Source organism: Furipterus horrens, unplaced genomic scaffold (genome assembly GCF_987537825.1).
Source record: "Furipterus horrens unplaced genomic scaffold, mFurHor1.1.pri manual_scaffold_6, whole genome shotgun sequence".
NCBI lineage: Eukaryota > Metazoa > Chordata > Mammalia > Chiroptera > Furipteridae > Furipterus > Furipterus horrens.
In genome coordinates this window covers 156,036,847-156,158,742 of record NW_028327176.1, presented here as the reverse complement: position 1 = coordinate 156,158,742, position 121,896 = coordinate 156,036,847, and the positions used below count along the sequence as shown (strand labels likewise).

At 37.7% G+C, this 121,896-nt stretch overlaps 2 protein-coding genes across 4 annotated transcripts in view; one reads left to right on the top strand and one right to left on the bottom strand.

Moving 5' to 3' along the window:
* Window positions 1-3,087: 3,087 nt before the first annotated feature.
* On the top strand, window positions 3,088-107,745 carry ROS1 (ROS proto-oncogene 1, receptor tyrosine kinase). Its single transcript, XM_090279782.1, has 44 exons — window positions 3,088-3,347; window positions 10,023-10,067; window positions 13,221-13,280; window positions 15,331-15,357; window positions 20,222-20,282; window positions 23,409-23,557; window positions 24,218-24,356; window positions 27,043-27,244; window positions 27,884-27,960; window positions 29,431-29,553; window positions 29,713-29,897; window positions 30,634-30,731; window positions 33,812-34,308; window positions 35,685-35,897; window positions 36,644-36,754; window positions 38,043-38,221; window positions 40,096-40,287; window positions 44,053-44,153; window positions 45,692-45,909; window positions 46,806-46,966; window positions 47,339-47,483; window positions 49,692-49,954; window positions 51,872-51,935; window positions 52,250-52,452; window positions 54,074-54,279; window positions 55,378-55,664; window positions 59,330-59,506; window positions 60,865-61,067; window positions 63,055-63,199; window positions 63,989-64,221; window positions 64,314-64,490; window positions 69,904-70,072; window positions 70,736-70,853; window positions 74,002-74,192; window positions 75,887-75,970; window positions 79,110-79,245; window positions 80,458-80,620; window positions 82,338-82,402; window positions 83,328-83,457; window positions 89,020-89,117; window positions 89,332-89,535; window positions 90,766-90,900; window positions 98,480-98,643; window positions 106,583-107,745. The coding sequence occupies exons 1-44, from the start codon at window positions 3,225-3,227 to the stop codon at window positions 106,891-106,893; spliced, it is 7,032 nt and encodes a 2,343-aa protein (XP_090135908.1). The 5' UTR covers window positions 3,088-3,224; the 3' UTR covers window positions 106,894-107,745.
* A 10,419-nt stretch (window positions 107,746-118,164) lies between these two features.
* Window positions 118,165-121,896, bottom strand: part of VGLL2 (vestigial like family member 2) — an 8,009-nt gene continuing 4,277 nt past the window's right edge. The window contains exons 3-5 of one of the 3 annotated variants that reach the window (XM_090280621.1): window positions 120,559-121,107; window positions 119,364-119,426; window positions 118,165-119,282 (exon numbers count right to left, since the gene is read on the bottom strand). In XM_090280621.1, coding sequence (XP_090136747.1) covers window positions 119,383-119,426; window positions 120,559-121,107 — 593 coding nt within the window. In that variant the 3' untranslated portion in view covers window positions 118,165-119,282; window positions 119,364-119,382. Of the gene's footprint in view, window positions 119,427-120,558; window positions 121,108-121,896 lie in introns of all 3 variants that reach the window. The other 2 variants (XM_090280620.1, XM_090280622.1) reach the window with 2 other exon arrangements.

Genomic DNA, 121,896 nt, shown 5'->3' with positions numbered 1-121,896 from the left:
ATAATCCATTTGTGTTTTTGCAAGTGGCAGAATTTCTTTTTTATGGATGAATAATATTCCAGCGTGTGTGTGTATGTGTGTGTGTGTGTGTGTGTATGACATTTTCCTTATTCATTCATCTGTACATAGACACTTAGGTTGCTTCCATGTCTTGGCTATTATAAACAGTGCTGCAATGAATGTGGATATCTTTTCAAATGAGTGTTTTCAAGGGTTTTTTTTTTGGGGGGGGTGGCGGTAAATACCCAGAAGTGGAATTGCTGTGTCATATGATAGTTCTACTTTTAATTTTTTTGAGGAACTGTCATTTTGTTTTCCATAGTGGCTGTACCAATTTACATTCCTACTAACAGGCATAAGAGTTTCCTTTTCTCCGCATCATTGCTAGTCCTTGTTGTTTCTTGTCATTTTAGTAATAGTCATTATACTAGGTGTGATGTGATATCTCATTGTGGCTTTGATTTGCATTTCCCTGACTATTAGTGATGTTGAGCATATTTTTATGTACCTGGTGGCTATTTTGTATATCTTCTGTAGAAAAATATCTATTCAGTTCCTCTGCTTATATTTTAATCAGATATTTTTACTATTGAGTGTCATGAGTTATTTATACATTGTGAATATTAACTCCATATTAGATGTTATTTGCAAATATTTTCTGCAATTCCATAGGCTTTCTTTTCATTTTGTTGATAATTTCTTCTGCTCTACAGAAGCTTTTTAGTTTGATGTAGTCCCACTTATTTATTTTTTTGCATTTTTTGCCTTTAATTTATGCCTCAAATCCTCTTTTATATTTGATTCAAATTTTACTTCTAGTTTTATTACTTTTTGTTTTTTTGCTGCATTTTTACCTTTGCAGTCAATCCCTCTTTCAATTATCTACTTTTCTAAACTTAATTTTGTAAAACGTCATGTGAGTTTACCACTGGGAGGCAAGGCAGCAACACAACTACATGCTTCGCTATCTGTGTAAGAGCTAAACAACACGTGCAGAGAGCGACCATTATTGAAAGATATGAAAGAAGTGACATGATTGGTTTCTGATCTTGATGCATGTTTGTTATTTATATCTGATTTGTGGGATGCAGAGATAGCAGAGAAGTTTGTACTTAATGCAATTACATTCTATCACAGTAACTAACGTTTGAACTGTGTTGTGCAGTGACGGGTATTATTTAACTAAACTGTGGTAACTGAAATGTCTGCATTTCAGAAACAAGCAGAGATGACTGTCTGCCACGGCACACTGTATATTCCAAAGGAGGTGCAACAGTCTCTCCCATCTTACTTGTTCTTCTAGAACTTGCCATTCCCACATCAAGAAGTGTGGTCTAATTCCCCTTTCCTTGAATTTGGGCAGTTTTGCGCTTCTGGTAACCAAAAAAATGCAGCAAAAAAAGTATAATTTATAAAACTGAATCATAAAAGACAATACAGCTTAACACTGGGACACTTGCCACCAAAGCTCCAAGCCACCATGGAAGCAGTCCGATTGCCTGGAGAACAGCATGCTTTGGAGAAGTCCAAAAAAGCCCACGTGGAGAAATTCCCAGAGAAGATACATGAATTCATTGATACAGTGTTATATTATTGAGCTTTTAGGTTGTTTCCAATCTTTTGCTGACATAAGTAATTCTGCAACTAGTATCTTTGAATAGACTCTACTGCTCATGAGTGCAAATCCAGAAACCAGAATAAGCACAAAACCTTGAATTTGGAAAGAACCTGTATCTCACATTCCACCAATAAACTTAAATTAAATGAAATTTTAAAAAATGTACTTAGGTTTTTAAGAAAGTACTTAGTGGTTCATTTTCTTAGTGAAGTAGAAGTTACATATAATGTTTGTGCTAGCAAGGGAAAAGGCGCTGGTAATAGAGTGAAGAAGATAAATTGTTGGGATGAGAAAATCCCCTAGGCAAGGTAAATTATTCTCTGACTTAAAAGTGTATTTTGTAGAAAGAGGGCCATATTGTATGTTCTTTATATATTCTATATATGGTTGTGCTTTCTTTAATCTACATTTTTTAACATGTAACATGCAGAAAATGAACAAAGAACAAGTGAACAGTAGAAAATGTCTTTCAAGAAAACAAGTTTTAGGGGTCAGTTCTGGAGTCAGTACCATTCATTTTTATGTTGTACATCAGTTTCGTCAACATTTCCTGAAAGATGTTCAGCTCAAAACAAAACCTTATGCAGGTATTGCTTATAATGAGAACCGCGTGCCATTAAGAAAATGTTAAGTATATTATTATAATTTATTTAAGAGGGCAAGGAAGATTACTTGATAATTTAGCTTGTCATGGGAAAGAACACCAACACAAAATTATCTGGCCTTAAAGAGTTAACCCTCAGCAATCTGAGAAGCAGTAGCCTAGAATGACTCATTTCTGTACTTTGTAGATTTCAAATTCTTTGTTTAAACTTCACCTTAACTTTATCTTGATGCTAAGCTAATTGAAATTTGTACAATATTTCCTTTTCAAGACAGCTACACTTGTACATATCTTAGTTCTCTGTGGTGGCTCCTTTCCGCTCTCTGCCTTACTAGACCTGATAAGGCAGTTTGGTTAATATGTAGTGAAGTTCTAAAAGCACTCTAATAAATTTCCTTGTCTTTACTTCACCCTCAGAGTATTTGTCTATTAATTTCATCTTTGCCTTTTAATTTTAAAATATGCTCTTGGTTTTAAAGGGCTCTGTTTTTCCGCTCTGCTGCATTGTTTGGTTTAGGCACTTCTACCTTTTTTATATGTAATTCTTTATTATAATAGTGCCCTTATTGCTAAAGTATAGATGGTGTAAACCCAATTTCCTGCACAGCTGAACCAACCTCAAGAAAGTGTAGGGTAGATTACCCACCAAAACGTCTGGGTTTCAGACAGTATATGTGTCACATGCTTGCTGAAATGCAATTTGCATTTTCCATTTTGTTTACTTTCCATGTGAAGCACTCTTCTAAGATCTAACCTTTAGTCAGCGGGTAATTTTCTTTATGGGAGTAAAACAAAGCTAAGTTATGAAATTGGAGCTATGTGCATGTTACGAGCTATCCAGGATTCAAAGGTCTAAACTAAAGGGGTCTAAATATATTATTTAAAAAGAAAAAAGAAATCCACCAGCCACTCTTTCAACTGAAGTGATGAAACTCAAAGAATTCATATAGTGAAATGGAGAAAATTAGGATGGTCATCTAAAAATTCGCCGTTGTTGAAGTGATGAAGAACAGTTGTTGGCTGATCCTGAAACTTGTCAATTTTGTGACTCTTGGCTGCATATGGATTTCTGTGGTTCAGTGTACAGTTTTAAACAGCTGCCTAAAGTCTTGTGTAACTAACCTGGTAAGTTTTACCTGTCTAAAATTTATCTTTGCAGGAACTGAAACCTACATAATTCAGCTTGTTATAAAGGATTGAATTATTTTCACTTTATAAGAAGTTTTCTCACGAGAAAGATAGTTTTCAAAGTAAGTTAGGACCATTTACAAGTACAGAAGGTAAGGCAGGGCTGTTGTATTTCTTTTATCTGTTCGTAGATTTTGGAGGGCTGGGACTTGGATAAAGGAGACTTGGAATCAATTTTGTATGCTTTAAGAATAATAATTTTAAAATTCATTTATTACAAAATCACTTATATTTGTCTTAAAGCATGGAACAGGTCTGCACACAGGGCAAAGCCTTCTAGTTGTAAACATCGGTACTATTATATTGTGGATGGGTGCTTGTACGGGGAAGTGAATGATCAAGGAAGCAGATGCAATGCCATATAGAACAATATTTTATTTAAAAAGCAAGAATTGTTTGTATATCCTTTTATTGCTATCTGTGCATTTGTAATTTTTTTCAATAATGAAGTGGTTTTGTTTTTAAATTTAAACCTATTTTTCTTCTCATTTCTGGGTGTCATCCCTCTTGTATGTATTATTTCATATCGTTTTACTTATTGTGGTCTAGTTGTACTTAAAACAGCCACTGAATCAATTTTAAAATCCACATACATTCCAGCCAGGGAAAGATATACTTATCTAAAGACAAAGGAAATAGCATGATAGCTTACATGTGACACTACTTAGAGTCATATTTTAAAAAATAATGAAAATACCAAATAAAATACAGTACTCATTATTACCCTAGAGTATTGGAGATAGAAGTCAAGGGTAGACTACAAAATAAATTTGTGTTACTCTCCTTTTGGTTCAATTGAAATTACAATGGATATTATTATGGAGAATAGCACTTTTTAAAAAACATTTGTTATTTTATATAAATATTTGCTGATGAGTTCCTTGCCATTAATGTATAATTATATGCTTTAGGTTTTTGCAGTTGTAATTTAAACTTAAAAATGAAAAAATAGGATGATTAAATGTTTTATGTATTGAAAAATTTGAAAATTTTCTCTGCACATAACAAGAATACATATTTATTATAAAATATTTATAAGATAAATAATAGAGGAGAATAAAGGAAAAACACTTATAATTCTACCACTATTAACCTCTGATGGTATTTTCTTTCAGTTTTTTTCCTCAGACATGTATATAGTTTTACACACAGTTGTGCATCCAGTTTTTTCACTTAACATTATGAGTTTTCTCCTATCCCCTGATGTTTTTATGGAAACAGGATCTTTAATATATTTAGAATATTCCATCATATGAATATATCACCATAATTTGTTAATGTTGCTACTATCAAAATTGATGCTGGTTGTTTCCATTATTGTAGTTTCTATTCTATTTATTTGATTTTATTTCTAGTGAAGTTTAGTTTTATCTTATCTTTTTGTGTGGGCCCTTTGGTTTCAGGATTTGGTAGTAGGAGTACATAGTTTGTTCCTTTGCTGAGTTGCCTTCCGTTCACCACCTACAGAGAAAGGCGCCACTGATGTGGTGGCAACTGCAAGACACATGGTCTACCAATCTGACTAGTGACTGTAATAAAGGTTCTCTATTTGGCCTCCCACACAGGGGCTAGAGGGACAGAAGCTAAGTGAATGAGCAATTAACATGGCCCTGGATTAGGGGAAAGGATATACAAAGTGCTCAAGTTTATTACACTGTTTGAATTTTTTTTTTTTCCTGTGTCATCCTTTTTATACTGGACATTTGCTGTGAAGGTAATCTTTGATTTCACTGAGACGTTTTTGATACTGAGGCATCTTTGCTTTTTAAAGAAAAACAAGGGAGTATTATACAAAGGAATGTTAGAATTGCTGTCTCAAAATGCACAAATCATATTTCTATGCTTGAGCATGGGTATTTTGCATTAACTGACTTAATATTTTTGAATTATATATGCCATATGCTGCAAAGAACAAAACATAATATTCTTCAGAACACCAGCATTGTGAACTCCATTATGAAAAAGAAACAAGAGAGATTTAAAATAAAATAATTCATGGAAATATTTTTGCCATACCCCCCTCCTTTTTTTGTATATCCACATGGCCTAGCATGTGAGTGGCTTTGTTTAATCACAATTTTCTCTTCTTTAGCAACAAAACCCTTTTTTTTCAAGTAACAAATCCCAGCAGCTGTGGAACTAGTGTTGAGAAGTGCTCTGTTAGAAGTATCAAGTTAATTCACTAAAATACTATTACAAGCAATAGAGTTCAGAAGGTTGTCCTATTTAAAAATATACAAACATCAATTCTTTTTTTGTACATAATATACAACTTTATAACAAGATAATGGGACAAAACTATATCCAAAACTTCCATAAAATACCCAGAAATTAGCACAGTTTGTATTGATGTAGGAGCAGACAGGCCAGTACAACAGAATACAGTTCAGAAATAAGACTGTACATAAGGGAGTATTGAAAATGACAAAGATGACAATTCACATCCAAGTGCAGCTATCAATTTAGAATAAAGAATAAACCCCTACTTTGGTAGGTCAATGAACAGATAAATGGTTGCACATCCAGACAACAGAATATTATTCAGAGCTAAAAAGAAATAAACTATTAAGCCATGAAAAGGCATGGAGGAATTTAAATGCACTTGTTCTCAATAAATGAAAGAAGCCAATCTGAAAAGACTATATACTATAAGACTTCAACTCTGTGATGTTCTAGAAAAGGCAAAAGTATGGAGACAGTGAAAAGATCAGTGATGGACAGCAACAGCGTATAGGGGGAGAGAGGGAGAACATGAAGAAGCAGAGCCAGAGAATTGTTAGAGCCATGAAAATACTCTGTATGATAGTGTAATGATACATATATGCCATTATACGTTTGTCCAGACCCATAGAATGTACAACACCAAGAGTGAACCCTAACATAAACTGTGGACTTGGGATGCTTATGATTTATCAATGTGGGTTCATCCTTAGTAAAAAATGTACTATTCTGATGAGTGATGTTGATAATGGGGGAGACTGTGCATGTGCGAGGCAGGGCTTGTAAAGGAAATCTCTGTACCTTAATTTTATTGTAAACCTAAAACTGCTGTAAAAAATAGTTTAAAAAACCTCCGACTCCCTACATCACTATCAGATTCAAATAAATTCCAGGAGGTATTTAAAAATGGTATGATTTAATCCAGACAAAAACCAAAAAACAAAATAAGACTTTACCCCACAAAAATATTAAAGTAAATGAGGAGCAAATATTTCTATAATCTTGGAGTGGGAATGCCTTAAGAAACCTGATACAAAAATCCAGAATCCCTACAAAAAATTATCAATAACTATGACTGCTTAAAAATTTAAACTATATGACAGTAAACAGAATACAGTAAAAGCAAAGTCAAAAAAATAGAGAAAAGGATTACACATGATAAACAAAATTTTATCGATTCTTATATATATAAAAGTATTTAAAATAAATTTAAAATGAAGACCTACTTTAAAAATATATATAAATGGCTAAATTTAGGCATGTGATTTTCAACTTCATAGAAACATAGAAATTTACAGTAAAAATGAATTATCAACTTTTCTTCTATCAGTTTAGCAAAATTAAAAACATTTAGGTGACAGTTTGATAAACTGGCAATTTCATGTACTGTTTGTTAGGATGTAAACTGATACATTTCTAGAAAATGTAAGCTAGTAAATATCAAAGTTAAATGGAAAAATATACCTATAACCCTGAACATCAAGAATTTTATCTGAAGATATTATTGCATAACGAATCAAAGACATGTCTGCAAAAAGGCTGTTTATAGCAAGTTTGCACATAATATTAATAATAGATTTCTAAGTGCCTGGCACTGTTCTAAAATAATTAATGCATTATTTAATTGAATCCCCAGAGAAGTTTGTGAATTAAGTATTGTTGTGCTTATGTCTCAGGTGAGAATACTAAATGAGACAGCACAGGTTAACTTTCAAAATATTACATGGGAAGCAGTGGAATTAAAATGAAGATCATTCTGCTTTGTTTCACTTATTAGGACAGGAAGTAAATAAAATTAGTTCTGGCTAAGGTGGGCAGGGCAGAAAATCTTGTGTCAAGAAGTAGGTGTTGGGTTAAGAGGACTTGAGATCCAGGACTGGGATTGTGTGTTTTAAGCAAATTATTGGAGCAGGTGGAACTAGGCACTCCCTGATTCCAAAGTGAGGAATCTGAATTTGGTGCAGATTACAGGAGGCTTCTGTGCTTTGGTTAAGAGCACAGGTTCTGGAGGCAATTCCTCTCATTCTCCTTCAAGTTCTAACTCCTGGGCAATTTACTAAACCTCCCTGTTTCTCAGCTATACAATGGAATTAGTAATAATACCTGCCTAATAGGGCTGTTGAGGTGCTAAATGAAATTTAGTGTAAAACACCTTGAAGAGTACTTGGAACATAGGAGTGGCTCACAAATTGTTAGCTATTATGAGGAGGAGGAGGAGGATGGAGATTGAGTGGAGATTAGGGAAGAGTGTTGATAAAATCTGCTTCTTCAGAATCCCATACACCTGACTCATGACACTGCCTTTGTCCAAGACCACTTGATGGGCATTCCATTCAGCCTGTTATATTTAATCTTGAGAGCTGCCAAGTGAAAGCCTCAGAACTGTTACAATACAACTTTACGGTCATCAAGAAACAGCTCTGCTGTCCTATTGTCTAAAATGGAACACAAAAACTACACAGGGTCCACCTGTTGCTGTTATGAGCCAACAGACTTTTAAAGAAACAGAAAAAAACTTAATTGCAAGTTCACTTACACTCGGTTGTGTACGATTGTGGTTCAATCATATAAAGGAGAATCAAAAGCTTCACACTGAGCAAAATCATGGGAACAAAGTAATATTAAGCACCTGGTTGCACAATTAATCTAAAACATACAGTTCTTAGTATTCATTGTCTAAAAACAAAAACATATTGAGCATCCTTCTTTACAAATATAAGTGGTTAGGGAATGGCAATGAGAAGAATCTTTATTCACACATCAAATGAAAGGGGGAAAAGGCAACATTTGTTCTTTGGTTCCTGCATCTGATTACTTCTCAAGTAAGCCCCGCAAGGCTGGACCCTGGGCAGTGCTAGCCACCCTGAATTCACGGGTTTACTCCTTCAGTATGTATTTACTGAACACCTTTCATCCCTAAAGCACTGCCCAGGGGATGGAGTGAAGAGAAAAATGGATGGTGCTTACATGGAAGGAAGAGAGTGCTCAATAAACGTGGCGATGAGCCTTTTTTCTTCCATCCAAAAAGCATAGAATGTTCAGAAGGACACAGCAGATGCTTAACCCCCTCCCTGAACCCAGGCCCCTTGGATTTTCTATAGCCTCCTAGCACACGTCTTGCTCATAATGCTGAGGCAGTCAAGGACAGATGGTGTGTTCCTTGCTGGATTAATCGCCTCTTTGATTCAGTGGTTCCAATTCAGCAACTTTCAAGGGGAGGTTCAGAGCAATACTAACAGGAAAAATTCACTTTGTTTTCCTCTGCTTATAATTCTAAGTCAGCTGTGAGGCAGGTTGACAATTAGATCATATCTAGGTAATGCTACTTGAGTCGTCGGCAGCCGTCCGTCTCGAGAGACTATGGTGTAGCTTCTTCAGAGTCTATCTGCACCGCCAAGAATGGCTGTGCAGTCCGACTCGGGAGTGACATGGTATCTGTCTCCTCCCGTGTTGAATCGACATCTTGCGATGACGCTGAAGCTACAGAGCCTGGGCAGGGTAATATGGAGGGTCTGCTGTTGCCCATGCAGCAGACCCCCCCTCTCTTCGCAGCTGAAGGGTCCAAGGGAAAGACGGAGTCGATACAGCTTGGGTTCAGGTGCGCCGCAGGAGTTGCCGGTGTTGACTACAACGTCAAACCGCCTTAGGGACTCCGGCTCCGGATTTTCTGTCGGGGTTTACTCCCTTAGCCTTTCCCCTGAAGAGGTATGCCGCAAGGCAGCGGAGGTTTTTTGGAGTCAGAGTTTTCCTTCTCTGATGTACCCTGACTGGCTGATTACCATAGGTACCGTATTGCCATCCATTGTGAACCCTTTTGTTTATGAAGGACTCATTCAAATAAGGAACAGGGAGAGAATGAGCAATTTAAGGAGTTTTTCCCCTTTAGTTCCTAGTTCTTCCATCATTTCCCCCAGCATAAAAAAGAGTTCTTAAAATTTGTGGAAACATGAGAAATAAACAGAATAATCTGATGTTTTACTCTATGTAAAATTCTGAATTTGTATTTTTTCTCTGTCCTTCACAAGGCTACTTTTACAAAAGAAAAATTATGTTTAATCTAGGAGTCTTTTGATGTAATTAATTGACATGTTACAGGCTTATTTAATACTGTGTGAGACTCTCTTCACTGTCCTTTACCACTTCTTATAGCTATACCCTCATCCCAGCTTTATCATTTCTACAGAAGTTTTAGACTTTACATCTTGTAATTTGGACTGGCATTTTTCTCTGATTTCATGACTGACTCAATGACTTGAAGACATTTTTTTCCCTTTACAATTAGAAGCACTGTGGAGGCAGCACTATTCCAGGAAGCTTTTCTTAAAAGGTGTGGTAGTTATTACTGAACACAGTATTGGGAGCTGGTGTTTATTGTCTCCTTCTTCATTGCAGGGCAGGCACCTGGACAGTGGCATGCCATACAATCTGAGTGAACCAGTGAGTAATCACGCCTATTGTTAAGAACTTTATAGTACTTGCATTGATAAGAAAAGGGCAATGGTCAGGTTTTATTACAATAAGAATAATTCCTAAGTAAGATCTCATTTATTGGTCCCTGCTGGAGGAAAGACAAACAAAAATACTTATAAGTCTGAATTACAGAATATTCAAAAATGAAGTCAGAGACAGTGTGTTGAAGTGGAAAGAGCACAGGACTGATCCAAGTCCATGATTTTGATTTTCCATATCTGTGCGGCTTTAGGCAACTTAATTTTTGAGACATAATTTTATTATATGTTATCTGGGAGGATTGGATTAGTCTCCAATGTTTCTTCTAACAATTACATTTATGGTTTTATTACTTTTCCACACCTGTGCCCACTTATTCAACAAGCCACTAAATTGACTCAAAGCATAAGTATGAAGCAAGCACTGTGCTAGGTAATTGAGACTTAAGGATGACTAAAATAAGGTCTCTGTTTTAAAGTACTCAAGCTTGTAAGAAAGAGAGACACATACTTAAACACCATCACCAAACAGCCTCATGAGAGCCAGGTGTGGGTGAGGGAAAAAGAAAATACAGAAGACTAAAAGTACCCCATTTGCCTGCATGACTTTTGAACTAAGACTAGAAAGATAAAGACTTTTCTAGAAGGACTAGAAGGGAAAGGGCACACCAGTCAGAACAAGCCCTAACTTGTTCAGGAAAGTAAGAAAATTTAGACTGCCTGGAAAATGGGGTCTGTCTGTGGAGGACGGGGAGGTGGAAGACAAGGTTGCTAAGTTAGGTGGGGCCAGATCATGGCAAACTCTGTGTACCATGCTGGTAATTTGGTTTCAGTTGCACACAGTTTTAGGTAGTGATCAGGTTTTGGTTTTAAAAGGATCATTTCAAATGTGGGCACAAGAGCGATCCCCTCATGAGGCTGTCAGCAAGTGGTGGTGGGCACCAAAGCAAAGCAGAGGCGGTGAGTGAGCAAGGAACCCAGATAGATTTCAGTTAATCAAGAGGTGCGCCATTAGGACTTGGTCATGGATTGTCCCCAGGGGGTGAGTGGGATGAAAGGAAGAGAAGACACCCTGGTTTCCAGCTCAGGCAACTCAGAAGATTGTAACATATTAATGAGAAATACAAGATAAAAAGGAATTTGATGTTTCACATGCTGAATTTGCAGTGATTGTCGGAACTTAAATGGAGATGTCTAATGAGCAATTGCAAATCTGGGTTTAGAGCTCAGGAAGGAGCCTCAGCTGAAGTTCTGATTTGGGGATATTGACACCTAGAATGGTTGAAGCTCAGTAGTACACACAGACTAGAAGTAAAGGGATGGGGAAAGATGTACAAATGGAAAGAGAAAATAAAGCTGGGGTAGCAATACTTGTATCAGACAAAATAGACTTTAAAACAAAGCTGTAATAAGAGAAAAAGAAGGATGCTACATAATTATAAAGAGATCAATCCAATAAGAGGATATAATCCTTGTAAACATTTCTGTATTCAACAGAAGAACACCTAAATATATAAATAAAATATTGATGGACATAAATGGAGAGATCAATGATAATACAATCATATTAGTAGATTTTAACATGCCATTGATATCAATGGATTGATATTCCAGAGAGAAATTCAACAAGAGAGCAGTGACCTTAAATGACACACTAGATCAAATGGATTTAATTGATATCTTCAGAGCATTTCACCCCAAAGCAGCAGAATATACATTCTTTTCAGGGGCACATGGAACATTTTCTAGGATAGACCACATGGGAGGACACAAAACAAGTCTCAGTAGATTTAAGAAGATTAAAATCATATCAAGCATTTTCTCTGATCATAATGGTATGAAACCAGAGATCACCAGAAGAATACTGAAAACCACATGGGCACCTGGAGGCTAAATAACGTTTAGTAAATAATGAATGGGTTAACAATGAATCAAGGAAGAAATAAAGATGCCTTGAAACAAATGAAAATGAGAACACAACAACCCAAAATCTGTGTGGGACAGAGAACACAGTCCTAAGAGGGAAATTCATAACATTTCAGGCCAACCTCAAGAAACAAGAAAAATAGCAAATAAACAATCTAACCTTACACTTAAATGAACTAGAAAAAGAACACACAAAGCCCAAAGTGAGTAGAAGAAAGGAAATAATAAAGATCAGAGCAGAAATAAATAAAACAGAATCTAAATAAACAACACAAAAGATCAATGAACCAAGAGCTCATTCTTTGGAAAAATAAACAAGATTGCTAAACCTTTAAACAGATACATCAAGAAAAATAAAGGGCCCAAATAAATAAAATCAGAAATGAAAGAGAAGTAAACTGACACTAAAGAAATAAAAAAGATCATAAGAAAGTGTTACCAACAACGACATGTCAACAAATCGGACAATCTGGAAAAAATGGATAAATTCCTAGGAACATACGGTCTCCCAATAACTGAAGTAGTGGATGAGCTCACTTGTGGAGAACTTGAAGAATAAGAAGAGAAAAAGTTGAGGATAGGCTGTAAACTCCATAGGTGCGGGAAGAGAAAAAAAAGACACTAAAGGAGAAGGAGCCAAGAGGAAGGAAAGGGGGATCCGGGCAGTACTGCGCCCGTGGAAGGAATGTCTATGCAATCACCAGCTCAGACAGATCAAGTAAAGAGAAATGGGCCGAATCTGTCCATAGGAGGCCAGGGCAACTTTGGGAGAAGGTTTTTCAGGGCAGCTGTGGGGTGAAAGTTGGCCAGTGGGCAGCTTCCTTCTGCTTGAGACCCAGCTTTGAGTTTTGCTTGTCGTGTGAGGCCACCTCATGGACCCACGATATGATCGATGCCATACTGTCCTAGACTTTACCTGCTCCAGCCGCCCATGGACAGTGTGCTACCTGAATTTGCATGCTTTCTGGGTTCTTGACCTGCCCACCCCAGGCTGAAGCCCACTCAGCACCCTTGTCACCTTTCTGTGAACCGCACCACCCTGCTTTCTGGAGAGAGAGCAGCTCTGTTTATAACCCCAAAGGTCCCGATTCCTTTGAGGCCACAGATTCCTCAGTAGATTTCTATTTCTAAAATACCCTTTGTTACTATGCTGCATTTTCAGGTAACAAAAGAAAGTCCCTCTTGTCAGTTAAAATTGTCTCGTTATCTCTTGCAGTGCATCCAAGGATGTCATTTTTGGAACTCTGTAGATCAGGAAAACTGTGCTTTGAAGTGTGTAAGTATTAGCTGTGATTCTTTTTGGATACTAATGTTCCCCTCAGGGAACAGTAATCTAAGAGGTTTCCCATTTGAATTTCCATAGCCTGAGTAATACACAGTAATGGGGAAAAATTATTAATGTGACTGGAGACCAAGGAAAGTTAACACAAGCTGTGAAACCCTGAGAATGCCCAGTTGCTGCCAGCTAGAGAGGCCTTTCAGTAGGATGCTAGGTATTTGTTAAATGTCCTAGTCCTGCGCTTCACAAATTTTAATATACACTTAACTGGGGATCTTGTTAAAATGCAGATTCTGATTCAGTAGGTCTTGGGTGAGACCGGAGATTCTGCACTGATAACAAGCTCCCAGGTGATGCAGCCCTGGGAGGCTCTAGACCCCTCCTTGGATAGCAGGGCCTTAGACCATGTTCAGAGTTTCTCTGGAGGCAACATGGTAGCAGTCTAATCTAGAGGTCACAAGCACCTAGGTCTATTTCTCTTTATGTAGGAAATATACCCCCCAATACTTTATTTTTCATTTACCTTGGCTTCGTCACTTAGTGTATGACTTAGTTAAGGTACTTCACTCCTTGGTACTTTACCGTTCTCATTACTAAATTAGGATAACGATCGAGTCTCTCTTCTAAGGATGGTACCTGATACACTGTCATTACTCAACTCCATGGATAAAATTTGTGTAATTTAAAAGTGGATTGTATTGCCAGTTGTTCAGGTCAGAGATTTGATGGGTAAGGTCGCTGTAACATTGAGCAATATCATTTTCTATTAATTACTCAAATTTGTAACATTAAGGTTTTAATAAGAACACTGGCCTCTCCTATGGTCCTCATAGCTTTCTTGTACAATAGGTCCTCGCAGATCTCTGTCCCAGGAGTTATTCACGCCCACTCTCAGGTTTGTGACCCTGTGCTTCATAGAATGAAAGTTAGCAAAAGGTGGGGCAGGTGCTAGCCAGACCTCAGAACTATTATACACTCTAAAGACACTGCTATGTCTCCTTGGCAGCACTTTTTACAAATTGCAATTTAAATAATTATTTGTCTAGTTACCTTTCGTCCCAACATGTAAGGTCATCAGCGCAGGTCGCTCTCTGTCCCTTTCACACTGTGTCTCCTGCACTGAGCACAGTGAGGGACTGGTAGCACGTGCTCAGACAACACTGATGAGTGAATGAAGGGGAAGTACCATTTGTTGTCAGAAACAGTCCAGGAAGCAGAGTGGCTGCTAGCATGGCCCGTCTGGGCAGGAACCTGCTGGCCTTTCTTAGCTGGAGCTATTGGCAGTTTTCATTTCAGGCTGTGTCTTCCCTGGGCATCTGCCACCACCCCTTCATTCTCTAACCTGGTTGTAGTGCTGGAGCCCAGCTCCAGGTAAGTTTACTTTGGATTCGGCCTGACTGAAAAATGACAGTGGTGCATTGGAGAAGGAATTCATACCAATTTATTCTTGTGGCAGTGGGCGAGGACAGGAATCAAATCTGCCTTCAGTCTAGCATTGAGGCAATGGGAGAGGACAGAAACGACAGGATCTGCTTTCAGTCTCGTGGCGGTGGGTAAGAAAGGGAGTCACGGGAGCCAAGATCTCCGCACTGCCTGAGCAACAAGGGTCATATATATACGTGGTTAACAAAGGTGGCACGCGGCCAGCCAGAACTGTGTAACACTTACGCACTAAGGAATCCTCTTAGATAAGGGTGTCCTAGGAAAAGGAAAATACATTCATGTGGAAGCAGGAGTCCTGGCTGTGATCATCCTGACATGTCACTGGTCCATCACAGATTATCTCTTATTTGGCTGGGACTTTCCAGCAAATATGCTCACCATTTTTCCAGGGAGGCAAACAATATAATGTTTACAGCTCTTTCTTCAGTGGCCTATCTGAACAGAAGGCCCAGCGCTGGGCTCCCTTGCTTTTGATTGTTTTTTAATTGGTTGTTTGCCAATGTTGGAATAGGAAATTAATTTGGCAGAAATGTATAATTAAGTGTCACTAAATTTATTACAGCTTTAAAAATTTTAAGTAGTTCTTTTCTTTTTTTCTTTGCAGAATGAGACCTATGCCACTGTTGGTGAGGTAAGTTGGCAATCCTTCTAAAAAAGATGTCATCAAACTTGGTGTCTTTATCTCTTGTTAAAAAGCTGGTAAAATAAGAATGGAGAAACCTGAGTCATTCTCAGAGCACAGAGACATTCTTCTTGGGAGTGCTATGAGTCTTGGTGTACAATTGTGTGATTCCATTTTTGACACAAATGTTTTTGCTGTTTTATATACCTATCTGCATATATATAATGTATACATAAATATCCGTCGGCAGCCGTCCGTCTCGAGAGATGATGGTGTAGCTTCTTAAGAGTCTATCTGCACCGCCGAGAATGGCTGTGCAGTCCGACTCGGGAGTGACACGGTATCTGTCTCCTCCCGTGTTGAATCGACATCTTGCGATGACGCTGGAGTGTCCTCTCCAGTGAAGCTGAAGCTACAGAGCCTGGGCAGGGTGATATGGAGGGTCTGCTGTTGCCCATGCAGCAGACCCCCCCTCTCTTCGCAGCTGAAGGGTCCAAGGGAAAGACGGAGTCAATACAGCTTGGCTTCAGGTGCGCCGCAGGAGTTGCCGGTGTTGACTACAACATCAAACCGCCTTAGGGACTCTGGCTCCAGATTTTCTGTCGGGGTTTACTCCCTTAGCCTTTCCCCTGAAGAGGTATGCCTCAAGGCAGCGGAGGTTTTTTGGAGTCAGAGTTTTCCTTCTCTGATACATAAATATATACACACATATACTCATTCATCTAATCTGGTTTGAAAGGTTCTAATTCCTGAAACCTGGATGGGAGAGGATGGCAGCAAGGGAGTCAGCAGCAGATTTAGGGATGTCCTTATCTCTGCTGATTTTATTTTCTTTCCGATAAAGCATATGCTCTATCACTAAATACAATGCATTGAGAAAGAACACTTTAGTTGCAATTTTTTTCCCTTATTCAGCAAACTCCTTTAACAACATTTCGAAACACAGCTTCTTTTTTTCTTGCTATGCTAATGAGTGACTTTGTGCTGACTCTGGCTACCCAGGTCTCCCCTCACTTCCCACCCACTGCCAGGTCCCCTTCCCCAGCCAGCTCCCTCCCCTGCACTTGATTTTCTCTGCTCCTTCAGAAAGACCTGAGGACATTGGCCCTTTCCTACTCAGTCTTCTGGAAATAAACTTAACCTGTCCTTCAGACTTTATTTTAGATTATTGATAATAGGTATTTATAACTACATTGTTTTTCAGTTTAAAATATATGTTGTAGTCTTTTTAAATGTCCTTAAAACCAGAGAACAGAACTAACTTATCTCACACGAGGAAGGAGTACAAATGATCATCCATTAGTAAAATAGAAAAATTCCCCTTTGATAGACAATACAAATAAAAACAAAACATTTAAATGGGAATGTTTTCTCAATAGTCTGTGACTACTCTGTAGCTGAGTGACTGTTCCTTGGGAGTGGATGGTGGTGGGGTTGGCTAAGAGGAGATAAAACAGGGGGAAGAGTTGCCCCATATTTAAATAGACAAAGATTTTTTCTGATTAAGATTTTTAAAAAACAAGACCTACCTGAGAACCTTTTGATATGATAAAAGCAAAGTTAGACAAAAACAAACAAAAAGACACCAAAAAAAAAAAAAAAAAAATCACACTAAAAAAAACCAACAACCCCAAAACAAACAAACAAAAAAACAAAAACAAATAAAACAGTTCAAGGATGGTGTGTTGAAAATAGAGAGAGTTCAAGTCTGAATCGCTGAAGCAGCCCAGAATCAGGTTGCTAATGTGATGGTTCCCGCTTCTGCGTATGCTGCCCAGTTGTCTGTGCTTATGTAATGTAAATCTTTCCTTTCAGTGTTGTAACACATAATTATTCTATTCTTTTCCATTTATACTTTGCTATTTTATACTTCAAAATGGTACACTTTAAATAATGTAGAACTGAAGAGTAACACGTGCTCTATAGCAGTGATTTTCAACCTTTTTAAAAATCTCATGCCGTACATAAAACTAATGACTAAAATTCTGTGGCGCACCCCCCAAAAAAGAAAAAAAAAATTATTGTTACTGATTTGACAAAAAAGGAAAAAAAAGATGTAATTTTGATTCATTCACCCAGATGACTATTGCGTTGGTGTTTTTTGTTTTTTCTTTACAATCTAAGGGAAAAGAGGTCCGTGCCCTCCTGACTAAATAGTCGGGTAGCGCATGTTTTAAAAATTCTTGCGGCACACCAGTTGAACATCTCTGCTTTGTAGTGACAGCGATAGAGAAATATTTTAAATAACCTTTAGGAAATCAAACTCTTCATCCATTCATACTTTAACCTAGGAAGCTTGGAATTTTTGCACATGTTCCTTGGAGGAAATAGTCTTGGAAGTCATAGTTGAGCAAAATATAACTTGGAAAATGCTGTTAGCAGGCGAGATGGCTTATCCTTCATGATTTAAAACACAGATTATACTGCTCCTAAAAAATCTTTTATGGCTTCTCATTGTTGTTTGAGAAAAATCACCAGCTACCAGTGTTTACTAGCTCCCTGCCTCATCTTGCTTCCTCTCCCTTGTTCTCTGTGCCTCTCCACACTAACCTTTCCATTCTTCTTTGAGCATGTGGATTCAGCTTCAAGTCTTTGGTCCTTGCCCAGATCTTTGCATGATCACTTGGTTCATGCCTTGAGGGTCACCTCTGCATGGTTCTTCCTGATCTCTCCAACTAAAGTAAGTTTTCTTCCTGCCTCAACATGCCTCGAGCCTTTGACTTGCTTTATTTTCTTCATAGCAGTTTTATGATCTGAACGGGTTTTATTTATTTTTAAATTTGTTACTCTGTTATTGTCTACTCTCTTCTAAGAGGATGTAAATTCCATGAAGGCAGGGAACTTACCTGTTTTGCTCATTGCCATATCCTTAGAGCCTAAAACAGTGCTTGACCCAGAAGAGGCATCTATATATATATATGAGTGATTTTTTAGGAAATGAAGCCACAATTTATATGAAAAGGATGCATGAGGGGCATCCCAGGAGGATGGTGGATGTATCCTTCTTGTGTGACAGGGTACAAAAAGGCACTGGCGATGTGTCAGTCTGTATGGATACAGAAGTAGACCATGATAAAGGTGGTCTTAGTACTGTGGTAGAAATGAAAGCATGGATGGGAACAGAGACAGCAGGCTGATGGAGCCCCAGGGAAGTATGAACTTGCTTTATGCAGTGGGAATGGCAGTTTAGTAGCCTGGAATATACACAGGCTTTTAGCTCAGATTCTGAACTAAACTTATGCTTAAATTTAATGATCTTTAGATTCTCTCCAGAGAGAGAGAGAGAGAGAGTGAGTGAGAGAGACAGAGAGAGAAAAAGAGAGAGCTGAATGTTGCTAAAAGAATCAATCTTAAAGAAATGTTAATTATGTGCCAGGATTGCGGAATTAGCTAATGCTACTGTGGTCATCACATTGCAGTATAAAAGTTTATCAAATGAACATGGTGTACACCTTAAACTTATACAGTGTTATAAGTCAATTATATGTTACTAAAGCTGGAAAAAATACAAATTTCATAAAAAGTAAACAAAACAAAACATTTACTTGCCTAAAGAAATCAGAATTTTGTTATTTATTTTTTCCATGGGGGGGGGGAATGCAGAAAAATAGGCCCACTATTTCCCCAACAGTCAGTACGAGCTATATTTCCAAATAATCGTTTTCCGTCTCCTTTGTTCTTCCTCTGTTTTCTTTCTTGGAAAAAGACTCTCATGTTACATGATAATTTTGCCTCCACTTAGTATATTTATTCTCTACAGTTAATAAACATGTTGAATGTGTTTTACTGAAAAAGATGTGAAAAACATATTAAATCCTTCAGTTAAATAATACTGGGCCCAAACTGAGGTGTTTAAATTAATCTTTAACTAAGCAAACCTGGGTTTATCAGGCTCCACTTCCTCTGAGGGCACAGATCAAACATTGGACAACTAGTATTTGCAAATCACACAGCCCTCTACCTGAGATATTTAGGGCAAATGTGTTGTGCCATGGTTTCCACTGTTATCATGAGAAACAATAAGCATGTTGTCCTAGGTATTATAAGTTGAACAAGAACTGGAAGATTGATCATGATCGTATTGTAGTTTTACAATGTGTGTCTTTTCTCCATTTTGTTAATAACCACTATTAATGTAGACCTCCATTAAAATGTTCAGTTATTATAAAGACTGTAGTCAGTTTTTTTCATTTTTCAAGGAAGATATATATATGAAAAAATAGGTATAATTTTAAGCTAGGGTTTTCAATTATTAGCTCACCAAAGCTTTGACTGAGATGGCAAACATAATTTGCATTATTGAGCTCAGTGTTTTTTCAAACTGTGGGGTGTAACCCATTAGAGGGTCCTGAAATCAATTTAGTGAATAGAATCCCAATAAGTAAATGAAAAAGAATAAGATAGGATAAGCTAGGATAGTACAGAACAGAACAGAACAAAGATTGCATCTCAGGTATGGAATTTCTGTTCTGAAGTTAAACTGCAGTGATTATTGTACAATTCTGTAAATATACTAGAAACCATTGAACTGTGCACTTCAGGTAAATTTTGTGGTCTATGAAATACATCTTATTAAAACTGTTAAAAAGGGAAAAAAGTAAATACTGTTTTAAGAATGTATTTTGTCATAACATGTATGTGTGTACTAAATTGTTTCATTATATGTATTTTGGAATCTAAGACATGACCCAAAAAATTTTAAAGGTGTTGTTCTAATCCCACTGGCAAGTGGCAACTTTAGTATTACAGTTTCAATAACTGATACACAGGTATACTTACATACCAGGCATTCAGATTTCAAGATTTAGTTGAAGCTTATCAGCCAAAGCAGCACAAAGCCTGTACTGATGGGTGTGCTGCCTGTCTCCCACAGCGAGAATCCTGTGAGGTTGGCTGCAGCAGTTCTGAAGGTGCCTATGAAGAGGAAGTCCTAAGTAAGTAGTCACAGACGGCTATTACTGAGAATAATCCACCCCACTCTAGGAACCTATGTTTCTGTAAGGACAACAAGCCACCTCTTAAAATATCAAGACTTCTACAACTCAGTATGATCTATCTATAATTCAATAATTTCAAATGTGGATGCCATTTTGACAGAGACTCGGTGGGACGCTTCCTTCAGAGTGATATAGGGAAAGCATAGCACATGAGCAGTATTTAGAACTTGATATTTTGCCCTCAGTTCAGGAGATGCAATCACTCCTATCAATGAGAAAAATATGTGAAACAGCCCACTTGAGATCAGGAAATGCCACTGTTTTCATGAACTGAGAGTATAGGAATTTTTAATTTTAATGTTCATTTAATTATTCAGCTAGCAGTTATTCAATAAAGTACCTTCCACAGGTATGGCTTCCTACAAGACTGGGAAATTTGCAGAATGTATAGAAGTGTTAGATTTTAAGTAAGGAAGGAAACTTTGGGTGTATGTGTATAACCAGACCCCTCTGCCTGATTTCAGAGAAGGTTGGGTGTGTCTAAGGTGACTTAGCCTTAGAGTGTTAGTTCTCTAGTGGTTTCTGAAGGACCAATAATTGGTAATTCATAGCCTGGATTTTAGCAGCTGTCTTTTCCAGAATTCCCCAGGGTCTCCTCCTGCTGAGAGACAGTTCCTCTTCCTTAAGCTATTTCAATGGCTTGCTCATTGCTCTCAGTGGCTGATGAAGTTGGAAGGAGGATTTTGCCTTGCTCTCCGGATTTGCTTCTGACCTTTAGTGCGGAAAGATATAGGGAGATCACATTTTTTTCCTTCTATGTATTTGGGAGATAGTTGTCGATAAAATTTATATTCTATGATTTCCAAACTGTGCCCCAAGGTGCCCCAGGACATCACATCTACCTCCCAGGGTGGCATGGGGAATTGTAAACATTGAGGGAAACACAGGGACAGTCAATATCTGTTGCATACTGCTGGAATTACTAGCTGGAGGTGCTTCGTGGTCTAAATAATGAATTGCACTACATTCCTTTCCAGGATATCTTATCTTTGTGATGTTAGGATTTTTTTGGTTATTGCTGTGATAAAAAGCAAGTACCATGAGAAACTCAACATGGAACAGGAAATGAGGAAGTGGTACCCAATCTGATTACAATATTGGAGACATTGTGCAGTGCCCAATAAGCACACAGGTCCCATTACTTTGCAATTATTTTTATTAAAGGATGAAATAAATATATTATTTTGTCTTTAAATTTATGTGTGTTATTTTTTTAAACACCTACTTAGTTGGTAGAGCATGCGTACTTAAGTTGTAATGATAAATGGAATTGTTAGGTAATTCTTTTTGTCCAGAGAGTCCTAGAAAAGTTACTGAGAAACTGAAGATTTCAGAACTGAGAAAGTTTTGGAAACTTTAATTTATATCCTTTTCTTCTATTCTGAAATTATACTACCAACTTAATTATATAATTCAGCTAGAATACAAGTGTAACCAGTGCTTTATTTTAATTTTCTCACTGGCTTCGGATCAGTGTCTGTATCACTGACAAATGAGATGTACCCCATCTAAATAAAGGCATAGGTGCCTACACACCATATCTTTAGTTTGTTATAATGAATCTTTTTGCCCATGCATCTAAGACCTTGTTTGTCTCTCACACATGATCCAGTTGCTTGTGGGTCTGCTATGTTATTCTGTTTGAGATACCCTCCATACACCTTTTCTACATGACAGGAATGATAATAGCTAATAATATATTGAACTACAAGTAGCTTTTATTTATTAGGTATTTATGAGTCAGTTGTTGTTTTAAGTAACTTACAGGTATTAGCTCTTTTTGTCTTCAGAGACATAAATATTATCATCATCTTCATTTTAGGGATGAGAAAAATGAGGCAAAAGTATAAATACTTGCTTGGAGTTGCTTGGGGCTGCATAGCTGGAGAGGGATGTAATTTGAATTATAACCCAGGTATCTCATTCCAGAGCCTTTTCTAATCCACTCTGCTATGTACTGTATTGAAAGTAGCATATAGCTCAGCTTAGCTTCTCTTTCTTGTGTGGTTCGCTCTTGTCTTGATATTTTAGAATAAACTTATTTTACCTTAGTTTTTCCATATGCATCACCATGGAAACCTACTTCACCTTTGTTTTTCCATATGTGCAACCATGACTTTGAAACATGTCTTCTTTTTTTTTGACTATGAAGTATACATTTACTAACATTTGCGAAACTCTGATCCCTTCTGCCCACTTCTAATTATATCTTCTCTGATGCACCATCCTCCCTCTTCTTTACTCTGTTTATAACTCATCATTGGATACATATTAAAGGCAGACATGTCAATGGACTAGAATAGAGTCTGGAAATAAAACCTTACATATATGGTCAAATAATTTTGATAGGGCTGCCAAGACTGTTCAACCAGGAAAAGACAGTCTTTCCAACAAATGGTGCTGGGAAAACTAGATATCCACATGCAAAAGAATGGAGGTGGACCCTTATATAATATCATATTAAAAAAAGTAACTAAAAATGGATCTATGATCTAAATGTGACACCTAAAACTATAAAACTCTTAGAAGAAAACATGGGGCAGAAACTTCACAACAGAGGACTTGGCAATGATTTCCTGGCTACCACACCAAAGGCAGAGGCAACAAAAGAAAAGAAAAACATAAACAAATTGTACTTCATGAAAATTAAAATTTTTTATGCCTAGAAAGACACTATCAGCATAGTAAAAAGAAAAAAAAAAACCAACAGAATTAGAGAAAATATTTGCAAATGATATATCTGACAAATGATTAATATCCTATAGAGAGAGAGAACTAAAACTCGACAAGAACAAAAACCCCAAACCAATTTTAAAATGGGCAGAGAAGATATAAAAATGGCCAATAAGCACAGGAAAAGATGCCCAACATTCCTAATCATTAGGGAAATGCAAATTAAAACAACAGAGAAATACCACTTTGCACCCATCAGGATGGGTACTCTTAAAAAAACAACAAAACCCGGAATAGTAAAAGTGTTTTAGAGGTGTGGGGAAATCGGAATCCTGCCCACTGCTGGTGGGAACATTGGTGCATGGTGCATGAAATCTCGTTTCTCCCCAGAAAATGTAGACCTCCCCACCGCGCCCTTTGCTTCTTCCATTGGAAACCAAAGTGTGACATTACGATGGAAATCTGCCAACATTTCTGGAATAAAATACATTGTCCAGTGGAAATATGCACAACTTCTGGGGAGCTGGACTTACACTGAGGTATGAAAAGCTGCCTATGTGCTTAAAACACAGTCTTTTCTCCCCAGCTTAGTAAGAGTGTCAAGTTACTACATGTAATTGTAGGTATAAAGACATATTGGAGAAGATTCAAGTATAAAATGAGTGGTTTGGTTTAGATGAATTTTAATCCCCGCTACTCTGTAACATGTTAATACTATATCCTTCATTTCTGAGGAAACTATGTTATTGGGCATACATGTTATTCCTTCAGCACAGCAGCATACAGTCATACTCATATTATTGGTCACTATCTGTCCATCCCATTTAAAATGATTCTAACCAGGATAGAGTGCAGGAAGGTCACCAGAACTGCCCCTTTTAGGAAAGCGTCAGCCAGTTCAGAGAAAAGGTATTCCCAAGGCACCAAGTATACTGACATAGAAAAATTAAAGTAAAGCCTTGTGCTTAATGCCAAATAATTGCATCCATAGTCTGCATGTTAAAGAAGGAAAGAGCTTCTGCATGAATGATGCAGACTGACATCTAGACGGCTCAGCTCTAGGCTCCATCTGGTCTGGCGGGTGCCCTGTCACCCTGTATCCAAAAAGCCACCCACCTTCTCCCAGTTATCTGTGCTCTGGAGTCACAGTGGATGGTGGTGATTCTACATGGCTGACAATGGCTCTCTTGTTGATCTAGGCCATGTCCCAGCTATCATATGTGGTACAGCCCCTGCACCCCTTCACTGAATACATCTTTCGAGTGGTTTGGATTCTCACGGCCCAGCTGCAGCTGTACTCTCCCCCGAGTCCCAGTTACAGGACTCATCCCTACGGAGGTATGCGTGCACACGTTGCTCATGAAATGGGAGGCTACTCTAAAGCTTCGGTTTCATCTGTCTTTTTTTAAAACAAGGAAATACATTGATTCCTTCATTAATTAATCTATTTCACAATTGAGTTTCTATGTGCCAAGCAGTGTTCTAGGTGCTCACCAGACCTCATGAACAAAGCAAAACATCTCTGCTCTTGTGGAGCTCACATTTTGGTGGGAGAGAAATTAAGCAGCACGCATAATAAATAAGGACAGTATATTGTAAGTAGGAAGCTGCTATACACTATGGTAAGAGGAATGTTTTGAGCAGGGTCTGTCCTTTAGGACATTGGAAATGGGGAGTTGAGGGGAAGGTGAGTCAGGTTGCTGTATAAATGAGGAGGTCAGTATAAGGCTCAGTAAACAGTTAGGAGCTGTGGGAGATTTTAAAGCAGAAGGGCAATTGCTTCACATACTCCCCGAAAAGATAATTTTAGCAGCTATACATAGAACAGATTGAGGGAATGAAAGAGATTGGAAAGTATAGAGGTAGAGAGACACACTGGGAAGTTATTATAATAAATTTTATAATACACTTACAATACATTTTATCAGAGATGATTAAAAAACATAGTATGTATATTGGTGCATTTTCTGATTTCTTTTTTTGAAGATGTAACTTTCACATCAGGAAAAAGATTCAAGCCTAGAGCCTTTTAGGGAGCTGAATGCCTGGGACAGACACTCAGAGAGAGTTGTCTAGTGCCCTTAGCCTCAGAGTTAGCTGAGGGCACCTGTGAGGATTTACTCCAAGCCAGCTGTTAGATGTCCTTACCCTCAGTTCTGGACACTCAGCTGTGTGAAGAGACCCTCAAATTGAACTAGACCTTGGACCTAAGTAAACATAGCTGGACAGCTGATAAAGTTGATTGGAGCATTTCCCTCTTCCCCCATTAGTGTCCTCTTCTTGTTTGTTAGAGTTTAAGGTATGTGTGGCCACCTGTTGTTGATCATTCCCTCGGGTCTGACACTAGACTAGGATTATGTTTGTAATGTTCCACATTGGCAGGGATATAAGAATCCTTCTTTGTTCAGAGAAATGCCTCGCGTATTTCAACTGAGCTGGATTATTTTCCAGTGCTGGAGAGACACCATGGTCCAGAGCCCATGGCTGGTCAAATCAAAATAACATTTCTGGACCTTTCTCCTGGATGTTCAAGCCCACATAACCTCCACGTGTTCCAGACCCTGTACTGGGTGTCCTTTCCATGGGTAACATCTCATGCTTCAAGTCTCTCACTTTTCTAGCCACATCAAAACTTATAAAGTTATTTATTCTGTGTTCCATTGACTCATGGCCCTAGTCTCTTTTAACAATGGGATATCCATGATTTTAGATGGTATAACTACCTTTTAATTTTGGCTCTTACGTAGATAATTTCTCAACCAAGTAGAATGTTTTTAGGTAAGGAATACCTTGCCCAACCTGACCAGCCATTCAGGGAGGGATTTTGTGGGGGACATTTGGATGATAATCACACCATGTAGGTAGCAACTTGCTTGAAGTAGAGATTATATCTGGGCATTATCTGCAATGAGTTAGGCTTTTTGACAGAATTCAGTGGTACATATTCCCACTGCCTTCTTCCCCAAGGTGACTGAGTACATGGAGCAGTGGAGGGATGCAACGATATTTGTTTGCCAAAGATAGTCTGAGAGCTGGGGAGGAATTGTATCAGAGAAGGACTGAGAGATCAATTAAAGTCCTTTTTAAAAATAATGTGAAGGCTGAGCTATCTAATATCTCCCAACTCTAATTAGTCGGAGGTGATGTAGAGCATTTGCCAAAAGTGTTCAGAAGGAGAGAAATCTGTTAAAGAGCAAAGTGACATCAAAGGATGTCTTTCTTTGGAAGGAGGAAATAAAAGAGTGTAGTTTCAGAGGGTGGGAGGTATGCAAAGCAGGTGGAGACATGGATGGAGGACAGGCTGTTAGATCATTTGTTTTTTGTTCTTTGCCACTTACGTAGCTTGTGAAGTCTGTGAGTGGGTGCCTAATTAATTAATGCATGCTCCTTTAATTCTTTACAAGGGAAGGAGTATAGCTAAAGTACAGTCAACCTAGATTTCGAAGGACCTTGGGAACTGGTGGGAAGAAGGTATAGTCTGGGTTATCAGAGATGATGCCAGCAAAAGTGAAGCAGACTGTTCTGATTCCGGCTTATCTAAATCCCTATCTTCAGCTGGAACTAGTCAGGCCATAGGACTCTAATGAGTGAAAAGTCCCCAGGACTTAATTCTTTCAACTCATGTTAATCATTGACTCCAGTTTTGTTATAATTTTTCTTCTTCCCAGCTTGGTTCCACCCCACATGCAGTTGTTTTAAGTCACTGGAGATTTTGGACAACTTTTTCCTGGAATATTTATCTATTTGTATACTTTCACATTTAATTCTATTTCATAAATTAGAAGTGAGGAAAATAACATTTGAAAGAGTGCCTTAGGAAAGTTAGATAACTGGTAAGATTTAGGGATCAAGAGTTGCAGCTCTTGAAATTTTACCACCTTCTCTCTATCACTTATTTTGACTATTAATAAAAGTATTTCACTTATGTTAATTTTTTTTAAAACTGGACATTGTTTTCTATCTTATTTAAAAACATAAGTCCTGTACAATTTTCTGCTCACTTTGTTACCGTGATCTCTTCTAGTTCCTGAAACTGCTCCTTTCATTAGAAATATTGAGAGCTCAAGTCCGGACACTGTGGAAGTCAGTTGGGCTCCACCCCAATTCCCAGGTGGCCCTATTTTGGGTTATAACTTAAGGCTGATGAGCGAAAATCAAAAATTAGATTCAGGAACACAGAAAAACAGTTTCCAGTTTTACTCTACTCTACCAAATACCACCTACAGGTAAGAATTAAGTGGTGCAAAGAAAACGTAATCAGCATGGCTACGGGCATGATAATTATTTAAGCAATTTGGCTAAAAGAAAGTTAAATGTCCTATTGAATCTGTCTTGTTGGAATGAAGTTATTGTGTTGTTCCTCGCGTTTGCATGCTTACTAGGTCACACCATCTTAAGCAGAAACATTCTCAAGTATTTCTGTTATATTCAGAGGATCTGTATAAATATGGGCTAATAAAAAGCATCATAAATACTATGAACATCATTTCTTCATTAAATTCAGCATAAAGAAGAAAGGAAGTGAAATTCTGTTAATGGTATTTTTTATTAATCATTAGGAGGTGTTATTTTATTATGTTAGCTTTTTGAGCATTTACTAAGACCCTTTAAATTAAGGTAGGCATGGAGTTCATGCAGATAGCAGAGTTCAGATTTTGACCTCTGTGACCTCGAACTGTTCTATGGGAAATGCAAACAAGGATGTGATTGATGGTCATTTTAGTGCTGAGCACTGGCACCAAATAACTAGATGCATGCATTGTCACGTCATCCTTTGAATAGAAACATTATTGCTCCTTCTATTTTTATCTCCTGTTCACACCATGCCCTGTGAAACTCATCTCTCCAAATTGCTTTTGGAACAGGTTTTCTATTGCAGCAGTAAATGAAGTTGGTGAGGGGCCAGCAGCAGAATCTAGCATTACCACTTCATCCCCTGCAGGTATGGCCCAGCGTTGCTCTTCTGTTACTTGGAACTTGAGGGGGTGGCAAGGGTAGGTTCAGGTTCAGAGGTCCTGGGTCATCTGGTGTTTCACCTCTACTGCCCAAATGGCCAGTCTTTTTTGGTACTTAGTAAGCTTTCAGTTTGACAAATAAAGGTAAGCTGTTAGGTGAAAAGATTTCACATTAGGATTTAGAAATTTAAAAATTAAAATGAAAAAGTTTAGAAATTAAAGAATGGCCTTGGTTTCAGGTGCAATCACCAGTGATTGTGACTCACATTTACACACTTAGGGGATACATATAATCTTTCTGCCTTAATCCCCATTTTACATTTTGTATTGCCATTTAATACAGTACATATCAGATATCTTTCCTTTGAGTCTCCTTAAGGTTTTCAAGTCTATCTGGATTTAATAATATCCATTTTACCATTTTGAATATTCAATATACCAATTAGCTTTTTTTATTATTGTATAATTACCCCCCTTTTCTTTGGCCTTTCACATTTTAACAATTGCCTTGAGAAATGGAATACTTATTACTTGATGCCTCAGTGTGCAAAGTAATAAATTAAAATGCTTTCTAAGAAACACTAGAAATATTTTTGGGAAACTACTAAAAGAGTTTTGAATAACACAAAGATTCAGAATTCTAGAAACTTGTTATCTATTTTCCCTAGAAATTCCATTTATTGACTCAATTGTCCCTTACCCTGATCTGCACACACTTGTGCTAGTGTGTATTGAATGTCATCTATCACCAGTCTTTGGTTTTTTTTTTTTTTTTTTGGCTGTCACTAGGTTCTAGGAAAGGAGAGACATTTTTGCTATGCAAAAAACATGTCCAAAGGGCAAGTTAAATATAGAGCAGGCTTAAGGTTGTCGTTACTGTGATTATTGCATAACATTTATTAATTGCCCTAAAAGTGTCCCCAGCACACACTTCATTAGTCTCCAATAGAACAAAACATCAAGCACAGTTCCGTGGTCCTGAAATTTCATTACTTCTCTGCCTCAAAGGGAAAGATATTGAAGACCAAATGAAGACAACCAATGTCTCTGTGTGTGCTCTGTAACAACCACTCTGGCCTGGGCTGGACCACTGCCACTGAACAATCCAGTTCTCATGGCTGAGTGTAATGAGCTGCAGTTCTCTCTGGGCAAGGCTGTTGAGAGTGGTGATACTCCGATGATGTTATTTTGAGGGCATTGAGGGTACATACGCAAACAACCCACTTGATTGACATTATACTTCCTACCCCAATCATAGAATAATGTGATTTACATAGCAGTTGAAATGTCCCAGTGCCTTCAGAGATAATCTGATCAACCTCTTTCAAGTGTCCTCCATCCATGTCTCCATCTACTTTTCATACCTCCCATCCCCTTGCTTTGGAGGATGGTACTGATCTTTTTGTGTCAATGTGTGTATGATTGGGGTTGTCTCTCTGTAAATTGTGTTGTTTTAGTTCAAGAAGAGGAGCAGTGGCTCTTTTTATCCAGAAAATCTTCTCTAAGAAAGAGATCTTTAAAGCATTTAGTTGATGAAGCACAGTGTCTTGAATCAGATGCTACACACCATAATATTACAGGTCAGTGTAATAGAGAGAAACGTTTCCTCAGTTGAAAAGAAAGATCCAGGTTGACTTCTATTTTAATCCCTTTATTAAAAATTAAATGAATTTTCTTTTATGTAAGCTTTTTGTCTATTGTTATATAATAACACACGTGTGTTTACATGGCTCTTCTAGGAATATCAGTTAATATCCACCAGCAAGTTGTTTACTTCTCTGAAGGAACGCTCATATGGGTGAAGGAGGTGTCTAACATGTCTGATGTGTCTGACCTGAGAATTTTCTACAGAGGTTCAGGATTGATTTCTTCCATCTCCATAGACTGGCTTTATCAGAGACTGTATTTCATCATGGATGAACTGGTTAGTCTGACAATTTAAACCAAATAACCAAAAACTGATATTCTCATGTACATTTTGGTATATTTACAAGTAAACATAATTCTTTCATTCAACCAGTACTCATCAATTATTTACTGTTTTAGATACTAGGTTAACAATGAACCATAGATATACTCTAGGCTTTACCTAGTACTAGTCTTGATGTACCATTAACTTATCTTTATTTGTGATTTTTCAGAGCCATGAGTTTACACTAATAATAATTCATCTTCCATAAGATAGTGGTGGTACATGTGTTATTCCTAGTTAAGACTGCCAATCATGGTCCAAATCAGTTGCAGTCATTTTAAATTATATAATAACCAGGGATAACTTCATTAGGTCCCTACACAGTATTGCTGAAATCTTTGAGAAGACACAGTCTTGATGTGTTTCAAATTTCCTTCTTTGAAAGGGACAGGGTTATCACAATCACTATGGCTGGAAGTCCATAAGCTTCGATCAGCCTAAATATTAGAAATAGTTGAGTGACTTCATATGCCAGGAAAATAGGTACTGTACTTCATTGATGCCAGTAGGATATAAACTCATTAGTATCTAGGATATAAAACTGATTTTTAAGGACATTTTTATGTTTTCCAAAAGTGCTCAGTCACTAGCACAATTCTAAGCACAGAAGAGATGCTCAAGAAATACTTGTTGACCAAATTAAATATATACAAACACTAATGCTACTGATGGAATTTTGATTCTCTAGGTGTATGTTTGTGACTTAGAGAAGTGCTCAAACATTGAAGAAATTACTCCTCCCTCAATTATTGCACCTCAAAAAATTGTGGTTGATTCGTATAATGGGTAAGTGAGTTAGCCTTATAAATTTGAATTATCTTCCATTGGCAAGAAACTTCGGGAAACGGGCTTGCTAATGAAATATCATAGTACCAACTGAGCCAATCTATGTATCTGAGCTGAAATTTAAATAAATCCAGGTAAAGTTTTCACTCTAAGAGCTATGAGGGAATTTCTTTCAAATATGACCCACAGCTTCTCTAGTTAAACAGTTTTTCCTGTCTCATTCACAATAAATTATGAATATATGAGACCTGGGTTCTAGTACGTCACTATTTTATGGCACAACTCAAGGTTTTATTGTCTCCCTCAATGCTCCCCAAAAGAAGCCCTTCCTGCTCTGTTTCTTCTTTTCATTGCACCCTTTCTTTTGCTGAGCTGCTGAGCAACAGTTCATTTCTCTGCTCTGGTTCTTAAACCTATGGAGAGGCTGATTTTTCAAGAATGCTGCCAGCATCCACCTTAGGAGACAGGACTCCATGGTTAATAACACACAAAACATTTTCATTACAAATAACTATTTTTCCCTTTGCTAGGAATGAAATGGACACACTTTAGCTCAGTTGTGCTGCTAAATTGCAATAGCACCTCTAGCAAGTAACTTCATGTCTGCGACCTTTATTTTATCCATCCATACAGGGATGAGAATAATAGTTGGCCCAGCTGGGTTATTTTGAGGATGAAATGATGTATTCACTGTGAATGTACTTTGTGATCTCCAAATGCACAAATATTGCGGGATGAAAACATAGGAAGTTTTCTTGTAGTTTATTTTTTAACTATGGCCAAATAATTACAGGTTAGTACCTAATAAGGCCAATATTTGTAAGATTAAATGTTTTTCTTTCTTGTATGAATAAAGTTGTTTTCATTTTGAATAAAAAAATAGCCCATAACACTTTTTATTTTTCACAAATTGACCTTCTTCAATAAAAGACTGCTCACTATTGATTTAAAATCAAGTCTTTCTATTGATATTAATATTAATATTAATTCATAGTTTACTAAATATTTACTTTCATATCTTAGGTTTGAAAGAATTACTGAATTATAGAAAAAAATGATAAAACCCTGTGATGTAGGGCAGACTCTCTGGATCTTATTTTCCTCATTTGTAAAAGTCTAAAAACCCATGAACTGCAACTTTGTTGCTGGCAATTACACAAAACGACTCATTCTTAGGATAATGAACTTCACCCCCTAAATCAATCCCTCAAAATGCATCTCAAGGAGGTCTTTGGTGGCTGTTTTTCCATAAGGATAAAATTGATTTGTCCTTAAGTTTTGAAATGTAACTAGAAATATAGTGATAATTAATAGTTATTGGAAACTTAGTATGTGGTTTTAAGTGCATTACTTCAATATTTTATTTAATTCTTGTTCAATCTTGTGATGTAGGAACTTTTAATGTCCTGATTTTATAGATAGGAAAGCAAAGAACAGGTTGATTTAGCAATTGCCCAAGATCACACAGCTATTTTGGGATGAAAACAGTATGTGACTTCCTGCCTCAGGGCCTGTCTTCTAATCATTTCCCTATACAATGACAGTGTCTGGAAAAATCACAGGTAATTGTTAGCAACACTTTTAGGGAATGTACTTAAGCATTCCAGATGTGTGAAGTAGTTGTTTCTCCTGCTATTAAAAATGGCTTCCTTTATGCTGTTATTTTGCACCATTGAGCTATTCACTCACTGAGTTTGTACTTAACCATAAACCTTTTCCCTTCTCCCCCCAACCCTGCCTCATCCCCCTAACCTCTGTATTCTTCCTCCCACACCCCAGCTTTCCTTGCCTTTCTTTCCTTTTTCTTTCCCCTCCAAAGTGGCAACAAGCATTAGAAACATGCACATCTCCCTGCTTCAGTGTTAGAATTGTAATCTTCACCCCTTCTTTTTCCTTTTTATTTACTCTGAAATCCCTCCAAATTCCCTTAACAATTTGAATTTGGGAAACCAAAGTGGGAAGTTAAGAGTCAAGTTGTTTCTGCCTTCCACAACCCTCATTTAAAAAAAAAAAAAAAGAACAAAAGTTAATATCTCAACATGGAGTTTATATCTCAGGATATTGTCCTAGAACAGGGGTCTTGAGCATATTGATAAAGGTTTGGAATAGTCATTAAGGAGAACAAGAGTAGGACTAAACAGGACAAGGGTAATGATTTGACAATTGTGGCAAGGGGTTCGAATCCTGCCAATCCATTGTTTTGTGATAAGAAAGATTTACTAAACAAAAATATACACTTTTGTTAGCATTTCTCTCCATGATCACAAATCCAAAATTAGCTACACTCACACTAACAGTTTTATGTTTTCATTAACATTCTGACAGATTTGATTATCAATGAAATACTTCAGTGATGTGTCCTTTTTCATTATTAAAAATTCATTAGTGTCACTACCATGATGTGTTTTTTAAAAATTCTTCCATTGGCTCCTTTTTTTTTTTTTTATTACTGGGTGGTCTGCAGCTGTTTTGATCACTTGTGCAATATTTCTTAATAGTTTATAAAATGATAGCCCTATTGCTTCAATTGTAAATATTTTTAAAAGCTTAGTCTACTATAAATACAAAGTAGTTTTGCTAGATATTTATAGTAAAATAACAACTGAGGTTTTAAAACAATGGTTGTAATGTTTTTGCTTTCTTCCATTTTATCATTACAATGTGTGGGAAACTTTCTTGACAGAATTAAACAGGAATTTGTGGTTTTTTGGAAAAAAGTATCTTATAATAAATAACATGTTTAGCTGTGTAACATTTATATAACATGCTTTTCTTTAAGAGTAGGTTCCATTAGAAAATCTTTAAAGACCCTTTTTGTTTTTAACTTCCACGATTCCTTAAAAAGTCTTGTACAATGATGAATATGCATTATAAGCAAGGCTGAAATTTTCCAGTGTTCCAACTTCTAACATAAATGAACAGAGCATATCTTTACTCTTTTACCCCTTGGGAAACCCTGTACTTATCGACTCTGGAGATACTTGATTCTGATTGTACAATAGGATACAGCAAAGGGTCAAGGAGGTTACTCATCTACCTTTTCACTGAGTCACACCAGGCTTCTTTTGATCCCATGTCAGGTATGTCTTTTGTCTTCTGAGAGATGGCATTTACAGAGCAGATCTCCCGGTGACACCTGGCTGGGACTCGAAAGCCATGCGTATTGTGGAGAGTTGTACATTAAAGGACTTTGTAATAAAGCCACAGTCCAAGCGAATCATTTACTTCAATGACACCACCCAAGTCTTCGTGTCAACATTTCTGGATGGCTCTGCATCCCATCTTGTTCTACCTCATGTCCCTTTTGCAGATGTGAAGAGCTTTGCTTGTGAAAACAATGACTTCCTTGTCACAGATGGCAAGGCCGTTTTCCAACAGGACACTTGGTCTTTTAATGAGTTCATCGTGGGATGTGACCTGACACACATAGAAGAGTTTGGGTTTGGTAACTTGGTCATCTTTAGCACGCACACCCAGCCATACCCCCTGCCGGCCCACCCGCAGCAGCTCTCTGTGCTATTTGGCTCCCACCAGGCCCTGGTTCAGTGGAAGCCCCCTGCCCTCGCCATAGGAGCCAGTGAGTGCCTCTCCCCCTCCCCCAGCGTGGTTCTGGCCTCACTGGAAGGAAGGGAAAGCTTGAATTGCTTGACTTTGTGACTCAATTTTGAGAGCTCAAAATTTGTGATTATTTACTCATCAACCAGAAGTGCTACTTAGCACACAAATTTTTTTTTACACATTTATTCTGCATTTATTAGTCTTATATTGGGAGGATTTCTATATTTTCCATTTCTGTCCTGAAAGAATGGTTCAAAGATTTATTGGGTGTCTCCTAGGAGCCAGGCACTGACGTTCTAGTCTGAGTGAATATTAGACAGGGGGATAGAGCGTGTGGGTTGAAATTTTGTATCCACCATGCTCTTGAATGAACTTGAGCAACTCTCTAAAATTCTCTGAACTTGAACCTCTATCTCTGGAGAAGCAGTTTGTGGGGTGGGTTAAGTAAGCGGGCTCTGGAGCCAGCCTGCATGAACTCAAAGGCTGATCTTGCCATTTACCAGCAGAATGACCCTGGGCAAGTTACTTAACTACTGTGTGCATCAGTTTCTACAACTGGAAAATGAGAATATTAATGATGCCATTCTATGGGGTTGTCGTGTGCATTACATTAAGATGCATAAGCAGAACACTTAAAACAGTACCTAGCACAGAGGTCAGCAAACTTTTTCTACAAATGACGGACCAGATAGTAAATATTTTCTGTTTTATGGGTCATGGCGTCCATGGTATAGCTACACAACACTGCCTTTGTAGTATGAAAACAGTCACAGATAATATATAAATGAGTAACTGTGGCTATGTTCCATACAACTTTATTTACAAAGCAGGCAGTTTTGGGCCTGGGACTGTAGTTTGCTAACCACTGATCTCCTAGAATATTTAGCAAACACTGTCTATTTTCTACTTTAAGACAAAATTAATTATGCCTGTTTGCTGTACATTTCAAAGACAGTGGAAAATAAAGAGGCTTTTTTTTTTTTTTTTTTTTTTTTTTAAATTGTTTGGGCTTCTGGGAGGAAGGTGTTGTGCAAGCCCTGGGAATTATAGTAGAGCATTTGTTTATTGGGAGCCTGGTTCCACCTGGTGGTGTTAGAGAGCACTCCTCTGACAATTCTATGCAGCCAAACACACAGCTTGAACAGTGTCCTCTGATTTGCTGGGAATAATGTCTCCATCAATAAGCAAAGTAAGTGGCATGGGTGGAATAGACACTATCCTAGTCATACTGTCAAACCAGTCAAACCAATCCTGATGATTAGGGGTGTAACAGGTATCACTGCCCAATTACCCTTCCATTCAAGGCGAGACTGGAGGCACATTCACTGACAATCCTTTGTTTGCCCTTGCTGCTGTCATCCTGGTCAGTAATTATTGGTTAACTCTTCCGGTTAGGCCCTTCCGCCTGGCAGAACTGGACTTACAAGGTGAAGATATTAACCCAAGACTTCCCTGAAATCACTCATGTTTTCTCTAACATAAGTGGGACCATGCTTAATGTCCCGGAATTGCAGAGTGCTACCAAATACAAGGTTTCTGTGAGAGCAAGTTCTCCCAAGGGGCCAGGCCCTTGGTCGGAGCCTTCAGTGGGTACTACCCTGGTGCCAGGTGAGAAAATATTCTTGATTTAGGGAGTGATTCTGATGGAAAAAAAAAATAGACTTACTTCCTGTGTCCCTTAAAATGAGTCACCTCCAATGTGGTAAAGAAATGAGAATGAGGGTGTGACAGACTCTTGAGTATGTGTTTATCTGACATGAGGAAAACACAGAAAGCACCAAGTGATATCTATGTGTCTAGCTTGCTATTTTAAACTTTCCAAGATATTTTGTGGAAGCAATATAATTTTCTTCTTTTTCATGGCTTTCTTCTTTCTTATGGCTTGTTAAGCAATAGCACTCCGTGAACTCTGAAGGTCATGGGGAGAGAAGTTGAAGGGCTGCAAATTACACTAAATTCCATTCTTGTGGCAGACAGAAAATGGAAAGATAATTGTACCTTTTATCCTGCTGTTCTTATCACAGTTGCTTCTGGGTGCTCTGAATGGGACTGTGGCAACCAATAGCCAAAGCAACAAAAACAAAAAATCTGCCACAACTGTAACATTACTGTAGAGGCAATATTACCACACGTTGCTCTTTGCATTCAATTTCAAATATTTACATAAAAATCAAAAAGTATGTCCACTATTATATATAATTATATTAAGCAGATATATTGTTCATACCTCTCCAGAGTATTTTCAAAATGTTGATATTCACTTACTTTATAAAGGAAATCTAAGGTATAAGATGTGTGACTAAAAAAGTGTGCTTTCTGTGATAGCTCTTTCAATTTCTTTTTTTACTAAATAGCTACAGAACCACCATTTATCATGGCTGTCAAAGAAGATGGGCTTTGGAGTAAATCATTAAATAGCTTTGGCCCAGGAGAATTCTTGTCCTCTGATATAGGAAATGTGTCAGGTAAATACCAAGTCCCTTTACACTTGGAATGACAGGTTTCTACTCATAGGACTTCCTAAATTATTCAGAAAGTCAAAAGAATTGAGTGCTTTGGTATTAGGTCAATAAGGAAAGGGGAAAAAATGGACTGAACTATAATACCAGAGAGACTATTAAGAAAATGTTGGTTCTCTTGCCTTGGCTAGTGTGGCTTTGGTTGGTTGGGGCATTGTTCTATACACTGAAAGGCTACAGGTTTGATTCCTGATCAGGGCACATGCCTGGGTTGTGGGTTCAATCCCTAGTACCAGTGCATGTATGAAAGGCAGCTGTTCGATGTTTTCCTCTCACGTCAGTGTTTCTCTCTGTGTGTGTTTCTCCCTTACTCTCTCTCTAAAAGCAATAAAATATTCTTGGATAAGGATAAAAACATGTTAGGTCTCAAGTAGGAATGCTATTTATTATTTCACAAAGTATGAGGAGGTTACTTAACAGATTTATGCCCATTTCAGGAAGACTTTGATATTCTTCTTGTGTATTTTAACCTATCATTGTTGTATCACAGTAACAAACTCTCTTGTTCCACTAAGACAGCTTTACTTCAGTAATTTTCTGAGTTGGCCATAGACTGGAGCATGGAAAAGCTGCATAAAAATATAAGTAAAGAATAAGAATTTCATAACAAAGAGGACTATTATGTCATGAGTGGAAAATTTTGCCTGGAAGACATTAGAATGAAGAATAGTCTTCATTATAGGATGATATAATAGTGATTTTGCCAGAAGATGGCATCTTCTATAATTATCTAATTATCTGATCTATTTGCTTGGCCATTAAAAGTACAACAGCATTTCTGATCAACAAAGAAAATGGGCTTAAGAGATATTGTGGTACTCATGAAAAGAATGCTTTGGAATTGTCTTGAATCTTGGCTCCTCCTTTTTTCATTCATGAGATCTTGTGTAGAATAGATAATCTCACTGAGTCTCAGGTTTGCCATGTCAAAAATGGAGTAATTCCTATTTCACAGCTTTGTTTTAAGAATTAAGTGAGATATGCAGAAGTGCCTGGGACAATGTTTGGGAAAGAGATGATGCTTAATGAATATCAGTTCCTCTCTTTAGTACCGGGGTAAAGGTTTTGAGATGACATTATTGAAATAATCTTGACTAATGCCTGAAGTTCTAGTGACTATCTAGTTAGCATATGCTTTAAAACTAGACTCAGGTGCATGTGTGATTCTTTGACTTGCTATGTTTATGTCAGCACATGTGAAAAAATAACTGCTACCAATTCACTTTGTTTTGAGACCTGGATTGGTATAACAACAGCCTCTACTACAGTGACATGAAAGGTGATGTTTACATGTGGCTGCTGAATGGGACGAATATCTCAGAGAATTATCACATACTCGACATTGCAGGAGCAGGGGCAATAGCTTATGAGTGGCTTGGTCACTTTCTCTACTGGACTGGAAAGACATATGTGGTAAGTCAAAGCCTGGCGTTCTCTGGAGCAATGCCCACCCACTTCAGTAGCTTGAATGTTATTTTCATGATTTTTTTTCATGCTTGTGTACCATCTATGCTATTATTTAATTAATATTTGTCTTTAAGCCTGCTCAATTTTAAAAATTAGAATGCATTTGTGTGTAAAGGAAATTTTATGTCTTTGGTGTACTATTTTTAATATCTTAAAATAAATATATTAAAATGTTCACTAGTAGGTAAGAGTCTTAGAGGAAGAGGGCACATTCTAAAGGCATGATTAAAAGAAAGTAAGTGAAGGGACTGTATTCAAAGGTGTAGACAGGGCTAAGGAAAATGAGCAAAGGATGGTGAAGCATGTCCTGGGCTAGCAGGTGTGGAAAGGTATGACCACCTCCAGGCATAAAGGGGCAAAGGAAAGAAGGGGAAGAACCTGTGAGAACCATATCTTCGGGAGAGCTGCTTACAGGAAACCCAATCACTGTCAAAATGTATGGGCTGGGGGATGAGTACCTCAACCCCTCTTTCCTTCTGCCCTCTGATCTCCTGCCAGTTCTTCCTTCTGTTGGCTGAATCTCACTGGAAGCCAGAGAACAAGGGAAGCCAGTGGATGCAGTTCATAGACGCAGCCTCGGGGGGGGGTGGGGGGGTGGGGGGGGGTGGGAGGGGCACACAGAGGAGGGTGGAGAGGGTTGAGAGTAGACCTTGAGACAGAATGAAGACATCTTGGGCATGTATGTGTAGTGGTATATTTCAAAAGAAAAGGTGGTTAATAATGAGAACACTAGTCTGACAAATCAGGAAATATAGTACTGAAATTATTTTCTAATCAGAGGGGTGCTATTTTCCATGCTTTTGTTCACTTAATAATCACTTATCTACCAGCAATGTGTTTAGAGCCCTGAGAACAGGCATAGTAGGGAATGTAAAGTAAATAGTAGACATGGACCTGTCTTTGAAAAAAATCAGCTTTATTGAGGTATAATTCACAGACCATAAAATTCACTGTTTTGTTATGTAAAATGGGTGGTGTTTTAGTGTGTTTAGTGTTGTGCAAACATCACCACTTGCCCATACTCTTTTAATGAGATAAAAATACATACATGAAATAATAGAATAAACATACACAGCAATGTATTTAGAGGCAAATCAATATGGTATGGTCTGAATTCATAAGTGCCAATGACATGTAGGCAGAGTTGAGTTGAGTTAATCAGCTCCCTAAAATGGGTTAATTGGAAATAGTTTAGAAGGAGGAAGTGGAAGAATGGGCATAAAAACTGGCTTCAAGTGTTTGCCCAGTCTCTTATAAAACTGTTTAATTCCAGGACGGATTACTTAACTTCTTTGAACCCAGTTTACTCTTGAAAAAGTAGGAAGTAAAAATCCTTTATAGGCTTAATGTGAGGGTTACAAGAGCTTATATTTTAAAGACTGAAAAAAGTATATTGCCTGACATGTAATAGGTACTCGCTAATAATGGCAGTAGTTAATATTAAGAAAAAACATTGACAGAAAGGAGAAAAGAGAGACATCATTATTTATCAGATCTTCTTCAGGAATCCAATATAATACATTCTTACCCAGCAGTGTTTTGAATGTCTGGATATATGATCAGAAAGAGCAAGTGTTTTAATGCAAAATAAATTTACCTCACTTCTTTAGACACATAGAAAGAGATAAGTTCCATGAGGGCAGGTACTGTGACTACTATGTTTACCAAGTTTAGCAAACTGCTCAGCATAGTGCCACTAAATATTTGTGGTTAAGCAAATGAATGGACAAGTTCAGCAATTTAATAATGACTGCGGCAAACTATTCAGAAATTATGATGTCATTTGCAAATCATTACCACCCTGTGATTATGTTTTACAGATACAAAGGCTGTCTGTGTTGACAGGACACACAGACATAGTGACTCACGTGAAGGTGCTGGTGAACGACATGGTGGTGGATTCGGTTGGTGGATATCTCTACTGGACCACATTACACTCAGTTGAAAGCACCAGGCTCAATGGGGAAAGTTCCCTCATCCTGCAGGCACAGCCTTGGTTTTCTGGGAAAAAGGTGACAAATTAAGAATGAGATCTGCTTATTTAATAATTCTGAATAATGCTATTTTGTAGTTATGACAAAACTGCTTCTGCTTATTGTGAGTATTTAAGATAGACTCTGAAAGGAAATACTGCTACAGTAAGATCTTGGTATAAGCAAAATTTCTCTAACTTTTATTTGATTATCATTCATTAAAAAGTTTTAAATATGATATGGAAATTTTTGTAGTTTGCCTTACCTTGAATAGTCCACACTTAAAATAATTTTAATTTCTGATTGTTTTTATAGTCTCAGGAATTCTATTGGACACATTTGAGCTTTTTGGGTAGTGATTAGGTATTTTATTATTTTTGATCATTTTTGGACGTTGACTACTATAAAAACTATCTGACCTTTAGGTAAATTACTTGACTCCTCTGTGTCTGTTTACGTATCTGAATAGTGGGAATACTAACAATTATTCAACTTCTCACACTTGTTGCAAAGATTAAGTAAATGACATAATTCATGGGAAGTAACGGGAATAGTTCCAGGCACATGGTAACTGCTAATAGTTAAGCTCTTATTGTAACTCAGTCTAAATAACAATTTGATATAGGAATGGTTCTAAAACAAATGTTAGTTTTACTTTCTCAGCTTCTAGAATCAGTGCCTATTTTTCTTAATCTTATTTAGTTACTGTCTATATATCCATCTAAATTTCTAAATTTTCTCTGATCATAGTAGTAATATCTATCTACTGTAGGAAATTTAGAAACTACAGAAAATCATAAAGAAGAAATAAATCATTCATACCATTTCTACCTAGGCTATGTCTTAAATGTTTTTCAAAAATTTAACTTTTTTTTGTCTATTGAGGTAAAAAATACATAATACAGATATATTGGGTCATCTATAGACAAATAAAGAAACAAATTGTTGAGTCACTTGATCCTCAATTCCATAGGCTATATGAATAATAATTCATAAGATATTTAAAGGGATCTGATTTGCACACACAGATTGTAACAAAGATATTTAAAAGAAATAGAAATTCACACAGTCAGAAAAAATGAATTTTGGAGCTACTTGGGTCTGAACACAAAGAAAGTCTTTTTTAATATCTCAATAATAGATGTTAGGGGGAAGCACTTTTATTTTTGTAAAAACATAGTAAAGGTAATATTATCTCAAGAGTAACATACTACCCCTGGGGCTTTGTCAGTAATTTTTCCACTACTCTGATCTGGTTGTTTGAGCTATTTTTATTAAGGAAAGCTCTGGGGACTTTTCTGTAAATGAGTAGATCATTAGATTTCTCAGCATGTTTGGCAAAATACACCTTTCTTTAAATTCTTACCCCGAATACTCTCAAAGCCTGAAGAGTACTTTTCCTGCCTGCACAGATCCATGTCTTGGTGCCACAGTTTGAAGTCTTATCTGTCTGCCTCCATAAATGCTGGCGGGTGTTTTGAAGGCAAAACGTTTTGCATGAAGCAAAGTTCTCTCCATTTCACTGTTACCCTTTATATGTTACTCACAGATTTATCATGGAGTCATAAGATACATTGCAATCAACAGTTCTGATAAGATAGTGAGCCAGCTATTTATAGAACAACTTACAATACTTGTATGATGAAAAGGGAGCATAAATGAGATATTTAAAATTGAAAGACACTTTTTGCCACATCTAATGGATCAGGCTCATAGAACATAGTGCATTTTTCCACAGAATTAAACTTCAGGGTTGTAGTTTAGATCAAAGGGATTATTTCCAAGGTATATGCACTATTAGACATAACAATCATATCAAAAACTTATGGAATAACCTCTGACTCTTTAAATATGAACCCAAATGACTGATATAAAGAGATGGGATAATAACTTAACACCTAAATTGTACTTATAGATTGAATAGTCTGTTGTAATCCAGCAAAGGGAGCTGTAGAATCTCCTCTTTTAAGAGGTAAGAAGTGTTGCTACATGCAACAGCATGGATGGACATGGGTATTATGTCAAGTAAAATAAGTCATAGAAAGACAAATACCATATGATTTTATTTATATGTGGAATCTAAAAAATAAAACAAATGATCCAAAAAAGAGAAACAGATTCACAAACACAGAGAACAAATTGATGGTTGCCAGAGGTGTTACGGGTGGGAAGATGGGTGGAAAAACATGAAGGAAAATAAGAGACACAAATGTCCATTTATAAAATAAAGTCACAAGGATGCAATAATGTACACTATAGGGAAAATAATCAATAATATCTTAGTAACTTTATATGGTGATAGATGGTTACTAGACTTACTGTGATCATATCATAAGGTATATAAATGTCAAGTCACCATGTTGCTCACCTGAAACTAATATAATATTGTATGTCAATTATAATTTAATAAAAAAATTAAACACTCTAGTGCATCTCATTATAAACAACCAAACAAGATTAACCTGATTTCACTTTAACTGAAAAAGTAATCAATAAATCTCTTTTACCCTGAAGTATGGACATGATTCAACTTCCAGAAGATTGAGAATTGCTAGAATAGTTTTTTTTGGGGGGTGGTGGGCGTTGGGGCGGAGTAGGTTGAGTTTTTTTTTTGAAAATAGAAAGCTGTGATTTACAAGACCATTGAATGTTCTTGAAGTCATGTGCCTCAACATCATGTCTTTGTAGGAGGCCTTGGGTAATGTTAGCAAGTGCTTTTAGTTCTTGGATACATTATTGTATTCCATTTACATTTTTTAATGGCTCATCACCTTTGTTTACATGCTCCTGTATCTTGCTAAAAATATAGTCGTCAACTTTAATCCTATGTGATACCTTTCAGTCTCTAGGCCTACCTGAGAAGGAATCCACAACGTGGAGCTCAGACTCTTGGCAATCTCAGGCTATTTGAAAAATACCTATAAAGCCAAGAAAGCAAACAATATCTCTTGAATTATAACTCCTATATCACGCAGTCTATTTCATAGGAGAAGCAGTCTTTGCTCACCTAAACAATTGGACATAAAATTAAGACAGGATGATAACAAGAAGTTAAAGCGAGAGTAGGAAGAAGCGGTTTTCAGGTGTCAGCTGGAAATAGGACTTTATATATATCTGACTCTATTCAATTATAACACATAAAAACTGTGTGTATTATGTTTTCAAAATGTGTCAGGATGCTTTTGGTTATAATGAACAGAAGATACAATTCAAACTGGTTTAAATCATTGTTTCTCAAACTTGTTGACACATTGGAATTATCTGGGGAATTAGAGAACATACAGGGGACTGGGTTTCATCCCCAGAGACCATACTTTAAAAGGACATGTTCTGGAAGTTGAGATTTTTAAAGAACTCCACATGTGATTCTAATGTGCTGCAATGTTTGAGAACAACTGATTCAGACAACAATGAATTCATTGGCTTATGTGGCTGAAGAGTCCAAAGTTGTGACATGACACAGAGGCTCAAAGTTCCTGATGAAGTAAGACCTGGAGTGTGGTTGAGAATTTGTATCTGTAACAAGTTTCCAGGTGATGCTGAAGCTGCTGGAGATAAGTATATAGAAATGAGTAGCATTCCTGCCTTTTGAAGATTTTTAGAAAACTGGTGTACTTATATCTAAATTACACAGTAATAGGCATATTCATATAATTTTTATATTCAGTGAAAGGTAAAAAATTAATGAGTTTATTGGTTCAAAGAGGATCTTAAAAAGAAATCTATAGCTAACGTGCGACTTGTTCATAAAGGTATACTTTAAATGGGTATTTGATTTGTTTTCTTACTTTATGTTATATTTAGGTAATTGCTCTAACTTTAGACCTCAGTGATGGGCTCCTATACTGGTTGGTTCAAGACAGTCAATGTATTCACCTATACACAGCTGTTCTTCGGGGCCAGAGGTAAGTAATGTCCCTTGAAGGCCATTGATTGAGAAGGAGAGAATGACTTGCCCCTTAGTTGTAAATAATAATACATGAGAATTCATTCTATCAATAAATATTACTTATTATCCACTCAGTTGCAGGCATTGTGCTTGTGGGGAAAGACAGGTTTGTAAGCAACAAATTACAGGAGAATATAGTGCATACTGTGATGGGGTATCAAGAGAATGCAGTGGAGACACTGTAAGGTGAGTGAAATTCCACAAGGCAAACCAGATGCTGTCTTTACAATTGAGTAGGTGTGAGTAAATAGTATTTCACTAGACCAAGGACTGTGGGACTAGCACTAGTGAACTTGCTTTTTTATAAGGTTCACAACTTCCAGCTATGGTCCTCTGACATAGTTTCCATTTTTTCAAGAATGTAATGTGGAATTCTCTCAACAAAAATTCCATTGCTTTTGATGCCATACTTTATAATTTTCTAAATAGGGAAATGCCAACACTTTAACAAGATTTAGAGAAATGATTTTAAAAAGAGGTCAAACCTCTACTCTAAAAGGTTGAGAAGAAGGTGAAAGGTCCAGTCAAGGAACAAGTATAAAGGACCCACGGACGTGGACAACAGGGTGGGGGTTGAGTGTGCGAGCAAGGAGTGGGAGGGACAGGGGAGATCAACAGGGGAAAAGTTTGGACAACTGTAATAGAATGACAATTAAAAAAAAAAAAGGTTGAGACTCATTAAGAGTTTTTACTGTCGCTGGTTCGATTCCCAGTCAGGGCACATAACTAGGTTGCACGTCAGGTCCCCATTTGAGGGCACGAGTGAGAGGCAACCACACAGTGATGTTTCTCTCTCTCTCTTTCTCCTTGCCTCTCTCTCTACAAATAAATTAATTAATAAACAAAAATAAATAAATAAAATTATAAGAGTTTTTACTGAGTGCTAGGTAACTAGGGTAATTTTAGAAACAATAAAACAAATTTTTAAACTAAAAACATCCTTGTAAAATTTTGTCAGTGGGAAAAAACTCTAAGGGCAATTTAAACAATAGTCTGTTTACTTGGATTCCCTGCTCTGGAAAGACGAATTTTGACTAAGCTATAGAAGTTGATAAGTATCATTGAAGCAAGAGTGTTGTGATCAGTACATAGAGAAGGACCAAACAGGTTAGAATACTGCAAGCAAGTAAATAACCAAGAATAGGAGGGAAACAAGACTCAATGAGAAACCAATCAATGGGTTGCACTTTTGATATAGGGTATGACCAAGAATCACACATATGTATTAAAGCCTGTGTAACATTCTTGCCATTGCAGTATCATATTAATAAGAAAAGCCCTAGAAAACTTGCTTTAGGAATACCTTTAAAAATGTATAAATCAATTTAATATTAAACTAAGAATAATGACAATTATTCAATTATTGTTGCAAGGTGTTTTCTCTTTGTTTTTATACACCCAAACAAACACACAAATGCAAATTTCCTCCAGTACTTGAATGTACCTGCCCTTCCTCCACTCCATATACCCACGCTAATTGCTGCCATGTTTCAGCAGTGTTGGGGATACCACCATCACAGAATTTGCAGCCTGGAGCACTTCCGAAATTTCCCAGAATGCTCTGATGTACTATAGTGGTCGGCTTTTCTGGATCAATGGCTTTAAAATTATAACAGCTCAAGAAATAAGTCAGCGATCTAGTGTCTCTGTTTTGGAGCCAGCCAAGTTTAATCAGTTTACAATTATTCAGACGTCCCTCAAACCTTTGCCAGGTATAATATTTTATTCCTGCTTACACTTGCTTCTCCATACTTTCTGTTAAATAAATGTTTAGGTTGGGTTTTTTTCCTTAAGAATTATCTTTTAAGAGGCAAAAGACTTTAGTAATTTCTGTTGGTTAACTCAAATTTACAGCTTGAAATAGTCATAAAAGATAATTTTCAGGACATGTTTGTTGGGGTCCCCGGACAGGCAGAGATCCCCTGGTGTTGCAGATGAAATGAAGACTTCCCAGGCAGCTTGTGCTAGGGGCAAGAAGGCTGGCAAATGTCTGAGAGACAAACACGTCTCGATTGCCTTCCTCCAAGGTCTTTTACTGAGTGCAGGAAGTTTAAGGGCATAGGGCATGCATGTAAAGCTCATCAATCAATGTTAAACACTGCTGATTACAGAAAACAGATCTTGTTTAGGGATAACAACTAAAGGAATGTTGAGATCTCCCTCAGGTCAGGGTGTGTTGGACACAAAGACTTCAGTTGGCCATAAAATAGGGAGAGTGAGTTCATTTTGAGTTAAAAGTTAAAACCTCTACTGCTGGTATAAAAAAGCAATCAAGCAAGGTAAAAGAACAGGGCAAGCTTCAAAGGACATAAAGCATTTTCTCATGGCCCGATTCCCACTGGGGCTCACTGGCTATAAGCGTCAAGGCATGTATGCGCCCAGGTTTTCTGGTTTTCCGGTCAGGTCTTACAGGCTTCATTTCCTTCGTCTGGCCTGCACGGGGCTCCAAGTCTCAATACTTTCCCAGAGGTACCCTGACACATATTAAAAGATAAGAAAATTTTGTTTTGTTACTGTTAGTAATTGCTATTAATTCTCCATGCTTTTTATTATGATTCATAATTCTAAATTGCCTCTCCCCCCTATTCTTTCTTTCACCTCCATCTAGGGAACTTTTCTTTCACCCCTAAGGTAATCCCAGATTCCATTCAAGAGTCTTCATTCAGGATTGAAGGAAATGCTTCAAGGCTTCAAATCCTGTGGAATGCTGTCCCAGCAGTGGATTGGGGTGTAGTTTTCTACAGTGTGGAATTTAGTTCTCCTCCTAAGGTACAGAGTTGGTTCTAGTAACTTTCATTTCTCAGACGATACCATCTGCGCTCTACCCTGCCTTCACTGATTTGTACTTTCTTCACCTAGCCAAGCCCATCTCTGTGGTTGTTCCATTTGGCATCTGTCATCAAGATTATTCCTGAGATCTTTTGTCTAGAGCCAGTCTCTGACCACTCTGTGGTTAGTGTTAACAACTGGCACATTAGACACTTTATCTGGTCTGTGTGGAACCATGTGGAACTTACTACCATCATAGCATTAAGGTTTGACTTTACATGTGAACCAAAGTGCAAAGACTTTAATTAAGTGGGAATAAAATATTTTATGATTTTCTCCCTAAGAAAATAATGTTTTGTGCTTATATTTTAGTTCCTGGCTAGTGAGCAACAGCTTTTGCCTGTATTTATGGTGGAAGGTCTGGAGCCTTATGCCTTATTTAATCTTTCTGTCACTCCTTATACCTACTGGGGAAAGGGCCCCAAAACATCTGTGTCACTTCGAGCACCTGAAACAGGTACAGGGGTTAAAATCTTTTTTTAAAAAAAAGCAAAATCTCACTTTGCATAATCTAGAATGGATAGTTACTAATTTTTTGGAGTAACTTTCAGTTTTGTAGATGTGTTTAGATTCAATACACTTTCAATGACTTTTTGGAATAACACTGTTAAAATAAATCTGCATAATTTATTCCACAAGTATATTTCAAAGATTCTTTAAAACTGTTTCACTTGATTGTAATGATATACAAGATGCAGAAGCATGTTTCAGGTAAATTTATGAAATATTTTGTAAGGATAATGGGCATTTAAGAGCAAAGACAATTTTGTGGAAGGCCAGTTATTGGGTGATGGTCTCATAGATGGTAACTCAGAATCTTCTGTAGGTGAATAACTAATGTCTAAATTTAATGTTTTTCTTTGGAATATATTTAAGAATGGATACTAGCCATACCTTTACATGTGTCTATCACTTTAAAGTGTGAAAACATATTTATGTGTATCACTCCTTTATTAAATACTTATTACACACATAACGTGTCAGAAACATCATTTATTTTATTATTTCATTTAATCTGCACACAGCTCTGAGGTAGGTAGACAGGTGTCATTATTTTGATTATGAGAAGGAGAAAACAGAAGCTCGGTCATTTCCCAGTGTAAAATAGCTAGTAAGTGACAGGGCTGAGGCTTAATCTGGACTTTTCACTCTAGTTTCATCAAATCTCCAATTAGTCATCTTTGCAAATGTTGGCAACTGATAGTATCATATTGATTGATTTATATAAATTTCCTAGCACAGGACTTGGCAGGCAGTAAGAGCTCAATAAACATGGACATCTATTTACCATTGAGTTTTTTTAACTGTTAATATTCTTTCAGGAATATTTTACCACAAGTCTCATAACAGGGACATCATGGGGCTTGAGCAGGTTCTGGAGCAGTTAGCATTTGGGTCCAAGTATGCTGTCTTTGAGGTTGTCTTGGGATGTCATCCTTGGTTGGATTCTTCCATGGAAATGGATTTGTCCGCATTCATCCAGGGATGTAGAAGGGGCTGGGGTCATCAGCACTCTGCTGGATATTGGAGACAATAACAAAGACTGATAAGATTTGGCCTTTACTATCAGAAAATTTATAATACAGTCAGAAAGTTATTCAAATTGACAAATATTTATTAAGCATTTATAGTGTACCAATCCTTTACTAGATTTGGGGGGGATTTAACACGGAAAGTGAAAAGGCGCTTTCTCTGATAGAGCTCATAAAACAGGAGAGAGAGAAACACATTCTGCTAGTGATAATAGAAATAAGACAGTGATAACTAAGTAGTGATGGCATGGAGTACATAGACAGGACTACAAGCTGCCTCTACATTCTTAAGAGAGGGCAATACACACACACTGGTATGGCCAGGGAAGGCAATTAAGGAGTGGAAACTCTAGCTGGGCCCTGGGGAATGAAGCAAAATGAGTGAGTATCCCATGTGAGTACAATGTAAGAAGGCCTGGAGATTGGATAACAGCGTGAGTGTTGAACATTAAGAAGCGATGTGATTGGAGAAGGGAGCAGGAGGAGACCTTGTGGAAGAGTCTGAACAAAGAAACAGCAAATTTTAGATGGAATGACTTGAAAATCAGGCAGAAAATTTTCTCTTCATTGAGAGAGAAAGAAATTAGTTAAAAGACTGAACAAGAGTTAATTGCTTGATTTGGCCCTAGAATAAATGGCAACCCTCAAATCATAGTCTTGAGAAATGTCCTGCCTCTCAGGAGGGTTCCAGGTGAGAGGGCCTAGGATCCCTGATACTCTGTATTTCATACCTCGAACTAGCTGAAGGCTAGATGGAATTACTACTGCCTTCCTTCCCAGTGACTGCCATTTTCAACTCCAGCTGAACCACTTCTTTGGGATGAGAGTAGATACTGTGTTTTATAAGAAGAATCAGCCACCTTCCATCTATACAGGGCATAGACAGGAAAAATGTGCCTCAGTGGTAGTAAGTGGGGTTTGGATTGGACATAAGGGAGATGTGCTGAAATATGAAGATAGGACCCTGAAGAAATCTATGGAATATTCTCTCCTGAAGATATTTAAGAACAAGATAGACATACTTCAACTGTCTGGAAGAAATATTTATTACTAAGTTGCTCCATACCCTCATTACAAGTGGTAACAGTCAACCTTCTAATCTTTTCTGCCCTTCCTGTACCTTTGCTTTTCAGTTCCATCAGCACCAGAGAATCCTAGAATATTTATTTTATCAAGTAGAAAATATCACAGCAACAATGAAGTTGTGGTGGAATTTAGGTGGAATAAGCCTCAGCATGAAAATGGTGTGTTAACAAGATTTGAAATTTTCTATCAAATATCCAAGCAAAGTGATACAAACAAAACATCTGAAGACTGGATTGCTGTCAATGTCACTCCCTCAGTGATGTCTTTTCAACTTGAGGGCATGAGACCTGGGCATGTTGTTGCCTTCCAGGTATGAGAGTGAAAACAGGGGTATGTAGGTCTTAATGGTGAAAACAGAAGTCTGATTAAATGACTAGGTTAAGAATTCTGCCACCCTGTCAATAATTTGAGGTTTACTGTAATCATGGAGGTCAAGTGGGCAGCAAAGGTACAAAGGAGAGAAGGTAAAGGGCATATTGGCAACTTTTTTGCTTTCAGATTCAGAAAAAAAAACATTATTTTTTGATGCAATAACCATAGGGCATTACTCTAGTAGGTTGTTTTATATTTGTTATCTCACTTGATCCTTATTCTTTTGGGTGGGGAAAGAAAAAACCATATCCCTGGGTGTATCAATGAATTACCAAAGTCGCATGGTTGGAAGTGGTGTCCTACAGTGCAATTTCCAGAGTCCTTTCCTCCATGTCACATCACTTCTGTGGATCATCCGGCTGCCTAGACTCAGAGCTACCAATGGAAATCAAAACTGAGGGTCTGGGTAGCTGACATCTCAGTTATCACCTGGCAGTTGATACAGAGGAAAGTCGGAGAGAATAGGAATCAGGAAAAAAGCTACTGACATACCCTTCTGACATTTTAGATTTCCTATGAAATAACCTTCTACTTATAATAGATGGCTTGATGATTTTCATGTCTTCCTTAAATACCAGGCTGGTGACAATGTTGTATAGATTTAGAAATATTTTGGGGATCATAATGTTTTGGAGATTGTTTTAGAGATTTGGGTTTCCTAAGGATCTTTTTTCCTTTTATAAAATTCTAATTTAATAATTATTTTCATAATATATTAGGTCTACCTATAAAATAAAAAAAATTGAACTTAAAAGTAAAAGATAATGTACATTCCTATTTGCTAAGAATTATGTATGTTCTGTTTAAATAAATATTCTGGTTAAGTATTTCTGTCTATATGTACATATAACTTCAAATATCAGTCACCACAGGCCTGTGCCAAGTGATATGCATGAATATGAATGAGTTTCACTTAAGATGCTTCTGTGCCAAAGTAAAGACTGCTTCATATATATGTGTCCCATAATATATAACTATCATACACAAGTAGTTATATATAGAATATAGTAAAATATATTTAATACTAGGAGTATGATAAAAACAATTCAATGGTTTGTTGATTGAGAGGGCACTGAGGATCTATCTTTTGAGGTCATCTTATGGATGTCAATTTTCTTTATAGACTATTGTATATACATGTGCAAGGTTTGGAAATGGGAAAGATTTATTACACAATGAGAGATATCTATTAAAGATTGTTTTATAATTCTTTGCTGTTAGGATGTGGTGCAGCACAGTGGAAGGGAAATACACTGACCTCAGAATACTTGGTTCTTCTGTTTGTTTCTACACATGTCATTGGGGATGAGTTATTTTCCATAATTATGATTCTTGTCCAGCTCACACTCTTAGTAGTTGTGAGGATCAAAATAGATAATGTATGTAAAAGTAGTTTGAAATGCACAATTCTTTTTTAAATATAAGGTTTAATTATTTATTTTTTATAAATCTTTTAAAAAATACATAAAAATATTTAAGTTTTCTAGTTGTTGAATTCAAGTTAAGTAAAATTTTACCATAACCTGTATAATTTTACTTCTGTTAAATGTTCTATGTAACTTAATTTTGGAACTAGCTGAAGAATTTTTTTTAGAAATCAAATATTTTTGTAATAGAGACTTGTGCCATTTCTTTGTGCTTTTCTAGACAAGAAAACCCATCAACAGAAGTATGGAACAATATTTTTTTTTGAGATTTATTTCTATATGCTTAGATGTAAATAGCTATTTGAAATATTTAATAATGTGTATTAAGGGTGTGAAATGAAACATCCAATAATTTATTAGTCTTAGAACTTAATTATTGTCACTGAGGACACTGCTGAATGCAATTTTTGATATCTTCTTCTTTTTAGATTCGAGTTTTCACATCCAAAGGACCTGGACCATTTTCTGACTTGGTAAAGTCCCAAACATCAGGTATTATCTAAAACCTGTGTAAATAACAATTAGTGTTTAAAGAAAGTTTTTAACCCTTGGTATTCTCAGGATATAAGCACAGTCTCTTCACAGAAGTTAAAGTCAAATAAAGTAATTGGCTTTCTTATCATCATCAAAGATGCTTTAAAAACTTAGGCTTAGAGCACCTATCCTGTCTGGATTGAGCCTGATGTCATATATGAACCCAGAGGAAACCCACGGATTTCAAAACGACCTGATACTGAGCTAGGGGAGAATTGGTAAGCAACAGTTATTTTTCTCACACATATTACCTATTTGATTTTTGTTTTCAGAAATCAACCCATTTCCATACCTCATAACTCTTTCTGGCAACAAAATAGTTTTGTTAGATATGGATCAAAATCAAGTTGTGTGGGTGTTTTCAGCAGAAAGAGACATCAGTGCCATGGGCTACACAGCCGACAATGCCATGGGGTACTACACTCAAGGAGACTCGCTCTTCCTTCTGAACATGCACAACCAGTCCAGCTCTGAGGTATGTCACTGTGTAATGCTCCTGAAAGGAAGGATGTTAACTGTCATGGTTGTTATTAAGAGCATTTTCAGTAGTTATGAAAGGAAGGAAGTAGAGCATTAGTGTATCACACTGCCTCGCAATTAAAATGACTGGCCTGTGGTTGAGCCATTAAGATTAGAATGGTTGTAAAAGACAGATGCTGTACAACTACTTAGTCACGAATGAATTCAGATTAAGTTTTGGGCACATGTCATTAAGGATTAATTTAGCAAACAGTTGTTGGGTTTGAGGCCCTGTGGAAGTTCCTGGACTAGAGGTGAAAAAGAAAAATTACAGTCTTTAAACATACCAGTCTGGTATTGGTCTGACACTAGGAAGACAGTACTGCATAATGATTAAGAGGGTGAGCTTCAAAATCTGACAACAGAGAATTTAATTCTGACTCTACCTCTTACCAGATATGTGACCATCAGCAAGTTATTTAACCACTGTGGTTATGTAGTACCTCATCATAGGGTTCCTCTGAAGATCAAATCAGATAATGTATGTAAGGCACTTAGCACAATGCCTGGTATGCAGAAGGCATCCACTGAATGTTAGCTAGCGGAGCAGGCAGACAGAACATAGTGTAAGTGCTGTGCCGAGGGCAGGATACGGTGGAATTCCAGAGAATGGATGCTCAGTTCAGGCTGGAGTGGTGATGCTGGTGGTAGGATGGAAGGGCGTCTTGGGTACATAGGAGGTGAACCGGTGAAGGTGGGGAAGAGCTGAGGAAGCAGCAAGTGCAGTCAGGAAAACAAGAGAATCGTATAGCATGCTCAAGGAGCTTTAAATAGAGGGAACTTGGAATGGAGATGAAACTGAGGGCACAATGAAAGGCAGGTGGTAAAGCTGGAGAGGCAGGCAGGAGCCTGAATATAATGGGCCTCCTTTACTGTACTAAGGAGTCAAGTGTCAATCCTGAAGCCAAGAGCAAGCCATTAAAGCAATTTGGTGGTTCATTAACACGATCAAGTTGTGCTGTAAAAAGATATCTCTGTTAACAGTGTGATAATGACTCAGAGAAGGTTAAGTCTGAGACAATGATGAGGCTCACAGAAATCCAGATAGGAAAGGCAGGAAATGAGGGGCACTGAGGTGAGAAGGGAGAGAACAAATTGGGGAGATATTTAAAATGGGGCCAATTCACAATGGGTAGTAATGGGAGGAAGAAGTCAAGGATGAACCATAGTTGATGGGCTTGCTTTTCAGGTGAATGTTGAGAATCCATAAAAGCATAAATGCAGGAGAGAAGGAGGTTTGGGGCATAGAGTGATGAATTCTGTTTTTTGAGATGATTCATACATGTTTAGTAGGCAGTTTATTTGAATCAGTAACTCAACAAGGGACATTGCCCGAAGATGTGGATTTGTAGCACTGCTTCATGGATTATAGTTGAAGTCACGGCAGTTGAAACGACCCAGGGGAAATATACGACGTGAGAAGAGGACCGATGTTGCAATGGCACACAATCTGGTTATTGAGGTTTTGGCTTACGAAAGAGCAGTAAATAATATGAGTGGTTACAACACAATCTTCAAATTTGAAATAAAAAAAAGTGACTACTATCTTCATGGCTGTGTTTTCTACCTGATTTAAGATTTTCCGAGATGCAATGGTTTTTGATATCACAATGATTGCAATTGACTGGATTTCAAGGCACCTTTCCTTTGTGCTGAAAGATTCACAAAACAGAATGCAGATATTTGATGTTGATCTTGAACACAAGCTGAAATATCCCAGGAAGCTGAAAATTTGCAACAGAAATTCAACAATAATCTCTTTTTTCGTGTATCCTCTTTTAAGGTATGTGAAGAGATGTATTTAATATACTACCTTTGGTTTAATATTAGAAGTCAGCGATGGGAAAATATGATACTTAGGGTTCTTGACTCACTACATTAACTTTTAATAATTAGTTCTACTTATAAATTATGAGCCCCCACCCACAAATATATAAACTGAATTCATACTGATAATTCAACTAACCTAAAGATAGCTTAATTACCAACAGGAAACCAAAGCATATTTTTATCAGTGAATTTAATAAAATCCTCAGTTGGCAAGGGCAAGAACGAGACTGAGACAATGGCAGCAGATGAGCAGGAGGTAGTTGAACAGCATGTCTTACACAGTAAAATCTATTCTGCACTCACCTATCTTTTAAAAATTTATTTATAATTTACTCTATTCTTTCTTTCTTTAATTTATTTTTTAGAGAGAGGGGAAAGGAGAAAGAGAGGGAGAGAAACATCAATGTGCAGTTGCCTCTCATGCGCCCCCAACTGGGGACCTGACGTGCAACCAAGTCATGTGCCCTGACTGGGAATCGAACCAGCGACACTTGACTTGCAGGCCGATGCTCAATCCACTGAGTCACAGCAGCCAGGCCTTGCACTCATCTATCTTTAATTGCTGTCCTCATCAGATGAATTTTAAGGTCTCTATTCAGCAACTGAGCAATTGTTTCTCAGGCTGGAAAGGTATATTTTGTGCCATAAGCATGTATATAGTCTATCTTAAAACTAGATTGTTAACTAGTATTAAGAAGCAGAAACAAAATTGAGAGGAGGGGAGTAGAGATGGGTGTTGATGAAAAGTTGCAAATATATTTTATATTTACAATCATTAGTGAGCCATTTAATATAGTGCCTAATGTCATTATAGTCCAAGGCTTTAGTTGTACACACATTTATTAAGAAATTATTGGAAAATGCTATATACTAGATTTTGTGTGAACTCTTCCATCTCAGAATAAGGTTATTGGGCATATGGACATGTTCTCTCCAAAGGCTGCATTTGTCCCTCCAATAATTAGAAATGATTGAGCTTCATAAAAAGCTAATACTATTTAAAATGATATGTTTTACTCATTAAGTTGGAGGATACTTTTCCCCCCAATAGTCGCCTGTATTGGACAGAAGTTTCCGATCTGGGCTCTCAGATGTTCTACTACAGTATTATCAACCAGACCTTGCACCGCATTATGCAACCCCCAGCCACAAACCATCCAAATGGAAGGAACCGATGTTCTTGCAATGTGACTGAGTTTGAGTTAAGTGGAGCAATGACTATTGACACCTCTCACCTAAAGAAACCACAGATATACTTTGTCAAAGGACAAGAAATCTGGGCCACGGATCTGGAAGGATGCCAGTGTCGGCGAGTTATCATAATGCCTGCTTCGCTTGGTAAGACACCACGTGTGTGTGTGTAGATCTTTATTAGTAATGACTGCTCCTTGTATCTCATTGTAAAGGGTTTACATCCCACATATACTCATAATAATATACATATGGTATTTACTCTAGACTATGCCAAACTCTCTTGTAGAATTGAAAGTGTTTCCAGGCAAATTGTATATAGGCAGCCACATAATTTTCTGGATCTGTGGGGATGTTTTTGTTGTTATTTTATAATTAACAGTGGAGCTACAATTTGTTGAGCTTAAATTACACATGCTACTAAATGCATTATCTCATTTAATTTTCACAACACCTTGATGATATAGGTACTAGTATTGGTGGTGGCAAGAATGACACCAGGTGTTAGACTGGTGGGATCAGACCAAACCTTGATTCAGCAACCTTGGTACTTGAGTTCTGGCTAAGAAAGAATTCAGAGCCAAGACTCAAACTATGAGAGAAAGTTTATTTAGAAAGTCACAGAAGTAGAAATGAGTGGTAGAAGAAATGGGCTAAGGAAACAAGTTACAGGGGCAAAAGAAGGGGCCCTTGGGGCTTCGGAGAGATTAGGGTAAAGGTAACATATCAGTGCACCTGGAGGGGGTGGAGGGGAAGAAAAGAAGGAGGGGAAAGGCTCCAGCTTGCTCCCTGGAGGGAGAGCTCCCAGGGTCTTCCATCATAAAAGCTTTTGAGGGTGGAGATTTTAGGGCAAGTCCCAGGGGAGGATCTCAATAGAATATTCATCAGCTTTCCAAGTGTGTCACTTCAAGGTCATGGTCTGCACTGATTGGTTGGTGCCAGGGCAGGGGGCCATTTGTTAGTGCAGCTGGTCCTGAGTTCAGCTGTGGCATCACTTGTCTGGTTTGGGGACTTTTCTGGGCCTGGAGCTGAAATGCAACTGAGGCCTAGATGTATCTGATGCAGGTCAGAATCTCATTGTCCTGGGTGTTTGATGTTTAGGGCTATTCTCTGTCTCCCTTGTTTGTTCCCCCTCTAAGGAGGTCTAACACGAATGACTAACAACAATCCAGGAGAGGAAAGGTCAGGGGAGGCGCTGAACTTCACGACCAGCAATATGAAGGGTCAGGGAGAGGAAGTTACCCTGAGGGCAAGCTCCTAGTTTTTTCCAGTTTTGCCAGTTGCTAAGCACCCGGGGCTTTCCACCCTGGTGTCCTTCTGTACCTGGGCCCTTGTCCTTGATCTGCTCATGTCTGTTTAACCACCTACGACACTAGTATCCTCACTTTGCAGATGAGAAAAACTAAGGCTGGGAAAAGTAAACTAACTTGTTCAAAGGGCTATAATTAGTTAGTAAACAAGCTAGGATTTGAAATTGGGCCATACTACAACTCATGTACGCCATTTTACTTCAGTTTTGATGATTCCATTGACTTATATTCAGCATGAGTTGGTAAAAATTTGTCAGGTCTATCTGTTGAAATTCACATGCTTGTGGAGGAAATATGTGAAAGCCTAAAACAATTTGAAAGTCTCCTAATTAGGAGTAATTGCAACAGGAAAAATATGCATTCTAAATTCCTCCATGTGTTTTTAGAGTCTATTTTTCACTGTCCAATATGGTACATGCTAGTCACATGTGGTAGTTTAAGTTTAAATTAATTAAAATAAATAAAATTAAAATTTTAATTGCAGTCACACTAGCCACCTTTTAAATACTCAAAAGGCCCAAATGGCTAATGGCTACTGTATTGGGCAGCATTGACATAAAATCTTCCCATCATCAAAAGTGCTACTGGGCATCGCTGATTTATACAGTGACATTTTGAAATTGCAAATGTGTGTGTATGTCTTTGTGGGTGTCTGAATATGAAAGTTATAACTGCACGAAGATTTTTGTTGACATGTCATACGGAGTGTTTTAGAAACAATTCTTATGTACTTTCAACAGGCTTAAGAAGAGACAATGTTTAGAAAATTACTTGTTTTTGTTGAATCTGTGATCAAGACTCTTTTCTTAACCAGACTTTCGTCAGGCTCCTCTGAGCTCTCTTCTCAACCAGGCCTGGACCTTAGCCTTCCATGTCCATCCTTGCTGAGTCCTGTTTGAGCAAGACTCCTGCTAAGATAGTCTAGAGAGAATCTCTCCTACCTTTGATATCTGATTAAGCTCTTCATACTCCACCTTTGATGTTTTTGGCTTGCCTTTAGCAAGAATCTTAGGCCAGGTTAGCAAGAATCCCTTACCTTTGATGTCTCCTCAATAATTTTTTAACCACTGGCCCTCTCATCGTGCATGCTGGTCATTAATCTTCAGTTGCCTCTGTTGTGTTTAGAGTTGAGCACATCTCTTTTCCATATTATATCTTTCAACAACATTGCAATCATTTTGACTAAAATCTTCCTTAACATTTTAACAAGTGCCAGAATAATTTTTAACATCTGATACTTTAAAGGTATCTAATGGGTATCATCATACAATAGAACTGATGAATCCATAACTTAAATTTATAATCCTAAAATTGGAATGACTGTAAAGATCATTTAACTCACATGATATTGGAAAAAGTCCTTCTATAAAAACAGTCTTGACTGAATATCTGTTTATTAAAAAAATTGCTATGAAAGTCTGTTTAATTTTGTGGACAATTCTGAATATTAGATATTTTTCTTCTTATATTTAGCCAAATTCTTCTCCTTGTTCCTCCCATGTATTAATCTGAGTTCTGACCTCTGAATTTACAAAGAGTAAATCAATCACCTTCTAGATGATAGGTGCTGAGCTATGTAAAGACAGCTGTCGTAGCCCACGCTAAGCATTTCCCTTGGAGGACAAATTCAAGGATCTGTAACTACTCCCCAGATACTGTGGTATCTAGATCTTTCTTTGCCCTAGTCACCCTCCTGTGGTTTCACTTCAGCTACTCAAGGTCCTCTTAAATGTCATCCCCAGAATGACTCAGTGTACTCTCACTGTGTTCTCATCCGTGCAGGAGGCCTCTGACTTCCTAGGTCACGTTTTACTGCAGCTAAAACGGCATTAGGTCTTTGGGCCACCTGCCATTTGAAAACCCATAGTCTTTTTTATGTTAACTGTTATTAAGCCAGATGTCTTCCATCTGTTACTTCTAGAGTTGGTTTTAAACTTGAATTTAGGACATTACCTTTGTTCCTGTTAAATTTCAATCCCTTTCCTGATTCTGTTGTGATATTTTTGAATCCCAAATCAGTGATTTATGCTAGTGACAATAAGAATTATATATTATCTTCAAATTTGATAAATATGTTTACTGTGCATTTGTTCTAAAACATTGATAAAAATACTAACAAAGCATGGAGTCCTCTGCCTATCATCAAATACCTCCTTTCAGATAGGCATTGTCTGACTCAGTCACATAGGTAAGTTTAGATCCTGGCTCTGTCCTTCATTAGCCTTGTGACCTGGACATTATTTAACCAGTCCAAGCCTCACTTTCTACTTTTACAAAATGAGGCTAATAACAATAGTCTTTATTTTATGGCTTGATGCGGAGCTAAGACGAGAACATATCTGTGAAATCCTTAGCCTAGTGACATATATAAGTGTTATTTCTCCATATGAAGAAGATTCAAAATTTAGTAGTTGTGATGTAGAGAAAGGATTTCATATTGCTTAGAGTAGAGAACATAAGATATGTTCTTTATGTTCTTTATTTTATGTTTTTCATACACAGGGGAAACACCTGCTAGCTTAACCGTGGATGGGGAGTTTTTGTATTGGCTCTCCGCAGCCAAGGACAGCACACAGATTTACCAAGTAAAGAAAGGCGGTGGGGCCATCCTCTCTCAGGTGGGGCCCCCGAGGAGTGAGCGCATCTTGGCTTACAGTTCAGTGCTGCAGCCTTTTCCAGGTAATAAAGTCACGTCTTAATCAGCTCGTTCTTCCAGTTCAGGGTCCAAAAAGTCTCAGAATGTCTCCTTCTCCAGGCTGTTTCTCCAACTCCTTTGTTGTGCTACAGTGTTGCTGTAGACTCTCAGGACTGGGTATGCCCTGTGATTGCTGTTGGCCTTGGATCACAGCAGCCTGCCGTGTGTACACAGGGCTCCAGGGGTGGTCGGAAACCTCAACCTGTCGTTCTCTCTGCCTGTTCCTCTTCCTCTTCTCAGTCCCGAAAGTTCCCTTCTTTCTGTCCTTTTTCTCTCTCTGACCATATTTTAGACTCACAATGGTATTACAAAGCACTGCATAAAATTTTAGGTCTTTTTCATTTATAACAGTATTAGGTACACCAACCATTTAACGTGCGTTCATTTGTGCTACCACTTTTTATTAAGTTCTTATCTTTTTAAAAAACGTGTCACTCATAAATTTTTTAGTGTTGTGCCCCTAATTCTATTTCCCCCATAAACCCTGTGGATTTTATTGTGCAATTTTGTATAAGGCAATGACTCTCAGGAATGTATGTGCCACACTACGGGCAGAACTGACTATGTATTTACTACTGGGAGTCATAATAAAAAAAAGTTTGAAATCTAAAAACCAACCAACCAACAATAAAAACAGCATTACATAGACTAATGGGTGAGATTCAAACTTGAAGTGTTTTTTGGATTTTTTTCTCAAGTTCTTTCTGCCATTAAAATGTCTGTTATTCCAAATTAAGTATAATTCCCGACTAGAGAGGAACATAATAGAATAAAACAAACTCAAATAATCTTTGCTTAAATGTTTTCAGTTATAAAGTATGTGAGTTATAAGATATCAAAGATGAAAGATTTTATAAATCAAATGCACATTTTGGGTAAAGAATCATTTTCCACTTTGAGAAATTTAAGAGATAAAGTCCATGTAATATCTGCTTAAGTTTGAAAAGACATGCACACACACTCACATCCCTAAAAAGAAAAGTCCTAAAGCTGACATGAGTATTCATAATTGCTATTCATTTAAATACTTCCCTCAAAATAAAACAAAGGTCAACTTTATATTGCTGTGTACATTATTAAGGGTACTTTAGCTCCATCTGCTGGAAATTTTAAGCTATTACCAGTTACCGTGCTCCCTTTTTCTGAGGCATATATCATCTTCAAGATGTCTGGAATAAAACTTGTCTTCCTGCCCTGAATAACATTTCCAACATGTCAATACATCATGTCTTATAAGTTAAGTAAAAATAAAAGACTATGTTACCCTTGGTGTTAAATAAATCTGTTGTTTCTCTTTTATACATATATGTGTATAATTTAATAGTTTTTTTTCTTATTTTAGATAAAGCATTTCTGTCTCTAGCTTCAGATATCTCAGAACCAACAATAGTTAACACCACTAACACCAGCCTCACAATCAGATTACCGCCTCCCAGGACGAACCTCACGTGGTACGGCATTACCAGCCCTACTCCAACATACCTGGTTTATTACAAAGAAGTTACTGGTGGGAAAAACAACTCTGAACCAGAGTATAGGATGCTGGTAAGATTGGAGCTGATGGTCTAAATCTTCTCATAAGATGCCCTTTTCTGATAGGAAATTCTCAGTATAGTATTTTCTATATCATTTTCTGAAATGTGCTATTATGCAACCCGTTATAGATGATTCATCAAGACATACTGTGCTCTAGTCTTCTTGTCTGGGAGTAAGGTAAGCTGACCAGTTGGTAAATCACCACAGTAACAATTTCCTGAATGTACTGAAAAAACTGGGCTTGTTACCCTTGCTTATCCAATTATCCCCAGAAAGTGATACAGACTCATTTTTATAGCTTATCCAGCACTTTGCAGATTGAGGGGTAAGAAATGAATTAGAAAAAAGGAAAGTTTCCTCTCTCCTCTATAGCATATATCTAATATAAAACTTGTTATACTTTTTGTTATTTCCTGTATGTTGTGAAATGTGCCATTATGCAGGGACTATGTTTTAATTTATTATTGTATTTCTAGCACCTAGCATGGTATTAGGTTGGTCAAAAAGTCCATTTAGTTTCTTCTGTAAAAGACACATTTTAAAATTTTCACCAATAACTTTAATGATTTGGATATTTTGAGTATGTCAGCTCTCGCCCTCATGGTAGAATGTTGATTGTTCTCAATTAATGTCTCGATCACTATCTACTTCAATTGGTCTACCTGACAGTGGGGCATCGCTCAGCGAGAAATCTCTAGCACAAAACTCCGCAAACCACTTCTGGCAGTTTTGATCAGTCACAACAGGTTCTCCATACACTGCACAAATCTTTTCTGCATTTCAGTTGTGTTTTCACCTTTCTTGAAATAACAAAGCATATTATGCTGAAAATGTTGCTATTTTCTTCCATCTTCAATATTAAAATGGCTACACAAAAATTTACCAATTTTGATAAGTTTTTTAAAAATGCACGCTGTTATGACAGCTGTCATAATACAATCTAACAAAATTGTTTCGGATAAAGTTAAAGACAACTAAGCTCTATTAGAACGATCTTATGGAAAAAACCAAATGAACTTTTTGACCAACCCAATCCTTGGTACTGTATAGGCATTCACTAGATATTTCTTGAATGAATAAATGAATTGGCGTAATTCCTTCCACCATGGGCATTTATGTTTTAGTTGTCCTTGTGATTGAATCAGATACATTCAATATTTTGCTTTGTGCTAATCATTTAACCAAGTCCAAAGGTGAAAATGACCATCATCTATTTGAGATGAAGCACTGTATACTTTGCCAGAAAGTACAGCTGATTCCTTTATTTTGTCTATTTTAATCTCTCTTCACACGTTTCTAAAGAGAGTTATTTCAGAGGCAGATTGTATCGTTTGGCTGAGCAAGACTGGGCTTGTGGTATTGGACATTTCTATTAGAGCCCATTTATCTTATTGTCTTCACATCAATTAGCATGCATCAGAGGCAGTGGTTCTCAACCTTGTGCACATTAGAGCTTTTAAAATCTCGGGGTTCAGGTTCCACCTCAGACCAATTCAGTCAGAATCTCTGGGGGTGGAACCCAGCAAGCAGTATTTTCTTAAAATTTCCCAAAAGATTCCAAAGTATAACTAAAGCTGTGAAACATTGGTCAAAGGAAAGTCTTTTTACTTCAAAACTTTATTTCTGAGAATGACTAGCTAATGTAGTTTAATCTTTTATTGTAGTCACACATGTGTCTCATCCTTCCAATGCCACCTTGTCAAATTTCTAGTGCAATATTAATGAAATAGTGTCCTCCTCTGGGAATATAGCATCTTACGTGAAATAAGTGTGTCACAAAAACTGACTGAAGGCCGTCAGCCAGTTAGCATTTATTCTCATAGATATTAAACAATTCAGGCCTGGGTAGGTTAGAACAGTGAACACTGTCATTCATCATCCAAAATTTAAAACATAAACTTTTTTTAGTCCTTAAATCTTCCTCTCTTTGATTAAATAATTTCTCATTTGTACAAAAAATAAGAATCATGTATTGATTTTTAAAAACTTATTATAGGAATTTCAAGAGAGTATAGCCCTTATTGGAGGTTTACAACCATTTTCAACATATATGATACAGATAGCTGTAAAGAATTACTATTCGGATCCTTCAGAACAATTATCTCTGGGAAAAGAGATTTGGGGAACAACTAAAAGTGGAGGTGAGTTATGGGCTTGGTGTGGGTTGCTAGAGTGGAGTTTTGTGATATATGTGATGTATATGTCTACATTTGTTTGTTGTTGTTGTTTTTTACCTGAATATTAAGTAACCTTTATTATGTGAGATTTTTAAAGCTTAATGAAAAATGTATTGGTTAAAAAGTACTTTGATGACTTGATTTTTGCTCTAACACCAGAAGCTGATAAATAATATTCCATCAAAATGACAAGCAACTAGAAGCATAACACCAGAGTCAGTACTGTTTGACAAAGAAACATATTCTTTGGTCTCACCACACAGTGTCACCCTCTTCCCATAAATTCATAGGTCTCTGTGCACATGGTGAGACAGGAAAACCAAGCCTTTTCTTCAGATGAATTTTACTGAATCCACTGAGATTTAAAATAATATAACATCATTGCTTTAAAGTAAATGGATCTAGAATCTAAAAAGGTGTTCTTCAAGGTGGTGATTATTATGAGGTGATGGCATTTCTTTCAGCTGTCTCTGATGACATTCACAAAACTCACCCAAATTTGGCTATTCAGCATCATTGGCCAAATCCTAGAGCCAGAGTCAGAGAACGATTTAGTCATTAGGCAAAAATAAATGAGAGCCTTTCAGCCAGCCTGGTAACTTACCATTATATAACAGGCTGGCTTTCCTACAGAACATCTGTCATTCGTTCTGCTCACATGATGTGACTGTTCCTCAACCAAGACCCCATTGCTTCTTTCCATCGTCCAGTGCTATTGCAACATCCCTTGTCATGTGTTGCTATTTATTTCAGTACCAGAAGCTGTTTGGCATATTAACACCACTGTGCAGTCAGACACCAGCCTTGTTATATCCTGGAGAGAATCTCACCAGCCAAATGGACCTAAGGAGTCAGTCCGCTATCAGCTGGCAATCTCACATCTGGCCCTAATTCCACAGACTCCTCTAAGACAAAGTGAATATCCAAATGGAAGGCTTGCTCTCTGTGTCACTGGGCTGTCTGGTGGAAAACTATATGTGTTAAAGGTACAGTGAGGTTACTGGGTACTTCTATTGCCCTTCTTAAGCACAAGGTTTAGAAAAGCTAAAGCAATTTTTTTTTTTTTAAAAACAAAAAGGTTCTGGCCTGCCATGCTGAGGAAATGTGGTGTGCTGAGAGTCACCCTGTCACTGTTGAAATGTTTGACACACCGGAGAAACCTCATGCCTTGGTTCCAGAGAACACTAGTTTGCAATTAAATTGGAAGGCTCCATCGAATGTTAACCTCACCACATTTTGGTTTGAACTCCAGAAGGTAGATCACAGCATACACTTTTAACGGCAATTTATCTTTTATGCTATGGAATAAGTTAGAAGTCCTTTTGTATATCTCTAGAGCATTCTCTTGTATATATCAACAATATATTTGACCACATTCATTGATTCAGGTTTGCCATATAGAAGTGGTGTGCTATCTGGACTAATTTCTGATAGAAAGAATTCCCAGAGAGATTAAATTACTCTTAAAAGGCTCCATGCAAAAGGGTAAAACTTGTGGTTTATGTATTTCATAATACTATATTCAGACGTTATCAACATGGTTCTCTAGTTTAAAGTCCATAGCAAGTTGGTGTTTTCTATAAAGTGAAAGAAATGTATAAGCAAAAACACCAAAACCTTATTTAGAAAAGTTCTCTCAACTGTTTAAGGACTGTATAGCAACAGGAGAGAAATAAAATGTAAAACCATTTTGATCTTGGCATGTAAATTATGTATTCCTCATCTAAAAATCCTCCTTCTTTAAACAACATAAAAATATTCACTGAATTTTAAAGTATCATTAATCTAATTATTCACTGCTAGAGAAAGTCTGCATTGATTTTTATATTGCCACACTTAGAATATATTATTATATTTTTACCATTGCTACATGCCATTTTCATCATTATGTATGTGTGTGTCCACGTTTATAAAGATTGTCTAGGAATGTCTTGTTCAGTGGTAACTTAAAAACTAATAAGTATAGTCATGGTCTCGTTTTAAAAATGAAGTTGCTCCCAGGATATTTTTAGGTTTTATTATGTAAGATTTTTTATGGTCTTGTACTTTTAGATAAAAACTATGAAAAATGTGAAACAACAGTGAACGCTGAGTTGATAAAACCAAAGGCTATAGTTTAATGGGACTTTTTCCATTGAGCGTGTTTATGGTGAAGTATTGTTTAAAAAAAAAAGGTCATCTTATAAAATGCAGTTAAATTGGAGGATTGCCCTCTTTTTTTTTTTTTTTTTTTGACATTTTGTTACCTTAGTAAAGTTCAGTTTAAAGTTGAGGGGAGGGATGTAAAGTTCATTTCCCAGATCAAAGAAATGAAATGGAGAAGGACCTTAGAGATGATGATCTCGAGCCTCTCATTTTACTGATGGGAAGTCAGAGACCCAGACAGGTGCCGACGTGAGTCAGATGTCACCAGCCAGGCAGAGGACCCCAGGGGCTGACTCATTCCTACAGCACTCCTTGGGTGCTATCCATGGAAGGAATATGAGTCATTAAGTCACCCAACTCTTCAAAGTTTGGAGAGAAGGACAGCAGATAGGGCCTGCCTGTTGCAGTCCTCATGATTTCCATGCAATGCTTTTTGTTTCAAAACTTCCTGTATTCTCACACTTGCTCAACACTGGTTTCAGAAATACCTCTTAGGAAATCATGAAGCTGAAATTGTTTGATACAGTAATTTCTACATGTGTGTCCCTCTATAGATATTAACTGATGAGCATAGTAGAAGGCTATGTTCTGAGATGGTTAATGAGTGATATACAGTCATAAACTTCTATCTCTAGTGAACCTACTTTATCATAATAGGACACCTGAGAATGAATTTATAAATCTATATTAAAACTCTGAGGCAGGCAACAAGGATGAATATGTATTTTTTAAATTCTTGTTTATTCTGTTACAGTTGTCCCAATTTTTCTCCCTTTGCCCTCCTCCGTCCAGCCCACCCCCCACTCCCACAGTCCATCCCCACACCATTGTCTGTGTCCATGGGTCATTTATACATGTTCTTTGACTAATTCTTTGCCCTTCTTTCTACCATCCTCTGCCCGCACCACTTTCCTCTAGAACAGTGGTTCTCAACCTGTGGGTTGCAACCCCTTTGGGGGTCGAACGACCCTTTCACAGGGGTCTCTTAAGACCATTGGAAAACACATATATAATTACGTATTGTTTTTGTGATTAATCACTATGCTTTAATTATGTTCAATTTGTAACAATGAAAATACATCCTGCATATCAGATATTTACATTACGATTCATAACAGTAGCAAAATTACACTTATGAAGGAGCAACAAAAATAATTTTATGGTTGGGGTCACCACAACATGAGGAATTGTATTAAAGGGTCACGGCATTAGGAAGGTTGAGAATCACTGCTCTAGAAGCTCTCAGTCTGTTCCCTGTTTCTGTGTCTTTGGATCTGTTTTGCTCATTAGTTTATTTTGTTCATTAGATTCCTCTTGTAGGTGAGATCATATGGTATTTGTCATCCGCTGACTGGCTTATTTCACTTAGCATAATAGTCTCTAGTTCCATCCATGTTGTTGAAAAGGGTAGGAATTTATTTTCTTCTTTCTTTCTACTGCATAGAATTCCATTGTGTAAATGCACAACAGTTTTTTAATATGTTCATCCACTGATGGCACTTAGGCTGTTTTCAGCACTTGGCTATTATAAACAGTGCTGCTATAAACACAGGGGTGCACAGGTTCTTTTGAATCAGTGTTTATGGATTCTTTGGGTATATTGCAGCAGTGGAATCACTGGGTCAAAAGGCAGTTCCATTTTTCCTTTTTTGAGGAAATTCCATACTGTTTTCACTGTGGCTGCACCAGTCTTCATTCCTACCAACAGTGCATGAGGGTGCCCTTTTCTTCACATCTTCACCTGCGCTTGTTTTGTGTTGATTTATTAATGACAGCCATTCTGACAGGTGTGAGGTGATATCTTACTGTGGTTTTAATTTGCATCTCTCTGATGGCTAGTAATGTTGAGCATCCTTTCATATGCCTATGGGCCCTCTGTATGTCCTTTTTGGAGAAGTGTCTATTCAGGTACTTTGCCCATTTTTTAATTGGATTGTTTGTCTTCTTGCTGTTGAGTTGTATGAGTTCTTTATATAGTTTTGAAAGTAAACCCTTGTCTGATGTGTTATTGGCAAATATGTTCTTCCATACAGTCAATTCCCTTTTCATTTTGATGATGGTTTCTTTAGCCATGCAGGAACTTTTTAACTTGGTGTAGTCTTATGTGTTTATTTTGTCTTTTATTTTCCTTGCCCTAGGAGATATATTGACAAAAATATTGCTACATGGAATATCTGAAATTTTACTGCCTATGTTTTCTGCTAGGACTTTTATGGTATCAAAACTTATTTAAGCCTTTATCTATTTTGAATTTATTCTGGTATATGGTGTAAGTTGGTGGTCTAGTTTCATTTTTTTGCATGTACCAGTCTAGTTTTGCCAACACCATTTATTGAAGAGGCTGTTTTCACTCCATTGTATGCTCATACTCCCTTTGTCAAATATTATTTGACCATGGAGACCTGGGTTTATTTCTGGGCTCTCTTTTCTGTTTCATTGATCTATGTGTTTGTTCTTAGGCCAGTATCAGACTGTTTTTGTTTTGGTGGCCTTGTAGTATAGTTTTATATCAGGTGTTGTGATCCCTCCAACTTTGTTCTTCTTTTTCAAGATTGCTGTGTCTATTTGGGGTCCTTTTTGGTTCCATATAAATTTTTAAAGTATTTGTCCTAGATCTGTGAAATATGCCATTGGTATTTTAATAAGAATTACATTGAATCTATAGATAGCTTAGGGTAGTATGGGCATTCTAATGATATTAATTCTTCCAATCCATGAACAGCTTATATGCTTCCATTTATTTGTATCTTCCTAAATTTATTTCTTCAGTGTTCTACAGCTTTCCAAGTATAAGTCTTTTACCTCCTTGGTTAAATTTATTCCTAGGCACTTTTTAAATTGTTATAGTAAATGGAATTTTTTTCTTAGTTTCTCTTTCTGATAGGCCAATATCTCTGATGGACATAGATGCTAAAACCCTCAACATAATACTAGCAAACTGGATCCAACAATACATTTTAAAGATTGTATACCATGATCAAGTGGGATTTATTTCAAGGATGCAAGAATGGTACAATATTTGAAAATTAAAAAATGTGATACATCACATAAATAAAACAAAAGACAAAAATTACATGGTTATATCAATAGATGGAGAAAAAGCATTTCATAAAGTCCAGCACCCACTTATGGTAAAAACACTCAGCAAAGTGGGAATAGCAGGAGCATACCTCAACATAATAAAGGCCATATATGAAAAACTTACTAATATCATACTCCATAGGCAAAATCCAAAAGCATTTCCCTTAAGATCAGGAACAAAACAGGGATGTCTGTTTTCACCACTCTTACTCAACACAGTACTGGAGGTCCTAGCCACAGTGATTAGACAAGAAGAAGAAATAAAAGGCATTCAAATTGGAAAGGAGGAAGTAAAACTGTCATTATTTGCAGACAACATGATAGTATACACAGAAAACCCTATAAGTTTCCACCAAAAAACTACTTGACCTAATTAATGAATTTGGCTTGTGGGATACAACTTCAGTTATTCAGAAATCAATGGTATTTCGTACACCAACAATGAGTATATATATTTTTAATCAATAATTTTTTTAGAAAGGAAAGAGGAGATAACGACAAATTTTAGTCTCTCTTTTCTGTCAAAAGGTCCTTACATAGAAAATGAGGGAACTCAATCACAGTGTTAAATTTCTACCTAGATCTTCATTTTATAGATTCTGTATCACAACAGTGTATAGAAAAAGAACACATTTAAGATTGGAGAGAGAGAAATAATTTTGGGGGGTCAATTTTTTTCATGGGAGCCCTTTAAAACTGTCTTTTCTTCAGCAATCTAGAGAAATCCTTACCAGAACCAACCATTTTTGAAATTCTAGTCTCTGAGACATCATAGTCTACCATCCTGCCCCTCTCCACCAAATAATTTGAAGATCCCTCTGTGGTAGCCTTCACCTCTGCACTTGTTGGTCTTTGACATGTGGAAGGTTCTGACTGTCTTGTGGTTTACTAGGGTAGCCTGTGGCACTCCTCCAAGTTGGTGGTCTGCCCAGAACATTCATTACTGTGGTAAGGCTGATACTCTACAGTCTTCCAGTAGTACTTCTGGTCAAACATCTACTTGACATTTCAAGCAGCTGTGATAGTTTCTGGACAGTGTGGAATATTGGGTCACCTGCACTATTTACCTAAGATAATTTCTGTAGCAGATCATTAAGGAGGCAGGATCAAAGGGCTACAATTTTTGAGCCAGTCATCTGTCAATCTCTCTCTCTCTCTCTCTCTCTCTCTCTCTCTCTCTCTCTCTCTCTCCTCCTGTGTCTCTCAATAAGTTCATAGGTTCAGAGTACAAGGTATGGATCCAATGCATCTATTTCATTAAGATATATGTCTCAGTGAGATCAATACATGTATAAGTTTATGAAACATTGGCCCTGATATCAGCATTTCTATTTTTTCTCAATCCTTCCATTTCCCCCTTTTTCCTCTCTTGATGTAACAAGGTGGCCTACTTCCTGAAAGGGCTATAGAGAATCATTCCTAATTGAATCTTCTTTTTCTAGTGGAAGTACAATGAGTTTTACCATGTTAAAGCTTCATGCAGACAACGCCCTGCTTATGTCTGTAATATCACAGATCTTCAGTCTTATACTTCTTACAACATCCGAGTAGTGGTGGTGTACAGGACAGGAGAAAATAGCACCTCACTTGCAGAAAGTTTTAAGACAAAAGGTAAGTAATTATAGCACTCAGAAAATGCTGTAAATTTTCTCAATTCTTTTCTCAACACTTATTTTACCAATCCTACAGGTTGACATTTTTCTTAAAAGAATAGAACACTATTTCTAAAACTTGAGTGAAAAAATTGAAAAGAGTTTGGCATCCTTACTGAGATAATACTCACCTGATCTTGCAAGATCCTCAAGAGAGCAGAGTTATTTTGTCTTTCAGTATTCAGATTTCTTGTCTAGCTATGCTCTTTTACAGTAAAACCTAAATGAAAAAAAAGTTACAATATTTACTTACTATCCTACCCACATGCTAAAGATAAAATGTCTAAAAAGTATACTCATATTAAATTAGTGTTCTAAAAAGTATACCATAAATCCAAGTTGATCCTTACAAGAAAAAATGCTTCAAAACTTACAATATTTTCTTTTTATATTACTTATTTCATATCAAGCTAAGATATATTGTTACTCTTATCAAGAATCCATCACTAATAAAAACTTCAAATACTCATTTAAAATTATGCACTCATATGAGAATACTTCTGAACGTTTCTTTAATGTATTTGTCTTTCCTCTTAGTAAGTATAGTCTACAGAAACATGTTATTGTGCAGAATATTTTATACTTCTAACATATCAAATAGTATTTTCTTTTGTTTCCAAAGCTGGAGTTCCAAGTAAACCAGGCATTCCAAAATTATTAGAAGTCAGTAAAAATTCAATACAGTGGGAAAAAGCTGATGATAATGGAAGCCGACTTTTGTACTATATCCTTGAGATAAGGTATGTCTTTTGGCAAAAGTGCTTTGTAAGTTACGAAGAACTAATCAGTTAATTGTAAGGTGTTATTAGATCAAAATTAATAATATTTATCACTGCATATTTTATAAATAAACATGAAGGATCTTTAGTTTAAGGACCTTGAATGTATCATTTTATTCTCTGCTCAGTCCCTAGCAGCCAACCCTGGCACTCCAATTATAAGCAGATCATATCAGTCTTCCCAGAAATCTGTAACTGCTTGTCAAAGTTTCATGAAAATAATTCCGTCATTGGCACATGTAATTTATATTTACTTAATATGTATTGTGTTCTGGAAGTTGAGCTATGTTTAATGTTAGATGATGGTATGCGTGTACATTTCTGATGTTAATTTGTTTTAGCAAGGTGAAGAATGTCTAGTGAGAATTGTTAGTGAGCTAGGTGTTTTTCTGAATGTAAAATCAGGTGTAGGTCACACTGGAGTCTCTATCCACTGTGAAGATTACGGTTTGTAGTGTGTTCCTGAGGACTGAAAATGTGCCTTTGATGAAAACACATCAGCTGACGAACATACGCAATCTCAGGTCCAGCCAGTAAGAGGAGCTCTGTGAATCATAACTGGCTCAGATGAACTGATCTCTTGCCAACACAGGGGGAGAATTCCAAACTCCACAGACACGCCTCTCACGGGACTATGAAGCCATCTTTTAAGAAGCTCCAAGGACAAAAGTCACTTCCATAATTATAGTCCTGGCTACTTGAGCTTTAGATCTATTTTTGCTTCATCTTGCTCTGGCATTCCCTTAACCTTAAAAAAATTTTTCCTGCTCATGCTAGAGGATTACATTAGCCATATTTCTAACTGAAACCTTCTTGAAATTTCTGTTACTCTTTCTCATACAGAGAGAAATACAACCTGATGTGCAGGACTGTCTTGCTGGTCTGTGACTGTAATTATGTTCACCAGCCAGGCCTCACCATGGTCTTGCAGGACCCCTTTAGTGTGTTCCCCTCAATAATACCTTAAATGCAATGCTTCGCAAATACTTTGCATTTCCTTGCCCCAAGTTTCTACTCTGAGGACAGGAACAATAGGATAATAGATGAATCGCCGTACCTCTAGTATCTCAAAGTAACTTCTTCCATCAGGACACTCTAGTACACCCTGTATACTTGCTCACAATACGGTGATAGGGATAGTGCTAAGTGCGTGAATTTGGGAGCTGAAAAGGCTGTATTTCCTAAGGCTGCCATGACACAATAGCACCAACTATATGGCTTAAAACAACAAACATTTATTTTCTTACTGTTCTGTAGACTAGAGGTCTAAAATCAAGGTGTCGGCAGGACCGTGCTCCCTTTGAAGGTTCTAGGGAAGAATTCTTCCTGGCCTCTTCTTAGTTTCTGGTGATTGTGACCAATCCTTGGTATTCCTTGGCTTGTAGATGCATCACTCCAGTCTCTGGCTTTGTCATCACATGGTGTTCTCCAGGTGTGCGTCTGTGCCTAAATCTCTGTCTTTTTAAGAGGGCATCAGTCATTATGTTTGAACCTATTTTAATCCAATATGATCCTTCAACTTGATTATATCTGAAAAGACCCTCTATCACGGTCCCAGGGTTTGAATTGGCATGAATTTGGGGGGTCACTATTTAACCTATTTGTCTATTTAACCTAGTACACAGACCATGTTTAACTCCTTGCTTTGTTCCACTTTAAACTTAAATTTTCTCATCCATGAATTGAGATAATAATATCTGCCCCTATAGACTGTTGTGAAGACAGTGAAATGGAATGGCATATGGAAAACACCAGTATGGTGTGTTGTAAATAGAAGGTGCGCAACAATGTCAGAATTCATCTTTCTCTTTCTCAATGGCCAATAGCTGTGGAGAGCCATTTTATAAATTTTTAAGTGTCTCTTTCTTTTGGATCAGAGTTGTTTGGGTTAACCAATGAAATTGTCAATGCCCAGCATGAGACTTTACAAAATGTACAAAAACATTGTGTCATAAAGTTTTATTCAGGACTTTATTCAGGATGGTCCCTAGGACATTCAGCTGCTTGCGACGAAGTCTGTGGCTCTGATCCTCCAGATGTTCTTGCCCATCCCCAGTCCCTCACAGGTTCAGCCTTTGCTATCACTGTTGCTCTTTCAGGTTGGCTGCTCAGTTACTACGAGCAGAACCAGCTTCTATTACACATTCCCATGCTCACTGTGGGTTGGTACCATGTTCTAAAACTGCTGTGGTCTGAAAAGTTTCCAACTTCTCATTGTCAGAGAAAACATAACTGGAAGGCCTTCAGCTGGTGATTTTACTAAAAGCCATTCCAGTTACATCTTTTAAGTCTAGCTCTTGTGATCTTTCCATGTTTCATGTGAAGAATAATGTGGGTTGACTTTCAGGTAAGTGTAGCCAATACAAACGGCAGCAACAAAACTAGGGATCTCAGACATAACTTTGGTAGCTGAGCTGTTACACATTTCTTCTCAATTTTATGTTTCGTATTTTATTTTATCTGGATACAGTATTTGAAAACTACAGATATAGAGACTAAAAATTAAGAAAAATAAAAAACCCCCAATTAGCTGTGGCCAGTGTGGCTCAGTTGGTTGGAGTGTTGTCCCGTAAACTGAAAGATCATGGATTCCATTCCCATCAGAGCACGAGCTGTGTTGTGGGTTCAGTACCAGCTGGGGCAATGTGTGAGGGGTGTCCAATCAATGTTTCTCACATCCGTGTTTCTCTCCCTCTCTCTTGCCCTCCCTTCTCCTCGCTCTAAAAGTCAATAAGTATGTCCTCAGGTGAGGATAAAAAAATTTCCCATTAAAAATGATGGAATAATTGTCTTATGTGTTTGGAATTCTGAAGAAAGTCTACATATTCTGAGAGTAGGAAAAGGTGCTTCAGCTTTTTCTTGGCCATAGATTATTCATTATTTTCCTGATGGGCTGAACTGGTTGGCTCCATTCATTGCTGGGATGACTTTATAAGACTATGCTGTGTTCTGTGGTCAAACTATGTGAGAGGAATGAGATTAAAGATAAAGTGTGCAATAGGACATGCTCTGGGGTTCTGTCATTAAAATGATATATGAGCATCTAGAAATAACACATATGTTGTCTCATATATTTTCTATAGTTGTGGTTTTGCTCTTTATTTTTCAGAAAGAGTACTTCAAATGATTCCCTAAACCAGAATTTAATGTGGAAGATGGCATTTAATGGATCCTGCAGTAGCATTTGTACATGGAAATCCAAAAACCTGAAAGGAACATTTCAGTTCAGAGTAGTAGCTGCAAATAATCTGGGATTTGGTGAATATAGTGGAATCAGTGAGAATATTTTATTAGCTGGAGGTATATTACCATGTCTGTCTACATACTAACTTATTACACAAAGTTTCAGAGATAAAGATAGTGCATTCTTAACATTAGCAATAAATTGGGTGACTTTATGATTTATCATCCAAAGTACTAAACTGTTCATTTCATATGATGTGCTCTTCTTAAAACATCAAGATCACTGTCATTTTTCTCCTCAGTAATGATCAGCTACTCCTTAATGCCCACTCATCAAGTCCATGCTCCTATCTAGACTTCCAAGGCTGTGCAGAGTCTTATCATCCTGTTCTTGGCACTCTCATCTTCTATACAGCTGGCCTAAAACTGTACCTTGTCTCTTTCCCAATAGTTACATCTTCCACTATATATCCTATTTCAGTTTATGATATGTCATCTTTCTAATCACATTGACTGGAAATCTCAGTACCATGTTTCATTTTCTCCTCTACTCAAGTCACTGAGTTCTGTTGATTTACCATCTTGATTTCTATCTGATGATATCCCATCTTCCTATTTCCACTTTGGCTTTCCAAATTTAAGCTATTGTTTTTTGCCTGTGCTTTTGGCTTAATCACATGCTGACAGTTAACTTAGCCAAAGCACAGCTGGATCACTTAACCCCTCTCTGAAGTGCCCAAAATGGCTCTCCATTCACTGCTTTCAGGGCCATCTACAAACTTGCATGTGGCATGTAAGGCCTTCTATGATTTGTCCTGCGTTTATGGTTTATCTTTCCCAGTATTTATCCCTATTTGCTAGCCCATATCAGTCTGGTAAAAACTTTTAAGGCACTAGATCTTCAGCCTTTGTTCACATCAGCCTGGAATGCAGGTCCCCACAACATACTATTCATCCCATTACCTGGCATTTCCTTTCCCTCACTCTATGTCCATTGAAATTTTTCTCATCCTTCAAGGCCTAATTTAAATGAACCTATCATGATGCTTAACTGGTAATCCTTAGGCAAATAAATAATTGCATCTTTCAAACACACAGCCCAATATTCTATATAAAACTTTCATTATACTCTTTTTAAAAAAATTATAGTTAGTTATCTGGATTAGAGTTTAGCTAACTTTTTCAGAAAAGAATCAAATAGTATGTATTTTAGGCTTTGCAGGCTGCATCTGATTTCTGTAGCATATTTTTCTTCTTTCCTTTTCTCTTTGTTAATAATACTTTAAAAATCATTTTTAGCTCATGGACAATACAGAATCAGGCTGTGGCCAGATTTAGCCCACAAGCTATGGTTTGCCAAGCTCATGTTTATCTCCTCTACTCAAATGTAACTACTTAAGAGAAGACACCATGTTTTCATGTTTATATTCTTCAGCTTAATATCTATGGGGTAAAATGTTTATGAAGATGTTATAGAGAAATAATAATCTTGACTATATATTTGAAGACTGATATTTCTTTGTCCCAAATTCATTAAAAAGATCATACATGTTTTCTTGGTCACTTTAAAGTAGAAACCTGGGTGGGTACATCCCTATGATATATTGGTAAACTGGCTCTCTGGAAAAAAAATGTATAAAACATTGACTTTTATTTTCAATGATGTAAATACTCTCAACATAGATATGACTTCAAACCCCATGGTTTAATTGGCTCCTAAAATATCATAGGAGCTAGTTCTGATATATCAGACAGATCACCTGGACTATCTATTCTGTGAAGTAATTTCCTTTTCTCATGTATCTCATTAGATGGTTTTTGGATACCAGAAACAAGCTTTATACTTACTATTATAATTGGAGTATTTCTGGTTGTTATAATACCATTGACCTTGGGTAAGTAAAAATTTTTTTCATAGGTAATAAATTACTTGATTACATGAATTGATTTATCTCTTAGTTTATTTAATCTTCCAAATTAAATAAATTTATAAAATTTATATTGTTATCTTTGGCTATGCTTTCAAAACCATTATCTTTTGTGAATTGTTTTCTGGATATAGGAATAACTATGATACGTATAATATATCTATATTTATACTTCATGGGATACTTTAGATAAAATTACTTGCAAGAACACTACTTTCTTTAAAATAGTCTTTGTTTCTGATTGACTATATAACAAGTGTTTTGTGGCTTATAGTTTGAAATAAATTAAAAAACTACTTTGAGTATATACATTTTTTAAAAGGTAGGGTTAATGCAAGACCAGTGGAAATCCTTGGTCAGGATAGTTTGGGTCTCCAGGCAGACAGCCCAGTTTGGAATGAGCAGGACCTCTTTTGCAAAAGATCGATTTCTGGGTTGTAGGACCCACTCTTACTTTCAGATGTCTGACTTGCTTATTTCAAATCCTTGCTCATTTATAAATGATCAGGAAAACAGAAGAATTAGGTTAAGTGGATAGAAAACTGGCTATTTCCCACTATTTATTTTATACTGATGTGCTAGTCCTAAAAGTTTGTTTTTCTATAAAGACTTAGTTTAATAATGAGAAAACACAGTGATAACCCCAAAAGGTTTGATCATATATTGAGCCTATAAAGTTATTATAGTGATCATATATTCTGGTTCATTCCTATTGTTGCAAGATTAATGTTAGTAGCACTTTCTTTTAGTCCCTAAGATGTCTTGGTTAGCCTATCATTATTAATATTATGTGTCCCTGACATGCTGAAACATTACAAGAAAAGCATGATATTTACCAGAAAAGAACACTCAAGTACATATTCAGAAAATTGTAGCTTAAGGAAAAGTTAGAACAGAACTTTAAGGAAAAGTAACAGACATAGTTGAAATCTCTCAGGATAAAGAAAGCCAATATTTCACTAAGTGTTTTAAATCTTTATTTTCCACCAAACCGATTGGAATCATAACCTATTGGGGAGCACATTAAAACTTGAATTGAGATTTCTTTTCATAGATCCTACCCAGATAATATATGGAACTCTTTCAGCTAACTTGGAGAGCTAAAAATTTCAGCTGACCCTGCCAGGATATTAACCTGTGGTTCCAGGGAGTCTAAGTATTGCACAGCTGATGTTTGTGTCACTAAGCCAGCCCCTCCAGAGTTACGCATATGACTGCAGTATATTTGGCAGTTGGCATATAGGCTTGACTGCTTGTCTGCTTTCCTACTGAGAAAGAGTAGTCCATGAAGATTCTTCCATCTGACCTTTGCTTGCTGACTTGTACATCACCATTGTTTAAACTCATAACTCTAGTGGATGAACATGAGATAATTTCAGACAACCTATTATGCTTTCAAGACATCCCTTGGATATCTGACTTTCTCAGGACTTAAAGGTCTTTATTCTATTTGGAACTCACTGATTTTTCAGTATTAATAAACTAAACTGGCTCTTTAGGAGCAGTGCATGTGGTTTTACTAGTAGGGGTGTGTAAGTGCATGGGAAAAGAATGAGTTGTTAAAATAATGAAAAGTAGCAATTGTTTTAAAATTTGTATTGTGCTGAGGGGTCTCATCAGCCATACTTATTGAAACAAGGGTTTAAAGATAAGCACTGACAGCCTTTGCTGTGGGGAGCAGTCATATCTTGTGTGCAACATTAGCTATATACTGGGACCAGAGAGAAAGATAAAGCAGTAAAATACCAGCCTCGGGAGCTTGCCTGTTAATGAGGGAGGTAAGACCTACCTATGTAAAAAGATAAATAGTGATATATGTGTTAAACAACAATAAAAGGCAATGAATGGTACATGAAATACACAAGACAGTGACATAGAAGTGTTGAGAGCCACATTTAGTCTTATAAGTTCAGAGATGAGAGTCAGAAGAGGTTACAGAAGTCTCAGAAGATGTCACTGAAGATGGGGACATTAACCTATGCCTTTAAAAACAAAGAGGGGTAATGAGAGCATTTGGGGTTTGAAAAATTGCATTAGCTAAAGTACTTAGGATCTATCCCTGTGTGGTGCTTCAGGTGGAATTTCACTTGAATAAAACTAACCTGTTCAATACAGAAGCTACTGTGGAATAAAGTTCAAGTTTTCGTGATCATCTGACAAAGTACCCTCGCTGTTTTCAGTGTCTGAGCTAATATTCTAAGATAGATGGATGCTCTTATTGATGTAATTGTATTTTAATCTTTAAAATATTTATTTTTTATGATTATAAAAATAATATTTGGTCATTGTATGAAGAAGGCAATACAGATCACCCATGATTTCACAACTAGGGATGACCACTGCTAACATTTGGTGTGTATTTGAGTATGTATGTATGCAACAACAATGGATGTATACTCTTGTACTCTGCATTTAAATAAAGCATGCCATTATAGCCATTAATTATATTGAAAACACTCCTCAGGTCTACTGAGAAGTATAACCTGGACATATCTGGACTCATAAATGAATCTGTTTCACTAATAATTATTATGCAAGCGTGTTTTCATTTTACTTTAATGTATGGATGATTTTGAAAAATAAATTCTGATATTAAGATACTTCAAGTTGTTTATAATGACAATAAGAATATATTAAATCTATGATATAAGATGAAAAGTGAGATAGTGTAAGCTATGTGTTTTTCTATAACTTTGTACCTAGATTTAATTAGTTAGAAAAATTTTTTTAATCCTCAGTCAAAGACATGCTTATTGATTTTAGAGAAAGGGGAAAGAAGGGAGAGAAATAGCAATGTGAGAGAGAAACATCAATCAGTTGCCTCCCATATGCTCCCTGACCAGGGACTTAACCCACAACCTACACATGTGCCCTGACCAGGAATCAAACCTGAGACCTTTAGGTTTATGGGGTGACACTCCACCCAACTGAGCCACACTGGTCAGAGCTAGTTAGATTTTTTAATTATGGGCATATTTTTCAATCAAATTCAGTTCTTTTACCAGTGGTGGTGTTCTTACAGATGAATGCTTAAAATGTATTATTAATGTCCTAAAGGAAAAAAGAAGTAAGATTTATTTTGTAAATTATATGTTTTTCTTTATAGTATGGCATAGAAGATTAAAGAATCAAAAAACTCCCAAGGAAGGCCTGACTGTTCTCATAAATGAAGACAAAGAGCTGGCTGAGCTGCGAGGTCTGGCAGCTGCAGTAGGACTGGCTAATGGCTGTTGTGCGATACGGTGTGTAACGGGGGCCATCACATGGGGCATCGAGATGGAGAGCGGAGGATTACCTTGGTTATGCCACTCTTCTGGCTTAATCATTAACAATGCATCCTTCTTCCCTTGCATGTGACCTGGGATGGATGGCAAATGACATGGTTATGCTATTCTAAAGAAAATAAGAAAAACAAAAACAAAAACAGTTATCTTCCAGTGTTTTATCACATTGTTCAAAAATAAATGAAATAAAACAAATGCTACGTTGAAGAGAGTAGATGGTAACATGGTTGGTTCAGCTGGAAGCATGTGGAAGAGAGGAATTTCGAGGGTCACATATGTGTGTGGTATTAATTCAATCTAATTCAGTTTTCAGAAGTTGTGTGGTGGTTGGCTTCAAAAGCTCTTTAAAACAGATGAATTTTGAAGTGCTGTTGTCATCATAATTAAAGAAAATATTTAAATGTCTTTTTATACAAGACACTGTATTATATTGTCTATACATAAGAGGATTATATAGTCATATGCCTTGAAATTTGTAACTCAAGACATGAAAGTGAAGTATTTGGAGTAGACACAGAATTGATCAAATTAGTTACTCAGAGGTGACTTTTCCTTGAGAAAAATACTCAGCACATGCAGCATTCAAGATTCTCCTTTAAAAACTCAAAGCATTTTTAATGCATATGCATTTTTTCTCCCTCGTAATATTCTACGTGAAAAACTCAGCTTTCTAAAAGTTAGCCTGATGGAAATGAAGTTGATTTTTGTGGTCATAGTAAATTTTGTTTTATATAAGAGACCAGGTGTGTGAAATAGTTAATGTAAATGTTTTTAGTTCATAAATCCAGATGTGTTTATTACTAATTGACAATAGCTTTTTACACAAACTGGTAACCTGAAGAAATAAATAATTGATCACTGTAACAAAGCAAGCGACAGCAAACAAAAGCAAAAAGCTTTGAGACAATGCTCACATGGGCATGTTTTTATTAAAATGAAGGTGCCTAAGAGCAAAGTGACATGGCCTGTCTGGGTTTTAGAATAAGGAGGGAATATTCTGGGTGGTGGAATAGGGAAGGAGCAGAAACACAAAATTCCATGTCACTATATCACTTTGAATGCACTTCAGTGTTGTAAAGCCACGAGATTTCTTTCTCATACTCTTTCGAACACTAACACCAACTTTCAAACTATGTATTCTGGGAGATCAAAAATATTATTATCTTCTAGTACTCTTCCGACCCAAGAGGAGATTGGATGTCTTCCTGCCTTCCCTCGGGAAAAACTAACTCTGCGTCTCTTGCTGGGAAGTGGGGCCTTTGGAGAAGTGTATGAAGGGGCAGCAGTAGACGTCTTAGGAGTTGGAAGTGGAGAAACCAAAGTAGCAGTGAAGGTAATGTGGGTCTTTTCAATCCTTGACATGTTGCGTCTGCACATTTACATGGATTTACACGGATAAATGCCACTATAATAAAAGATGAGTAATCGTAATCGAAAAGAGTACTGGTAGAAGGTAGGAGCCTATTCATGGGTACAGAAATCGCATTTTTCTTCCCCGTCCTACATGAGCTCTGAAATTAATAGTAACCTCTATGGTTACTGATTAGCTAAGACCCAGCAGTTTTTCCCTTCAGATACGCTATAAAGAAGTGGAGTTGTTAAGCACATTCTCAAGGTCCTAGGTCGCAGGGCAGATTGTACATATTTCAGACTTGTGGCCATCTCGTGTCAGTTGCAACTACGCCACAGTCAGTTGGTAAACCAATGAGGGGGGTTATGTTCCATTTAAATTTTATTTGTAAAAACAAGTTTGAATATCATATAATTTTATGTGTAATAAAATAACACTTTTTTTTTTTTACTTTTTCAACCATTTAAAAATGTAGCTTCAATTATACTTCAATAAAGCTAGAAAAAAATAAAAATGTCACAACCATTTTCAGATTGCCAGCTGCACAAAAATAGGTGATGGGGTAGAATTGGCCCACAGGCTGTGCTTTGCTGTCCTGTGCTACACCATTATTTATCTTGTATATTTAATGTTTTTTAAGGAAGCACTGGATATGTTCTTGAATTTTTGTAAAACTTTCTTTTGATCAAGAGATGATGAATCTTCTATGTAGTTGAGAAATGCCCTGACCACTGCTTATTAGGAATTTATTGCTTTGAGGGTAGGCTATACAACCAAAAAAGTTGGTTGGCAAGATTCTCTCAATTTGCTTAAATAAGTATTTATTTTTCTCAATAACAGGATGACTGCTGCCTTTAGTGCAGTGCCAGTTCATCTGAAATTCTCTTGACTTTGTACATGTGTGTTGCCTTATGGTACCAAGATGGTTGTCGGAAAATCAGGAATGGAATCATCATTTAGGCCAGAACATTCATTGGCCAAAACTGAAACCATTTGCAAGGGAGGCTGAAGAATTGCAGAATGTGATTTTCATGATTATCTCAGATCAATTGCCTGGGACTGGGCACCTTACCTCTGAGAAACAAATTATGATATTGTTAGCAAAAGGTGGGGAAACAGATATTGAGTTGAAAATTTTGAAAATTAAGAAATTACCTTAGCCCTGGCTAATGAGGCTCAGTTGGTTGGAGCACCATCCTGTTAAACCAAAAGGTCAGGGGTTCGATTCCCGGTCAGGGCACATGCCTGGGTTATGGCTTCAGTCTCTCGTCAGGACACATACAGAAGGTAAATGATCAATGTTTCTTTTCCACATATACATTTCTCTCCCTCTCTCTCTCCCTCACTTCCCCTTTTTCTAAAAATCAATAAGCATGTCTTTGGGCGAGGATAAAAAAAGAAAAACAAAAAGAAATTAGCTTAGATGCCAAATTTGGTCCCTTTTTAAAATTTCTACATTTTGAAGATATTTTGTGTAAATATTACTATATCTTTTATCACCTTTTTCTACTTAAATACTTTCAATAACAGAAGTTATGTTTTGAATAGATTACATAGCAATGCACATTCAATATCCATTATCTGTTTCAAACTTTCAGGGTGGATATTATAAAACAAAACAGATATTATCTCCCTTAACCACTGAGCTCACAGAAGGGTCTGCTATACTGATTCCTGGCTTGTTTTTTATGTTGCACAGACTTTGAAGAAGGGTTCCACAGACCAGGAGAAGATTGAGTTCTTGAAGGAGGCATATCTGATGAGGTATCAGGACAGCTCTGAAATAATGTTCCCTTGGTATGGGTAGGAAGCTTTTACATCTGATTGGTAGATTTTTAACATTCAAAATCACCTGACATAATAAATCATTCCCACAATGAACATGGCTGAAGATTAAACAGAAATATGTCTGTAAAGACAAGTATTCTATAGAGCCATCTTCCAGGTATGGACACAAGCTGTCCTCAGGCAAAAGGTCCTCTTACCTTCCGTAAGAAGTGTGTTTTTGCAAGCGAATTCTGAAGCTGTTCAGCTTTAAACGTGCTTAAGGTCTTGTAAATGTATGGTAATGGTTGAAATAGGCCGAGTAAGAGAGAGCTCTCCTGAGTTCAACGATGGCAATGAAAATATTCCTTGTCTTGATAAACTTGCCTTTGATGTTAGAGTCAGTTCTTGGGCATAAAAACTCCTCAAAGATATCTTAATGGGCAGATCTGAGACGGTGGTCCTGAGCTGTGGGTTCTAGTTATTAGACTGAGGTTTACTTGCTTTGACATCTTGAGAAAACAGTTGGAGCCAAACCTGCCTGTCTGAATTGTTACTCTAAAAAAGAGATAATAATATTTCATACTTGTGATGACCAAAGACATACTGTTTTCAAATATCTTTTGAAGAAGGAAATTAGTAAAAATTACTTTCTTTTCCAAAACACAAAATACTTTAATATAACATGATTTCTTCTAAAACTCACCCTATTCTGTCCATATGCACTGGCCACTAGAGGTTGCCATATTACCTCTGTAAAGCAGGAACATAGATTAGCCCTTGGAAAAGGAGACTTTCATTTATCAGAGAAAAAAATCAGGGCTTTTGATGGAAACTATAGATAAGCAATTGCTTTAGTTCAAAAAGACCCTCAGCTAGGACTTCTGTAGTCATGTCATCCCACCTGTCTCTTTCCACCTTTTAGCAAGTTTAATCACCCCAACATCCTGAAGCAGCTTGGAGTTTGTCTGCTGAATGAACCCCAGTACATTATCCTGGAATTGATGGAAGGAGGAGACCTCCTCACCTATTTGCGTAAAGCCCGGACAACAACGGTAGGAAATGGGGTTCACAGTATTGGTTTTGTAATGCAAATGCCCTATAATGTCCTATTAATTTTTCTTTAAATTCCATAGGCTGCAGTTTTTACCAATGGGAGAACCTTAGAAGACTTCATTGGAAAGAAATATCTTTCATGTTGGATTAGGACAATTAGCACCTTGGACTAATTTCTGGCATTTTCTGGTTATTTGGGCCTGTTTGCAGTATTAACAGGAAAATAGGTTCCTCACTGCTAGAATCATGCTTTCTGGAGAACAGAGACTGTGTGGCATTGAAAAAGGCACATCTTTCTCTGTAGTTTATGTCTGTGTCTCCCAAATTGGTATTTCCAGGCCCTATGTCTTTCCTAGACTTGTATGTCCCCACCCAGTTGACATATCTGTTTGGATTTAATAAGCAACTGAAACTAATTTTGGGCAAAACAAAATTCTTGATTTCATACATTTTCTTCCATGCCATCCATCCAATTTTTTGCTTTCTCTTTTCCTACAACCATGGGGACAGGTTCCTGTCCACGCTACAGTTCTGCCCATGAGAAGCAGCCCCGATCCATCCTGTTCTCTCTGCAGTACCTAGAGCAGTGTCTGGCACAGTGGGGACCCTAGGAGTACCGTGGAGTGGCTGCCAGGGGTGATAGCACCTAGGGAAACTATTTTAAACCCAAATGAGAAACACATGAACAAAACAAGAAACTAAATCTGTAGACTTAAAAACTTTGGTTTTCATTTATTTCAAAGTACACATTATATAGCTAACAAATTTAGATATATGACAAGGCTTATATATTGTTAAAAAAAAAAAAAAACAGGAGTTTTTCATTACTTCATCCCGTGTTCTATTTTATCCCCACATCCTAGGCAGCGACATGTTTCTCTGGTACTTACCTCCAGGCTCCTAAATACTCTGCTAATACTGCACATTGATTATTAACCTTGAGGGAACTCTATCGACTGCTTACTATGAAGGATGAGGATTTAACTCTCTTAGACTTGCTCATGTACCAGCCCACACCTCACCAACTCTACATACTTTGTTTCCTCCATGCCCCAACAGCATTGCAATTTCCAGATAAATCAGTATTGCAGGTTTACATTACTACGACGAACTACTTACGTATCACTCGCAGCTGAGTTACTCAGTGTTATATTTGTGTTTTCTTCTTAAGCTAGGTTAGCAAATGCGTCTTCTTTTCCATTTGCTCAGTTTTCTATATACCTAAACTTCCTAATAGAATTGTAATACTTTCTGCAATATGGTGAAATATATGAGATAATCTATCATGTAATGATTTATTTCTTGGGCACCTCCCTACTGGGTCAATATGGGCATTTGTCCTCTACTAACTACACAGCTGTTATCCTAGAGGTTTCCTTCCCATTTACCCTGGTAATTTCCATGTTGGGCCTTTGTTTCCTCTGTTTCATTACTTCTTTGTTGTTTTAGAAAAGAGAAAGTATGCATAGGAGGCTAAAATTGCCTTTTTTTCCTTTTTCTATCTAAGAAAATGTCCTTTATTTTTCCCTCACACTGGATTAATAATTTGATTAATTCTAGATTGAAAACCTCTTTTTCTCAAAAATAAATCCACTACATCTTTGTTTTCTTGCTTCTACAATTGCCTTTAAGAAGTCTTTTTGTCATTCTGGTTCCTGAACTTACGATCAGTGACCTACATTTTGTTTCTCCTCCTTAGAAAAATTTCGGAACTTCTTATCTGTGGTACATTTTACACATCTCGATACTCAGCCTGGAAAATCATCCCCTTCAATTCTGAGATTTTTTCATTTTACTTCTTTGGTAGAGAATCTCTTTGTTCCTTCTACTTCCTTATTCTAGAAATCTTTAGTTGAATAATGGACAACTTTGTTTTATCATTTTTTATTAGCTGTTCTCTCCTAGTTTCTAACTCTTTGTCCTTTTGCTCTTGATTCTGATAGATTTCCTAAACTATTTTATAGAATTTAAAGTTTCAGTTTTACATAGACTCATTCTTATATTTTGACTGCATCTTAAAATAATTAGCCGGGCTTTTCTCACACATGTAAAATCTTCTCTTATTTCTCCTAGGATACTAATTATAGTTTTTCAGGTAGTTATTTTGTCCTGCTTTCCTTCTTTCTTCTTTGTTCTAGGATCTGTTTGTAATATGAGATTTTCTCAAATGTTTGGTAGCTTGTGGCTGGTCTTCATATTCAATAGTGAGGCCTTCATACTTAATAGCTGATCAGAACCTATGTGTCTGTAGCAGCTTCCTTTGGGTTGTCAGGTGGGACCCAGCTTTTCTTTTTGGGGTCCCCTAATAACAGCATCTGGATGTTTTCCCTGGCACATGCCTGGCTTCACCAGAGAAGAATCAGCGGGTGTCCTGTCCAGGCAATAAAGTCTGAGTCTTCATTCAGGGAGTCAGGAGGGAGAAAGAAGCTGGGGATCTCAAGGCTCACTATGTGGATGCTTATTTAATTTCCCTCTCCATTTTCAACAGAGCGCCTTAGTATATTTGGTATTTTAGAACTTGGTGATGTTCTGGTTCACTGTGTGTGTGTGTTTGTTTTCCTCAAAGGAAAGCCTCCAGCTACAGTGGTGACATCTAGGACCTAGTTAGCCCCTGAGAAAAACTTTAAAACATTCTTTTTGCCTTGAGTCCTGCCCTCACCCCAGCATTCAGAGATACTTGCTACTTCCAACTCCAGAGCCTTTATGGGGTTTTACAGTGAAGAATAGCTTAATTCTGTCTTCTTCTGCAGGTAGTCAGCTTCCAACCTCTCCTGGCTCTGCTAAATTTCCATTCCACCTGCTTTTCCTGTCCCACCAGGTTTTGTTGTTCTGTGTCTATTCTCCTGATCTATTTACCCTTGTGAAATTATAAGAATTTTCCTTTGACTGTCATTTTAGTAAAGTTTGGGGAGAGAGTGGAACTAAAAGTGCATCAATCTCCCATCTTTAACAAGAAAGTTTATCTTTAGATATTTTAAAGATATTTTTGGGGGGAGAGAAGAGAAGATGAAGGAGAACTAAAAGAAAACATGGACCCACTTTTTCCAAGCATTTTCTATACATCCAGGGTCCCAATAGCTGTAATGATTAGTTCTCAGGTGCATTCAGTTCTTCCTCTGCCTGTCCCGCCAGCTGCCCAGGACAGCTTCCAGGCTTCGTCTGCCTTGCTCCAGCCACAGAGGACAGGGTGCTGTTAGGTAGTTGGTGTTGGAATAAAGGTCTAGGGCCCTCAGTGGAGCACCACAGGCTCTAAGTCCCTACCATGCTGATTTCATTTGACCAGCCATCCATCCACAGAGAGTGAGTGCTCAGGGGCACACTCCTGAAGATCTACCACAAGCATCCTTTTCCCTTTCCCTGAGCTGAGACTGTTAGTCTAGTCCTTTCTTTTCAGGATCTTAGTTTCTGTATGTATAAAACGGAATGTTAAATCAAAAACTTTCTCAGGCTACTTTTAGCTTTAATATTCCAAGATGGTGTGATGCTAGAAAAAAGTAAAAACAAACAAACAAAACCAAGCTATCAAAGTAATATAAGTACATATCCAGGAACAATTTAATTCATCAAATCTTGGCTGGCTGTTTAGTGTAAAACTGTGAAGAACATGGCTCTTCAGGGAACTTGCCATGTGGCAGGGAGGTATGTCACGTATAAATAACCCATTAAAGGTGGAAAGTAGAAGGGTCCATTAGAGTGGAGTAGAGAATATACTGCTGAAGTACAGAGGAGAGAGAGATTTCCAGTTGAGGAGTCCTGGAAAGACTTTATGGAGAAGAAGCAACCAATGTGGGAGGCAGAAAGCTTTCTGAAACTATAGCTCCTTGTGTCTTAAAAGGCTTAGAACAACAATATATCTGGATGGAAGTTCAGTATTCTAGAAGGTTTAGCAGAAAATGATAGACGTTAGCCCAGGGTAGCATCTGGAGCCAAGGAAACCCAATGAAGACTAATGACGTATTCCAACACGTTGTCACATAGGCTTCCAGGGGCAAGTGATATTTAGAAATCCAGGCAGGCAGACAGCCTTCTGAAAATCTGTCAGCAGCAAATAGGGCACTAGCTACCAGACTAAAGTTCAGGAGCAGGATTCTCTGTGAAGTCAGTTTTCACAAGTAGAGTAGGTTTTGCCAAGAGCAAAGCAGACCTCCATTCATAGAGGATACTCAGACACACACAGGCCATGAGATTGGAATCTAATGTAACCAGACAGGGCTTCAGGGGACTGATTCTTGGGAAGTAAGTTCTACCCTAGTTATCAGACCTAGGCGTGATTGAACGGGACCATGGCAATGTTAAGTCCCAGAATATCAGGATTCTTCCTACTGTGGGGATGAGACATAAGGTTGCTGGGATGCAGAAGAAGCAGCACTTAAGGACACCTATCTGTGAGGAATTTAGGGATTTCAAGGTTGGGAACTATTATAGATGCTCAGTGACGGATATGGATGGAAATAAGGACTAAGGAAGACATTCCAAGGCAACAGTGATAGCAGGAATATAGAAGAGAGGTTAAGAAATGCAGAGAAAGTATAAAAACTGCAGTGTCCTAGTGTGACCAAAGCACGGATTGTGAGAGGAGAAACTATGGGAAATAAATGGACATACAGAGAGACCGGTGCAGCCTAGGGCTGCCATGGAGGCTGCGCTCAGGAATCTGTCATAAACCCTACAGGCAGTGGGTCACAGCAGAAAGAGCTAATTAAAAGCACAAGAGGTGGAGACATGGAAGGTTTGGGATGAGTCAGATAAGGGTGATAAAAGCCTGAACCAGGGTAATTTCTGGGAAATGACAAGGGACAGAGAGTATGTATAGGTAGTGTCCTAGCAGGACTTTGAGTTTTTTCCTTATGGTACTAATAAGAATTTGAACTGGCTTTTTTTTTTCCATGTAGAAATCATTGTAGACAGTTCAGGCCCAATTTCTTTGTCCTGGCTGTCTTAGATAAGAGGAATAATCTGTGACCTTGAAACAGAGTCTGTATTGCTAACAATATATATATGGGGCTCATATGAGGAACAAGCCCATTGTCATGACTGACATTATAGCGTGACATTGGACCAATAATTCAACTGGTGAGCACTGATTAAACTATCATTATTACTACTATGAGAGCAGCTATTTATTAATTGATTTTATATATACCAGACAGATTATATATCTTATTTCAAATCCTACAAAGTCAGGTCTATTGTTCCCATTACACAAATGAGAAAGTTGCTGAGTGAATAAAGCCAAGTGAGCACGTTCACACAATGAGTGAGTAGCAGAACTAGGTTTCAAACTTTGGTCTATCAGAACTACTACCCTGTTTCCAACAAAGGTCCCATTATTGCCTCTGCTTACTAAATGTAGTCTTATTGATCTATATTTTGGTAGAAAACATGTAAATTTAGTTCTTTTCCTCTTTGTTTGAATTGTTGTAACCATAACTAAAAATATCTTTAAAACATCATGTGTGTGTGCACATGCATATATATGTAGCCACTTATACATATATATGTATATATGTTTTTTGTGCAAACTGAAAAAGTACCTGTAATCTTTCTTTCATTTCTTACAGTTTCATGGTCCTTTACTCACCTTGGTTGATCTTGTAGACCTGTGTGTAGATATTTCAAAAGGCTGTGTCTACTTGGAGCAGCTGCACTTTATTCACAGGTACAGTAATATCCTGGATACAAAGTTTTTATGGATATTGGTAAAATAGCCATTTGCAGTTTGGGTAAAACACAGAAAATAACTAAACATTTTTACCCCTTCAAAATAGCAATAATTCTTTTAAAAGTCTCTCTTCTCTACAGACATACTGGTATTATTTGTCTGATCTCTGGAATTTTATTATTATTATTATTAAATATAGCTTCTGCCATAGGGATCTGGCAGCTCGGAATTGCCTTGTCTCTGTGAAAGACTATAGCAGTCCATCTAGGACAGTGAAGATTGGGGACTTTGGACTCGCGAGGGACATCTATAAAAATGATTACTATAGAAAGAGAGGAGAAGGCCTGCTCCCTGTTCGGTGGATGGCTCCAGAAAGCTTGATGGATGGAATCTTCACCACGCAGTCTGATGTATGGTGAGCTTAATAGGACACCAAAAAATGTGGGCAGAACCATCCAATGTCAGAGTCTAAAGGGATCTTAAAAGGTCTGCTAGCCCTGGTCAGGTGCCTCAGTGGGCTGGAGCATTGTCCTGTACACCAAAAGGGTTGTGGGTTCGATTCCCAATTAGGATACGTACCTAGGTTGAAGGTTTAATCCCCAGTTGGGGTGAGTGCAAGAGGCAACCAATGTTTCTCTCTCTTTATCTCTCTGCCCCACCCCCAATTCCTCTCTCCCTCAAATCAATAAACATATCTGCAGGTGAGGATTTTAAAAAAAGGGTCTTCTAATCTTCTTCATTACGCGAGAAACCAGAAGACCAGAGAGGCTGTGATTTGCCTAATGCTAAAGTGAAAGCTGGTGTCCAAGGTGGGACTACTTCTGGGTCTCATACCTCCCTCCAATCAATTTGATCCTTTATCTTACTAGTGTATGTAAAATAACTACATTTACTTCACTTATTTTATTACTCCCCCGAAGTATAGAGACTTTGCCTAATAGAAATTGCTACCTATGAATTAACATCTAAATGTGTGCATAAATGCCTACTATTGATAGATGTTTGGTTATTAGAGTAAACTTTAAATCACAGATCTCAAGAACATTAGGACATTGGGGAGGTTTGGAAATCTCTTTAGTATTTGAATATGACCTCTTATTTTTGCTGCTGACCTCAAACTTTTGATGAGAGCTGCTAAAAACGTAAAGATTTATTCAATAATATTCAAGCTGAATTGGCCCTAGGCACAGTTGGGGATGAAATAAATTGGTCATTAGTGCTGCTAGTCCTTATTCATGGCTTCCCTCTTCTCATTTACTAGCACTCAAACTCAGGAAAAAAGAAAAACAGCTGAAATGCTTTCTTGCTCGCCTCTAAGTATGTCTGCATAATGGAGGTCTGCAGTTCAGGTTCAGCCAGAAAAAAGAAGCAAAGTGTATGTGTGTGTGTGTGTGTGTGTGTGTGTGTGTGTGTGTGTGTCCATTGAGCCTTGTTCAACTTGAAGTGTTGCTGGTAGGCTGTTGCTTGTTCTACTTTTTCTTGTGATCACCTTGCTTTTAAGTCTCGCATTTGCCTTTTATGGAGCCAATCATTCCAATCACAAGTACAGCCTTATAACTCCAGGAATATTATGTTGGAGAAACTACTGTCTGTAAACATGATGTGTTTGTAATATGTATAATTAAAGCGAACTCTCTAATCCTAGGTCTTTTGGAATTCTGATTTGGGAGATTTTAACTCTTGGTCATCAGCCTTATCCAGCTCATTCTAACCTTGATGTTTTAAACTATGTGCAAACAGGAGGGAGACTGGAGCCACCAAGAAATTGTCCTGATGATCTGTAAGTTATAGTTATGTTAACATAAATACCCCCAAAACAAAACCATATGCACATGCAATCTTATGACTCATTGATATGGCATTTTAAAATAAAAACTGGTATTTATATATTTGTATATCTACATAAAATATAAATTGATTATAATATATAATTTACTAAACTCATGATTGTATATATACTATATGTATATATATGACATGTATATATATATATAATTTCACTTCAGAAACAAAATTTGGAAGAGTAGAATATATTTATATTCCTGGTTAAATGAATTTTAATAAATAAATAAAAGGTCTTTGTGTATGTGTGTGTATATGTATGTGTGTATACCATTTTATTTTGCAAAATATTGTTTGGCTAATATCTTAACCTGCAAATTAAAATATTCTGCTAAGAGAAATATATTGTTTAAAAGTTGTATTGCATTTGTTGATATAGCTGATATTGGGATATAATTCTAATAAAAATTATATAAATTGTTATGTTTATGAACTTAACATGTAATGTCTAAATATTAGTGACTCTATCAAATTGATCCTGGCTACTATTGAATTCTAGTAAATTTTTGATCCTCAAAGAGTAGATGATTTTGATCTAATTATAAAAGAAAAACAGGCCAAGTTATTTTGTTGAGTGCTAATCCACCTTCTTGTGAACGACCTCAGCAGAAATGTTGTCTTAAGTCTCTCAGCTGCACTGTGAAGAGGAAGACCATTCTTAGCAAGTAGACTGTTGACATTCCAGAAAATGTCGGCATCACTCTGAAGGGATGGATGCACAGCTATTGTGAAGGGCCCCAGAGGCACCCTGCAGAGGAACTTCAACCACATCAATGTAGAACTCAGTATCCTGGGAAAGAAAAAGAAGAGGTTCCGGGGTGACAAATGGTGCGGAAATAGGAAGGAACTGCTACTGTTCCCACTATCTGCAGTCACACACAGAACACGATCAAGGGTGTTACGCTGGGCCTCCCTTACAAGATGAGGTCTATGTATGCTCACTGCCCCATCAACATTGTTATTCAGGAGAATGGTTATCTTGTTGAAATCAGAAATTTCTTGGGCAAAAAATATATCTGCAGGGTTTGGATGAGTTCAGGCATTGCTTGTTCATTATCTCAGGCCCAGAAAGATGAGTTGATTCTTTAATAAAATGACATTAAACTTGTATCAAATTCAGCTGTTTTGATTCAGCAAGCCATAGCAGTTAAAAACAAGGACATCAGAAAATTTTTGGATGGTATTTTATTTCTGAAAAAGAAACAGTTCTTCAGGCTGATGAATGAGATCTAAGTTGTCCAGCTACAGAAAGAGCAAAATGCTGAATGATTCCTCACTTATTTGCAATATTTTAAAGATGCAATAAAGTCATGTATTGATTTGAGAAAAAACATTGTCTTGAGACTTTTCCCAAGAGGTGTTTCACTGAAGAAGTTTCTAAAAGAACATGCAAGCAACAAGTATGAATCTATCTGCTATGTGCAAAATACCATACTAAAGATTGTATAATATTCAGAGGTGTTTAAAATAGGGTTCTGTCTCTTCAGCATCTCAGAATGTGTTTTGGAAGAAAAGACACTCACATGGAGCAGCTGGATAACAAGCCAACATGTAATAAAGTGCTAAACTGTGTGGTACAGACAAGTGCAAAAGGAATTAGCAGTATGCGGATACACACCATGATTATACTGCCTTGACTATGCTGTGTTATTTAGAGGATTATTCAGACTTGAGCCAAAAGATGATTAAGAACTGGGCACCTTGGTTGGATGTCTTCCTGGTGAATGTTTTTGTATTATTTAAACCTTCCAGCTAGAAGAAGAAGATTTGAATCACTGCTTTCTATGATTTAGCTTTTACAGCATCTGGAATATTTACAGGAAAATTAGTTATACACATGCATGCATGAACAAGTTTGATAATAATGCCTAAAAATATGCATCAGATATTTTGGGGAGAGATGGGAAGACTCCTGTAAGTTAGGGATAAAAAATTATACACAATTTGAAAACCTGGGATCTAGGGTTTGAGAAAAAATACCCAGCATACCTAAATATGAAGTACATTTTTATTAAATAATAATCAAACTAATCATTATTTTACATCTTTTACATATATATCAAACACTCAGAAAAATTTCCCAGTATTTCAATCACATTAAATTTTCATTGTGTTGTTAGAATTTATCTGGCATAAGCACTTTAAGAATCAACCACTGAGTTATATATTTGATTGATGTGCTCATTTATATTGTTTGGGGATCAGATCAGTGGATAATTAATTATCTATTGTGAATCAGAAAAATGTAGGTATGTTGAACTTTGCTTTAATCCAAAGGTATCCAAAAATGCAACTGGAAGGAGGAGGAAGAATGTGTGCTAGAAAGACATTCCTGATTATAAGCAGGAAAATATAATATTCTACGTAATTTTATCTCGATTATTCAGTTGGATACATTATTGCTCTAATTTTATAAAAATATAATTTTCATGAAACCAAATATTCCATTGGTGGTTTTGAAGTTCATTTAAACATCAATAATTTAAAAGTAAACAATGCTCTCAGCCCTCCCTCCCAGTGCTGTATAACTCTCAGAGCCCCAGGAAGGGTTAACTCATTGCCAACCAGGAAAACAAGCTGTGCTGGGAAATGGAGCTCTGAGCAATGCCATTCAATCTGGCCATGGCCTTAAGTTGTCATGATAAAGATTAACTACTCTCCTTTAGAGTACAGAGGGAACTGATTTTTATTTGAAGCAGTTCTCTGAGATCACAGGCCCCGCTTAGAGGGTTGAAAGTCTGCACTGAGCCATGCTGTGCCTTCTATTCACTGCTTAAATTCTCAGCACCTGGATGCACCCTGGGTCAGGTGAGCCCTTATGTAGCTGGCTACTCTGTGTTCAGCTATTAATGGAATGCGGGAGTTCAGAGCATTCCCCCTTCTTCTCATAGACTGGGGTGTGTGGTGGAAAGCCCATCCTCGATGTCCTCTTCCGCTTTCAGTTCATGCACCAACCACAACACTCTCAAGAAGAAACAGGATCAAAGGGAAATCTTCTTCAAGTGAGAGCTCTCTGGGGTTCTCTGGCAGATGTATCACAGTAACAACTGGACTTTACTGGAGAGTCACTCAAATGGGGGTGGCAATTATTGAGAACATGAGGTTCACCATCTTATTTTTACTCCTTAAAAATATGTGCAGTCAGGTGCTAATTGAATCTTTCCAGGATTGGCATAAAGAGTAAGGGAGTTCTTAAAATCAATATTTTATGTGCTTTCTTTAAATACCTATAGAAACTCACCACCTTAATACTGAAAGATACCATGGAATTTTGATTTGTTGAATTTTAATTGATTTATGAACCCAAAGCCTTTATCGTAGATGCTAAAATTGAACATGGTTAATGAGTCTCATGTTATTTTGGGAAAAAAAATGAGGCAAAGAGGAGTAAAGGGTTGGCATAATAAATGAAGGAATTTGAATCTGAACACTTAGCTAAATGATGTATTTTAAGTATAATGAGTATGTATCTGTGTAGAGCTGAAAAAAACAGCTCAGATAAATTTTAACAACAGTAAAGTACCTGTACCTTTATTTAGAGTAATATGTTTGAATATTTGTAACTATAACTTAGCTCCAGTATCTAATGCATGATATTGAACTGTGGTAAGTGACTATTTGTAAGGAAAGGCTTCTATGCCACAGGAATTGTTATTAATTTGCCTGAAGGATGTAAGAGATCCACTTTCAGGATTAAATTTTTGAAAGCTTCTTCATTTTAGTCCATTGCCAGCTTAATGCTATTTAAGAACCCAAGTTGTACTCTTTACTTTTAAATGACTATTGCTCTATAAAGTTCCTCTTTGCTTAATCTACTGAAATTCAGTGTTCATTTGTCCCTGGATGGGGTGACAGAAAGGTTTCCTATGCTCCAACGTTGTACGCTTGTGCCATCAGAAAATTAAGAATAATGATAAGATTCCATGTAGATTAAGTCTCTGTCAGTGAAAAATGGGAATATCTGTTTAAATAAATTACATAGATTAAACAAGAGGCTGACCTTTTGGGGGACAGCGCGAAGGGGTGAGGCACAGTGTGGCTAAGTGGCAATTGTAAATGTGGCTTCCATCGCCTCCTCTCTTCCTTCTTGCCTTTTCTTTCCTTTTTTCCTAAGTAATTTTCTTTAAGTGTCTTAAAATCCTCTGTAGAATAAGGCAGGGCCTAAATAAATAAAATAAGTAAAAAATTTTAAATTGAAGTATGAGAAGTTTTGAGAGATTCTATTTTTTGCCAATATCTTTGAATTACAACTTTTTGTTTTTCAGAAAGAAAATGCTTCCTGTGGAGAATTATACTTTACTTCCTCCTTTCACCTCCTAAAACAACCCTTAAGTTAGTCATAAAAATTCTACTTTATTACTTAAAATAAATAAGATATTTTATTTCAAATCTAATCATTCTTCATTGGGATCTTTGTATTATCCCTGTTTCTAAATGCCACAGGTTATGTAAAAGATTAGGTTCTCAGCTATAAGTTTAACTTTTAAAAGAATAGAGCCAAATTTGGCATTCTATATCCGGAATGGAAATTCCTTCTCATAAATATGAAAAGACACCATATCAATACTTGAAAATAGACCAGTATCAGTTTTCTCCATACTACTCCATATTCAATACTAAGTCTGACCTGAGATGCTTGTCAAGAGATGGAAGTAGAATTTGCATACCACATTATAATGAAATGGAGATTATAATTCCTACAATAGATACTAGTTATGTTCAATACAATACCTACAATGATTTGTAGACCATTTTCACCTATGATTGAATATAATCTTGCTCTAGCTCCATTGCCTTTGCCTTAGTCCAAGCCACCATTATCTTCTAATATCTTCCTGACTTCCAACTTGCCCCTCTACAAACCATTTGCCACATCTATCAGCTAGAATAATCCTTTAAAAATATAAAAATCATGCCTGTTTAAAAACTTTCATCAGCTTACCATTGTAGTGTTGAAGTCCAGCTCCTGGCCAGGTCTATGTGACCTGCATGGTCTCTCGTCCCTCCTCTGACCTCATCTCCTATGCTTTCCTCCTCAGTGACAGCTCTTCAGCCACATTGGCTTTCTTTCAGGTTCTAAAATGTGCCAAGTTCTTTCCAAATTTAGAAATTTACACATGCTTTCCCTTCCTCTAGTGTGTCCCCTCAATCGTATCCCCACCCTATTCCCATGACTAGCATGTTATTTTCCCACAAAGTTCTTTGGCTTAAATGCACCTCTGCAGAGGGGCCTTCTGTTAGCAACTTCCCAAAATGGCTCCATCTTTATTAGATTTTACACTGTTTTCTTTAGCACTTTTTTTTTTATAACTTATGTTTTGTAATTTTATATTTATCTGTTGATACAGTAGTCCTAATATTTTTAAATACTTCCTGATTGATATTTCTTTATGAGTTTTTCTCTCCCTGCCCCAAACCTGCCTTATAACACCAGAAAGAGAGAGAGAGAGAGAGAGAGAGAGAGAGAGAGAGAGAGAGAGAGAGCATGTACTTGACCTTTTTAGTAAGTAAGTAGACTTGAAAACCAAGCCTGGAGCAGAGAGGATTATCTAGAATCCTTTAGCTCTTTGTTACTGTATTAAATGCCAGTTTGGGTGACTAGGACCTACAATTCTATATAAGGATGGTCTAATAAAAAAGAGCAAGTTTATCTAATAAAAAAAGGAAGTGAATAGAAGCACCACTTCTTCTAAGCCCTTGAGAAATATAGGAAGAAAAGACCTTGGCAGATAAAGGCAGGAGGGTGAAGATGTTGGATATCTAGGTCCTCTAACCTTCTCTCTAAGGTTCAAACAGATTAGGCGTGGGCAACATCAAGGGCATGGAGTAACTGCCAACTACTCTCAGTGTGGGAGGATGGCAAAAAGATCTTTGAGCAGGGGATGCCCCACGTTGACATGAAGACCCAGCATCATGAAGGAGGTAGAATAGCATGTTCACACAGAGAATGTCTAGCTCAAACTTTTAAGCCTCTTTTGTTTCCCATATGGCATGAACTTTTGAGGAAAGCTAGAGATGAGGCCAGGGAGCATTCTGTGGGCATGAAGCAGAAAGAGAAATGGGTTCCCTGGGCTGTGTCTGTAGACATGGTATTCAGTGCAGCCCCAGGACAAAAAAGCCTAGGGCTAGAAAGAGAAAAGAGAAGACCAGTTCACTGGGAAGGGCCCAAAGACAAATAAGAGATCACAGACTACAGATAGCAGCTGGTGCCCACAGGGTGGACCAGGTCAGGCACTGCCATGGAATTACTGATCATTCCACTCTGAGACTTGCAAATATACAAGGGACAGTGGGGTCCAAAGGATGATTCACTGTGCCCCTGTATGTCACACGAGACTTTCACCCAACATATATCCTAACATTATTTTGGAGAAGGGGACAGAGGGAGTAGGAATAACCTAAAAATAAGACAGATTGAGCTATTATCCAAAAAAGACTGAGCATTACCTACTAAGATTATTTAAAACCCTGAATTGGACTAGGTTTTTTTTATTTTTTATTTTTTATTTTTTTATTTTATTTTTTGGTTTTTAAATTACAGTTGTCCCATTTTTCCCCCATTGCTCCCCCCACCCAGCTCACCCCTTCTCCCACAAAGGGAAGGGTTTAGTCAAGGAACGTGTATAAATGACTCATGGACATGGACAACGGGGAGGGATATGATTATGGACTAGGTTTTAAACCACCTTCATTAAATGAAGTTAATTTTCTTCTGCCAGGTGGGGGCTCTGAGAAGGACCTAATTAGTTACAAACAATGTAAAAGAGCTACATATTTTTCCTGCTCATAAAAATTGTAGTGAGATAAATTTTATCACCTTCTTACATTTATAATACGAATGTATTCCTATGAGGACCAGCACACACTGCCACATTGCTAGCTCTTGATATATTGCTGGTATAATAAATATTCAATAAATAACTTAATTAATGAACAAATGAGCGCTGGTTAAGAGTGCTCCACGGACATTTCCTAGATACCTGTAAAGGAAAAGATAGTATTTAGTCAACCAGCTACTTATGTCTGGGAGAACTGAATGTCTTAATTAACCTGACAGTATAATGAAGAGTAAAGACATTAGAAAGAAATATGGTTTCTGCCTCTGGTTGTGCCACTAAATATCTGTGTGGAATGGAGTAATCTAGATTTTGCTTTAGATATTAAGATATGAATGTAAAATCTTTTTAAGCTTCAATAACTTTTATAGCTCTTAGCTCCCTTATTATTTTGAGTGAACATTTTCTATCTATTCATCTATCTATGTAGATTAATAACTGTTAAAATACTGTCAGCTTTTCAAAAGAAAACTGTTATCCAATAAAGGTAGTAATATTGCATATTATTATGAAATGAGACCAAAAACTTTGTTCTCATTCATTTATATTAATTATGGAAAAATGGCAATAACTCAAAAATCTTTTTCTTCTAAAACGACCTTACTGGGCTATGTTATTAGTAATGGCTGCCTAAGGACCTCCCATCACCACTTAATTTCATGTCTTTACTCACATATCCAGGTGGAATTTAATGACCCAGTGCTGGGCTCAAGAACCTGACGAAAGGCCTACTTTCCATAAAATTCAGGACCAGCTTCAGTTATTCAGAAATTGTTCTTTAAATAGTATTTCTCAATGCAGAGAAGAAGTGCTCCCCAATGGAATAATAAATGAAGGCTTTGAAGGTAAGTTTGATTCTTTGTCAAAAATGTTCTGTTTTTTTCTCCATTGTGGACTGAACAAGGTTAAAATGGGATGTCTGTAGAAGACATTTTAGAATGGGTAAAAAGAATAATACAGTTGCATCATCTTCACAATAATCAAGAGCTTATATTAGTTTTCTTTGAAAATAATTTTGATTTGTGTGCTAAATTAAAAAAAGAGATGTGGTCCCTGAATTTATAATGTCAGATAGTAAGGAGGAGAATCAACCTCTTATATCACATTTTCATGAGGTCTATTCTCCCCCTTCCACCCTTCACAGAAGTTTGGACCTCAAGTGCAGAGCTGAGTTAATTATAGACTCTTAGTTTATGGTCCATTACCATCGGTGGTCTAGGCAAGACTTCTCTTTGTTTTTTGGTTTTTTTGATTTTTTTGTTTAGTCCCTTTATCTCTCTATTCCTCTCTTGTTCTGCTTTCTTCCTCCCCCTGCCAGACAACCATTGTAATGTTTTTAATGTGTATCTTTTTATCTGCACATGTTCCTGCAAATTGTACATTGTCTGCACAGATGCTGTTGTGTTATGTAATGCTTCTTCTCTTTCTTTTTTCATCAAGCACTAAGAGCCATCCATGTTCGTGTGCATATATCTAACCTATTGGTTCTAACTGCTGAGTATTTTTGCCATGATTATTGTGCTACAATCTAGTCTGATCCCACAACTTCAGTATTTTAGTAATCAGGAGAAGAATCTTCTGGAACCATTCCATTGTGATGGACAGACTAAGCCTTGCAGTTCTATGAAGAGAACAAAACAGAAATAAAACACAGTGGTCACTTGGTCCATTTCCAAAACCAGATTTACAATACATTTGCTTAATTGGTTGCAGCAAAATAAATTTTAAAATGATCCTTTCCAGCTGCTTTAGAATTCCTTCCCATTATTAGAAGTTCACAGCCACCCCACTTTTTTTTTTTTTTTTTTCCGAATGCAAGAGCTTAGACATAAACCTGGCAAGATAAATCATGACTCAGCATCTCTCAGAAATTAGGCCTCTTGGTCTGCCGTGATTGGCTGGTGACAGTCGTGAAGTCATCTCACTGTTGCAGCCCACGGTAATACCCTCACTTTGACTAATAACAGGCAAAAATAAGACACTCAGGGATGACTCTCTGCTTGTTTTGTTTACTGGGCTTCTGACTATATATATTGAGTAGCTTTGAATAGGTGACCTGAATGGAGATAAGACTCTGATCATGTGACTTCTTTGACATAAACAGCTTGGTGACAGATTGGAAAGGCCCTGCTTTCTATTGACAGGCATAACCCTCCTCAGATAAGCCTTGTTAACATCTCACATGATCTCTACCTGCCTTCTCATGGTGGGGCCAAGACCTCGGGAGTTATAACTGCTACACAACCCCATCCTTTTGGAGGGTTTTAGACATATACTTGTTTATGTGATGATCGCACAGGATAAGGAAAAACATACCTGTAAGCCATTCTAGATGCTATCAAGTCCATCTCATTTTCTCAACATTTACTTAATGCATTTCTCTGAATGAAATGTTGATAAAATTTTTCAAAATTATTTTAACAAAGTTATTAACTTTTGCCCAAGGTGTAGTGTTAAGCACCTTAATTCTCTGTGTTTGTTTCATTGGGCAGCTTTAAAGAAAAAGAGGCAACAGTATTTCTTTCCCTCAAGAGACTAGAGTCAGTTTCTTTAATTTTATATGTAAAGTTTCATAGTGAGCTCTGTTTCTACTGGTGAATTTGAGTTGTCCCTGTTATAGAACTGTGTCTCTATCCACAGGAAAGGTGAGTATCCTGGTTCACTATTGAATAATACTGTTTTGCTCAAGCCATTTGAATTTGCTCCTGCTTGGCTTGGTTCTTATTTGTGTAACCTGATGTGTGGAAATGTGAGAGGAACCACAATCTGGAGTGGTGTGTGCTTGTATGTGAAGTGAATTCTTTTACTCCTAAGATAGATAAATGGCAATAACGAGGTTGAGTTGAAGGTGTAGATGTCTGAAATGCAATCAGGACCTGGCTTCGCTTACCTGGCACTGGAAGCATAGTTTCCTTACTAAATCACTGCTTTTGTCTCTAAAAGCAGCACTTAACTGATAAGGCAGTGATGCAGATTTGTTTGTGAATATGATTTTTGTAGGCCTCATGAAATTAAACACAATCATTATCTTTTTAAAGGTTTAAAAAGAATTTTGTTGTTTTACCTCAACCATGAAAGCAATTGCTGATTTCTTTCTAATTTTTCTTTTTAACATTACCAGTAATTCATCTCAGTAACAGTTCTTGTTATGCTATTTATAACTGTGTTTAGAGATCTTCATTATAAAAGTAACTTATGTTTATTGTTTAAAAACATAAAATTATCTAAGCAGAGTAAAAAGTAAAAGTCTCTTGCTTCCTACCTATCTTCACTCCCCCATGCTAGCCATAATTTACAATTTAGTTATATGCTTCCAGGTATTTTATATGCATATATAACCATTTATAGAAATGCTCAATTGAGTGAGTTTGTATGTATACTGGCTGAATCCAGAGATAAAATCTAGGTAATCTAGACGAATATGTGAATTGTAGATTCTTTGGTCAGTTCTCCACTATGTTTTTCATTACAACTAAGTTTACTTTTAAAGATTTGGTGAGCAGATGATTTTATATTGCATCTTCTGCTGGAACCCAGGAGGCATTCCATGTTGCCGCTGAGAAGAAATCCATGTTCTGTGGGTGTCCAGAGGAAGGATGCTGAATCCATGCTCAGTAGCAGAGGAAGAGTTAATAAAAGCCACTGGGAGCAGGTTATTTCTAGGCTGAGTTCTGCAGGGAAGTGAGAAAAAATTGCATTTCAGAATAGCAGGAGCAGTGTGTAGAAAGGCAAGGAATAATAGAAAATGAGGTGTGCACAGACCTACATGCTGTGCCTCATAAATGAGGGCAGGAAATGGCAAGTGATGAAAGTGGAGGGATAGTTCAGGTAGGAAGTGAAAACTAATGAAAGCTCAATTAATGAATAGTAACAGGAAGGAAATGAAAATTAATGAAAGCTGAATTAATGAATGGTAACAGGAGTAGAGAGAAGGAAATGGACTCAGAGTTGCCACAGAGCTAGATGCTGTAGGACCTGGCATCTAATATGGTGAAGAAGAGAGAGAAGATAATGGTGAATCCCAGTGATTTGAGAACCTAGGTGAAAAGCAGTGCTCCTCCCAGAAATGGGGCAAGAGGAGGAGGAACAGGATTGTACATGTGTGATTTCAGCTGGGTGTGGGAAAAGTGGAGAAGCCCAGTGTTCAGTTGGAAGGTCTGTCCTGTGCAAACAAGTAACTGATGTCCAGGGTGTAGATGAGGTCATTGAATTCAAGTGTGCAGACTAAGAAGAGAAGTGAACAGTGGGTGGGGCACAGAGAATTGCCAGTCCAGAAGGGACTGACAAAGAAATATGGGGGCGGGGGGCGGCATGGAGAGGGGAAGGCAGCAAGAGAAGAGAAAAGCTGTAAGAGAGTATTGTCACAGAAATCCAAAGGGGATTGGCTCGGGGAGGAGGGAGTGGTCAAGTGCTGCAGAAATAGAGTTCCAGAGGGATGCAGGAGTTTACAGTGACTTGTATTTTATTTTAAAATTCTACTCTTTGCTCATTGAACCCTTCCTTCTAATATGTGCAGAACTTTTATAAAAATCACAGAGGCTGCCATAACAGGTGTCAGAGGTCCTGACAGCTCAGCTCTACCTTAGGCCCTACCACAAGTCTCTGTGAACCCTAGAGAAAATCTTTTTACCACATTGCATTACCTCGTTCACCTGTGAGACTGAAATAAGTAACAGAGAATGCTCACAATAAATATACAGGAAAAGACCCTTTTTGTAAGTGGCTTTTAAGTACAATAATAGCTAATTGTATTTTAGCACTTTATTTCCTGTGCCACTCACTGTGCTACATAGGTAAATTCATCAAGTCCTCACACTAGCCCTATTACGTGGGTATTTTTATTATTACATTTTATGGATGAGAGGACTGAAGTGTAGCGACCTGCGCATGCACCTACTACTGAGGTGGGGTCAAATCTGGTTCTGTTCTAGAGTCTGTGCTCTCAGCCTTCAGAGAACTGGGGCTGGGGAAGGACTCTGTCCACACGCTTTCCCCAATTTGTTATCAACAGACCGCACAGCCAGGAGGAGTGAAAAAGCATTACTTATAACCTACTAGAAAAGATCCACCAGTTGTACATGAAATTGACTTAGCGCCAAGTTTTGGCAAACTGAATTAAAATTCTAAATGGTGTTCAAAAACATAGAGAAGCAGACATAAATATGCAAAATAATGATGCAGAAAGAGTTTACCTGGGAATATAACCAAACTTTGATAATTTAGATAGAAACAAGCAATTCTGTGCCACAGACATAATTTTAGTGAAAAGGGAAAATCTCATTCTGTTACTTACAATACTGTAATTCCCAAATGTAAAGAATAGGAAAAGATATGGAAATTACTAAAAATGTTGATAGATAAGTGATTGAACCAAAGGGGCAGAGAAGAGAGAAGAAGTAGAATAAAAGGTAGCGTTCCCATATTTGCAAAGGATGGAATTCAAGAAACAGTCTCTTCAAGGGAAGCCGAAAATTAATTACCTTTTTAATAAAAGAGAATGTGTTTAATAATAGTTTGCTGCTTTGCAGACTGGTAAACATATTTAGTGAAGCAGTGCAATGTCTGTCTTCATTGTTATTGTCTGACATAAGAAAATAAGAAAGTCTTGGAAAGACTTTTTTGGAAAAAAATAAAGGGTATTAGGATTACAGGGAGCAATAATGCATTGCTTATCCCATGGTCCTACTGACCTAATGGGGTGGAGAGGGGAGAGAGAGAGAAGTAACATATCTGGCCATTGAGTAAAAATATCCCAGTGACTTCATCCAAACATTTGTGTAAACATCACCTCACCGGTCCCAGAGAGTTCTACAGGAAACAAATCTAAATGCTCTTCTGCTGTTCTAAACATAGCCAGTCAGCCGGCATATGTCTCGTCTGTTAATACCCTGTCTTACTTGGAAGTCTTTATTTTAATATTTCCCTCTTAAAGAGAGGGTTGCTGAGGTTATGCTGTCTTTGTTCAGAATCTCTGTTTTAAGATTTGACTTGCAGGCTTTCTCCTCAGTAGTTTTTAAACAAAAATAAACAAACATCCTTCCCCCCGCCAACCTCACGTCTCTTTATGCAATAAGATGTACTGATTGTGGAAAGCTTGCCAGGGTCAGGTTACTAAATATTGCTCCAAGTATCATGAACAAATGAAGTAGTTAGCTAATGATTTTTCTTTTACATAGGTGCCAGAATTTGTATTAGACATTTATTTACCTTATATAAAAGTTTTTTCACTTAACAATAAGCAAAAAAATTAAAATCTTGTTTCATTAGGAAGTTTCCCAATATGCTATTTAATAGGATAAAAATATGGCAGTGAGAAACTAGACTTATACTGTAGATTTCAGTTTTTGTGGAAAATCTAAATTTTTCTTAGCCTAGTTTTTATAAGCTTTTAAGGAGCAGCCTAATTTCCTCAATACTCTAGGCCATTGGACTACTTGAAGTTAAATATTTATTTCTATCATTTTAAATTATTTCTCTTGCTATTATCATATATAACAAACTAATCTTAAAAGTCTCTCAATGGCAGTTAGCACGTATTGAAAATACTCAGAACATTTAGATCCTTCCACCATTTAAGCACTAACCAAACCTGGCATATAATAAAGTTATTTCTATGGGAAAGATATTTTACAACACTGTTCAACCATTTATGTGGTTTGAAATATGCTATGATGATGTTTGAACATGAGATGATGCCAAAGAACGTGTGAGCCTGCAGCTTGGCCATCCTATTTGCCCTCAGCGGAAGGGTCTAAAAAAAAAGTGCACATAATAATACAGAGTAGGGACAGTAGTTCATATGCTCTTGTAATGAAGTAAGCTTTGCATCAGATGTGGAACTTGTAAATAGGTAGATCCATTAAATTCTAACAAGAAAAAATAGATACAATGATGCTTCCCTTAGTCCTTTGACATTTTCTCATATTTCGGTTTAAATTCATTTCAAATAAATTCAACCTGGATGTACACCAGGGCTCAGTACAGAAGGCTGGCAGCCCGGCAGGCCCCACCCACATGTGATGCTCTCAGGTTGGAAGGATGGGAGGTGAAAGGGAAGGACCATCATCTAATGACTGAAATACTTCTGATTTTTCAAATATACTTTATGAAAGGACAGTAATATTTCTGATCATATTATTTTATCCAGGTACTAGTACCCAGAGATGTAAAAGTATTGATAAAAACAAGTCCCATAATGTACATCTGTGTATTTACCTTGTATTGTATATTTATCTTTTTGGTTACCTAGAATATTGTGAAGTGTTTCAGAAGCTCTGCTATTAGGTTTCAATAAGAACTCTTATACTTTTCTATATAGAAAGATCACCCCCTCTATAGAGATAGACAAAATAACATGAGCATAATTGTGAAGAAGGCCAACTACTCTCTCTAGCTGTCCCTTTTTCTGCTGCCATCCTGACACCACACACACGTGTCTGAGTCTGCACTTCTCACGGACTCCTGTAGGGCACACTGCTCACCCACATGGGCCCCCTGGTACAGCACAGCAACCTCACCTTTCCCTCAGGGAGGGTGGATAAGAGGACACAGACTTGAGCCAGACAGTCTGGACTAAAATTCCAGCTATGTGACTTTGGGTAGATTATTTAACCACTCTGTGCCTCAATTGCCTCATCTGTTAAATAGGGATAACACTTATATTTACTTAATAGAAGAATGCATTGTTATATGTATATAGCTTAGAAAAGTGCCTGATACATAGGAAGTGCTCTGTAAGTGTTAATAATTGTTATGATTAATAATATATGTCATGTCATTGTCCTTCCACCTACGTTCTGCCATCAGAGCTTGCCAAGCCTGTGTTATCACTTCCTATCAGCCTTTGGAGGTCAGAAGCATGTTAGTTTTTAAATTTACCATCTGTTAATAGTTTCATATGCTACTTGTCCCGGGGGCATGGCTGAGGAGGGCCGGCCACATTTGCTGCCTAACAGGTCCTCAGCCCACACCCAGCATGCTCCTGGCTCAGGACACTGCTTCTTACTGTTCTCTCCCCAACCCCCACCCCTTGAATCGTCTTCCTAACATATCCCCGTGGAGAATTCTCTCACTCAACTCAGATCTGACTTAAATTTTCCCTCATGAGAGAAGATTTTGCTGACACCTTGTCTAAAATAACAGCCTCTTTCCCACCATTACTTTCTTGCCTGCTTTTCCGCCAACTTTTGTTTCATAGTGCTTATTACCACCTGACATAGATTTAATTGTCTAACTTATTTTCTGTCTCCCCCAATTAGAATGTAAACCCCAAAGAACAGGCAAGTTTGTTTCCATTGCTGCTGTGCTATCAATACCTAGAACACAGCCTGGCGTGTGGTAGGAATCCCATTAATATTATCCTATTAGTGATGAGATTATTTAATTTAAGGAAACACATCTTTAAAGGCAGATATTTTAGCTAGGGTGGCAGGATGGAAGGGTTAGCACTTTGGACAAAAAGGGCCATGATTTCTTCATTTCTGTCACGAAGATCATGACCCGTTCCACCTGTTATGGCAGAATCAGCTCTGTGCACCTCACCACACTTTATATATTCCTTTATTATAGCACATATCACCCCTGTGGTGTATCTGCTCTCCTACTAGACTGTATTAGCCTCGAGGACAAGCAGCGTGTCCTGTTTATCTTTGTGTTCCCTAGTGGTCCTCACAAGTTTGCTGAACCAATGTATAAGGTTGGTGGTGCTATAGTTCTCACATAACATGCGTATTACAAATAAAAGAAATCAAATAGCTAATAGAATAACTCATATTTTTTCCATAGGTGAAGATAGCAACATGGTTTGTTTGAATTTGGATGACGGTATGTCAATTGCCTTAATGGAAACCAAGAACCAAGAAGGGTTAAACTATATGGTACTTGCTACAGAATGCAGCCAAGGTGAAGATAATTCTGAGGGTCCTCTAGGCTCCAAGGAATCTGAACCTTGTGGTCTGAGGAAAGAAGAGAAGGAACCACATGCAGACAAAGGTATCTGCCAAGAAAAACAAGTGGCTTCCTGCCCTCCTGGCAAGCCTGGATGCCTGAACTATGCCTGTCTCACTCACAGTGGACATGGAGATGGGTCTGATTAACAACTCTGTTTGGGAAATGCAGACTTGAGATCAACACTCCCATTAAGTAGTTACTGAAAGGAAACCCTAGTAGAATGATAGATCTGGTGGTGGTCTATGAATCTGAATTAACACTGGAAAGTTTCTGAATTCTAATCTTGGTTCTGAGAACCACTTGGTTTCAGTTCTGACAATCCCCATACCAACTGTCTAAACTTCAGCAATATTCTGAGGTGAACCACTGAGCATTTGGAAAGCTTCAGAATACTCACAAGTCTGGAAGGGAAATTGCTCCCCCTCATCCTTGAAGACTCTTAGACAGTTGCCCACCTTCAGTCTGGATGGTAAACAAAATATCTGGGTCAGATGGTTAGAGACAAAATAGGAATGTTCAAAGACCTGAAGGAAGGGGATGAGGAGCATGCTCAGGGGTTCAACTGAAGTGCAGATGATCTCAAAGGGAACTGAGAAAATAACTAAATAACTCTACAACCCCAATGGAACCAGCACCTATGGCATAAGTAATCATTTGCAAAGCTATTGCTATACTAAAATACTGTCTTTAATGACTATTCTAAAATATTTTGTATTTTGAAGGTTTTCAAATAATGAAAATGAAACCATGAAGATGTCTAAATCCTAAAGTTTAGCATTGGGTGGTATAAAATTCTCTCTGTGACTTATGTTTTATCATGGAAATGAGCTAACATAAAGATCGTTTTTCTTTGCCATATCTTTTTTATATATAAAATACTTAAAATTCCATTTAATATCAAATTGCCCTTAAAATTATATATACATGATTATAAATGCTAATCAGGCTCTGTGATTTTTAGAAACTACATGAAATAATAAATACCTAAATGAGAACTATTTTAAATATTTTTTAGTGAAATGCTCTGATTTAAAGCCAATTATTTTTCTTTTTTCTTTTTTGGAGCTACCCATTTAAATCTGAAAGCCTTAACTGCTCTCATAGCAACATTAAGGAAAGCTTTCTGCATCTTACTAAATCGTGGTACATGGGATGTTCGCTTGGTATGAGAAGAACATTTTGTTTATAACATTTGCTAGAATCTACCATGGTGGAGGATCACATATTCCCTTCTACCTTGGAGACTTTAGTTCATTTTTAAACTTGCCTTCACAGATGATTGGCTGAACAGTGGGGAACACAGGGAAGGAAGTCCATGTATCCTGTGGTGAGCAACCTCCAAGTAGAAGTCCAGGATTTGTTGCCACATCTGTTGCTCCGCTGAGCAAGGCAGTGTTTTTTTTCTGATCTGCTGACCCTCTAAAGGGCATTTATCACTCTTTGGATAATCCCTCATCAGACATGCCTTCCTGAGTTAGGGAATTCCGCTGCCCTCATCTTCTGGGTGGGAGCTATGTTCCATTTGTTCCTCTAGGATCTATTGCCGAAAGAGGGCAGGCATGGTGTTAAACCGAGCACGCCGTTGTCCGGGGACAGCCAACCAACCTGGAGTCTGCACGATCCTTCCCCATGTGGGAAGGCCACCCTCCTCTCCACATCCCAACTCTTATTAGGGATTTCTGAACCCAAGGGTAGGGAGGACAATGACCATGCCCAGCTTGAAGCAGCTAGAGGAGCACAAGACTGTAACCCGTTGTCCTCTCTAAGATTATAAAGGGTCTTAAGTCTGAGAGGGGGGATTGTTAAAAAAATAATTAATTAATTAATTTAAAATAATAATATAGGAAAGGGAGAAGCCAGAGAACTTGTATGTATGACCCATGGGCATGGACTGCGGGGGTGGGATTGCTGGGTGGGGGGCGGGGGTACTGAGCAGAGGGAAGCAAAGGGGAAAAAATTGGAACTATTGTAACAATATAATCAATAAAATATACTTAAAAAAAAAAAGAATGCGGGTGTAGGGCCTGGCCCCCAGCACCCACAGACACCCACCACAGGCTTCTGATTGAGAGCTAAGGACACAGAAGAAACAGGGGTCACAGCGAGTCTTTCCTGGTGATGGTGGCAACTGCTGTTGGTCTGGCACAACTGCAGTGTCCAGGGCCAGGAAGGTTGGCACAGCAAATCTAGAGCCTGGTGCCTCTGGCAGCTGGGTAAGCAGACTGACTGGTTCTGCTGTCTGCTTCTTGCCCTTACTGCTCCAGACTCCATAGCTCCCAGTCTGGGATTCTATCAGTCACCCCCATATCCTGTTAATGAATGTTCAATCAGCCAGAGACAGTTTCCACTGCTTGCACCCAGGACTTTTGCTCTGCCAGTGCCATGGACTTTAATTTTGAAAAACACAAAGGGATCAAAAATGTATACAAGAACTGAATTCTCAGTATAATACATCTGCATCACAATTTGGACAGTAATGAAATGCATAGACTATCTGAGAGGAAGAGCCCCCAAATATTAGGTTTCAGTAAACTGTAAGTGCAAATTAGTAGTCTTTTTATAGTTCATAATGAATAATATTGGTAGGAATATTTAAAGCAAAATAAAATAGACTGTGGCTAAAATCTCAAAGGTAAAATTTATTATGGATAGTAGCAACTGATAAAATACAAATGGCTGGTATTAAAAACCATGTAAGTTAATTCCGTAAAAGTTAGATTTTGTAACTAAGAGGGGAAAAATGGCAGTGGCTCAAACTGGCATGTGTTAAAATGTGTTTCTCACTAAAATTTAACTAGAGAATAATATCTTATTGAGGACTTTTTAAATCTGCAACATATGACCTGGGAGTATTACACCTGGGGCAAATAATTACTCTGGAAAGCAGAAACTGTAAAAGATAAATGAAAAACAAAACAATACAAAAGCTGGTCAATACATTTAATTTTTATTTTAAATTGTTTGAGGAGAAGTAATAATTCATAAGGAAAGTACTTAAGTTGAAAATGAAAAATATTTCTCATGATTTAACATGACCAAGTGAACAAAGATTTACCTACATAAAATTAACATTGATATAATTCTGATGAAAATGTTTTACCAGAAACATCCTTGAGAAAAGAGCTTGTCCTGGCCCCAGATACACTCTATGTTGCTTATCCATACTGGTTTTCCCAGGCCTATTACAATCTCCTCTCCCATTCTTCTCTGCTTATCTAAATCCTACTCATACTTTAGCATCCGCTCATATCCCAATTTTGGGGGAAGGTTTGTCCCTAGCTCCCTCCTCTTTCCCTTCTCAGACTTCCTGTTGCCTTTCTCGTCATTACATTTCATTTGGCAGTAACGACATGTAATCCCATCCTATTTCTACGTATCATACCTACTTAAGTAAAGTGCAAGCTTTCTGAAGAGAGGGTAGTATCTTCTAACTCTCTGTATCTTCTCTAAGCCAAAATAGGTACTCATGTTCAATGGATTAACTGGCAGACTTTCTCATCATCCTTTTCCAACACATTTCACAATAAGTCCTCACCTATAGCTCATAAGGGAGGGCAGAAAATTGGTCTAACACCAAGAGGGACTCAAGAAGATTATTTTGATGCTGAGTTATCTCCCAAGACCTAGACAGACAGATTACAGAAGTTGGAGGACTGCTTTGAGCTTCAGATCAGACTTAGATGGGGCCTGAAATACTGCAAGTTTTGAAATAGTGGTGAACATATGCTAAAATAGGCAAAATAATATTTTATCGTGATGTTTTTCCCCTGTCTCAAACCCACCTTTTATCCTGATAATGACTTTTATGAAAATAGAATAAATTTTAAGGTGCCTTTGACCTCTCTTAGATCTCTTCTTGGTAAAAGGAAGCCAGTCCAATTTTTCTTTTTGCAGTTGGCTGCGGCTATGTGGTGCCCCAATCAGATGACCTATCCCAATCCTTACAGGCTTCTTTAAGACAAGAAGAATCACTGGGTCAAATAAACCACCCGAAATCTATCATAAATATTTTAGGATATTTTCTTCCAGCTTTTTTTTTTTTTTTTTTTTGATCCCAAATGTGAGCTTATTTTCATGGCAGGAATAAATAGTTGTATCTAGTATTTTTACTTAACTTGGTAACATATGCTTTCCCACTTATCATTAAAAAATATTTGATAATGTTTCTAACGCCTTCAAAAAATCCCTTAGAATGGATAAGCTACAGTTTACTGCTCACTCGTAAATCTACCCACTCATTCATTCTTTCACTTACCCAGTTAATATTTATGGAGTGCTTACTGTGCAGGAAGCATTGTCACAGGCACTAGGAATAGAGCAATAAACAAGGATCTGCCTTGATAAAGCTTACTTTTCAGAATTCTAGTTGGTGGAGAAGACATAATACATAAACAAGCAAAAATATATGTGATATATATATTATATATATACATCACATGACAGAGGATACTGAATGCTAATAGAAATATGAATCAAGGGACAAGGTATAGACAGGGAGAGGAACAGTGAGGGTAGTTGCTAATTTATGTTGGGTAGCCAGTCTGATAAAGAGATACTTAGCAAAGATCTCAAGTAAGTTCAAAAATAGGTCATAAGAATATGTAGTAGAGGAAAAGTCAAGTTCAAAAGTCCTTCCTGAGATGGAAACATGCTTGGCCTGTATAAGGAACACCAGCAAGGCCAAGAGTGAAGTGAGGGGAGGGGAGAGTGGTACTGGAGGTCAGATCATACAGGCTATTGTAGGCTGAAAAGGAATTATGAACTGTGTGACATAAACAAGGACTATCCCAGCCAAACTGAGACATACGGTTACCATACTTATGACTAATATCTGACACAGTCCATAATTCCTTGCTTCAAATGCTTTGTTCACTTGGCTTCTAGGATTCCAATCTCTCTTGATTTTTCTACTACTTTTTAAATGCCTTCTTCATAGTCCTGATTGCAGGTTCCTTCTTAGCCCCTAATGTTAAACATGGGAGTGACTCTGACTCCATCCTTGGACTTTATTTATATACACCCTTGGTTGAGCTGAACCAGTCTAATGGCTAGTGTCAGCCTTATCTACATACTGACTTTTTAGCTTGAACACCTCTCCTTAATTCCTCTTCAACCGTATACTCAGCTCTCATTTACATCTCTAGCAATTATCTCAAAGCTAACATACCCCAAACTGAACCTCTGATTGCCACCCTACCTCTCAAAATGAATCCTTTTCCTGAAGTCTTCTTCATTTCAGTGAGTGCTGACTTCCATTCTTCTTATTGTTCAGTAATGGTCTGCTCTGCAGGCCAGAGATGATGCTAGGAGAGGCCATCTCAGATCTGGACTTGTTAACATCCATGGGTATGAAACAGCCCTGAAATAATGGAGGCCAGATGGCTGTACTTGACCACTAGAAGCCAGGGGAACCCCATCAGTGTAATGATGGAGAGACAGCCAATGGGGTCCATAGATAGTTATGCAGATAGTTAATAAAGCATGTTGTCTCTAAGACAAAACAAATTGGCAGTTTAACACCAACCATAAGAAAAAGGCAAAAATGGAGGGGTTAGGAGGCCAATGTGGTCACTCCAATTAAAATTATGATCCTTGCTCAGATCCTAGATCTGAGCCAATTTTCAAATCTGTCACCCATTGACTGAAGAAGAGTACAGGTCCTAGGAGAAGGATGCTGTAACACCATCATAGTTTATACTGTAATGACACCCCACAGGGGACTATGGCCACTTAGTCTAGTGACTGTACTCTGGAGAGGGAGGGAATTCCCAGACATTTCAGACTATTAAACAGAAGGTATGAATTGACACTGGTATTCAGAGACTTGAAGCATCATTATACATACACACCCCGTTAGAGTGGAGTTTATGGAGCCAGGTATTACTAAGTCCTGGCTGAAGTCTAACCTCCAGTGTGTCCACTGGGTCTATGGCCCCACCAGTAGTTCTTCTCACCAATTCTAATCTAATACAACCTCCTTATAGTTTTCCCTAAGGGTACAAGTCTGACATTGCCCTAGATCCTTTTCTTGCTCCTTTAAAAAAGTACAAGTGAAAACGTGTTTTTAGAAGAAGTCTTTAAACAAGGAAGAACAAATATCATAAGCTCTGTACTGTTTTTTTGTTTTTTGTTTTTAACCAAAATCTGTCTGTCAGTGCCCTTCTCTGAAGTTCTGAGTTGGGAGGAGAAATTGCCTGAGGTAAAAAGGAAATTTCACACTCCGCAAAGCAAGGTGGAATAATACTAATAATGCAGAACTTTTAGGTGGTGCTTACAGAGACATCAGAAAATTCTATATAGAAGTAGGTACAATAACAAACATCACATGATATTAGAGGAAAAAATATCCAATTGTTTTATGAGGTAGATTACACATTGGGTAAAATGCACTAGAAGAAGATGAAAGAAATAGGATTGTACCTAGTAAAAATAAACTGAGGCTGACCTGCCCCATGTTTGGGCACCAGATGAGGCTGACCTGCCCCATATTTGGGCACCAGATGAGGCTGAGCTGCCTCCAATGCCCCAGCTAGGTTGGAAGCTACTCTGTCCAGCAGAGGTTTCATGACCATGGCAGAACAAACTTATCCAAAACTTAATAAACAGCAATAACAACAAATATTTTTTGTTTTGTTTTCCATTACTTTTCTCAATAATACCATTATTGGCAGAGGGCCAATAACATAGTTGCCAAAAATAAGGGTAAGGCTGTATGTAGTAATGTGAATTAGCAGGAAAATAAATAAGCTTGTGACATTCCAATCAATTATAATTGTTTTGAGCAAGGATGTGTATAGAATTTTTAAGATAGTTATTTGCTTTTTGTAAGTGAAAACTATTTTTATTTGCATTATTCTAAAGAAGGTTTCAAATTATAAGGTTAACTGAATATTTTAGTAGTTGTAAATACATGTAGAGACTAAAGTATATACTTTGAAAATAAATGTTGGTAAAAACTTCTAATTGGTAACTAGATTACTAGAGTCATGGAACTATTGACTAGAAATCAGAAAATTTTAACACTTTAGTTTTGGTTCCAAAGTTTAGTTTGCCTTTAACCTAAATTTCTCTTATGTTGTGATAATTACATATTTATTCATTTATGTAGTTTTGATAGGAAATGGAAATAATGATGACAGTGGAGTGTAGTTTGAGCAAAACCACTTATACCATTTTGAGACATTTGGAAATAAGCAGAATGAGAGCTTACTAGAAGATCCTAAGAACAAAGTAAGGGAGTAGGAAATGAGCTATGGCTGCTTTTCTAGGTGAAATAAATGAATTCCACTAAGACAAAGGAAATTTGGACTTTTTTTTTTTTTTTTTTTTTTTTTTTTTTTTTTGGTTTTAGAGGAGCTTAGTTTCATAAGAGTACATTGGAAACTCATAGAAATACTGTAACTTGAAGCAGACATGACACTATATTGTGGAAAACTTTAGATAATTTTTCTTATTGAGTAAAACTTGTTTTTAAAGTGAAAAATTCCAAATAAAGGATAGTGTTTTACCAAAGTAATAATTATTCTGATAAATCCAATATATTTCTCTAAACATTATACTTCTTTAAACATTAATGATTCAGTAAAATAGTTTATTCATTTCTCCTAAAAGAGAATTTGCCTGTCTTCTTAAAGTGAGCTTCGATGAGCAGAAGCACCCTTGCCAATTCTGCCAGAGGCCACCCTGTCTGGATGTGATGCTTCTGCTGGATTGGAGGTCACGGCTGGAAACAACTGGGAGCTCTCCTGAAGGCTGCCTTGCCTTTTTAGGTTATGAGGGTCTTTCTGTGTTTAGGATAACATGATTGACAGCTCCACTCCAGTTCCAATTAGCATCCTATAATTTATTAGCTTCTGCTTTCAGATTATGCGTTAACTTCACAAATATTTCAACCACGGAAACAGCAGCTATCAAGTGTCTCTTTCCTGATCCAGTCTCTGGGGCTGGAGAGAAATACTAGGAAAGAGTGTTACAGTTGGTCTGTCAAGTGAGAATAATCATGTGTGCCTCTGTCTGTCTGAGGGCACGGTTCTCTAATTTCTTAGGCCTGTACCAGTGCGTGTATACATTTGTAGGTAAATAGATTTTATTGTGCAGATACTGTACTTGTCTTATTAGAGTTTCATTCCATTTATCCATTGCAGATGAGACAGGGAAGGTGTTGAAAAAATGTAAAATTTATGTTCACTTAATCCTATTGCTTGTGTAAATATGAAAAATGTTAAATACAAACAACAACTATAATAACCATGCTGCCTTTACAATGTTATTCTTTTTCTCCAGCTTTTAGGAATATATAAGAGATAATTATTAATAATAATCCTAAAAGTCTTGCAAAGAAGAATAGAATATATAGAGCAAAGGCTTTGACAATTCAAAATGTGAATTATTTCCATGAAAATTATCAACAGATTTAAAGCAGTTGTATGTTTTCCAGTTTTGTTTATTTTAAGTCTTTTTGAATACTTTTCCAATTTTCTTCCATGCTTTGCCACCTAAAGAATTACATTTAAAAATGCATGCTATGGAAATGACATTTATATGGAAAGAAAGCAGTTTGTCTAAGTTTTCCTCTTTATGCACTCTATCTCCAAAGTAACCAATCACTAAGCGCTTTAAAAAAAAGAGAGCTCTTTGCTTCTTTTGCTAGATGTACAGGCACCTACATAGAGGCAGGGTTTGTGATTCTAAGTGATGTGAAGGTTAAGTTTACCTAAGAATCATTTCCCTCTGATGGAAAAGGGCAGAGAAAATGTAGTACTTACCCAGAAAGAGTGGCCAGAGAAGCTTCCAGTCAGGTGAGTCCCAACACCCATCACCCCTGCCCTCCCTCCCATCCAGGCCCAAATTATTCTTAAGTCATTGCTACAATTTGCCATCCATTGAAATAGAACTTCAAAGGAAAATGAAACAGGATGGCAACTCCTTTTAAACTAAAGAGCAGAACAGATAGAGTTCCCTGTAGTTGGGTGACTGAGTTCTCAGCCAGAGGGCAATCGGCAATAGGATTACTTGGTGGAGGAGAGCTGTCTCTCCCCTTTTCATCACCTTTCCTTCTGCCGGCCTAGGCCAAGTGCAGAGGGAAAACTGGATGAAGAGGACACAGAAGATCCCCGGGGGGATGATCAGAGGAGAATGTGATCTTTCTCTTAGGCCCCCAGCCTGGTATAACGTAGGTAAAAGCATCATGTTTGCCTTTCTTCATGTCATCCTTTTCACATGTCTCATTTCCTTGAATGTATTTTTTTCAACTACTAGGGCCTTCTCTAATCTGCACAATTTCATGAATATTAGCAAGACAGGCATGGGAATTCATATTTTACATGACTTGGTGGCCCTAAAGAATGTCAATGAGGTGTATTAATTCACCAGCGTTCTCTTTGATACTTTTATGACACTGAATCAGTATAGTTTTAGGCCATATTGTATTTATAGTTTAGAAACCTATAACATGGAGGGAAATGCTCTGCTCTGTGTGGCCTATGGGCCTGGTTGCTGGAGCCCTGCTCAGCTCTTTGGACAGTCTGTTTATAACTGCCCCAAAGGCCAGCTCCAGTGAATGGGTCTCCTCACCAGCAACCTGATTTTCAGGTCAGATTCAGCTCAGGAGAGAGGTTTCAGTAATCAGTACCTTGTCGCTGGGGAAATGCTCCTGGTGGGTTCTGATCAGAGAGCCTGTGAGTTCTACTGAAGATGGAGTGCAAGTAATGAGCCTCTTTCAGGGAGCACTACTTGGAGAAGCTGTCAGGCAGAGAACGGACTGCTGTGCTTCCTGTTTCCACTGCATACTCAATGGCATCTTCTAAAAAGCAAGCTGGGACTTAATGCATTTATTTATGCTTATATATTACAGTGATCCATGCCACTGGAACATGGATTTAAAAAATCCACAGAGAAGTCCAAAGTTAATTTTAGCTATTGCTTCAATGTCCAAACCTCTGGCTAACTCTTACACATCTTGGTTCGGTTGGGTGTGAAGAACCTCAGAGTGATGAAGGCTAATTAAATACTGAAATGAATTAAGAGAAGCAATTATAACTTCCTCTTGGAGAAGAATGGAAATCTGCATCTGACTGACTGGTCTACAGGTAGTGGCATCTGATCAAGGGTCTGGACAATGTCCTATGATAATTCCTTTGAGACCAGGGATTCTGTAAATTCTGCAGTGGGCCATTCTTTGATGCCCTGACTCTTCCCTTCCTTAGTCATCTACTGGAGAGAAGAAATTAAGCCTAAACTTGAGAAGCCAAAGACAAATCAGAAGTGGACAGGCAGTCACAGCAAAGGATCATGGTGCAGCCTTTGCACCCGGCTGCCTGAGTTGGCATCTGATCTCTGCCACTAACTAGCTATGTGGGTGGACAAATTATTTTTTCTCTGTGAGCCTTAGTTTTCTTGTCAGTAAAAAGTGGATCATAATAATAAATATCACAAAGAATTGTTGTGATGCTTCAATGAGTTGACTTACATATGAAGCCTCAGACTACTGCCTGGTATATGAAAAACAATTAACATTAGTTATCACTATTGTTATTACATCTAGTGCAGTATAATCATACAGTACTTTCCACCTGAGCAAAAACAGTAATAGGTCCTTGAAATGATCAGAATCGACTTCCCAGCGTACCAACATGACAGGAAGAGGGGACGGGTAACTTTGTTGAGCCATGCTCTGAGTAAAGTTCCTTAGCTGCCTCCAGGCTCTTGAGACTATTAGATAAATTATATTTACCTCTCATGTTAAAATGATGGTCAAGATTTGAACTAATATTTTTATACTTTAACAATCTACAAGGGCAACTTAGGCATAACACAAAATATCTCTCTCCAAGATACACAAATAATTTTGGCATATGAGAAAACTATTAATTTCATAACAATTTCTTTCTTTTTCTTTTTTCTTTTTTTTTTTTTTTTTGCCTAGTGGTAGCTTTGGTTTCTTAGCGCAGCTTATTAAATGTAAAAATAACCAATATTTCAAAGACACTTTTAAACCAACAACTCTGCTGTCTTAAGAGTCTAGAATTTAAGAAACAACAATGATTCTTTTCCAGAAAAGAATAAATGTGCATCTGACTGAATGGTGTATGGAGTAGTGCTTTCTGTACCATCTCTGTTTCTGACTCCATCAATGCTATGAGGTAAACCCTGGGCTGCTGTGGGCCATGACTGATTTTCTCATTTGTAAAATAGAAGAAAGATACCTAACTTCTAATCTTCAGGCTTGATGTGGGAGTACAGGGGTTAACAGATTTCACGACGCAGCAAATACATTGGAAAAACAAAAAGTTACACACACACACACAAGATAAAGTAATACTACTTTCTGACATCAGGTCATACTACTATAAATTATTTTATTCTGCTACAGAAAAACTAAGACATTTATTTTCTTTTTATGAAACAACACAGCGAACTTGTAGTAAACATCTTTAATGTTTGTTTCTTCTTCCTCATCACCTTCAGCTTCGCCCACACAAAGACCCCTTCCCCTGTCCCAACACTATAGTGACCCAGTCATGACCACAGAGACTGAGAAAAATATTTGAGGTATTGGAGACTCCATGGAACATTCCTTTCCCTTGTGGTGATTCCTACTTCTTCATGGAGACAGTTGAGGTCTCTTGATGCCTTTTTTCATTCAGGGCAGAAAAGAGTGAGGGACAGAATTTGTGGGAGAGAAGGCAGAGAATGGTTTCTTCTTCTTTATTGTAAAATGTTCCTTGTAAAAAATATGATATATATATACACAAACATATAAAATATATCCAGTGCGATCGCAATCGCTGTGCTAAACACTGGGAAGTACCACCTTGGTCGATGTATTTCTGGAGTTTTGAACAGTTGTCCTACAACAGCTGCATTTCAGTAAGACTTGGGCAGGTGGCTCCAGATGAGCCACTTGCCACTCACATTCAGGCTGAGGCTTCCATGTTCAGAATCCAAAGGAAAAAGCATATCTTTGTGCCTGGAGTCTGGGTTGTAGGGAGGGAGTGGGCAGGAAGGAGCTGGAGGCTACCAAAGTGAGGAAGAAGGATTGGCTTCTTTTTACTTCTCTACCACAGTCTTCAATGCAAATACGAATACATTTTAAATCTGAGGATATTGACATCAGTAGTGCTATGATCACACTACATAATGAAATAATTCACATCAGCATAAAAATATTCACACCAAAAGGTCCTTTTTTTTCCTTTCCCTCCTTCCAAGACAATTTTTGATATCATGTCACCTAAGTGATCTCACCACAGATATTTCCAGTGATTTGCCCAAAAGTCGTTAAACATAATTGAGCGTCTTTGCATCTGCTCTTTTGGCAGAGGGAGTTATTGTCAAATGAAATTTCTGAGATGTGTGTTTTGGTTTTGCCGACACACGGAGAAGTTCGAAGTCTCTGCCCTTCCCCGTGTCCTCATCCTTGCAGTGAGAGGCATAGATGCTGAGCCTTCTGGCTGGTCAGAAGGGAAAGGGAAGGGGAACCCTGGGTCAGCAGGTCAGCTCAGGAGGGATGCACCACAGAGGGAATAACGACGAGCTGCAAACCAAGATCAGAAGCCATTACAAACCCACTCCATTCAGCTCTGAGTGTCAGCAAGGGCGCTAGGCAGAGACCTACAGGGAAGAAGGTGGGCTGTCTAAAACCAGTACAGATCCTTGCTTTTGTCCTGAGGCTGCAAACCTGAAAAGCAGAGAGAAAATAAGAGAGAGAGAGGGAGAAGAGAAAGAGAGGGGAGAGAAGGGGGAGGGGGAGGGAAGGCACAAGATATTAAGAAAGAGAAAGAGACAAACACCACTGTTTTATTGTGAAGGTCACAGAATTGATCTAAAGGGCATGAATGAAAGTAAAAGCAAAGCCAACTGAAATGTCAAATCTTCACCTGAGGGAAGGGGGAGTGGGAAAAGCTACAAGCCAATAATTGTACTTATAACTTTTTTTTTCATTTGTCCAAAAACTAAAGAAAGAAAAAGTAAACCCCTTTTTTGAATATTTCTTTCGAGTTCAACTCTAAACCAGAGGCTTAATATTACTGTCTAAATCACATTCTTGTTAAGTTTTATGTTTTTAAGAGATCTGCTTTGGCATTTACATTGACATCAGTCATATTTTTCTTTTCTTATAACTGTCTCTAGGTGACAAGACAACCCTGGCCCTCAAGCTGTAGAGAATTTTAAACTACACTTGTAGCAGGTACTGTAAAAACAGCACTGTCCAATAAAAACACATGGGAGCCACAGGCATAATTCTAAAATTTCTAGCAACCACTTTGAAAAGAAGTAAAAAGAAACAAGTGAGACTTAGTGATATAATTTACTTAACCCAATATATTCAATATGCATTGCATTGAAAATAACTCAACATGGACTCAATATAAACATACGAGATAAATTTTACTTTCCTTTTTTGCATGAAGTTTTGAAATCCAGTGTGCATTATACACTTAAAGCACATCCCAGTTCAGCCTAGCTACATTTTAAGTGCTCAACAAATGCACGTAGCAGATGCACGTAGAGGGCTACAGAATTGAACAGCGTGGAGCTAGAACCCTTCCAACAAATTTTATTTAAAAAAAAACAAGCAACCCTCTGTTAATATTTACCAGCTAGGATAGGGCAGGGTTCTACTTTCTCATTCTGCCCCTACTTATGGCCCAGGGTCATCTGTCTCCTGCAACACAACCCAGCCATGCAGACCTTCAGGCTGCAGTGTCACTGGGGTCTCCAAGGAGAACTAAAGTGGGTCCAGGGCTCAGCCCAAGGTGGAGCACAGGGCAGGAGGGACCTGGGTCGGCCAAGCTCGCTTTCCGGCTTACCTGAGTCCACGCTGAGGCCCAGACCCTGGGCCACATCTCCGGCGGGGCTAGCGAAGGGTCCACCGGGCGCGGCCCACGCGGTGCTGGTTGGCTCACCCTTGGCCGAGAGCTCGCAGGGGGGGCTCCCTGGCGCGGGTGCCGGGGCGAGCGCCAGGCGCGCTGGGCGCCCCGAGGCAGAGGGCATCAGCAGCGGGCCATAGCGCGGGTCGAAGTGCGGCGTGTAGACCTCGTGCACTGCCGCGGGCCGCGGGTAGGCGGTGGCCTGGGCGCCGAGGGAGCCGCCCAGCGCGTAGGGGTGGTGCGGATGAGGATGCGCCTGGTGAGCGTGCGGATGCGCGTGGTGCGGGTGCGCGTGGTGCCAGGGTTCCGCGGCGCTCTGGTGCAGGTGGCCGTGCAGAGCTGCGGGCGAATAGGGGTCGGTGGTGGCGAAGGGCAGCTCGGTGTGCGCGGCGGCCAACGGGCTGCCCAACGGTGCGGGCACAGGCGCCTGGTACGCGCTATTCCAGAAGGAGGCGGGGAAGCTGCGTTGGCTCATCGGGAAAGAACCATCTGCATGCAGGTCGAAGAGCAGGAGGGGAGGAAAGGAAAAGACGAGCTCGTCATCACCTTGAGAAGCGAGTGCGGACCCCATAAGGCTACTTCGGGAGAGCTGAAAGCGCAGGGCCGACAAAGGCGGGAAAGCATCGGCTGGGGGCGGATCCGCAGCCTAGCCTTTGGAGTGGAGAGGTGCCTTTCTAAGGGAACTGTAGCCTGTGAATTTAAGATCAAGGCTCCGCAAAATGGAGGAATCCTTTGGGGGTGGAGGTCCACTTCCTCCGATTTTGCAGACGTGTTCAGTGCCTAAAGCCAGGAAATGGCAAGGAGAGGCAGAGCGGAGAGATGTTCTCCCCAAGCCCCAGTTTGGGGACACAAGGAGCTTCACCTAACTCCACCTGAGCTACCTCCAAGGCCTCAAGACAGACAAGGCCTCCACTTTCCAATACACAGCCTCTGAAGCTAAAGATACCACTTCCCACTCTTGGTAGACCGCCTAGCGATCTCACTACCCCTTCTCGCGTTACAGCCTCCCCTGCTCTAGAAAATGTGTCTCTGATAGACTAGAAGTCCATCGACATATTTCGAAGTCTTGCTATTATTAGCCTCCTTTCTAGAAACTTTGTTTCAAATATTTATTTCAAGAACTGGAGCAAAACAGTGAAACTAGACACACTAAGAGGGCAGCTGTATTCTTTGCACAAAGGGACACGAACTTTCTGCATCAAAGTGTGGATGCCACACTTTATTATTATTAATTACTATTATTATTATTATTATCATCATCAGTATCACTGTTGACCC

Coding starts and splice junctions, on each gene's coding strand:
- ROS1 (XM_090279782.1), top strand. CDS start 3,225: ATGAAGAACAGTTGTTGGCTGATCCTGAAACTTGTCAATTTTGTGACT. Junction 74,193..75,886: donor GAATATTTTATTAGCTGGAG/GTATATTACCAT, acceptor GTATCTCATTAG/ATGGTTTTTGGATACCAGAA. Junction 89,536..90,765: donor ACCACGCAGTCTGATGTATG/GTGAGCTTAATA, acceptor CTCTAATCCTAG/GTCTTTTGGAATTCTGATTT.